The sequence below is a fragment of the Manis javanica genome, chromosome 2 (genome assembly GCF_040802235.1).
Source record: "Manis javanica isolate MJ-LG chromosome 2, MJ_LKY, whole genome shotgun sequence".
Classification (NCBI taxonomy): Eukaryota; Metazoa; Chordata; class Mammalia; order Pholidota; family Manidae; genus Manis; species Manis javanica.
Genome location: NC_133157.1, coordinates 207,183,990 through 207,328,168, shown reverse-complemented (window position 1 = coordinate 207,328,168; position 144,179 = coordinate 207,183,990). Strand labels below are relative to the sequence as shown.

Below are 144,179 nucleotides of genomic sequence, written 5' to 3'. Positions count from 1 at the left end.
AAGGCAAAAGCAAAAAACAGCAACCACAACCACTTCCTCCAGGGCAGCAGCTTATATAGCATATCCCAACCAATCAGCTGACTGATCACACGCCAGGTTCAGTCTTATTGGAAGCATGTGAAAAGCATGCTATGAGCACGAGCACGGAAATGGGGACAAGCCAATCATGGAGACTTCCTTATGCGCTGAGCTGTAGGGCCAGGAAGGGTGGTGTCTAGGAAGGAGGCGCCATCTTTAGGGCGTTGTTCAGCTAGAGTGGGGCTCAGCCTCGGCCGTAGGCCGGGCCCCCACACCTATCAGAGCTGGTTTCCTCCCCAAAGGGTCTCTCAACCTCCTCGGGAAGCTGTCTTCTTGTTACTGACTCTATGCTTCAACGTCCTCATGTGATAGTGGAGAAAAAATTTCCATACCTCATAGGTCTTGCCAGATAGTTTTAGCTAAGTATTATACAAGCATTTTCTGGAATCAAAATACCTGCCTATTTAGTATGTGTTATCCATACATTTTAGGATTTAAATGAGATTGGAAAAGTATAGTGTATAACTAACGAAATAAATACTATTTGTCTTTCCTCTTTTCTTTTCCTGGAATTAAGTCATTCATCTCTCACGTTGTGAAGGTTGTGGGGGGGAATGTGCTAAGGTAGAATCAGTTTTAATGAGCCACGAGAAATAGAAATGTAGGATTAAGCTCGGCAGTCCAACAAGCAAGAAGGGTTCCGTATTGCCAGTCTCTGGATCAGAGCTTCTGAAAGTATGGTTTTCCAAGGTGATTGATGCTTTACCCCAGGGATAAGTACCCATAGAAAAGGAGGGGTGTGTGGCCCTCAAAATGATAGCTGCTACTCATAGGATATCTTGAAAGTTGGAAAGAAAATCTGATTAGCAGACTAAGCAGTTTTGGAGAAGTTGTGCACATGGAAGTGACTGCAGGAAGGTTACCAATGATTAGAGTGAATCCCAGAAATGGATTAGAAAACGCTCTCACTCTTTCCAGCAGGAAGGATGCAACACAGCCAGCTCTTGATCAGCCAGGGGCCAGAGGTTTTCCCACAGCTGGGAAAACATTTCGGTTTCCTCTGACCTAAGTCTGCTATCACTGCCATGAACTAGTTTCTGCATCAGTTAGCTAATGCTGTATAGTAACAAACTACTTCAAAACTTGGTGGCTTAAAATGACAGCCATTTATTTAGTTTATGATCTGAGTCAGCTCACTGGGCTGAGCAGGGCTCATGTGTGTGCTTGATGTCAATGTCTAGGTGATCTGGGAGCTGTTGGTCTGCTGGGGTGGGCTCAGCTGAGATGGATTACCTGGTTCCTCAGGTTCTCTCACCCTCCAGCATGTGGGCCTGGACACATTCACACTGTGGGGAAGAGAAAAACATTTGGAAGTGTCAAGGACTCTATTTCTTTAAAGAATGTGAAACTATTTCATAATCAAATATAGCTCCTTATTTCTTTTGCTCCTGTTAAGATGAATTTTTTTTCCCTCTACTCCTTAATTAACAGTTACTCAGCTATCATAGATTTGAAAGGCATATGTTACTAAATTCAATCCCATGTTTACTCCAAAAAATGAAAAAAATACTGTAGGTGAGCACAGAGAGCTGCCTCAGGCTCCTCAGCTTACCTGGGCTAATCACTGCTTGTTCAGAAAATTTCTCCTTTGTCATACAGATAAAAGAGCAAATATATACTAATTCAGAAGTATGAACTATGCAAAAAGTTAAACTCTTTTAAAAGGTTGAAGGGAAAATCTCAACCTCTTGGGGCAAAGATATCCGCAATGGTATCTTGGGTTCCCCCCAGCGGGGGAATGCTAACAACTGCCTGGGCCTCTTTGTGGGAAGGTCTCCTTATAGCACAGCCAGGGCGATCACCGGGGTTGGTAACTGTCAGGCATGAATCCGAGAGGCTGCAGAAGCCAAGATGGAGCCGGGGAGATGAAAGGAGAGGGCAGAAAGACAGGGAGATACTGGGGGACAGAAAAGAAGGAGAAGGGAAAGAGGAGGGGAAGCGGGAGGTAGGGACAGGGGAGCGCGGGAAGGGGAGAGTGGCCCAGCACAGCTAGTGTCATGTAGAAGGGAAAAAACTGCAAGCAGCTCTTGGGCTTTGTCCTCAAGACTTCCCTGTACCTACAATGTTTGGAAACAGACAAGAATAGACGGGCGGAACCAGAACGAAGGGAAGGTCAGTGTGGCGTTCACTGCAGGTACAAAATTTAAGGGGACACAGAAGCATCTCAGTAATCAGGATATTTTAATGACAGTCTTTAAAATATCAAAGCTCATCAAAAAAAATCTATGATGAACAAAATATCATAATTGTAAATAAAGAGAGGATCAATATTCTTCATTTTTCCTTTTGCCCTTGGTTTCCAATATGGCTGAGTACAGAATGATTTTCTTTAAAAACTGAATGTTTGTTCATTGTGATTCTTCATTACTTTTTACTTTAAAAAACATTGTATTAAACTGTTATTTATCTTGATTACTGAGTATTTTCTGTGCACCCTTAACTTTTACTGCCAAGGTAAGGGCCTCCCTCATTCTGCTCCCCCTGGGCCCAGCCTGGCTGTGGGAGATGAGGTGACCCCATGTGGTGGTGCCTGCTGGGGGCGCTGGAGCCACACTGCCTGGATTGCATCCCCCTGCCCTTTGACAGGGCTCTCTCTTTTCCTGCTGTTAGGCTTTGAGGAAATTACTTAGGCCTGGATTCTCAGCTTTCCCTTCTGTAAAATGGGGTAAAAACGGTACTTCCTCAGGAGATTGCGGAGATTGGACAGATTAATACATGAGTATAAATTCAATGAACAGACAGTCCCTGGGACACAGCAAGTACTAAAGTGTTAGTGCTGAGGACTTAGGAGTGTCTGTTCCGACCCTCTCTTTTTGAAATAAACATTGATAAATAGGCAAAAGGACTGTTTCCATCTGGGGACAAATCAAGAGAACGGAACAAAAGGATGATAATGCTCTCCCACCGTTTGAGTAACAGAAGAAAACACCCAGTCAAAACAGAATAAAGTAAAGTAAAAGCACACTTCTGTTACTTACTTCTACTCACTGGTTGTGATGTGGTCAGAATTACAAACTGTGTGTTACAAAATTACACACTCATGAGAATTTCCAATTAGATTTTGAGCACAAGGAGTTAAATTTTAATGTGGAGTTGAATAAGGAAAATTGACCATGAAGAAGTGACTACAAAAATAGCCACTCTGGGGAAGGCTAAGCCATCAAAAGCTAGCGTAAAAGTACCTGCTAAACATAACTAGTCAGTTGACCATATTTACCCAAAGGTAATTTTAAAAATTCTTTCATATATTCCATTTGTATTTGGAAAAAAATTGTCATGATTTTTATATTTTAGAATAGAATCTGTACCTTTCTTTCGAATATGGAAGAAAGGATCCTATGGAGAAGACACAATCGAGAGTAATAGTAACAGCTAACATTTTTTACATGTTTATTCTGTGTTGAGATACAATGCTATCCACATATTTTCATAACTATGTTATGGAATTGGTCCAAGAAGCCTGAGAAGTACTCATATGTTCTTCATTCTCGGATGTGGAATAGGAAGGAAATCCTTTGACCAAGATCATACGGAGAGCCACTAAGGTGAAATTCTAAGCCACCCAGTCTAAATTCAGGGTCCGATCCTTAATTCTTAAGCCTAAAATCTTTATGACATTATTCAAAGTGTGGCCCATGTGCCAGTATCATTACCATCAATTGAGAGTGTGGCAAAATGCAGCCCCAGCCCCAGCTTAGACCTGGTGTACAGGAATCTGCCTTCTCACAAATCTTGTGGTGATTCATGAACCCGGAGGTTTGAGGAGCAGTGCTTTAGAGCAGGTGAGGACGCTGATATGTTTGCACCGCGTTGTGAAGTGTCTCCACGGAGAGATCATAATCTTTGTTGGAAAAGCTCTGAAGATGCTTTAAAATCTAATTCTCAGCTTCAAAACTTACCAGGTTGACTTCAGCATTTTATTAAAAATAAAAATAATAATAATAATAGGAGAAATGTGGGATCAACATATAAATCAAGTACAAAAATCAAACGAATATTCATATTTGACCTGATTGTTTATAGGTCATATTGCATGATCAAAACCGAAAGTTTCTGTGATGACTGCCCTTGTACTGTTCACCATGTAAGAATTTATTCACTATGTAAGAATTCGTTCACCATGTAAGAACTTGTTCGTTATGCTTCAGAAGATTGGAGACTGACGAGAATTAGGCTTGAGATGGATTAATGATTGTACATTGAGCGTTGACCCCCCTATACTGAATTTTATTGTTGTTAACAACCATTTGATCAATAAATATGAGAGATGCCCTCTCAAAAAAAAAAAAAAAAAAAAACTTACCAGGTTGATCATGCCGTGGTGTTCTTAAGTCCTTTTGGGGACTATGGTTATTAAAGTGTTGCCCGAAGGTGGTCCTGTCTGTACTCCTAAGTGGGTTTCAGGAAGAACCACCCGGGGACATTCTGTAAGGCTCAGAGTCCCCAGGAATGAATACGGCCAAAGCAGCAAACGCTCAAGTCGTGTAGTCGACTTCCCTGGCAGGGCGATGCTTTCCTCTTTTAACAACTATCACCACTGCTTGTGCATGGCTGGCTTTCCAGTTTGCAATAACAATTTACACACACACATACACAGAAAAATGTATATTTGATTAACTTGAGATTGAAATGCTTCAAATTGGGATATTTACTGAGGATTAGAAGGTCACTTAGGTATCTGTAAATTCCTAGGTTCACTTATGAATCACTTCACTGCCCTTCCATAAACTGAGCTGAGCTTGTGGAGGGGAATTTATGTAGCTGTGGCCTTCAGGGGACTATTTCATGAAGCAAAGGAAAGCAGGCTAAAATCAAAGATAAGAAAGTTGCATCTGCCTGTTATGGATCTCAGATATTCTTAGTCATTATATAACTCTAGTTTTCAGAGCTTAGAATCTTAGATCAAAATTTAGACAAATTATAAGACATACACTGAATGAGTAAATTATTAAATAACATACTGGTATACTCAAAGAAGTAAGTAATATCTGGAGCTATCTTCAGAGGGGAATTCAGGAAATTCAGGGAATATGCGTTAGACAAAGAGGGCCAAGAATAATTTTTTTAAAATTTTTGCCAATTAGTAAGGTGACATAGATATTAGGTACTTCCTTCTAGGTGCAAATTGAAAAGCTTCTTACTGACAGTGAAGTCCGTATGCATCAAGGCTATACTTAGTGAACCTTCAAAGACCAGAGGTTAATAGAATGAGACAAACCTACCCTTGGACCCTAGTTCCACCTCCTAAGAACTTCATGGCCTCAGTACGATGCTTCATGTGTCTAAGCTTCCTTGCCATCAACTGTAAAAATGGGGATCCTAAGAACACACACCTCCTAGGTTTATTGTGAGCAGCAAATGGAATTTAATACACCCTGGCTGGCATATAGGAAGGCCTCGTTAAATTCATTCAGTAACTATCTTTGAGTGTCTGCCTGGTAAAATGCTAGGTCAGACCTTGGACGTGATCGAAGTAATCAACACAAGCAGATGTAAAATTGCTCTGAGAGATTGTAATACGATTTGACCTATTAAGAAAGTCTTTGTTGGCATTAGACTAGACTCTCAGCAGCTGCCCATATGCCGACAAGGGAAGGGCAGAACATTGAACAGTTTTCACAGGTGAGCTCTAGCGGTTTTTTTTGTAGAAACTTGCCTTGTTTGTGGGTTAAGCTATTATCACATAATTAAGGAATCACAGGCTTTTGTCACACCATTTGTATAATATAAAGATGGGGTGTGTTTCCTTAGGACTACATTTCAGATGTGTGAGAAAGGGGAAGTGACTGCTCTGTAGCTGTTCCGACTCGAAGAAAAGAATGCTTTTATTATGTGCATTTTTTCTAAAGATGTAATGTGGTGGCTATCCTCGCTTTTTTTATTTTCTTTTTATGATTTTTTTTTTCCCAATAGAAATGAGGACAGGAAGGCTGCCCTTCTGAACCTCCCCTCTGTCAGAGGACTTCTAGGGATTGTCAGCATGTGGAGGAGATCAGAAAGTCTCCGCAGAACTTCTGCCAAATCGCTGAAGTCAGGGACTCTTCCCACATTCCCCTGGGTCTCGTCAGTTCTTATCAAGGATTCAGGGGGCAGCAGCAGCCTTTCTGTTTGAGAAAAGGAAGCAAGTAGAGCACAGAAAAAGAAAACTAACACAGGGAAGCACACAGGTCCAACCACATGTCAGCTGTTGTGTCTCTGACCATCAGAGGCTTAGGTTTGGGTAGAAGTGGACGTTGAAGCGAGCAGCTCCCGCTTCCGGCTCAGTGGGTGTCAGAGAGGGGAATGCTTATTTCCATGTACATTTTGCAAACGTTGGGTAGTTGGGAACCGGAAGTTAAGTTGGGTCAAATTTGCAAACCACTTCACCTTCCTTGGTTCTGTCTTTAAAATCTAGTCCCATTCATTATGTTAGGAGCCTGCATGGTTAATAAAACCCAACCTCCTGGTTTGATACACTGAAGGCTTCTTGGAGGGCTTACAAAGCATTTTGAAGAGTTAAATGTAAATGAATCAGGAACACATGGATTCAATTTCCCTGGAAATTCACATGTGCTTAGAAATGAAGGGGGGCAGTGTCTGGCCAAATGTGCTTTGATTTATCTGCCCCCAGTAATATACCACTCCCTTCTCCTTTCCTCCCCTCAAAATCATTCAAAACTTTGCTTAATGTCAAACCGAGGCTGGGTTCTTGAGACCCTCGAAATTTGGAGTGGTTTGAGTTCCTGCAGTGCTCCACTGAGTTAAAAAGGGCATGTAGGGAGTCTTATTCCACGTCCCCCATCCCACCCCCACTAAAGGATCTCACCTGGTTTTCTTCTATTTAATGGGTTTAAATTAAGACAAGGATGTGATGATGTTAGTTCAATCACAAAGCTAGCCACCTACTGCAACCCATGAAAGCCTTTGCTTCCTGCAATGAACATTCTTATTCATAGGATGTGACTCCGCAAATCATTTCTGCCAATAAAAACTAGGTTTGCTTTTTCAAGGAAGCCACCTCTTGGCTAAAGGCATAGAATAATGTAACCATCATCATCATCATCATATACCTAACATTTGTTAAATGTTTTTGTGCTTCAGAACACCTTTTAAAATACAAGTCACATTGAGCAGCCGTAACTGCCTTGTTAAAGATGGAGTTGTTTAGGGAACTGCCAGGCAGAGACATCCCTTAGCAGAGGAGGTAGGGCTAGATAATGGAAGGACGCCTTCTGAGTTTCTTAAGTTTCACTAAGGGTGTTTAAGGCTCAACTGTTCCAATTCCCTTCTTTCTTGGGAATTCACGATAGGGTAGCAAAGGAAAAACTGAACTTTAAAAGTCTCATCATCGCAAATAGGGATTAGGCTGTTTGTCAGAGGCTGATACTGACCGTAGTAGTTACTTGGATTATCAGGACGAAGGGACCAGGCTTTCGTCCCTTGTCAGTGTGAATTGTTGTACCCTGTCCCTCTCAGGCTAATTAGAGACCACTACCCATTTTAGCCTGTACTCCTTTCCTGGCTCTGTCTCCCTTCCCACCAGGCTAACATTGCTCTCTTGGTATCTTTCAAAAGGATTTTTTCAATAGGTTGTTTTATCCTTTGAGAATGTTTGCGTGTGACGGCCACCAGAGGGAGCTGTTTAATGATTTAAATGACAGGTTGGGCCGAGCTGGCAGATGGACTACTTCTGGCTACTTCTCCAAGGGTTCACGGGCTGTTTCTCAGCTTTTCTTGCTATGCCTCAATCATGCTCACACCTTTCTTTTCCTGCTTTTCCCCTTCTTTTACAGAGACTCCCGGCTCAGCACCCTGGGTGACTGACTGGCTTCTCCTAGAATCCTTAAGTTCTGGTTTATATGTCACCTCTTCAGAGAGGCCTTCCTACATCACTCTATGAAATGAGGCTGCATAGTCCCCCAAGTTTTGCCAGTAGTACATGATCCGTTTATTTCCTTAATAACATCATGATCTCCAATGATTCTGGGTTTTTTATTTGTTTGTTAACTTGTTTACTGTCTTCCTCTCCTGCTTGGACAAAGCTAGAGGAAGCTTCTGACTTCTGCTCACTGTTTTCCCAGTGCCTAGAGAAACCTGGCATAGAGTGGCTGAACAATAAAAATTTACCGATTGATGGATTATGCTAGTGAGCAGACCAAATTTTGAGGGTAGTATCCTTTTGGAAGATGATGGGTGAATTTTGGAGAAAATTGATTTTGGGGGATATCAATCACCATAGATATCATACACTTTTTTTTAAAGACAGAATATGTTAGCAGCAATTTTTACCCTTAGAAAATAAGTAGACATCAAATTCTAAGAAGGCAGTATTTATAAGATGACATCTCTTAAATACATACTCCATGAGATGCTGAGATAAAACATGGAACATGACAGATTCTACTCATGGCATTATCACTGAACATTCTAGCCAGTGAAGAAGTTAAGAATCTCACCAGTCTGATGAGTGTGATATGCCAGGAAATGTTAAAACAGTACCAACCTCAGTGATGGTAGATTCCTGCGTGAAGTAAATAATTGCAAGTCATATCAACCAAGCTTTTACTGAGATCTATAAGAATGTGTTAGGTACATAATTAGCATGTTATTTAATTAATGGCTCTTTCTACCCTAGATGAGTACATAAAAAGGTTAAAGGTTTTCAAGGATAAATAAAAAAGATCTTTCTGCTTTGGGTGCATAAAGAGATGAAGGGAAATAAAGTCAAGAACAATAAGAAAAAAGATAGGTGGAAGGTTATTTCACAACTCGAAATATATGCCATAAAATCTTTGATTTTATGCTGAAGTTGGTTCTAAGCTATATTCTGATTTTTCTAGCAGCCAGCGTAATGAGTTAAGTATGGTTTAGTATGTGATTTATAGGCAGGTCAGATGCATAATTTGCTGGCTCCAGTGTAAAATGAAAATGTGGAGCACTTATTCAAAAAGCAGGAAAAATGCCACTGAATGTAATAAAGCAGGAGACTTTTTTCTTTCTTCCATGCTTTCATTCTGAGCTGTCATCCTGTTTTTGTTTGTTATTTCATGACTCATTCTCCAGGGCATGGGATACAGGCTGGTAAAGCAGAACTGTCACCAGGCACCGGAGCTTCCCCCTTGACTTGGCTCACGTAGCCCATCTGCGACTGGGTTCTCCTTCCTGCAGCCCCAGACATTCATACTGTGGGCGAGGAAGCAGGTCAACTCTTCTCCCCTAGGAATACTGCTGCCCCAATCCACCAAGAATAAGCAAGGCCCAAAGGATTGAAAGTCCTCTGCCAGGGTGTGATCAGTACCAGGACCGGGGACGAGCGAGAGGCTTGCTCCGTGAAACTCATGGTACTGCCTGTATGGGGCAGAGACCAGCACTGCTGCTCACACTGAGACGCTACAGGGCCTGCACCGCCCACCGCCACCCTCCCCACGGCCCACACCCATGTGCAAACTCTCCTGGCGTGCAGGGAGGTCACTGGTCTGGGAGAGGGAAGTCAGGCAGTGCCTGGGTGTAAAGGGATGAGGGACATCAGCAGTGCCTGGACAGGCAGGGCTGGGGAGAGGGAATGTCATCTGGGCCAGGGGACGAAAGGCAATGAAACAGGAAGCTAAGGACCCATCCTAGGGAGGCAGGAGATGGCAGGAGGTGGGGCTGCACAGGAGCTGGAGCCCCAGGCTCGGTGCATGCTCCATTGTCCCAAGCTACCGTGACACCCACAGGTTCAAAATACCAATTTAAAAATAAAATTATTGAGAATTTAAAAACAGCAAACAAAAGAGCATTAGACCCCACAAGAGACCTTTTTGAAGATGAGGTCCTGAGGAATTGCTCTAGACACATGAAGTTGACCCTGTTTACATGGTCTATAAGCTCAAAACAAAACAAAACAAGATGCCTTGATTGCTGAAGAGAAACAAATCTAGGCTTGACATTGAGAAGGCAGAACTCAGGGAAGTTTATCCTAGAGGTCTGAGTAAAGAAAATTCAGTGTGATATAATTGCCAGTATCCTTAGAATCTTTCATTAAAAGCAATTAAACTACCATTGTAAGTACCTACTCTGTGTCACCATGGTGCTTACTTTCTCGTAGGAAGAGCAGAAAATAAACACCTAAGTAAAAAACCTCAAAACTACCAGTGATTCCAATGGTGGACTGCTTTTTCAAACTCTAGTCGTGCCTTTCTTTTTATCTCACACATACCTGATTGTCATTTACTCATCATCATCCTATCTTTTATGTTTCAGCTTAAAATTTCCTCTTTTAAGGATGGATTCCCTCCTCCCAACTAGAACAGGTATCCCTTGCATTCTTATTCTCCCCAACTTTAACTTCATAACACTGTTCACACAGTTTGTAGTTGTGACTTTGTTTATATTGCCCTTTGATTATTGTCTACTCATCCTTGGCTAGACCATAAGCCCAAAAGAGCAGGATGTGTTTTGCCCTGCATCCACTGTATGTCTCTATTAGTGATAGCACAGAGGTCCTAGTATTTGTGGAAGCTGTACCTCCTTTGCACTGGGCAAAATCAGTAAAAAATGTATTGAATATGTACTTACAATATGCCAGATGTATTGCTAGATCCCAGGGGTAACATAATGAATAAGACTTATGATCCATACCCTCAGACAGGATTCTGTTCCTCTCCAGATTTACTTGTCAATTTCCACCCATGATCTCTCTGCTCCAACCATGTATTCCCCTTGTTTCTTGAACGTATTCTGTCTATTCCCACTGCAGTGCATTTGATGTCATCCTTCCAAATATTTCCTTTTCTTTTTCCCTTCCTGTTTTCCTAAAATTAGATTGACTTTCATGTTGTGAAGGATTTCTAGGAGTTTCCAAAACAAAATCTTCTGTTTTATAGCATTTTATAGCAACAGATTTTAATAGGGTATACAAGGCCTTTGCTTGAGACTACATTTCCCAGCCTCCCTTGTTGTTGGGTGTGGTCACATCCTCCATCCTTGTCAGTGAGTGGGAGAGATGGCTTCAGCTTCCATATCCTGTACTTAAAAGGAAATTGTTTGCTGCCCATTTCAAATCTGTTTGCCTCTTACCTTGACCTGGAATGTGAGCAATTATGGTGAAAGCTGGGCTTTAACCATGCATGCAAAAACAGAAAAAAAGAGATAAGATTAGCACTTGGCTGTCCTCCAGCCTTGTCTGTGAGCCCTCTACAGACTCTCTGGTGAGACAGGAATAAACTTCCACCTTATCTAAGACAGTGTATCATGGGGGTCCTTTGTTCTAGTAGCTAAATCTGTACTCTAAGTAATACTATGTTTTCATAGAACTTAGACGGGAAATAATCAATTCTCTACTGATGATAGGTAAAATTCTCCTCCTGCCCCTGTCCCCAAAGATGTCCATTCCCTAATCCTTGGAGCCTGTGAATATTTTATGCTACGTGAAAGAAGGGACTTTGTGAATGTAATTAAGATTACCAACCTTAAAATAGGGAGATTAACTTGTTTACTTGGGTATATGCAGTCTAGTCTCATTAGCCTTTAAAAAACAAGAATTTACTTTGGAAGCAAAGAAATGCAGCAAAGGGGAAGCCAGAGAGATTTGAGTGGGAAGGACTCAGTGCACTATTGCTGGTTCAGAGATGGAGGGGGCAATGTGATGAGCAATGTGAGCCTGAAGGAACTGCTAAAGGTTCCCAGGTAGAAGGGGGAACTGAGCCCTACAACCACAAGAACTGAATTCTGCCTAGAACTTGAATGTGAATGGCAGTGAATTCTCTTCCAGAGACTCCAGGTAAAGTCCTGGCCTGCTGACACTTGGATTTTAGCTTTGTGAGATTTAGGGAAGAGGAACTAGCTGAGCCCACCTGGACTAATTTCAGATTTCTGACCTACAGATAATGTAGAATAATACATGTGTGTTATTTTAAGGTGCCAAATGTGCAGTCATTTTGTTATGACATGGTGTGAATTTCCTAAGGCTACTGTAAGAAACACCTACATTGTGGTGGTTTAACCATAGAAATTATAATTCCATTTAGGATTGCATTTAGGGCCTAGATAATTTAGGATAAACTCTTCTTCTAAAGATCCTTTACTTAATCACATCTTTGGCTATATAAGGTAGTAGTCGTAGATTCTGGGATTAGGAACTAAATATATCTGTGTGTGGCAAGTTTTTCAATTTACTATGGGCACTATTTGGAAACAAATACCCTGTTCATTTTACAGACTAAAGAAACAATGTCAGAAAATGTTATATAGTTTATACATTGTCATATGGCTTGTTTGTGAGAGGAAAGATCATAAGAATACTGTTGGAATACTGGTTATATCACCTATTCTGGGCAAATATTTATCCATCTCCTTATCTGTAAAACAGAGAGTACTAATATCTACATTGCAAGATTAAGTAAGTGTGAATAAATGTGATACTATACAGTGCCTCAGAGTATACTTAGCATATAATAGATGCTCAGTAAATGGCCGCTAGAATCATTAGCAAAATTTGATAGGAATTAAGATGGCAATCTTATAACTTTTTACTCTGATCATGTGTAGGACTTGTTGGCTCTACTCTTTAGAGCTTACTATTTATTCCATACAGCATATGTATTAATTTGTTTATGTAACTTCAGATATACACAGATGTAGGACCCTTGAGTGTGGAACTGGGCCTCACTTTGGTTATAGCTTTCTCTACTTGGTAAACATTTAAGCAATGTTTGTAGATCATATTTATTTAATACAAATAAATCCAGGTTGCCTTAGGGAACAGTGTCAACAAATGCCATTCAATAGGAACAATTCAATTTCAAAAGCATTAATAGACAAGGTAGATTTATTTTCACTGGGGGTATATGGTAAGATGTCTCCAAAACATCTTTTGCTTATTTCTCTCTCCCAAATCCTTACCTCATGACAAAGGCTCTTGTCTTTCCCTTTCTCTTCTCCTAACTCTAGCTTGTCCCTTTTCCATCACCCCTTCTCCTCTCGTGGGTCTCTTCTTCCCTAGAAACTCCATAGCCTTTGTATCATGTGGGTCGGTGTCGTATCTCTTGAATTTCCAAATACATATCTCCACCCTGACCATGAGTGGCACATCAAGGGGCTGAGCAAAGCAGATTAACAATCCTTTAGAATATTGATGAATCAAAATTACTACTTTTGCTTTCCCATGTTTTTCCCATCATACTCTCATGTCTTAAAAAAAAATAGAATGTGGGAACAGAAGCTCAGGATATCTGTACTGGCATAGGGTTTATTGAACTGCAAACACAATCTGTATAGACTTCCTGGGAGGATGTTTTATTCTGGGGAAAGGTACATGTGGCCTTCAGTATGCACACTATTTTGTTGGTACTTCCTGAAATCCTAGAATGTATGGGATGCCTGATAAATCCACCAGAATTGTATGAACTCAGATATTTAAGTAAGCATATGTAAAATATCATTCATGTTAAAAAAAATCACATAATCAGGCATTGGTTTTTAAACCAACACTTTCATTTATTGTTAAAAATCAACACTTTTCAGGTAATTGTAGAATCTCATGTGTGGTTTTTTGAACTACGGAATAAATGAGGGTATGGTAGATGATCTCCCTAAAATGTCAGTGTCTTATCCCGGGACCCTGTGAGTACATGTCAAAGGCAAATTAAGGTTGTTTATGGAAGTGAGGTGTTAGGCAGTAGATAACGTAATCATCCCAAATAATGCAATGGGACCAACCTAGTCAGAAGGGTCCTTAAAGGAAGAAGGAAGCAGGAGAGTTGGAAGGAGAAGTCGGTACAGAAGAATGTTTAGAGAGATGCCATGTTTCTGGCTTTGAAGATGGAGGAAAGAGCTCCAAGCCAGAGAATATGGGCGGCGCTTCTAGAAGCTGGAAAAGGCAAGGGAATAGATTTACTCCTAGCACTTCCAGAAAGAGTACAGTCCTGCTGACGCCACAGTTTTTGCCTAGCAAGACCTGGGTCTGACTTCTAATCTACAGAACTCTAAGATAACAAAATTATGTCATTCTGCCAGCAAGTATGTGGTAATTTTTTGTGGCAGCCATAGAAACCTAATACAGAGGACTTAATCTAAATTGTATTGTTTAACTTGAGTGTCCCAATGTGCTGTTTTGTTTATGGATATACTATCTTCCTATGGTTCTCTCTCACGCTAACCTCTGTCCCTAATTATCCATTTTTTAAAATGTGTGACATGTTGGACCAATGTCAGAGTATCAGATTCCCTTTTTTTGAGGAAGGATGATAATCAACTTATAGTTGCAATAAAAAATAGAATTAGTTGAAATTATCCTAGAGATACAGTCGTTCCTCTTTTTTAATAGGAAATGAGATGAGGAATTGGACACATATCTGAGGTATTTCTACAGCAGGAGAGCTTGACCAGTAATGCCTGTGCTTACTGTACCACCCCTGGACAGCCTCTCTAATCATGACTGCATCTCTGAGGATTAGACAGAAAGCTTTATTGGTAAAATGGTGAGCCTTTAGACACTCTCTTTTCTCCTTCCAAACCTCTAGAGACATCTGGCTGAGAAGGTATTGTCTATCAATGTACATTAGTATAAATTTTAAGAAACAAAGTCACTTGAAAGGAATAAAAATATAGGGGTAGTTTCAGCTGAGAATCATTCCTAGTAGAAGAGCTCTTCACACATAAATTAGAGGTTCTAAAGCAAGACGTTCTTCAACTCCTGCTCATTCTGAAAATACCTTCCAGTCTTAAAAATAGATGCTTTCTCTAACTACGCTGATGGACAGTGACTGTGAAGGGGTATGTTGGGGGGACTTGGTCAAGGGGGGAGCCTAGTAAATATAATGTTCTTCATGTAATTGTAGATTAATGATACCAAAAAAAAAAAAGATGCTTTCTTTCTGTCTCATGTTCTCCTCTTCTCATCCTGCTTTGGGAAACTTTAGAGGTAACATCCGATCTACATTGACTTCTTTCTCTCAACTGTCCTAGATCTAAGTTCATCCACCACAGGTAACTTTTACCTTAGGGGCCTTTAGTCCAGTCCAGCTTCCTGTTTAGTCGCGATCTGCTCCTCACCCAAGTACATCCAGGATTTCCACCCTGCCTTTTCTCCATGGCAGTTTCTTCAATTGCAGTCTTCCCTGCAACATCCAAAGGTGTCCCCACAGCTCATCCGCTGCTTTGACCCCAATACCTCATTCTGGCAAATTCTTACATGCTCTCCAGACCTCAGTTCTTCCTGATATTGTGTCTGTTCTCCCTCTTTGCCCCAGATCTTTTCTGTATGTTCTGTATCTTGACAGTTTTGCCCTTATTCTCTTCTATCATATAAAATTGTCATTTGTTTACTGCCTGAAACCATTTGCGATTCCTGAGTATACCTTGACAGCATGGTTGTTGTAAATCCATCTTTTTTTAATCTCCAAAGCTTAAAACAGTGCCTTCATATGTATTTCACAAATATTGTTAGAAATTCGATGTGTTGAGTTAGTAGGTGAACAGGTGAAACAAAACCTGACATAGTATTTTCACATTTCTTTGAATCTAGTCTTAATCCAGGTTGTTAGCAAATGTCAATCTGAGGGAAAAAAAATTAGGATCAAGCCTATTACAGCCAACTATGTATCTTCCTCTGTAGTTTCAAAGTTCTTTTAGAAGAGGAATTAGCAGCTCTTTTATACCTCAGGACTATAATCCCCTTGCCAAAAATGCCAGAGGTCAACTGGAAATTGAATGGCTGAGCAGGGATTAAAATGTCAGAATAGGGGGACTTGGTTAAGTTAACTGGATCACTGCTTCCATGTTCTTGTTAAATATGCTTTGTGGACCATGACAAGAAAGCGTGGTGGGGGGGGTCATGGGTTGAAAGGGTTAAGGGGGAAAGAAAGTTTATTGATTGATAATAATGAATTCATCTTATACTATGCTTCTTTTTTTCTGATTACCCTGCTTATATTCTTCAGTCTGATAACCTTCATAGACAAGAGTTACATGTTCCCAGATTTTGTGATGCTTATTTTCATTACATAGACACTCTACTCAGATCTTTAAATAATGGCAATCCCCGTGTAAATAAAAAAGTCCCCAAACCGTTTTTAAAAAGTGGAGAGAACTTTAAATTTTCTTGACGAATAAAAGAAGAAATGAAATAGGTGATTCTTCTTTGGAATTAACCATTTGCCTCTGCCAAAAGAGATGTTTACCTACATCCCACAAATTTCCCCTCCATTTGTAGACAAAAATCTGCCATAAACGCCACCAAAATGATTTCTCTAATTTATTGGCCTTCCGTGGTGGACTGGGGGAAAGCGATGGGATTTTGTATAGATAACAACCTAGGCTTATATCTTAGCGAAATCTCTGTAGACTTCAATCAAAGAACAAACTGAATTATAGGCATGAATACTTTATGCAATGTATTATGCTGGTAACCTGAGCTGAAACAGTGAGATGTAGAGAAAGAAAGAGTAACTGCTTGATAACTTTTTATTTACATTTAGCCTGGCTATAGTTCTTCTTGGGTTCCATGAAGTCCCATGCATCATCAAACAGACCTTCCATTTTCTTTAATTTCCTTGATTTTATATTGTTATAAACAAATAGCAGAAGAATTTAGTATACCAAACAATCTTCTTATGCCTAATGAGAGAATTAACACTTTCTAGGCACTTACTATGTGCCAGGTACTGTGTTTAAAATTTGTATTTAACACATATGAGATGAATATGAAGATATATATAATGTCTTTTAAAAGTTCACATACAAGGCAGGCATTATTAATTCCTTATAACGGATAAAGAAGCTGACAGTAAAAGATACTAAGCTACTTGATCAAGATCTTCTATCCAGTAATTATGAGAGATAGAATTCAAATCTTTTTTTTTTTGTCCAAGTTACCATCACCATCAGAATGGGAAAAGCTTGCAGGAAATAAAGACAGTGAAAGAACTATTGAGAATGGAAAGAAGTAGTGAAATTTTAAAAAATGAGCATTGAGAAAAATGAAGCCCATTCTTCTACACATGAAACAGAACCAAATTATGTGACTGGGGAACAGATGACAGAGAGGAAGAGGAAGGAGAAAGATGGAGAAACAAAAATGGTCCCGTGATGGAAACTTTTCTAAATCCAAGTACTGCGGGGATTACCAAAGCTGAATTTTTTGAAATGCACTCTTTGACTTTGAGAACAAGGAAAACAAAAAGGCTCCTCTCACTTAGGATTCAAGAACAAAGCAATCAATGAAACCAACTGATGCTTTTACTTCTACCTTTCCTCATTATGTTTGTAAAGCAAGCAGGATCCTTATAGGAATGATTTAAATCTATCCAATTCTATATGGTTATTATATATAATTTCCTTCACATAATTTCCTTATTATGGGGTCTGTAGCTTCCAAGTCCAGATTGTCAAGATGTCTCTTGCTTGCCTTGAACTTCCAGGTACTTGCCTCAGGATCAGGGTTACCAAACTTAGTTTCACAGATATTCTTTGAAAGGGCATTAACAAATAAATGGGAGCTATGATTATTCGTGCTTAGAACACATGAAGTTTAGTGAAGTGAAACAGTTTCTAATCCCTTCCCTTGGTTATTAAATTACAGAACTCTTCAGAGCCCGTTCTGAATCTTCACATGCAGGACTTTGCAAATATTTTTTATCCTATTCTTTTTCTTTTGGAGGAAAAGCTCATGATACTGGTGTTTTTGGAAACATATGTTAAGAATTCTGTTCTTTACTTTTTAATATCAAAAAACTTCATTTAATGGATAGCCAACTCTTCACTCTATTTTTTTGTGTGATTTTGAACATTTTTAAAAATTGAAGTATCATTGATATACAATCTTATGTTGGTTTCAAATATACAACACAGTGGTTCAACAGGTACCCATATTATTAAGTCCCAACCCCCTCTAGTGCAGTCACTATTTATCAATGTAGTAAAATGTTACAGAACCATTGACTGTATTCTCCATGCTGTACTCCATTCCGTGTGACCACCTTATACTGTGATTATGAATTATTGTGCCCCTTTCTCCCCTTCACCCTCTCTACCCCACCTGTCACAAACCCTCCCCACTGGTCCCTTCTCAGTATCTATGAGTCTACTGCTATTTGGGAACTCTGATCTGGAACAAGATTCCGCAGCACATGGCGTGGATAGTGAAATATCAGTTATCTTCAAACTTTGTGCAGATATCTGTCTTTCTCCTATGCTTCTTTTTAAGGTTGATTTCCACTAGAAAGGGAAGTATGGCACCTACTGTCCCTTCTCAAACATAAGTAACTTGCTCTGTGAGAATGTCCCATTTCTTCCCCAAGGATCCAAAACACCAGAAACATCAAAAGTAGCTTCTATTCAGGGAAAGCATGAGAACTTCTCTTTTCAAGTCAATGATATACAACAGACTTTTATTTGAAATCTGTTACTATCATTTGGTAACTATGTGACACACCTAGCTTGTTTCTTAACCTTTCTGCGGCTTAGTTTTTTGTTTTTTTGTTTTTTTTTTTTAATCTGTAAAGAGAAAGTATCTATGATGTAGGGGTATAATAAGAATCAATGATGAGTGAACTCTTTCATACTATCCCTAGACGCCACAAGCTCAGTGAAGATGCAGTTCCCTCCTCTTTCTTGCTGAGTCTCCTGAACTTCTCAGTGTTACGCCGGCTGCACTGATCCTCCAGGAATCTGCATCACACCCAGAGCATGGAGTGCCCATTGGCTAATGTCTCTCTTTGTAAATATTATTTTACCAAGTTGGTGTGAGAAAAATTGAATGAACTGAACAATGAAAACTAAATGAAGAATTCAGACCTTCCAAACAAAGTCTTTGTTCCCAAGGAACTTACATTAGAGTTGAAAACACTTGACAAATACACATATGAAGAATATTAATAACACAGGGCAGTTCATGATACTCAAAGAAAGAGTAGAAATAAAAAGAAAGGGCTATAAAATTTCAAAGGAGGGAGCAAAATGAAGGAGTAGGACTTGAAGTGTGAATTCTTGAAAGGGCAGGGTCTTCCCATGGAAACTGCCAGGCTATGGCGGAGTTGGGGGTGACAGTTGAGATTGTTTTAACCCTACTGTGCCCCTTCAGTGTACACATTCTGGGTAGTGATTCCTGCTCCTGAAGCTGAGTGAGCTTCTGGGTGGTCTATATCTGAGTCCTTAGCATGAGCATTGTCATAGGCGCCAGCTAGAGAGAGGGAGGCTGTGGGGAACAGGGCAAAGGAACAATAGCAGGCCTGAGACACCCCTATAATTATACCTATATGACAGCACCTCAATTAGGAAAGAGTAGTGGCCTCAGAGATCCTGACCATACTTTCTATGTCAGTTGTTTTTCTTCCTTATCTGATTTCCCAAACATAGGATACATAGACAAGGTCATGGAGAAGAGTTTGGCTCAAGCCAACAACTTGGTTATTTTCCAGATCTAGTTTAAAATATGGAAACAAAAGAAGCAGGAATTAAAAGTCTCAAAACAGTGAAGTTTTAGAAGTCTCCTCAAAAATAAGTCATGCTAATTTAATATAACAATATTATGCTTTTAGAGTGAAGAGCTGTAACATATGGCGTTGAGAGCTTGATGCCAAAGGAAATTAGTGAAGGACCCGCCATTCACCAAATTGTCACTAGAGGGGGAGGTTGCACGTGGAGAGGTTCAGTTCCTAGGCAAGTAGCTCACCCTTCTACAGTGCAGACTTCCCACCTCCACCAGCGGGTCACAGCTTTTCCGTTGCCATGGGAACCCCTAAACAAGGGGTAAATATGTCGACAATAGCCATAGACAATTTTATTTTTCATCCTTTTTTAATGCATGTGAGTCTCAGAGCACTCCATCTGCAGCCTGATGTTGCTCATTGGCCTGGTAAGTCTGGGTAGCACAAGCCATCCATTCTTGCTAAATGGTATCACAGCACGTAGCTCTGTTCACACACTGGGGTGCATTGTAAAGGTCCCTGCTCTATGGAGAGAGAAAAAAAGCAACTCTTTTTTCCCTTCCCCCTTTCCCTAGCTTGCTCCCCCATCCAAGTGCAGCTGAATCTTCAAATGTGGATAGCTCCTGTCAGTCTATCTCTGGCTAGTTGACACTCGCAGTGATTAAGCACAGAGAAAACCAATTTAATACGGGGCAAAGAAGAACTGAAAAAGAGGCATCAAGTTTATTTTTTGATGCTCAGAGGTAGATAGTTGAGGTGGCTGGAATATAATTAAAATAATGTCACTTACTAAAACACATTCCTTTGAATGGAGTCTGTCATAGAATTAAGGCTAACAATTAAGGCCATAATTGAGCTTGTATCTGTACAGTCCAGTTTGTAGGAGACAGCTTTAAGGCATTAGGCAGAGCCCTAGCCAAGAATGCAAATTAATCAGAAAATGGGACTCTAGCACCAGTTGCAAGTTCCCTTATGATCTCTGCCTTGATTTCCATAATTGTGCTCATCATTTACTATGTACCTACTAAGTGTTAGACACTCTTTTGGCTACAGCTATTGGCAGAGATCACCCTGTACCTGAGATGCTTACAGTCAAGGAAACATTTACTCCCTGAGAACTGGACCTGATCCAAAGGCAAACTAAGATTGTTATGGCAATAACATAGATTTTTAACACAATTAGATCCTTCCTGTCCACCAAGCCTCTTTCTCATGTTAAATGAAGGAAGGGCTCCCTCAAGGAATGACTTAAGAAGAGAAGCAGGCTTTAGACTTGGTTCCTTGAGTCAGGAACCAAGTCAGCTCCTTCACAGAGGAAACCTTTGTGGATACACCAATATGTAGCATACAACAGACCTTCAGTAAATTTGTGCTCACTAAACAAAAAACAGATGAATAGATGGACAGGTGAGTAATGAAATGGGTGGAACACTTTGAGGATTTGGTGGATATATTTAAAGTGGAAAAATATCAAATACTCACTATTCAGTATTACTCTGTTATAATATTACACTCTTCAATAGAACACCAAACCTGGATTTAAAAAAGGTCAACATTCAGCCTTTAATTTCAGCTTATTCTTCCAAGTTTTATATTTCAGTGAGCTGAAATTTCTTTTTTATCATTCTAAATATCAGAATGTTTAAATTATAACACAAATATGCAATGTTAGGGTGGTAATAATTCATGCAGACATTTTTAGGAGGGGGAAAGGAAATGAAATAATTGGCTGTCCAGTTGCTGGGAAGGGTGTTCCAAAAGCCATTCCTGTAGAGAATTGCTGGCCTTTCCTTGAAAGTTCCATTGATAATTTGGGTTCCTGGCACTTGGGAAATTCCCATCTCTGTCTGAGATGTGCCAGGGGACTTCTCCCTTGGAGTGTCAAGGGCACAAAACTAGGAAGGGTGAATGGATCCCTGGATTGTGGGCTGTTATCATCTATCCACTAGCAATGCTACTAAAATGACATTGGCCAGTGTTGGGTTCTTCCCAAAAGGGCCTTGGGATTTCTACTTAACTGGAAACATACTCCACAGTTACAGCCAAGAGGGGCGACCTTTCCCCAAATGGTTCCTGTTTCATGATTCAGCATGTGAATCATTTGGTTAATAACAACTTCCTTTCTGTCCCAGACACCCCCTGGGAAAATTTGGACCTCTTTTGATTTGGAAAGGAATTCTTGGCTCATTTGCTGAGGCTGCTGGTTTAAGATTACTCGTCCACGTGGTGGAGACAATGGAGACCTGCCGCAGCTTACTGAGTGGGCAGTTCGTTGGTGAGAAATCAGACCTTAGCATCAGAAGATTGCCTGTCTTACAATTTTAAATGTTCACAGAAGACTGTCATTCTACTACACTGCCAAAAGCTAGCATATGTGATTTTTCAGAGTGGAAGAATCCATTCATACATTCATACATGTCGTGGGCCTTGCCCCCAAGCATCCACTCCACACCTTCCTTATTATATTGTAATCACTGGGTTGAGGTAGGATGGCCTCACCACCAGTTCCAGGGGTGGGTCTTAAGTGCATAAGCTAATCCTATACCCCTCAGTACAGCACTCAGGTTAGGACTGGGCACTTAACCAGGTTTAAGTTAATCAGGACAATGCACTTTCCTTGTCCTAAGAAAGATAGTTCCCATCAGGGTGAAGCTAGCAAGTGTTCCATGGGCTGAGGGAAGATACTGTAACTTTTCTCTGGATACAGAAAAGCATGTGTGTAGCTCTAGAAACTGCAGGGAGCCATAGAGTGACTACCTGGTAAGCTGAGCCTTAGGGTGAGTTTGCAGGAGGAAGAGGGAGCTGGGAAGAAACTGGTAACATTAATAGCTCCTGAGTGAAACCAAGATTATTCTTCTGCTAAACATTCTTATGAAGCTGAAATATTTCCTTTATTATTTAAGTCAGTTTGAGTTGGGTTTTTTATTACTATTCACAGAAAGAATGCTTACTGATAAAATTAATTAGCTGATCATTCAGTCATTTATTGTATAAATACTTGCTGGCTGTCTACTATGTGCAAGGCATGAAGACAGAGGTTGTCCTTTCTCTCCAGGAGGACAAAGTGTGTACAAGGTCTAGTTGGGAGCAAGGAGGAAGGAACCCTGAAATGTGCCTTGATGTGCACAGCCGGGAGAGCTTCATGGAGGAGATGGCATTGGAGATAACAATTGGAGTAAGATCTGGAAATAAGGCAGAGGAGGGCAATCCAGAGAAATCTATCTTTCTTAGGACAAGGAAAGTGCATTGTCCTGATTAACTTAAATCTGGTTAAGGGCCCAGTCCTAACCTGAGAGCTGTACTGAGGGGTATAGGATTAGTTTATGCACTTCAGACACACCCCTGGAACTGGTGGTGAGGCCATCCTACCTAAATTTCTTTCCAACACACAAAGAAGTTTAGGCGCAAGAAGCCTTGGCTTATTTGAAATAGTTGCAGCGTAAAAAGCAAGCTGGGGAAATGGCCACAGATGAGGCCATGCAAATGGAAGGGCCAGGTGCCAATAAACCTCTCATTTAAGATAGGATGAATTTTTTTTCTTGTTGTAATGGGGAGCTCTTAAAAGTTTTGACCAGTTTCCATTTTGAAACCATATGTTTTATAAATTCTTAACATCTCTGTGATGGAAAATAGGAAAGTACTGTGGTAGAGAATATGGGTTTTAGGATAAAACTCACTGGTCTTAAATCCTGGTTCTGCTGTTCAAACCCATGTTGTTCAAGGGTAGACTGTATAATTGTTTTTTTTTCAATCCAAATTCCTCTTTACTGATTTCAGTTCCTAACAATATTATGAATAAGTTCCCCAAACTAATGTATGGGGAAAAAAAGAACACAAGTGGCTGCTTTGTTATAAAATGTATATTTGTTTTATATTTTGGGTCTATTGTTTATGCTGTTTAGTCAACTCTTTGTCCAGGCTGTTTATTTGCAGTTCAGCTATTTTTGTGTTTCTGGGGCAATGTGTGTATACCAATAGGTAAGGTAGCCCATTTAAAGACAAATGTATTACACTTTCTCTCTGCAAATAATACATCTCCATGCATTAAAGAAAATGTAAAAGCTACAGGTATGGTAAGAGGCATGCAGTAGGAGGTCCTCAATAGTTCTATCAAGTAAACAAAGTGAGTTGCCTGCATACGATTTTGCCTAAATGGTTGAGTTACCTTGATATAGGCGTGTGCCAGGCCCAGTTGATGTTCAGCTGATGTTCATAACAGTATGGCTACACTGGTTGTTTATCATTAGTGTCTTTAGGTCAGTTATCCCTTTGATTAATCAACAGTGGAGCCATAATACATATTAAGCATTTTGAATATCCTCCTTGGAACTAAGGTTCCCACTTCTTTTACCTAAAACTCACAGATAAGAAAGAGCTGTGTTGGTAGGCAAAAACAGTGGGCCCAGTTAGTGCCAGTTGTATGCAAATTGAGTCCTGGGGAATCAAAATCTACAAGTCTCAGATGCAGAGTATGGAAGGATGGGGGTGGTAACAGTGCAATGCTGTGGGGAGTGAGGCATCAGCCTTCCAAGGAACCAGACAGCCCTGTGTTTGCAGCCCACCTTCCCGCCTTCTCTCTTTTGAACCGTATGAATTTTTCCACGTTATTTAACTTCCCTGAATCTCAGCTTAGATGGAAAACTCAGACAATGATTTTTACCACAAAGAGTTGCTAGGAAAATTAGAAGAGATCATTATCTAGTATGGAATCTGGCATGCAAATGGTATCTGTTACTGTTGTTGGTTTCTGAGTAGCAGGAGTGGGAAATTCAGTTACTTTACATGTCATGAACTTTTTAGGCAAGGACTACAGATTATGGGTACTTACTAAAATTTACCTGCTGCCCAACAACTAGAGAAGTTCTAAATAATTTTTAAGAAATATTTCCAGGCGAGCTCTTTTCATCTTAGGTGTACTGTGTCTATTCAGGGGCCATAAATCACAATTTCAACACACTGTTGTGATTAACCTTTGTCCAGATGAGAGCCAACACTAATTCCAGTGTGTTTCATTTTACTGCGTCATTACATCCCTCAACCTCACACAGTGCCCTGTACATACTAAATGCTCAGTGAATGTGTGCAAATACACGAATACATGAGAAGTACATAACTAAGAATTAGTACTAGAAATCAAGCATTGCCTATCAGATGTAATTCTGCTTTTCTTGGGATGTTTTGCTCTCATTTTAGCTTCTTCACTCTTACAATTTTCTCATCCAGTTCTGCCTTATCATATGAGTATTTTGTTCACATCTTGTATCCCTTACTAACTTATAAGCTACTGGACACCAGACTTTGCGTCTTACTTTCTCTTTTCTAAAGATCCTAGTGGATAATTGGCTCTCTACAAATATCTGCTGGATGTTGAAGTCATCTGTGATATATTGTATTCAATTTTAAGATGACTTGTCCTTTGATGAGTACATACACCAAGCACCTGTCATCTCTTTATTTGAAACATGACACCTGTTCTCAGTTTCAATCACTCTCTACTGGGTCACAAGTACTTTGCTTCTTGGACTGACATGGGCAGTGAGAGAGACTCAAGATTCAGAGTCACACATCTTGCACTTCTGATCACGGTATTCATCTGCTGTGAATCACTCTAGCCTTGACTGCCTCCCAGAGCCTGCCCGAGCCAGCTTGGGACGGTCATTGGGGCTTAGTAGGCAGGACCCAGTCCAGTGGTTGCCTCCCGTGAATTGGACCTTCTGAATCATACCGAGCATCCTGCCCTGCTTCCATTTGCCTTGATGGGGCCTTCCATGGAGTGCTGGCTTTTGTGAAATATATAATCAGGGCAAAGGGCATGCAGAGATGTAGGGCTGCCAGAAAGTGTGAAAGAAAGCACTTTGCTTGTCTGAAGTGGCATCTAGAATCCCATCTGAAATTCTGCCATGTTCCTGACCTCCTTCCTGCTCTGTCCACTTGAAGAAGCACATTCACTCAGAGGTGGAATGAGTAGAGATTCTCATTCTGACACAGTGGGATCTTGTGAGTTGACAGAGTTCATAGCAGACATCAGGTGCCCAGTAATTAGCTAATATAAAATCTCACAAATTAAAATGGGAGAAAGCCAAAGCAACGTGACTGGAGGCCCCTGCTTGCTGACTTGTTTTCTGCATCTCTGCTTTCTACTTTTTTCCCCCAGATACTGCTTCTGTCAATTTCTTTGCTCTCAGAATAAATCCCCTGCCTTCTTGCTATGTCTTCGAATAGGAAAGTGTCCATTTTGGAAGTTGCAAAAGCATATGAAGGCACTTCATAGCGCTTCTCTTGCATTCTCTTGGCCGACCAGGGAGTTTCCACTCTGCGACTATTTCAAAAGTGAACTTGGATCCTAAACTCTAAACGAGTGGTGGAGAAGGGAAGTTTCATACTGCCATCTACTCATTGAGAAAATCAGTGGGAAAATTAATGCCCATTCTCACCATATTCAAAGAAACTGGTGTATTTTTTCACTTTCCATTCCATCTAGGAACCAGGTATTTTCAGTTAATCTGAGTTATACATGAGGAAAACTTAAAATATCTTCAAAATGTGCAAATCAGGAAAGATTGTGATGCCTAACAGATTATCTGTATTTTTATATGATCTTTTATTGAAATAAAATTGTATCATCTATTTCCTATAAACCTATCTTACTTTCCTCATCACCATATCTATTCCCAGAAGTAAACTACTTTGTTCTGGTAAAATACATTTTATGATGTAAGGAGAAACAGGAAGAACAGCAAAAGACTAATAGGGTTTTGTGACTTTGAATATTATATTCAACATTTTTGTCAACAGTATATCAGTAGTTGTGAACCCTGAGTTAGTGGGAAGGAAATTTCAGGCTATCATATTCTTAACCACCAGTTTATCATTCATAAACAGGAAGACTAGTTTGAATATAGAAAGCTGTGCCTTTAAATGGTGTACATTGTTTAGCATGTTTTAGTTTTATATGGAGTAATTTTTTCCTAGTGTGTAAGAGGAGTTCTAAAGTATAAGACATGATCTGATAAGATAACACAGAGTTGAATAATATGTTTCTTAGACCAGATGGTGAAAGACATCCTTTTCCATGATGGTAGAAAGCGCAGGGGTCAATGTGCCTGCTAGGAAACTTGGACTATGTTTAGGTGACAACTGAAATAATTCTGGCACAAAACGTTATTTGACACTGTCTTATAATGGATTCTAGTGAAATGGGCTGTGAGATGGTATTTTGTGTAAAACTTTATTAAGGAGTGGTCAGGAGAGATATTCATTTAGGGAAATAAATAAGGTAGGAATAACTAGGGAGAAAAACTGGCTCACAATGCAGTTGAAACTGAGACCTCAGCTGATCCTATAGAGAGTTCTGTAACTGGGATGATCTTTTAGATTATCCCAAACTGAGACAAGTTGGCAAAGCCTGTGTTTCCCTCTTCAATCCATGCCAAACCCTGGGAGGGGTCCTAAACTTGGATGATGTTGAGAACAATTTACAAGAAACATCACAACTGTAAGTGGTCAGTAACCAATATCATCACTTGAGGTTGGGGTGGAGGGGGTGACGGGTGAGAGCATTGGCCTTGAAGAAGGAATTTGGAGCCTTAGATTGTGCTACTATAGCAGTGGTTCATAGAGTTTGGTACCCAGACAAGCAACATCATATCACCTGGAAACTTGTTAGAAATGCAGATTCTCAAGACCTACCCAAGTTTACTGAATCAGAAATTCTGGGGATTGGGCAGAGCAATTTATGGCTTAATTAGCCCTTCAGGTAAATCTGATGTACGCTAAAGTTTGAGAACCACTGCACTAATGTGTCTCTTACTAGCACACAAGATAGCATCAACGAAACTATCTTGTGGTTGGATCTTTCTTTCTGATAATAATTCACTGCTTTCTGCATCTGGTTATTTGTGTTATTTCACAGACTGGAAAATCAGACATGATTTAAAGCTTTAGTCAGATTGGTTACGATGACTGGCCGTCACAATATTCTAATGTCAGGGAAATATAGAATGCTAGACTTTATTAGGCTGTGGAAGCCTAACCAAAGGAAATAGCTAAGAGGAGTAAGTGAAGAAGACAAACCGAAATGCAGACATCATCTGCGTCCTTTTTTGTGTGGGATTGTGAAAGTTCCACATTGTGAAAACCTCTGACTTGCATTGGAGTGAATTCAGATAGGTACCAAATGTCTATCATTTTGCTCTTGAGAAAACAAATACAGTCTTCCTGTTCTTACAGAAAATTACACAAACATTGATTGGCCATGAAGATAACACCAATAACCAAGGAAAAAAATTACTGCCAAAGAGTAAATGATATGGTATTTACAAAGTGTGGATTGTCTATAGACCATGAAAATTAGAACATATTTCTAAAATGAACAAAACAGGAAACTAAAGATGAAAGTGCTTATTCATTAAGTCTTGGTTCTGTGTTTAGTTACAAAGTTCATTACAACTCTGGTATCTTTGCCTCGGAATATGATTCAGAATGCCCACGTTTTAGAAAAGTCTGAGACTTTGCAAGTCCTTAGATAAAGCTCCAGTTTATTCTGTCTGGAATTCTGTTATCTGCCTCTAAATACTATTGGAAAAAAATAGACTCGAGGGATAAAGGCCGTGTTCAGCCTCTCCCATCACATCTTAATCACCAGTCTGCCATTTGTAATGTGGCAAATGTCTTAGCATACTCAACAGCTGAGGGCTTGATCCTCTCCTTTTTCAGAGAGCTTTTGGGCTTCATTTACTTGTCCAACTACAGCTCAGTTATTGGGTGGACGGTTGCAACTTCCAAAAACCACTTTTACTGTGTACGTGGGAGGCTTAGATAACTGGGAATACTTAATTAAATGCAATGTATTTTCCCAGGGAATCTTCCAGGGTGCACTCATTTTTAACAGTATCACATGCTTCTTTAACTCTAGAACCACTGGTCTTGAATTTACCAAAGATGGACTGGTCATGGAGACACACTAAGTCTGATAAGTCCACAGATGCTCTTGGGTGGCTCATTACATCTGTGGCTGAATTTTGTGACCTGGGTTCCTGATCGGTTGGGGAAGAAGACAATGATCTCACTGCACAGAGACAGTTAGGAACTTCCATCTAAAGAGCTGCTCGGCTCATTTCATGTAAGTACCTTTGAAATACTAAATTTGAAATACTAAATCCTCTACTGTGGAGAAAACTACTAACATTTTCTCCCTGAGGCTCTTAAATAAAAAGATGAATCTTTTAGTACATTTGAAGAAGGTATTAGATACTTGAGTATTTCCTAGGAGATGAGATGTTCACACTCACCTCAAAGAGAAGCTGTTTGAGCACCTACTCATGTGGTGTCTCATGTTCCCCTGGCTGGAAGGAAACTATCCTTTCATTATTGTGCATGTAAATAAAATAATGATAAATGATTTCAGTTATTATTAGTTAACACTTGGCCAATGTCAGTATCCAATCTGCTGGATATTGTAAGAAACACTAAATGATAGCTCATTCATTTTCTTATGAAGTAAAAATGGTCCAAGTTAAACAGTAAGGAAATGAAGGCTAATTTAATTGTGGTGCCTTTAAAACTTACTTAGAAGAAAATTCGACACAGCTAGTGTAAAATTTTGAATAGAGAGATACATTAAATACCCTTATTAATATGATTTGTGAATAGTTTTTTGTTTGTTGCTGTTTTGTTGTTAAGAAAAATGCTGTGCATATGAAATGTCCACTGTTAACATGTGGCAGCGTAGCTTAGCCGGTAGAAGCACCAACTCATCTGTGTTGTTTCATATATGGGGTTGGGAGGCTGTGCCAGTTACTGGCTGTGTGACCTTGGGGAAATTATTTGCTGTCTCTGTATTACTTATTCCCCTGAAAAATGAGGGATAGTAAAATGCATACCTCATTGTGTTGTAATAACTAAATGAATTATAAAACTTAAATGAGCTAGACCAGGGCCTGGCACATATGTCATGAAAATGTTAGCCTTTGTTATTACATTTTTAGCACATGGTTGCCGAAGCAATGCTGTGTGCTCTGTCTACTAACTTGCTCTCCCAGAACACCACACCAGTAAGGTAATATTTTTGATCGTCCTTTGTAGTTATTACTATGTAACTGAATTCTGGCAGATACCACATAAGTGAAAACTATCTATCATTTCGCATTTGAAGCTCTTAAAGAGCCAGTTTGCCTTCTTTATAACTACTTTTTCCTATCATGGAAGTGATGTATTGTGATGGTTCTGTTGAAACGCTGACCCCCCCCCCCCCACCTATCACGAACACACCTGCTGATAAGACAAAGCTAAGTTTATCGTTTACCCTCAAATGACAGACAACCTTACAATCACAACTCCATAGCCCAGGAGTGGTGGAAACAGCAAGGCAAGGATTTTGAGGCAAAGAATTCAAAGAATCTTAAGGCACAGTCTGTAGGTGCTTTCCAGCGAATAGTTCATGTTTTTTTGGTGGAAGTTCCTATAATGAACAATCAAACCACTTGCTTTCTCGGGATAATAGTGGAAGAGTAAAAAAGTGCTAATCTCAAAGTCATGATACTGTAGGCAGTGAGGTGTGGTTCGGTTCTCAGTGTCGGGGCTGAGTGTGTGGGTAGGTGGTTTTGGATCTCATTGGTATCACAGATTGAGCAAACCTGAGTCCCAGAGTCACTGGATGGAAGAGAGCACCTGCTAATAAGCATCAGACTTAAGGTGAGTATGAAATGAGCATTTTTTAAAAATTAAAATGAGCACCTTTTGAAGTTATCACAGCTTAGTCTGGGTTACATTATCCTGATGAATACATATCTGTCATGTGAAATAGTATATGTGAATACTATGAAAACAAATGCAAGATATTGTTATTTGCTGAAGAGTAAATATGCCTCCCCAGGACTAGAATAGTAAAAGTTCAGCATACCCGTGACACTGACAGCATTCACCCAGCCCAAAGATCTATATATGCATGCACTTTTGAAGACTCATTGGAAGAACAAATCAGATTTGTGTGATTAATTTTTTGGCTTCTTAACTGATAGTTTTAGTTTTCCAGAAAGACAGCTTCTAAATTATAGCAAAAAGAAATGAAGACTAAAATAAAAAGAGCAACAACAAAACCTGCAGGTAAATGTCAGTGAACCTAAACTCTCCACCTCTTAAATTAGCACTGGAGTGTCCACCTCTTATGTTAGTTCAGAGTCACAGTGGGAGCTCTGAAAATAGATGCTGTGCTCATCAGCTGCCCCACATATCTTTCCCAAAAGGATTCAGTCAAGTCAAATGGTAACAGATCTGTTTGACTACAGATACATCCAGAAAAACTAGAATTATAATCCAAGGATTTAGCTACAAGGTCAGCAATGGCCTAAGATACAGTGGTTGCTTTCTAGAGAATGGATGCATTAAATATGTGTGACACGTAACAGACTCCCTATGGATATTTCTAGAGCAATCAAGATACGTGACAAGACCAGCCACTTTGTACAGACAAATGCCATATGGTAATGCCAATTTCATGACCAGCCCACTTACTGTGACTTCCCAAATGCAGGTCATAGACTTACTAGCAGCTGTTTCAAGGAGTTCCTGAGTCAAGGAATTATGGGAAGCAAGCACAATTTTAAAATGTAGTTGCTGTCTATGATTAATTGCATACAAATTCATTCTTGGATATTGTTGAAACCAAAGGAGCTCTTACAGGCTTTCCCATCTGATTGATTAAATAAAGTATCTCTTCCTGTAATGTCTGAAGAGAATGCCTGAAAAAATTACATTAAGAAAATAGTCAGACACTTTAAAGAACTCAGTCTGTAAACTCCAGGCTGGGAGCATTATTTGTTTGCTTTGTGCCCCAGCACCTGGGAAGTACACTGTGTACCATAAACTGGAAGTAGCGCATCTCAGCATTTAAGAAGGTACAATAAATGGGGTCTAAACATAATTCTTAGGGTTTTTGTGATATATAAAATGGAGTAAGTAGGTAGGTAACAGGTAATACCCTAACTAGTGATAGCTATCCTTATTTTTGTAAGTGTTTAATACATACTTATTGAGTAAAAGAAAAAAGACTTGCTAGTCTGTGGTTGTATGATCCTGGCTGTATCTGCAGGTGCATGAACTAACAGTACATGATTTAGTGATGACAGAGAAACACGGTTTTATATAAGAGCTGTGGACCTATGCTTTTGCTTCAACCTAAATTCTCTTGTTTCATTTGTTTTCTGTTTTTTCTGGTTCAGTATTTTTGATGAACTCACTTTCCTATACTCCTGAATAAATAGGAGGACGGCAGTAAAGGACTGTCAAAATACAGGGTTTTCTGTGAGATCTTGAATTATCCACCCATGACTGAGATCAGGCATCCTAAATCATGCTGGGGGCATTCTTTTGACATATGTAGCTTTTGGAGCATTTGAAGCTGGGTGTAACAGGAGTGAACTTCAAATCTGTCTGGCACAGCTGCTTGTGTGTGTCCTGACTCCAGTAATGGGCTAGGAAAGCCTTGAGGAGAAGCGGCATCTCTTCTTCATCTTCTGTTTCCCCACTTAGTCAAGTCCTAGGAGGACCCAGGAAGAGTTGCTGAATTGAACTGAAGAGCTGAATATGGCAGGCTGTTGGTAGCCTGGCATTGTCGTGCCTGGGTCTAGTCGGCTTCACATCCCAAGGGAAAACCCCTGGCCTGCACTTCCCAGATCTCTTTCGTCTGTTTGAATTTTCCAATTGAGAGATGTTCTTATGAGATCTAGAAAGTGAATGAGAGGGAGAAGTCACTATTCCTGGCTAATAGATAACAGATCAGAGTGGCGCGGTGGTGCTGTGGTGCAACAGGAAGCTGATATTGAGGGAGACACTCTCCTGAGGTTCCTGAAAATCACTGCAGGTTTTCAGCAGACTTCGGGGAGTCACACACACGGGTTCTGCAGACGCCTAAGAGGTCACGTACATGTTCTTGCTGTCAGGAACCCAGGCAGCAGCTTCCCAGCCCTTCCAATATTTATATAAGCTTTAATTTTCTGTATTAGATATTGTCATGTGGGATACAGTGAATGAGTTGTGTTTAATAAAATTCTGTCTGATATACTTAAGGATGGAGAACCAACCAACAGAAGAATTACATTGGAGCTCTTCAATGCTATACGCCTCTACATTGTATTAGATTAAGAACAAAATTTTTGGTAGTTTCTTGCCTTTTAGCTACAATGGATAGCTGATAGCTAAAACCTAATGTTTATAAGATTAGACAATAAGCAAACTGACCGAAAGAAGAACAGAGCTAAATGGAGTGACAGTTGCCTTTCCACCAGCAACTCTCACAGAATGATGGCTAAGCTGACATTTAAATCCTTTTTCCCTGCATGAATGAATCAGTGAATGAATAAAAAAACAGATAAGCAAATAAATGCTTTTTCCTGCATTGCTGGTTAACCGAGGACAGTCTTACAGAGAAAAAAAGGGATATCATGCCACCTTGCTAGTCAAAGCTATTGTCACCTGGGTGATTGTTGGAAATGCAGAACCTGGGGTGTTTTAACAGAACCCTGAGGTGGTTAGTGTGCTCATTAATCTTGCAAAGCACTGCAAGGGAGGATTTGTTAAAAGCAAAGATGACTGGGTCCCACCCCAGAGTTTCAGGTTTAATGTCTGGTCATGAGGATATTTAAGAGCTCCTCAGGGATTCCACTGTGCCATCAAGTTTGAGAGCCTCTACAGACTTCTTCTGGTATGATCTCAGTACCTGCCGGAGATATGGCATGGCTGATGAGTTAACTGTAATGGAGTTTGTTTCCACGAGCATTTTATCCTAAATAGCTGCACTGAGTCCAAGTCCCGTGCTTTTCTGCAAAGACTGGGATGCATGGAGGTTTGCCAACATATGTTTGGCTAAGCTAGTACTCCATCACCTATTTCCTTCTGAGCATTATGCCTGCAACTCAGTTACTGGCTACAAAATAGATGGGTACTTTTTAGAGGTGTGGAGATAGCTTTGTGGTCTAAAGAGCTAGTCATTCTAAAGCCATGGGGTATTAGTTTCCTATATTGCTGTAAGAAATCCCCATAAACTCAGTGGCTTAAAACAACACAAACTTATCACCCTACAGTTTTGGAGGTCCGAAGGTGTCAGCAAGGCGGCCTTCCCTCTGAAGGCTCCAGGAGAGATTCCATTTCCTTGTCCTCTGCAGCGTCTAGGGGCCTCCAGCGTTTCCTGGCTCATGGCCCTTGGCCCTCCCTCCATCTTCACAGTGTCATTCCAACCTCTGCTTCCATCATCATGTCTTTTTCTGGCTTTGACCCTCTTGTATCCTTACGGAGATGCTTGTGATTATATTTGATCCACCTAGATAATCCTAGATAATCTTCCCATTTTAAGATCACTAACTGAATCCCATCTACAAAGTTCCTTTTGCCATGTAAGGTGCCAAATTCACAGGTACCCCGGATTGGGACTTGGACATCTTGATGGGAGAAGGCATGTTATTCTATCCACCACATACAATTAAATGTGTCAAAAGAATATTGTCCTCAACATTGCTTTACATTTTAGAAAAAAAGGAGTAATTTATTGAACCAGTAATACATGCAAACCAGTGATTTTAAAAAAATACAGCAAGATTTACATTAATATACTCACTACATTTCCTGCTGTTCAGGATTTTTTATTATGAATCTTAGTTTTTCTTGCACCATTTTGCATAGCTCATGTCCTCCTCCCCAACCTCTTGCTGTCCCGGACATTACTTGCTGCCTACATCTTTGACCCTTTAACAAAGTTCAAGTTATCTTCTACAACAGGCATTCGTTTGCTTTCATCTTTATTCTCTAGCAGTGATTTTTCAATCTTGGATACACAGAGAATCACCTAGGGAGCTCTGAAAAGTCCCAGTACCAAGTCCACATCCAAGGCCAATTAGATCAGGATCTTGGGAGGAAACCCAGGCATCCCTGTATTTTTAAAGCTTTCCAGGCTCTTTCAATGTGCATTTGAGCTTAAGAACTACTGTTTTCTCTTTCATGCATAGGCCCTCCTATTTTTACATCCCAGTGCCTGCAGGAAAGAACACTGCGGCATACTCTGCTTTCCAGAGCAAACCTGTGGTCATCCTTTCCAGCCAGGTAGTTTCCAAAGCAGCAGCTCACAAGTTAGGAGTCAGGAGGTAATGTAGCAGTACCGTCACCTTCTCAAAACCGTAACAGGTTAAGAAATGCCAACAAGATCTCCCTACTCGGTATCCCAACATCGACATAGGCAACGGGGATTCTTTGAAGGAGGTTTCATCTTTGTCCCCTGGACTGTTCAGTCTTTCTTCTCTGCTGCTGTAGAAGTTCCCAAGGGCAACTTTGGGGATGAGGAGCTTACAACCTACTAACACAGTGGGGCAAGCCTTACAAGGAATGGCCCTGTGCCCACTCTTGGGAAAGACTTTTCTCTGAATCTAGTCAAAGGCAAAGGCCAATCAAATCCATCCTTAGAGTTGTTTCTCTGCACAGGAGTTTTGCTTTTATTTATTTAATTTTTGACCTGTCCATATTTATTTATTTATTTTTATTTTAGTATTATAAATGTACAGTTACATGAGCAACATTATGGTTACTAGACTCCCCCTATTATCAAGTCCCTACCACATCCCCATTACAGTCACTGTCCATCAGTGTAGTAAGATGCTATAGAATCATTACTTGTCTTCTCTGTGTTGTACTGCCTTTCCTGTGTCCCCCCTCACTACATTATGTGTGCTAATCATAATGCCCCTTTTTCCCCTTATCCCTCCCTTCCACCTGTCCTCCCCAGTCCCTTTCCCTTTGGTAACTATTAGTCCATTCTTGGGTTCTGTGATTCTGCTGCTGTTTTGTTCCTTCAGTTTTTTCTTTGTTCTTATACTCCACAGATGAGTGAAATTATTTGATACTTGTCTTTCTCTGCCTGGCCTATTTCACTGAGCATAATACCCTCTAGCTCCATCCATGTTGTTGCAAATGGTAGGATGTTTTTATTTTTATTGTTGTTCTTGTTGCTTGCTTTTTCCTGGAATCAGGACCATCATGAATTTTCACATAAATCATTTTATGGCAAATATGAAATAAACATTTTCATTCTTACATAATAACATTTGCTAATGTTAGTATGTTTTTACTCTGAGTGTCAGGATGATGGGTGAGTCCCAAACGTGGTCATGATATTTATTATCCACTCCCATCTTTACAGTTGCTGTGAGATAGACATTCATATTTCTGTTTTACAAATAAGGAAACTTAATCTTAGTGAGATAGGTGATTTGCCCATTGCCACGTAGCTATGAATGGGATTGCAACAGTTTAATCCCGTCTGCAGGACTCACATATTTCCCTTATGTTGCATAAACTGCTTTTTGCTTTTGGTTTTGTTTTTATGCTGCTTCATTTTAATTTGCCTCCATTACACAAATTTGGAGTTTTTAGAATGTGGAACTTTTAAGGAATGTTTCTTTTACTAAAAAGGGATGTGAAGTCACGGTCTAGGCACTCTGTCACTTCCATGCTTTATGTAATTGGCATCCATGTCAGAGAGCAAACACTTTTTTTAAAAAAAGAAAACTTTAAAGAACTGATAAATAATAGACATCAATAGCTAATTAATGACATATGCCAATACTTAATAAATATATTTCAATATACAGCAAATAATATATGCCAATTGGTTGTAAAACATAAAGCTTATTACCAAATATGCCAGAATGCAATTTGCACCTTAGAAAGCAGTTTTCTCTACAACTCAGTGTTATATTTTGATATTCACAAATTTTCTAAAATAAATGTTGACATTTACCAGAGGCTTTTTTTCCCCCCACAAATGAAAATAGATGGCACACTGGAACAGTAAAAGCTATTTTTAATGGTTTAGAAATAGCCTTAAGGTCTGCTTATAATAGTAAAGATTACTGATTTCCACAGGGCATAAAAATTAATTTCTCTGATAGAAATCTCAGTATTTCTATCAGCTCATCCCTCAAAGTGCTACTTTAATGACATTTTTAACAAACAGAGGTGATAATGTAACTCTGATGCTTGGTGACTAGGAGAAAGCTTGACTTGAGTTGGCCAAAGTAACAATTAGCAATATATATTAATTTCATCACTTCCTACCATTCATTGGAATATTCTACAAATACCAAAAATGTACACGTGTATCAATGCATAAATACACATATTAGCAAAAACTTAAAACAATGTTTAAAGAATAAGGATGGTATTTATAGAGTTATTTGAAAAATGGAATGGTACTTTTAGTAATTGTTTGCTTTAAATATTCCAGAAAAAAATTTCCAAGGCCACATGATTGGTGAGGCATACTAAAATCATACTGAGAAAATGTATGGCTTTTCTCTTAGAAATGCCAATGAGAAGTAAATGGACCCAGAGGTGGGAGCAATGACAGAGAGATGAAGTACCAAATACATCATTGCTGATTTTTAACTTACATAACCCATGCAACAATAACTTGAACACGATAAATACTATTGTTAGAACTAGAACATGTTAAAACATTCCTTTACAGAACCAGTTTCTTTAAATCTACTTTGTTAAAAGAAACCATTCCGTGATCCATGTCATTCATTTGTTTGCTTTTATAACAAATTTTTATTGAGTGTCTGCTTTATACCAGGAACTGTGCTAATGTTGAGCAATACTGTGCTCTGAGGCCTTGTTGTCTGTTAGGGAAATTTGCATAGAGTACAAAATTAACAGAAGGCAGAAGACTTTCTCCTCCTCAGCAACTCTTGAAAGAGCAGTCTCTTACATCTAGGATTTCAAAAGTTCTTTGCAAAAGTTTAATTGTTCCTCTTTTGCTTTTTCAAACTTTATTTTTTCTTTTAAGTGGTAATTAATGAAAGGATGAATCACCTAGTATTCTATGAATAGAGGGCCATTAAAATATGAATGAATTAGATTTCAAAGAAAAAAAGGCCTTTGGAAGGCTTGTTTAGTAGGTTTCTTCATTTGTAATCATGTGGAAAGAACCCCAAGAATAACAACCAAGTCAGGAGGAGCCAAAGCAGTACATTAAAGGACGTCAGGAGCAGGTGATGAGGAGAAGGCAGGGCCCAGGAAGTCGAAGGGACAGGCTCCTCTATAATCTAGAGTTCTTATCACAGACATTTCTGCCCAATATCACTTTCTAAGTCCCCATTACATGAATGGATCCACCATCTCCATGATTCTTCACTTAGAATTAAAGGGCTTTTAGGGCATGCAAGAACCACAGAGATCTCCCCAACATCTATCAAGGACAGTTTACTGACCAAAATGGAAAATTAAAACCCTAAAGAACATAGTTTTTCTTAAAATCTAATTATGTCTTATTCATCCTTTTGCATTTAAACTCTATGCATACCTTGATTAAATGTCTCTTTTATTATTTATTTGGAGAAAACATTGGCATTTATAAATTATTATCTGAAAGAACCCCAGGGGGATGTCTGGTTTCTTTCCTTCAGTAATTTTGCCTGCTTCCGTTTGACAGAAACATATTTATCTCAGGTTTCTGCTTCTTGCCCTCTTCAGTGAATGATGTTTTTTTCAGACATGTCCATTTCCAGATGTGATATTAGGTAGCTTCCATAACAGAGAAAATTATCAGAGAAAGGAAAACCTCAAATAGGAGCATTCTTTTAAACAAATATCTTTCTTAGTGATAATTTTGGAAAGATATCTCTTATAGTCTTTTTCATATGTATATACACATATGCACACACATTTAATTTATAGGATGGTTTGAATTACATGTGCAAATAGCCTGAAGTGAATCTTTTTGACATGATACATCATGCGCTAAGAAGTGGCTGGTGTGTCTCAGCTTCCAGTGTTCTATCAAATGAAGAGATAGGGACATTTTCATCACTCAGTGGGTATATTTCTTAAGAATATAAATTTTCCTGAGCTTTGGAAATATTATTTTTCACCAGCCTTGGTCATGCTCACCAAGTCAGGGGCAAATATAGGAAACATTCCCCAACTGGTGTTGGCATTTCTCATAAGTTACTAATTTCTATTTTTTGCATAGTATCTTTTGTATGTTAAGTGTCTCTGGCCTTTTCTTCCAGCTCTTTCTTCAATGAAAATTATTATATCGGCCATAAGGAAACTACACGCAGAATGAACTGTGCATGGAATGGAGGGCTGAATTTTCATTAAATTATTGAAATATGAGCCACTATGCCTTTCTTGAAGCTTCTCTTTGAAACACCATGTAGGATAATTTGTGGGAAAAAAATCCCATCGGCAAATAAGTTTGGAAAAGCCTGTGTGTTTTCTTAGACACTTGGGCATTAATTTTGGCAAATAAAAATAAAAAACACCCAGTTAAGTTTAAATTTCAGATAAACAACAAATACTTTTTTTAGTATAAGTATGTCTCATGCAATTTTGGGGACATGCTTATACTGAAAAGGTATTTGTTTATCTGAAATTCAAATTTAGCTGGGCGTCTTGTAGTTTGTCTGAAACTATTAAAAAGTCACATGTCAGCAATTTGCTTTTTTGTTTTTAACCCTGAGTTACCATTGAGGAATTGGTGCAGTTCTGGGAAAATGTTATCAAGAAAAGAAACACTGGCAGAAAACTGTTGGGGACAATGGATCCTTTTTGTTTGGTTTGACCCCACAATAAGTATGAGGTGAAGTTGGAGGAAAGAAGGATAGAAAAATACAGTGAATATCTGTTGTTTTTATCTGACCAAGATCTGTGTCTCTTTCATTTCATAATAGCAATGGTATTTCTTTGGGGACCCATCCCTCTCCTACTCTCAGCCGTTCTGAGGGGTAGGGCTGGTCCAATCCTAGTCTTTTAAACTGGGCCAGTGATTAGTCTGGCCATCCAGTGCATTCTTCCTCCTGGCAACAGTGATTGATGCAGGAAGAGGCTACCAGCCTGAGACTTAAGTTGGCATAATTTAAAAGGAGGTAGCACATCCCCTGAGGCTGCTGTAGGATGGGATCTGAGGCCAGAGGTGCTGGCAGCCATTTTTTACCCTCTTTTGGAATTAAGCGAGTGAAGCCTGTGAATTCAGCCAGCACAGCTGAGAGTGCGCCGAAGGAAGGAGCAGGGGAGAGTCCAGTGACATCACTGAAGCTCTTGGGCCAGGCTGCGGCTGAGGCCAACGCCAGAGTTAGTGAATCAACTCCCTCCCTCCCTCCCTCCCTTCCTTCCATCTCTGCTTTTCCGTCTCCCCCTCCTCCTCCTCCTCCTCCTCCTTCCTCTTACCTTAAGCCACTTTGAATTAGGTCATTACTTGGACCTGAAGATTCCTAACTTCTCAATAGTTCAGCATTGAATTATTGAAGGCATTTAATTTCAGGCTAAAGCTTTAGGATCTTAGTCTGTCTTTAGTCATTGAATATTTCCAATCAAGGGAGAAATGGGATTAGAGAACAAGAAGGTTACATGGGGATGGATTAATGAAGATAAGAATTTAAGAAAGAAGTGAATCAATTAGGAGACTATCAAAAATTCATGGGTGGGCAGGGATGGGATGTTAATCTGAGACACTGGTCACAACATAGGTACAAGAGAGACTACAGAAAAAGAATTAAAACAAGATAACATTAAATGATGGCAAGGGGAAAGGACACTTTAGTATTTAATATATAATGTTTACTGAACTTCTAGGATGATACAACTGGTCATCAGGGGAGATCTTGAACTGGCTTACCTAGAGATATAAAGAACACTTTTCTAAATCTTCAGGAATTAAAGGGGCTGGAGTTTTTTTGGTTCTATTTTTGGTTCTAGTCCCTGGAGTTTTTTTTGTTTCTATTATTTGATTAAAACGCTAGGATAGCTATTGCCAGAAGCTGAGAGACTTCCTCTTTGGATTTAGGACCTATTTATGTTGCTGAATAAACACCCCCCCCTTTTTTTTTAAAGCACAGCCATTAATAATTTGTCCATTTGTAAATTTTCCCAAACCACCATGTTTCCCCCGTCTATGGGTTAACATTATGGCAGTCACTCTTAAGCTTTTAATGGCCATTTATTTATTTCTGCAATATGTTCATTTGAATGTTTTCATTGAACCTCCAGACATTTATTAGTCATTTGTTTGCCATTGCACAAATTTATGGAACCCTTAAATGCACCATGTTGGTCAGCTGTCAGAGAAGAGTTATAATGCAGGGGAGCATATTGTTTGGAATTTGTTAGAAGCTCATCCCAATACTATTAATTCTGTTTCTTAGAGAACTGAGACAATTCAAGTAATCTCACACAGGCATAAAAATCTGACTTATAAAACATACTTCACATCAAATTGAGATAGAGAAGAAAAGGGCTAGGGGGAAGGTGGCTGCTTGTTGTCAAAACCCACTTAGAAAATGAACAAATAACTAAATAATTGAGTTTAATAACATACAAAACTCTAGGTGTAGTATTCTCTTTCAGGTCCCTGTTTCAAAATGGGCAGTAAAAAATTTTTCTGATAATTCAGTAATAGTTGTTTCTTAGATGTGGTGATCTAGGACCCCTTTATACTGAAAATTCTTTCTTAACTGCAGTACATTTTTGAGCTCTTTCCCTGATATCCCCAATTAATAAAACATCATCTTTTGGAAGCAAGTAAAAGAAAGTTGTAAACTTTTTAAGGGAATCATATTTGTCTTTAAATCCTGTCTCAGACTCTTCCCTGCCATGCAGTCTTAGATAAATGCTTCAAACTCTCTGAGCCACAGAAGTCTCATCTGTATTATGGGGATAATAGTAATATTTACTCCATATGGGAATTAGAAAAACTGATGTAATGCATGTACAATGTTTAGAAACAAGGTCTACCACAGTAAAGACTGGGGGAAATATTAGGTGTTAATACCATTATTATTCTCCTTACCTCCCTTTAACATTGTTTATCAGAGAAATGCCTTTGGGTTGGTGATCTGTGTACTGCTTTGATTCATTTATTCCCTGATACCTACACAGCATCAAAAGATGGTTCTCTAGCCCATAGTTAGAGCATAACAAGTTAACTGAATTTCTGCTTTTACTCAAGAGTTAAGCTAAAGCTCCTGTTCTAAAATTAAATCCTAAAGTGGGCTTTCTCTGCTGAGATTCTGAATACTGTGTTTTAAGGCAGCAAACAAGGAAAGTCATAGTATATTAACAGGGGTATCCCTCCCTGCCCACTCTGGGCCTCTAGGTTGAATCTGGAATGTTCATAGACTTGCCTTCCTGGTTGAGCTCCAGCCCTCACAGCCGCACTGTTCCTCTATTCACTAAAGGCAATCTCTCTGCTGTCTTTGCTAAAGAGGAAGCTATTGGGTGCTGATTCAAGAATGAGCTAACCTCTTTTGATTGTAAGAGAACATCCAGGTATTAAGGTGATGAAGAGGAACGGAAATGAAAAAATGGTAGGAACTAAATAGGTCATCAGTTGATGTTAACATCTGGCAAATTGGGCCAAATGTCCTCCAGTCAGCATCCCAACTCAGTCGGCTAAATACATAGCATGGACTTCCAGAAATCATGGGTTTCCTGAAGCATTCTCAGCCTCAATTTCAGTTGTGCATCAGAATTACCTATGATCCTTTTGAAAATATAACTGCCACCTCTGAAATCAATAGGTCTGGTAGTTCTTGGATGGGACCTAAGAACTTGTTTGTGTTTTGTTTTCAAATTTCCACAGATCATTCTGATGCAGAGCTAGGATGGCAACTCTTGAATTATGAGGAAGCATGGGTGTGGTGCTAACAGAGGGTGGATACTTTCCCTACAAATTAGGCTACATTATTACAAAACAAGATTTAGGGGGTGAGTGAGTATTCATAATCAGTAGGGAGGGGCTTCCAACAGCTCATAAGAAAATTGGAATCCCTTTTGCAGGCTTTCACTAAAACATGTGCTCCTGCCCTTTGAACAGTATGACCATTTCTAAGCTATTTAAAGTTACACAGTCAAGAATCATCTCTTTGCTCCTTCTCCTCCCCCTCCTCATCCAGTCTGATAGGTAAAGGTGTGCCTGGCAGAGAAGAGGAAGTTCTATAAAAAAGGGATTTTTTGGTGTCTCAACGTATCTATGTTTACTGTAAGCAACCTCAGAATTGGATGTACACTGTTTTTATTAAGAATATAACTGGACCAGAATTCAAATACCATCTCTGAGTTTTCTCACCTACAAAATAGGATTAATAATATTTACTTTTTTAGGTATGCTACAATGTTAAGAGATAAAGTCTGTTGAGTATCTATTAATAGAAAGATCTAACATTATCTAGAAGTCCTGAATTTAGTTTGATTTTTGTTTTTTTAATAGGGGACAACTACTTTTATTATCATCAATGCTAGGTAAAGATAGTAGGCATAGAGAACCAAGTACTAGACAAATGTCCTCGATATTATTATTCGTACTCAATAACAGCCTGGGAGGTAGGGTTTTAGGAGACCAGCTAAACCTGCCCAGTGAAGTGCTTTTCCGTGGTAGAATCTTTCTTAACAAGGGAAAGCAGCATGCAATTTTTGTTTTTGTTCATGTGAATTTTTTTTCAAGTATTGTTGATATATAATCTTAACATTGGTTTCAAATATACACACAGTGGTTCAACAGTTATCCATATTATTCAATCCTCACACCCTCTAGTACAGTTACTATCTAACAAGATAGAAAGATGTTACAGAATCATTGACTATATTCTCCATGTTGTAGTACGATCTCCATGACCAGCTTATATTGTGATTGCCAATTATTGTGCCCCTTTATCTCCCTCCTCCCCGCAGTAGCCCCAACCCCCAACCCCTCCCCCTTGGTAACCACTAGTCACTGCTCAGTGCAAGGCAGCATTCATTTTCACAGCTATTTTTTCCCAGTGATTTTTTAAACTTTGCCAGGAGCTCTGGACATTTTGGAGATGTCACTTTTTAATGTCCTGACATTTATGTCTCAGTTTTTCATTTTACATATTAAAAGTTCAAGAGGAAAATAAAACAGGCATGTCTTTGAAGACTCAGCAGCATTTCCCACTAGAATAGTGGGAGACCTTACCTTCTATTTATGAACTCAAACTGAAACAGATTCGGTAGTTACATGAAGATTTATTCTACATTTAACTTTCTGATGATCTTTTTGGGGACAAATGCTCATAAGCTCATTAAATTGACCTTTCTATTTTGTGTTTTTTACAATAAAATGTTAGCCACCATGGATTTAGGTGACCAGCTCTCCCAGTGTGCTTGGGACTAAGTAGATTCCTGGGATGCTGGATTTTTTAGATGTACAACCAGAATAATCCTGGGCAAACCATGATACCCTATTTTGTTGGTCATCCTATTTGTCACCCAATTTCGTTTCAAGTGCATGCACACAAAAGCCTTTCCCACAGAGTGTAACATAAGAGCTGGATTCATAATTAGGAACTAGAATAGCATGTGGAACTACTGTCCACACACCATCCCTCACCCAGCCCCCACCCGCTGCAGAGGCAAGGTTGTCACAGGGAATGCCGCCAACCGAAACAGCCCGCGAAGCCTGTGCACTGAGTTACCACTGACAGTCATTTGCGCTTGAATATTCATGAGAATTGTTACATAATGCCCCCATGTCCAAAGATAGTATTGTGTATAGAAGTGCCTTGAAACCCTTAAACCCATGTAAGTGTTCTGTATTATTGTGAATATCACTAAAGAATAAAGGAATCGTCGTCTCTTGTGAGCATTATGGTCTCATGGCACTTAGCAAGTATCTATAGTGAACTAGGTGTCGCTTAACATCCCGAGTATATAATGATGCAGAAATCATCTGTTTCCAATGTGACAGGAAAGTTGTTTCAGAAACTTTCAGCTGTTTAAGAAATTTAATCAGTTGTTTAAGAAAAGTTCTACAACTGACTTTGCTATCAGTATCTACAAAGAAAAGAGAAATGTTTGCAGAGAAAGGATAAGGGCTATTGAAACGAGTTTCCTTTGAATTGTTGAAGTGAAAGTGGAAAAGACATAACAAACCCCAGATGTTCCTGGGGCAGTGATGGGAGGGTTAATTTTATTATGGATTTCATAGCACTGGGAAGTGTCAGTTGATTAAGAGGTTTTGCAGTTCTGAGTGTTTCAGCCTGCCACCCATCTGTTTCACAGAAGTTTGTTAACACAGCTGGAAAAGACAGAACTGCCAAAGCTTTCTGAAGCCTTTCAGGTTTCTTCTCCCCCTCCCCCCCAGTAAAAGAACTACAATTAGAATGCCTTCTCCAAGGAAGACTTATTCTTCTCTCTTCCTTTGCCATAGCTGCATAGTATCCACCATAGTAGTGGCACTATTAAAATATAGATACAATTGTAGTTTCTGGTGGACCCAAATATGCTGCTTAGTCACTCTTTTTCTTTTTAATGAATTATCTTATGGGGTTCAAGTATACATCATCACCATTTAGCTAGAAGTCATAAGCCACACTCAGAAACTGTGTGACTGAATCTTCCCAGCCAGTCTTAGTTTCCTAATCAGACCTCTTGCACATGATTCGTCCTAAGCCATCCATCATCCTAAAATGGTGATGATCAAGAAAACACATTTTGCCAATTGAAGTTTAGGGCTGTATTAATTATCCTTTTAAATCCCAATTAAGAACTGCCATGCTCCCTAACCGTTACTAAGAATGATGACAAAAGGGCAAGGCTGACTGCTTGCCAGATTGCTCCCTGGTTGTCTTTAAAACAATTTGCTTGAATAAGGGAATCAGACAGACTAGAGCTATCACTCATTGACTGTCCTTTAAGGACAAGCATAGAGCAATTTCTGTGTTTATATCTTATTTAATTGTGTACTCACGAGCACATTTTAACAAAGCTAGTGCTTTATAGATGAAGAAACTGCAACTCAGAAAGTTCCAGTAAATTGGCAAAAGCCACATACCTAATGAGTGCCAGTCAAGTCTAGAGGGTTGCAAAATCCATTTCTCTCCTGCTACTATCAACTTCTTGGCTGAAATGCAGGAATTCTCACTTGGAAGGTTTTAAGGCCTTTTACATGTGATAAAGAGTTCATATCTCCATTTTCAAGTTTAAATAACTGTGGAATTGAAGTATGTGAAATTCTTTGTCTTTCAGTTTCTCTATTAGAAGAATAGAAGTTACTAATGACTGTCTTTTGGATACTCAAATTTTTATTTTCATTCATTTAAAAAGAATTTATTATGGCCCTATCATGTGCCAGGCACTAAGTCAGATGCTGGAATACCAGAGCTCAGTTACAACTGACATGACCTCTGCCATCAAAAAGCATAAACTTTAGTAAAAGGGTTCTAGAACTCTAGTGTCAACAAAAAAATACCTGGGGCCCACCTTCTGAAATCATGATTCTGAAAGTCTGGGATGGTGTCCAGAAGTCTGCTTTTTACTCAGTCTTCCCAGTTATCTTTATGTTGAGAGGGGCCCTCGGAGCAATACTGGAAGTGATAGACTTTAAACAAGCACCCAGCTTACAAACCATAGTTACAAATTGTATTAAGTACACTTTTGAATAGCACAGAATGATAAGGAAAAGAATAAAAGAGACATTGAACTTACACTGGGGATAAGAAGAGAGAAGAATTTTCATTGGGGAAGGTTGGAATTAGCCAGGTAGGGCCAGGATGAGAGAAAGAATGCAGGCAAAACAACAAAGGGTGATAAAATTACTGCAGATGCTCTACAAAAATCCCAGTTTCTTCTTTGAAGATGTAATTGTTTTCTCTGATTTGTGCAAATAAATTAAACTTTGCACAATGACGAAGTGGTCATTTCCACGAGTATCAGAACAACAAAGGATTACGTTTTTAATGTTAAGTCTTACACTGCATATGGGATCTCATCCCTGAATGAGGCCCCAGCTTCAGAATCTGATTTCACATCTTCCCAAATAATTTGAGTAGCGTCGAGAAAAGATCACCTACTGTTCTCTGTCAAGCTCAATCCAGTCTCATTGTTTTGATGTGTTGTGGAACTTTTCTGAAACTGCTTCCTGTGGGAGGAGTCTGGCTGATCCTCAAGTTTCTATTATGAAGCCTCTCCAAGGCCATAAACCAAAAGCTTAAGCACCCAGGTGTGGGGTGAGCTCTCAGAGGCTCAAACAAGTAAGATTGTGTGGTCCTCATGAATATGATCATTTTGTGCAGCCTAGTGTGGCAGGGGGAGTTCCACGCTCTGAGAAGACCAGTCTCCAGAGCACAATGAGCTCCTCTGAGGCTCTGGCCAGGCTGTGTGCGCGCACAGCAGAGATGCTGTCGGAGGCCTCAGTTGCTGCCCTATGTCTGTGCGCTCTGCACGCCCCTGAGACAGAGTTCACTGTGTCATGATGGTACTGTCCAGCTGAAAGAATCATTTGTACAGTATAGAAATGATGGGTCCCCATAAGTAAGCCTCTTTAGTAAGGGGCTTTGGGAGGCTCAGGACAGATTTTGAATTCTAGGCACTGAGTAGAAACAGGTAACTAGAATAACTTCATAGGTCAGGAAATTCTCCCCTTCGCTCCCCAACAAAGAAAAAAAACCACAAAAATAAAAAAAAATACCTTATTTCCTTTCCTTCCTTCCTTTATGCTTCACTTAAGGAAACATTCAGAGGGCACCTACTATGTGCCAGGCACTTGGCTAGCCAAAAGGGGAGTGGAAAATGTGGAATGCCTGCTCAAATTACCCTCACAATCTACAGTGTAAACAATTCATTGCATCAAAATGATATGTGTAGTAATAGAATTGTTTCATCTCCAATTTAATAAGTGTACTCTAATGTATTATTTAAAATGTTTACAATAAATGACCCATTTACTCCTTATATGAGTCCTAAAACAAAATCACTATAGATATTCCCATTTATCAGATTAGGGAGTAAAATACAACAGGGAGAGAAAATAGGCTGAGTCCATATTTAAACCCAGGCTGTTTGTTCCAGAACCAGCACTTAAGTCCACTTCAGAGTCCAGAATATAGAGTAAACACAGAAGAGGAAGATAGCAGTCATGCTCCTGGGGGTCAGTGAAGGCTTCGAAGAGTAGATTCTTATCCCTGAGCATCGACTACTGCATTTAGGGTGGTGGTGGGGGGAATGCAGGGGATGTTATGTTACCAAGATGAATAAGTGGCCCATTCTGATTTTAAGGAATTTATAGCAGAGTGGGGAGACATTTCAAAAAAAGAAAACTTCTACATTATGTAAGTTCTAGGCCTCATAACAGAAAACAGTGTAGAAGAGATACATTTTCTCCCAGGATGCCTCTTTTTGTGGAAGAAAATCTTAAACCCCTCCTCTCACCACAACCTCTTTCTCCTCTTCCCCAATCCCTCCCATGTAAAAATGGGTATTGATGCTGGAAATTATTTTGGACCCCATGTAAAAATGGGTATTGATGCTGGAAATCACTGGGGAACTCCTGGACCGTGTGGAGAGTTTCATTCATTTTATAGTTCACAGGATAAAAGGATGAATGAGAGGGCATTGCTAAGTGATGGAGGCAGTAATTATAAAAATGACAATAAAATATGTACTAATATTTATATAACCCTGATCTTGTGCCACACACTTTTAAAGTTTTATATACAGTTATATGTACATACACATATATATTCTACATATATATAATATATAGTCTCTATATATACACATATGTGTATATGTGTGTATATATATAAGTATTTATAATACATGTGTTACTTAAGTTAATCCACACCATTCCTATGAGCTAGGTAATATTATTATCCCATTTTACAGATTAGCAAACCTACATGCTTTTGGGTGAAACAACTTGCCCAAAGTCACCTAGTGCACAAAAGAAAAAATATATATTAGAACAAACATGACCATTATGCCCCATGATACCATTGAGAAATAGACCAAATGCCTATTTTTAAATAATATTTAAACAGCCAAAATTCCAGTCACCTCGTAGTTAAAGCTAAATTCATCCTATTTTAAATTTGAGTCAAATTTCACTTACATACTCTTTCAGTTTCATTTACATATTATTCTAAGAGTTACTGAACTACCTTTCGGAGCTTATTCCTTCCTTGAGAGTTCCTTATAAAGTCACCTAAAATCAAGACTCAACTGGGTGAAAGTGTTCTTCACTCCTGTTTTGATTCCTTGAAGGGAAGGAGGTCAAGTGGCAGGGATAGTTTTAGAATATGGGGAGATATTCTCAGACTTAGCCACACAGCTATGACCTGATGTTCTTATAGGGAAGCTAAACAAATAAACAACAGATCTGTCCAATTCTCTGCCCAGTGCACCTCATTCTGTGGTCCTTGAGGGTGTATTTTGGACCCATACATATGTTATTAACTAACCCAGTTACCTGTTCCCTCATGGTCAATATTTGTGAGTCAAAACAGGTATTCACAGAATGGGAACATTACACATCTACATTTTTTAGGTTATGCAAAATTGAATGCATATTTTTTAACAAAAGAAAGAATTAAAAGGAATGTGAACAAATGGTAACCATTTTTAAGTTTCAGAAGGTGTGATTAGGAATGATATTTCTCTTTTGAATGTTTTATATTTTATCTAGTATTCTGCTATATTGATACTAACAAAAATAAATTCACATTTGTATAAATAGCTATCATTTGGAGAGAATTTACAGGGCTCTTACGATGTGCTTACTATTTCCCATGTGCTGTGCTTTAAATGTCTTATTTCATCTGAAGAAAAAAAAATGGTGTTGCATGACAGAGCTACTCAGCATTTTATCTTCTCTTCTCTTATCTTTATTTAAAGCCTCCTTTCTCCTGTTTGCCCATTCCTATCCAGCCTTACCAGTGGTGCAGGTACTTATTCTATGTGTATTATAATTATATAATTATAATTATATAAGAAAGCCTAATTGTATTGTTGTATATTCCTATAATAATGCCTTCTGAGGAACCGGAGTCTGAATGCCACAGAAGAGAAAACATTGTTAGTTGAATTTGAGGCAGCAGGCGTGAGCTGGTCCCAGGCCTCATTTGCTGTGTCCCCAACTATCTTTGATTATTTGGCCATTGGATATGAAATCTGAAGTGTCAGTCCTAACAAAAGGTTGGAAGGGGAAAGACCACAGATGCCCCTCCTTTTTTTTTCTCTTGAACTGTTTCATAAACAGACAGACATGGACTTGCAGGTGAGGGCTAAATAGTAGCAAGCTGCTGGGGAAGGCATAGAAATCTTTCAAATATTGCATTTCATGACAATCAGATGTTCCATCCATGTGGTGTGGGTGTGTGGAGGGAGCGGAGGTAATAACCATCACCAAATTCTAAATAACGTGGAGACAGCCTTGGTCGACCAGCCCATGGTTTATAATGCTGGTGTTCAGTCCACACCAGTTGGAGGACAGGGAATAGGGAGGATGAAACTGAAAGCAGCTGCAGCGTATGAGCAGGAATGCAGAATTTATGGTCACAAGTATACTTCCAGTTCTTAGAGCTGACGCTCCTGGACTGTGTGATCGGGCTTCAGTCAGTGCCTGGCACAGAATTAATTACATATAGACTATGTACAGATTAAAAGAAAAGAGAATGATTTGGGGTATCACAGTAAATAAAGGCAAAAAGGGACTATAAACTCTTTAGTACAGTATGGTTTTGTGTGAATATATGTGTGTATGCAAATACCTTAACAATATCTATGCATGTGGATATATTTTATGGGGGTTATATATTTCTCTAGACACAAAAACAGAAAAATTTACCAAACTATTCAGAGTGACATTATAGTTAATTTTAATTTTTCTTCTTTGTGCTTCTCTGGGATTTCAAAATCTTCTGCTTTGAGTACAGCTTTTATAATCAGGGATAAAAAATAGATATATTGTATATGAAGGAACACAGAACACACACCCCTTAACTTTCATTATCCCTTAGTTTCTTCATTTTAAAAGTGATGGAAAAAAATGTGATTCCTAGGGTCATTTTGAAGGTTTAAAAATATATGCAAATATACAACATACTTAATGAAATTGGAAGTATGAGAATTTACTAGGTGTTTGGAGACCAGGAATTGAGATTATAGCTCAGATTATTAATCAGCTTTGTAATAACTGAATATTCTCTGGGTTTGCCAGACTGTCCTTACTTTTAGTTTCCTTATGTGGACCAACTCACATAATTAAAAGTCAATGAAAACTACCATCTTCTCTCTCTTCCAGCAAAAATGGAAACTCTGATGAGTAGTTAAGAACTCTTTAGGTTTGATTTAACTGGTAACTACCTAGGTAAAAATCATATATTTAGTAAAAGAGCTAATATACTTATAGGTCATCTTGAATTCATTGCTGGTTCATTCTCATTGCTTACCATGTTTGGTCATCATAAGCAAGATGATCTCTCGTGCAAAAAGATCATTTGTCGCTTATTCTGCATTTTTGTGATCACTGCCTATTTTGGGTTCTTGGACCTAAATCCAACATGTGTGTCTGTGTAGCCTTTCCCACACCAACAAGCAATTCTCAGACACCAGCAAGGTGTCTGAGAATTCAACTCAATTCTGACACTATCTACTGGAAAGTAGCATCAGATTCTGCAGGAAAAGGGGTCAGTCCTATAAGACTGCCCTCCACTTCCAATGCCAAACCCAACCCAGGTAGTTACCTGTGCTTCCAACAGACCAGCTACCAAGTGGAGGTTCCCACAACATCCTCCTTGGATTTGATTAACTTGCTAGAATGGCTCACACTACTTGGGAAACCTGTTTACTCTCTAGATTACTGAATCATTACAAAGGATATTAAAGATACAAATCAACAGCCAGAGAGAGGTACATAGGGTGAGGAGCTTCTGTCCTTAGGAGGTCTGGAGTCTTTCATGGTGGCACGTTGAAGCATTCTGGTTCCCCAACCTGGAATTTCTCCGAACCCCCTCCTTTTTGGGGTTTTATGGAGGCTTCATTACATGGGCATGATTGGTTAACTCATTACCCATGAGTGACTGATTCAACCTCTACCCCCCTCTCTTAACGCTAAAAATCAGGTGGGGGACTGAAAGTTACAACCTTCTATTCAAGGTTGTTTCCCCTGGCAACCAGCTCCCATCCTTTGGTGCTTTTCAAAAATCACCTTCATTAACATAAACCCAGTTGTGGTGGAAAGGGTTTGTTATGAATAACAACACTACTGAATTTACCCTTATAGTTGAGAAATGTTTGCCGGAACTAAGGACAGGAGACCAAACCTTGTAAAAGATGCTCTCGTTGCTCTTAGCACTCTTGAAATTCCAAGGAACTGTGAATGAAGATCAAATATATATGAGAAGCATATTTTGGTCATCTGAATAACCATATATATATGATGTTTCTTATAAATCACAATATTGTACCACTCTTTCTCCTTGAAAACAATTAGCTAAAATTTCAGTTTCTATATTAAAGTTATGTTTGGTCTCCCTCCTCTTTCCTCCTTAGAGTCTATCCTGTACCCCAGACCAGCCTGAAACACCCTAGAGCATGGTTCCTTTCATGATGTGTCCTTGTTCTGGAGGCTTCCACTGCTATTAGAACGATAAGAATGGAATTAAGACAATTCCAGTACATGTTCAGGGTTCCAGCAAGAAACAGAATGAGGAACTTTAATTAAATGACCTCCTTTTAAGTATGGACGAGATTAGGAAACAATGAGGAATGTTGAGGCAACTGGAGACAGGATCAAGGGAAGTTGCCAGAACAGGTGAAGCAATTACGTTATCAGAGCCAAGTGGTATCTGGAGCCACGGAGAAACTCCTGACCTACAGGAGCTGTTGTCATGGAAGGACAGTCACTGCCTGAGCAGGGAGAGAGACAAAAATAATGGCGTGGACCTCTTCCCACTTTCAGATCTCTTTCCGGTGCTTTCCATGGGCCAAGCCCAACCAGAAGCCAGAGGGCATGGTGTGCAGGGGATGCGGGCCACAGAAGGCAGCCTCCATGAGCACAGGGCGAGTCAGAGAAGGGCAGATAAGGGATCTGGAGGCTGGGCTAGTAGAGGGTCCATATCAAACAACCAGTACCTCAGCATGTATGTGCTAAATAATTATGTTTTCTCATTCCTTCAGCACTCTTGAAAGCTATTATTATATCTTTACACTGCCGTTTGGAAACAGTCTTCACCTGGCCAAACAAACTGTACAGATTCAGGTCCCTGGGAACTGGCAAAGCCAGGATCCAAACAGAGGCATATCTGAATTCAAAATCTACATTCCTCATGAAGAAAACCTAGTATTATTGGCCTAGTACTGAACGGTTCAAGTGTCTTTTTAATCGTTCACTTCAATTCATTTCTTTAGCCAGTCTGAATCAGTGTCACCTGAGCAATTGTATTTCTCTTGATAGGAAAGCCCTGCCTTCTGCTTTTCAGTGATCACATATATTTATAACCATCCCTCCAAGCCCAACTCAAATTACTGACTTTTGAAAGCTTCCCAGAGTGCACTAGCTGCAGAAATCCCTGTCACCTAAAATCTTGCACCTCTTAGAATCTCATTTGGCATTGTTGAAAGATGAATTGAGGTGTATTAAAATTTTTTTAAGTTTATTTGAGCAAAAATTGATATAAATTCGACAGTATCCATTCTAACAGAAGCTCTCAGGACCTGTACACCATGAAAGACTTTTATAGGCAAAAGAGACCTTTATAGTTAAAAAAGCAGGTCAGTTGTTGCAAAATACCTTTCCTTTAGAGGATGGCAAGGGTCTATCTGGCAGATTACCTAATGAGTGCTAATCAGGTAGTTTCTGATTTACTGGTTTCAATTTCCTTTCTGGAAGAAGTTAAGTCTCCATTTGGTGATGTGGGACTTAGCATAAGTGACTCCTCTAGGGATCTGTTGTCTAGTTTTTAGCAGGCTTTACCCTAATGCTGCCTTTTAATGTTATTGATCTGATGACTCACCAATGAAAAAAGAAAATGGAACCCAGTTAGAACAGGTAAACTGATCAGGATTGTGAACCGGGTAGGAGCTAGAGATGGATTTCGATCCAAGGTCTCCTTAATTGACCATAATCAGAAATGTTTTCATGATATGTTAGGAATGTTAGGTTAAAAGATAAATATGAGCAGCCAGAAAAGAAGATAAGGCTCAAAGAAGAATCTGCCAGATAAGGTTCAAAGGAAAAGCTGCCCAAACTCGGCCCAGGTCGGGGGTCCCACATGAAGACAACAAAGGCTTTGCAGGGAGTAACTTCCTCCCCAACCAGATGCCAATGGGGGTGCAATCGAATGGAACTAAGAATTGCCCAGATCACACCTCAGCGTGGGGAAAGGCCATGCTCACAGAGAGGGATGGCTGTACAGAAAGGCCTGTAAATCAAATAACCCCACCTTGTCAGGGGAAGAGGCGCCTCCTAGCCAGAATGCAAAATACAATCCTCCTGCCTAACAGGCTGTTTTCAATAAGACAATTGAGGCCTTTGTCTACCTTGACTCTGACCTGCTCCTCCCTTGGCGTGCATTCAAGTAAAACTGTCCCTGTGCTTTGCGATTGTGTCTCTGCCTTTCAATTCCTTCTTGTGGTGGGGACAGGACAGGGGAGAATGAACTCAACCCCTAATGATACAACTGTAATTCTAGAGGTATTCTGGTAACGTTTTACCTAGTTATATGATATGTAAAAGGATCAAAGTCATTTTTTGAATGAGAATTACTAGAAGTTAGTAAATTAGCACTTAGTTGGAGACTTTGAAATTGTGTGTACCGTGGAAAATATAAAAGGAAATATGACATAATTTAGAATATATCTCAAACCTCTCAAACCAGGATACTTCTACCCTTGCCAATCAAGAGGTACTTGAAGCCCTTGTCCCCGTTTTGGTGACACTTTCTAGGTCTTACTGTCTAAAAGTTGAGAATCACAGGGTCCTTATTAGGTGATATTTGAACTGGTCTCTCTCTAGTTTTCCAGGCCTGCACAGCATTTCTTGTACCTTCTGTGATGAAGCAGCCATGGATGTAAGTGTGAGTTTCAGAATATTTGAATAGAGTGAATTCATCACCACATTTCCAATGAGCCAGCCCTTGCAAAGTGCAGACATCAGTTCCTTTCTTCCATATCCTGTTGGTCTGCTTCAGACATATACACAGCAAGTAGACATGGTCTTAGCATTCATTCAATACATTAGTGGAAAACCACCAATGTGGCATTTTAGAGGCTAAGATGTTACTGTTGTTCCACAAAACATTTGGGCATTAAAAACTCTCTAAGTCCTGTCTCAAAGGTTCCTAGTCAACATAGCCAAAAAGATTCTAAACCAATAATGAATTTTAGGGAGCTTTTGGGAATACTCATTTAGACTTACGGATTCATTTTTCAGGACAGATTTACTGCACCCTGTTGATGGGAAAAAATGGCTTTGTCCTTCTGAGCACTTCCAGTTCAACCAAATGATTTTTAAATTAAGGCCAGACATGAGGAAAGAAAATATCCCTTTTCTCCCCTCAGTTTTTGCTTCTATTCTCATTACATATCAAACTGAAAACTTCATGGACTTACTGAATAAAAATAAGAGAAGGAAATATGTAAATATGTGTCTAAGAATATTTTATGTATAACATACAATACTTTCAGTTGTTTTCAGTAAAAAATAGGATTTATGACTTTGTGGATTAATCTCTAGTTGACACTAGTTTATCTAGGAATTAATTAACTGGTAATAGTAGTAACAGTGATGATCACAACTTATATTTATGAAGTGTCTACTGGGTTTTATACATTGTGTTAAATACTTACATGTATCATCTACTTTAATCATGCCATCTACCCAGTAATGTAAGCATTATCATTCCATTGTTCATATGAAGAAATGTGAGGCTCAAAATGATTAAGCAGCTTGTCCAAGATCACTACTTTTTTTTTAAATGACAGGATTTAAACTCAGCTCTTTGTAATTAAGAACCCATGCTCCTAAGTCACCTGCAGATTTGCTCCTGTGACTATAAAGAATTGTGCTGGATATCATCAAGAGTTAAGATATATAGCATTTATATGTATCTCTTAAAAAATATATTTGAATAAAATAATTTACATAAAATATGTATACATTCTATTTATATTATACATATTTCTATATAAACAAATGTATTTCATATATGTAAATATATGTTTCCTTACTCTCAAATATCATGTAATGAACTTGAGGAGATAAAAATAAATATCTCAAAAAAAGTTACCCATAACAGTGTATACAGGAAGAATGGAATGTGTGACATATCCTCCTAAGTATTATGATAGTTCCTAGAAGAACAAACTCAATGTAAGCTAAAGAAACCAAAGTGGTTTCCTGAACAAGGTGAGGTTTGGGCTGGCTTCTGGTGAATGCATATGCCTTGAAAAGGGACAAAAAGCAGGTTGTTTGTTTTGGTGGGAACAGAATACAGGGGTAGGATAGAGCCTCACACAGTTATGGAATCAGGAGTAAGAATGATGAAAGAGTGGGATGATGAGTAAGGAGATCACCTGGACTCGATTTGTGCAATAATACTAATCATCATATACTCATTATCACATTTAAGTATTAAGTACCTCTGGGAGTTTGGGTCAGTTACCCATCTTAACAGGGAAAGTGAGGCACACCGAGGGAAAAATAACTTGCTCAACGCACACAATAGGTGATGAAGTCAAAGAAAATCCAAAGTCTTTGATCCAGATATGTGTAACATTCTTAAGGGATAGAGAAAAGCAGAGTCATTTATACAGAGATGAACTAGTGTGAGCTCAGAGATATAGAACCAGATTGATCATATATGATCTGATTTGACTGGCCCATGAATATATAGCAGGTTGTAATGGGGATAAAGATGGGAAGGTTTGATGAACTCAGATGTGGAGACTCCTCCTGGCAACACAACAGTCCAGACTTTACTTTGTAGACAATGCAGAGTTACTGAAGAGTAATGAGCTGGGAATATAAACTCCACAGATGAAGAGACTTTTCTATCTTTTCAGTCCTTGCCTGGCATATATTTGCTCTTGACAAATATTTAATGAAGGAATCAATGAGCTGCCATCAGAAAGTCAAGGCTTGTTTTAGGAAGGCAGCAATGTATGAAATGAATTATAAAAGGGAATGACTAGAAAAAAAGAAACCAGTTAGAAGGCTGTTGTGTTCACTCTAGAAAAGAAAAAATGGGAATTGTATCTTGGTTTCTGGTAGTGGGAATAGAATTTGAAGGAAGGATATGAAAGTCCTCATTAATGAAGTGTGTTTAACACCAGTTGTCTTAAAGGATTTAAGGAGGAAAGTGAAAAAAGAGTGAGCTATGGAACCCAAAAACTTTGAAACTGATGAGAAAATAAGACACAGAATCATTGATTAAGGAGTTGTGGGTGGTTTGTTCATATAGTCGAAGATTTTTGAAGGATTACTGTGTGCCAGGAGCTTTTCTAAGGCATTTAATACACATCAGATACAAAACAGAAAATCCCTGCTATAATTGAGCTAATTATTTAGTGTATTTGTTACCAGAGATGGGTCTTTGGTCTTCTTGTGGGAACGAATTCAAGAACAGATGCAAAAAGCTGTTTAACACTAAGAGTTTATTGGAAAATGAGATTTTAGAGAAAGACAGGAATACGCACCTGAGAGTTGGGGTGCAGGTAGACCCAGAGGAAGTCACCCAGAGGAAACAATAGGGAACCTTTTTATGTATAGGGAGGTGAATATTCATTGTTTTCGAAGGGAGTAGGTGGATTCCTTTGGAGTTGAGAATTGTTCCACCCTCACATCAGGTGGAGGGGTTTTGAGTATATTTGGTCCCTGTTGGAACTGTCATGGTGCAGGGAGGTGTGATTTTTACTATGCTAATGAATTTTGGGGTGAAATTTGGGTCAGTTTCTCTTCCATGTTGGAACCAGCTGGTTTTGGCCAGTCAGTTATCTATGTTCTCACTCCACATCCCACAGGAACAGCTTGCAGGGAATGGTAGAATGTAGGGAAGCATCCGACCGAAATCCCTTTCTCCTTCCCTGCTCTTGACTGGCTATCTACCTACTTTAACATATTTAAGTGTTACGAAAAATAGAGCATGGTGATGGGACTTGGGTCAGCGGCAGGGAACAGTTGGCATTTTAAACAGGGTGGCAAGGGTAAGCATCGGTTGAGGGGGTATTCAAAGAAACCATTGGGAAGATAAGAGACAGAGACCTGGGAAAGAGACACTAGAAGTCATTTGCTTTAAGGTGACATGGGGCATGGGTGGGTAAGGAATTTTTGAAGACTGAGGGTAGATCTTTGGGGAATGTCAACATTTAATGGCTAAAAGAAGCCAGAATAATTATAGAAGGACAAAGGGAGCCTTACTCATTTAGCGATGAACAAACTGTGTTATTTTATCTGATTTAAAACATCTCCCTGCCTTAGAAATTAGGCCCAGGTATTTAAAGCTTCATTTAAACACTTGCTATTCTCCCCTGAAGTGTAGGAGGAAGAACTCGTCTTACACGATGAGCCTTCTATGAACCTTTTAATTCTCTTTTAATAGTAGAAAGAGCCAGAGGGTGAAGCTGCAGTTGTAAATATAATTTGGGAATGAATTTTTCAATGGCTCTCTATTCTTCAACCTACCAGAACCAGACACCAGTCATAGAATTTGGCCCATAGAAAGTTCTCAGTGCATATAAGTTGAATTAAAATGAAGCTAATCAGTGCACAATCTTCAGGGAAGTGTACTGATGATATGGCTATTCAACTGCTATTTAGCAGAACAGACTGGAGGATGTGATATGCCAGCTGATGCCCTTAGGGGATCAATCCAGTGTGGACACCATCTGCTGATTCCAGGACCAGAATGGCTTCCCAACACAGAATCAAGGCCCCAGAAGGTCATGAGGTTCAGTTCCCTTCCTCCAGGCATTTGAAATCTAAAACATCAAAGCTAGTGATCTTTCATCAAAGTAAATTCTAAAGCATCAGATACATTTTCAAGATAACATTTTATATTGAACCAAACCTCTCTTAATGAAATTGAAGTTTATTTCCAACTCTTCTTATTGTATGTTTGAGTATGTAAGAGATTCCAACATTTAGATACTTTTTGACCACAACACTCTTAGTTTGTTCTCAAAAGAAAGCATTGTCTACTTTTTACATTTCAGTGAATGAAATGTTGCACCGTCAGGAGAGATTCATTTACGATAGACATAAATTCTAATTTTTAAAATTTGGTTTTCCAGAATTACACGGCTGGAGGGAAATAAACTTCCAATTTGATTCCTCAGAAATTTTCCTCCTTGGTTCTTCTGCAGAGGAGCCAAAGATGGTATTAGCAGCGGAATCTGGGTTCTACATTCATGAAGAGGAAGAGAAAAACTGCTTTTGATTTTTTTTTTTACCAAGATTTAAAAGATTTCAGCAAATGTTTTCTCTCTTCAGATAAGGGAACCAAAGGCTATGATAGCAGCTTATCTGGTTCAGAAGGTTGATTGTTCAGACCCTTGTCTAGTTTTGTTCCTTAATGTAGACCAGGATGTCAGGGGTCTTGCACGAGAGACGCTGACAGCAGAGCCTCGGGGTGGGGCCTGGGGAAGACCTGCGGTGAGGCTGGGTTGGGGGCGGTGTGGAAGGAGGGGGCAGGGAAGCAAAGATCAAAGAATCATGAGAGCTCCGCAGCCTTCTTCAGCAGAAAAGCCTTTGGCAGCTCTCTGATGAAGTCTGGGGACTTGGGTAAGGATGGATTTGGGCAGGGCCGTTTATAGGTCTGTGAGGCAGACAGCATCTTTGGAGCACCTTCTAAAAGAGACCCGTAACAAAAAATTACTGTTACTCCTGACCTACAGGAGCTTACACTCTAGTTCAGTAGACAAAACTGGAGTGACTTGAGCAATCGGCTTTGCCACTGCCCTCCAACAGACAACAAACTGTTTGTGTCATGCTGAACACAGTTTACTACATCAGTTATTCTGTGGAATAAAGAAGCACCTGAACACAATGTTGTTATTCTTCCCGGTAGGGTGTCTATCCTGTCCTGTTCCTATGTTGGCCTTCTTTTTCTCTTCTGTGAGTCCTTCCTGGTGTTTGGTTTTTTGCATTCTAATGCACATGTGAGTTCCATACAATGTTATGGCTATATATATATATGTGTGTGTGTATATATATATATATATATATATATATATATATATATATATATATATATATATATAATTTTTTTTTCTTTCAGCAAAATCATTAAGTCTTATCTGCCTTCTGGACAACACAGGTTTTGTTAGGGCAACTTACTATACCAAATTAAACTTAAATTCAGAACTCTTGAAAGGACAATTCAGTAAAAATCACTGACAATGTGGAACTATTAACTTCGAAATGACAATTTAGGTAGCTGCTGATTAAAAGGAAAACACTTAATGCTCTATTTTCTTTAGTAAAACAGGTATCTTGAAGACAGATGGATACACAATTTAAATAGCTAATACGTGATTTCCTTTAAATCAGTATCTTTCTTCCATGCTGTTGGCTTCACATTGAGCTTACATCTAACATACAGATGACCCTACAGAAAAGCTAAAAATAAACTCTTTTCCTCATTAGATCTATGTCTACCTGAATTTCTTTGTTCTGGCTTCCTAGAGTTGCACCTAGTTGATTCTTTAACATATAATCTGTTGTTTCATCTTAACTAGGCAACAGGGAAAGCAGAAAAAATCTTCAGGGAAAAATAATCCAAAACTACTACTAGTTTTAGAAGGTTACATTTACATAAATTAAATTGTGTGGCCTGCCTAGCATGGCATGTATTCAACCAGGACCATGTTAGCAAGTTAAATACTGGTATTCAAGAGAATCCTATCATTTGTGTCTGGATAAAGAACAAAATGGAGCTGTATGCATCACAATTAATTTATATTCAGGACAACAAACAATAATTTGCAACCCACCCTCTTCCAAAAATGCTCCCACTATGTCCTCAGTTCTTCCCACGATCTTTAAGGGCAAGAATCTTTATATGAAACGTCATATAAAAATAGTGGTTAACTTTACCTTAGTGTATTGCATCTGTACACTGGAAAATATCATATCTATAATAAAAACAACTTCGATTTTGAAAGACAATTTGAATTAATTCGAAAAATACTTTGAAGACAATAACAGAAGTTTGATGATTTTACTATTCTACCAGTTTTCAAGCTCCAAAGAAAAATGCTGAGATGGTGGTTGTATGTGTAACAGGAGTGAGATATACACACAAAACTGAACCTATCACATCTCCTTGGTGCATCAGGAAGCATGTCGGTCTCATAATCCGAATGTCCTGAGTTCGAACCAGAGGGGGGCAGCTGTTTTGCGTGCATTCTTTGTTAAAACAAGAAAAAGACTTCTCATGCTAATCTTGTTTTAGTGATCTGACATTCCTCTTAGTAACTCTACTTCATTTGGATAATATTAATTAGCAATAGTAAAAATGAAAATGTGGAGGTGGGCCATGTCAAGGAAAAAGCCAATTGAAAGTTAAGATTATACTGTTACTAGATTCCAAAATTCATGTCAAAAATTTCATCAAAGACATTGTTTCAGAGAGGAAGTGCTACATGAAATGAGATTATAATGAACTGGACATAAAATGAAAAATACTGTATAGGAGAAACTGGCTGTAAACCAAGGGATATATCTATCTGTCTATATGTAAAAAATGTATTTCTGTGTCTTCGTAAGAAAAACTTGTGGGGCAAGTACATTCCTTTTGACCCCAGGAAGGGTGGTAATAGTTAAGAAATGTGTATGTGGGTGTTTTAATAGGATGCTTCGAACCTTACAGAACATATACTGACACAAAAAACCTGTGTGTATGTTTATGGGTGTGTGAAGGGGTGGGAGAGCAAGAAAGGACTTAGTATGGCCCAATGTGCTTTCAATTTCAAACACATAAACCAGGCCAAGAGGCCAATATGCTTAGATATACATTAGGATTAGTATAAGCAATCACTCTGGGCTTTTAAGAAATCTAACAGTCTTTAAAAAGGAACAGTGGGCAATCTGTAAAAATAATCAAAGGAATGTGGAAAGGTTTGCTTTTTATCCCAATACCTTCAACCAATCACCAAGCATCCTTCTTGCCCCAGTTACTGTACATTGAAGAGAAACGAGGTGGGTTGAAGAGAAATGGAGTGTTCTGGAAAAATGTGAATGGAGTTTGAGGATTAGGAGATGAAATTAATAAATCTTTTTTAAAAAAGTGATTAAGACAGAGGTCCGTCTCAATGTCAGTCAGAGTTTGGTGTGTGATTAAAGTGCCTTCATATTGTGGTACTGAATTTCTACAATAAAAGAAAATTGAGTGTTTAAAACATTTTATGTTGAGAAAGATCCAAGCAACAAGACAATAATATTAAAAACAATCGAATAGAAAAAAGAAGCATAGTATAGAATCCTAAAATTTCCTCTTAGATGTACCGTGAAAAATGGCATGTGGGGCCTGACTTCAAAGGCCAACAGAGCATGGATGCGTCAAAGTCTGGGTTATATTACACTAATCTCTTAAGGGTCTTTTATCTAATCTCTTTCTGGCCATTGTTAAGTGCCAGGGATATGATTGCCACTATATAAATATCAGAGATTATCTGAACTTCTCAGGAGAAATCCATCTAATAGACATCAAAACCAGTCTAGGCACTGTGTATCCTTGCTCCTTGGCAGAAACAGAGACAAAAGCAAATCACATCTTTCTTTTAACAACGGACCTGTAATTTACCAACTACTAACTATTTTCATTTTCAGTTTACTTACCCACACCTCTAATAGCATTTTTGAATCCTACTCTAAAAGCAAAGAGCAGTAGAGAATATTTAGTTTATTAACTTGTGAGTTAAATAGTCATGCAAACTAACCGTCGTCTGTAGGCCTAGTCACAAAGAAAGACAAAACAGCCAGAAGGTCATGAAACAGAAGTGAGCACTGCATTAAAAATCACAGTAATCTGTACTCCAAAACGTTCTGCCTCGAGGCAGGAGGCTGACAGCATGCTTCAGCACATCATGGGCTTTGGAGTTCAACGCACGTGATAGTGGTAAGAGCCTTCCCAAGGCTTCTCCATGTTTTTTAATAACACTGAACCTCTAGGTTTCCTTAATCAATAAAATACAAAAAATGCAAACCTTGCAGTTGTGAATGCTAGAGAAGGCCACTTACATAAAATGCTTGGCACGGTCCTGGACACCCACTAAACACTCAATAAAGAGCAGATGTTTTGTTCCCATTACTCGTGACAAGCAAAGCAAGACTGAAGGGAAGCGTAGACACTGGACCTTTTGACAAAGAAAGGAACCCTGTCCTATGTCTCTAAGGGAAGGCTCGGGGCAAACCTGTCTGATCTGAAAACTTACGGGAATAAGGGGGCAGATTTATTTTTAGACCCTTTCTTTTGTACTAGAGTCCCAGATTTCCATTCTTCTTTTGTAAGACATCAACAGATGAAGATGTATGAATCTGTTTTGATAGGATTCTCTCATCATCAAAGATACTGATTCTCTTGTGGTAAAATGTCCTATCTCTCTTCATCTTTCTGTTGTAGTATGTAACAAAATGCATGAAAAATAATAGTTACTTATATTCAATCAACTTCATTCAGACAAACACTACAATATATTTAGTGGTATTTTTTTTTGTTCACTAATCATTAGGCATTTTAGTCGCTTGAAGAGTGTGTGTGTGTGGTGGGGGGGGGGCATGGAATTTATACATGAGATCCTGAAAAGGCTGTATGGTATGGTTGACTATGAGAACTTAATTTTTCTAGCTATACATAGTAGGGTCAAAAATTGGGTTGGATTTTGTTCTATATCTCAGAGATTTAACTGAGAAATTAAACAACTTATCCTTTGACCCTGAGATTTGCTTAGACAGTATTGTGCTGTGATTGCTCCTCCACTAACCCTGTAAATATTTTTGTTGGTACCTTGCCTAATGTATACACTTCCCTTTCCTTCCCCCAGGCAGTTGCCAAGCAGTGGAGGGCAGGATTATTTTACTCACTTGTTGAGTACCTGACTGTTGCAATGATCCTTGTTGAATTACAAAACCTTAGCTTCCTGCCTGAGTCTCTCACACTTTGATTTTTCTTTGCTTAGCTCCTCCCCTCTTTTCCTTCTTAGCATTTCCAATGTGTAAGGGGAGCAGACTCGACTTTGCTGACATAGTTTCTCCTATGGTCTTCCGGTACAGAGAAACAAGAATATCCAAAGGAAAGAATATTTACGTGCAGGAACCCTACTGTGTCCAGATTGACCCTGGTTTTCTGTATGCTTGTTTATTCTACTCAGGAGACAATAAACAAAATTCCTTTTTGAAAATAACATCATTGTACACTTGTATTTTCTGGAAAATAATTTCCCAGAAGTGGGGTGCTAGGTCAAATGATATGTACACTTTTAGTTTAAAATAAACTAGAAAGATCTATTATCCAAAATTTGTAGAAATTTCCAGACTCATCACTGCTTTTAAGAAACAGTGTATGAGAATGCTGTTTTCTTTATAATGTCATGCGCACTGGGCTTAACAGGATCTTACATTTTGCCAATCTGCAGGGCCAAAAGTTTTATTTTATTATTGCTTTTATTTTCATTTCCCTGAATATCAGTTTTCCTTGTGCTATATATTATTCTTACTAATTTGAAGAACCACTTATATCAAGATTATTAATCACTTTTTTGCTGTGTAGCAAATATTTTCTCTCAGTCTGTCATTGTTCTTTTAATTTGGTTAAGTTGCCTTTTCCCATTCAAAGGTATTTTATTTCATTGTTTTATAATTCCGTCTGGTATTTTTTTTCCTTTATATCTTTTTGTATCCATCTTTCTTACTAAGCTTCCCTTTACCCCAGGGTTACATACATACATACATAATTCAGTTTCTTTCTTCTAACACATTTATTTTTATGATTGGAACTTTTATCTTAAATTCATATTTTTCAATGGGCACACCATTGGGGTCACATTAATTTTCTTCTAGTATTCAATGGTTATTATGATACCAATTGCTGATAAATCCACAATTTCCCCACTGACTTTTAAACTAGTTTCATTTATTAAGCTTGCCTATGCTGAGGACTTTTTTCTGACTTTTGAATTCAGCTCCTTGATTTAACTGTATATGCCTCAGCAAGTGCTTTATTATTTCAAATGTGGTAGCTTTATATAATAAATTTCAGTAAACAATAAATTCTCTCACCATATTACTATTACTTTTTTTTTAAGACTTTTAGACATTTCTTTTTTTCTCCCATATGGACTTCAGAATCAATTTATCAAATTCTAAAAATAATTGCAGCATGTTTTTTGATTTTAAGAAGTTAGAAACAATATAAATGTCCATAAGCCAGAAAATATTGAATAATTTAGTGTGTTCAAATTATGAAATGAATTTAGACCATCCAAATTATGGAATACTCTGCAGTTATCAAAGAGGTACAAAAAATTTAGAAGTCAGTACATATGTAGGAACGTGTCAAGTAAGATAAATATAGGAACTTACAAGATAAAATATTTAGTGCAATTCCATGTTTGTAAGAAAAGCAAATCAACAATCCCTACATATGTGTCTATGTATTTGAATATGCAAAGAAAAAATATGTAATGATAAAAGATTCTTATTAATGATGTTCAGGAATATGGGCTTATTTCTGTGGGGACAAATAATTTTATTCAAGTGTTTTACACATTCTTATCATGCATTATCTATGTAACAAAAAAAATTCAGATGTCTGAAATTAAAAGAAAAATGTGTTCTTGTTATATGCAAAAAAGTAAACAACAAGAAAAAAGAGTTAAGTTCCCACTGACCATTTCATATTTTCATACTTGGCAGAATCTGTATTACAGAATCTCTCAAATTTACCCAATTGTCTCCCACAGCATGCAATCCACACCATTTTTCTTTCAATTTGCATACAAATCTCAAATCACATATAATGCTAGATCTCCAGGCCACTCAGAGACCAAGTTTACCAATGTGTAGGTGAAGTATGTAAAATCTTAAATACCTTGGCCAACTGTAGCATAATATGCCTAGACAGAAATAAATAAGTTTTACAAACAAAACTTAAGGTTGTGTTCCTGGATTAGTTCTGCTCACGCCTTTATCCTACAAGTCCCTAGGATTCACATTTTTACCAGATTAAATATCTTTTTAATATATTTTTACTTAAGACCTTACAACGACAGCAAAAGATTCTTTGTGCACAACTGCACTGCACACACCAATCAAGAAAACCATACGTGGTTAAAGTTGCTACCTAGTAATTGATGAGCCAGTTGAAACCCAGAGATGGCTTTGTTCCCCTGAAGAAAATGACTTGCAAATGTAAAATAATAACAATTCATTTGGAAATCAGTATTTTATTACTCTTGAAAAATCAGAGTATCTGGAGAGATTGGATTTACTTGCTTGCACAATAACAGTCATATCTGAGGATTATTTGAAAATTGCAAACTTTCTGCTAATGAAATTCTGCATGTAAATTTACCATTTTTTTCTTCATTGTTAACAAGTGGAAAATCAATGTCATCTGACTATATATCATGAATAAATGGCTTTCGGGCATCATAACAGGATTCAATTTTATAAATACTATAAGCCTTCAGCTAAGAAATTAGAAATCATCAGTGACTTCAGAGCTGAGTGTCCTGGGTTGCTTAACATGACCCCTCACAGAAGTTTCTTTTCTTGAATGCTAACCAGAGTCATATGCTGAGTTTATCAATGCTTATGGCAAGGTGAAGGCCATTATTGGCAAGACCTGACCTGTTGAGACCACACAAAGTGGGGGATGCACAGGCTTTGCTGCTATGGGTGGTTTTCCTGGTATACCAAGTGTCCCATTAGCTAAAAATAATATAGCTTCTTTGGTTAAGAGCTAGAATTATCTATACTTTCACATCGGGCAAACATACATAGAATACATAGGTAGGGAGACAGGGAGGAGTTTAGAAAGTAGAGGCATCTCCATCTCCCCGTTACAAGAACTCTCAAAACAGAGAGCTCCCTCCATCCCAGGAGAGCCTTCCCCCTCCCTAACTAGTTCTGACTGTGACACAAGGACGCTTTTTCCTGGCTTCCCCCAACTCTGTCTCAATTTTTCAGTTCCACCCTCTGGGATCTCACTTAGGAGACACCTGCTCAAGGTTCTTCTCGGGACACAGCGTCAAGCTCAGCCTTCCCTCCAGCCCAAGTCAGGAACCATGTGCTCATTCATTCATTTATTCATAGACATTCAGAATGACCTACAAGCTCCAAGCCTGGATCCTAGAACTTGATAAACCTGCAATTCAATCCTGGTTGTATGATATTATTCAAGTTACTAAATGTCTATGAGCCTCCCTTTGCTCATCTGCAAAGATGTCATGAAGGCACTGACCTCTAGAGTTCTGAGGATTAAATGAAATAATTACTGCACAGGGTCTGGCACCAATGCGTGCATATCTAAAGTGATGAGATTAGTCAAATGATGAGTCTAAGACTCAATTTCTATATAGTTGAAAAAAGAAGCCTGTATACTTTGATTGGGGAGCCATGTATATATTATGCACTAGTGAGATTTTATCACAAAATAAGTTTGGGAATACTAAATTACTCTAAATTGATTACATTTCTTTCCTCAAGACTGCTCTTAGTCTTCAATAAGCTAATACACACCTTTGCTTACTAAGAAGGGATATTAGGCAGCATCTCCCAATTTTCTTTTTATCTGCAGAATAATTTTACAAAGGAGCATCTTGGAAGATTATCCTTCCATTGAACAGTTAGGAAAGTGACCACCTATGAGGGATGACATTGTAGTCTTCCACATTTTGATGGAAAAAAAAGGGCATGGGCAGGGCTGCAGTTTTAGTTTTCTGAAACTTCTTTATAATTTGTTAATTATATAACTGCTAATTATAATTCAGCATCTTATATAACATAACAATGGTAATAAAAATAATATGAGAACAAAAAATTATATAATGCTTATTCTGGACCTTATGCCAAATGCAATACATATATTAACACTTAGATATTTCATTGGTAAAATTTGTGCAGAAATAGGTTATCTGTTTAAAAAAAGACATGGACCATAGGATGTTAGAGATGGAAGTCCACCTAGTTCAACATGCTTATTTTTCTGAAGCTCAGAGTATAATCTTGAATAGTATAATTAGGAGTAAGGTGCAAGCTTCAGACTATTTGTTCTGTTTCAGTCCCCAGTCTCTGATTCTGTGACACCACCTGGTTTGTTGTTTTTTTATTTTGCAGAGATATAAATATTTAAAATAGATGGGAGAGGTCACTTTGGTCATCTATTCTCTTCTACCATTATGAAGTGTTCTAAAATTCCACACTGTAAGTTATTGTCTTTCCAACTTAATGATTTCAAAATAAGTCCTTCAAAGTCAAACAGAATTCATCTGTTCAAAATTTTCCCCTACTGAAAATGTCCCCCACAGAATTTGATTTAAGACTGTGACCTTAGAAGTGTTGCAAAAGGGAAATGACAGAGCAGAGAGGCTTTGCAAATATTTTTTGTTTCCTTCTAGTGTTCCTTTGAACTCCTGACTCCAGGCTCCTTGAGAAAGAGGCATATTGCTGGAAGTTAAAGTTCTTTAATGGGGAGTAAAAGGTCAAAGGACAGAACAAAATTTCTTACCTTTCCAGCTCCGTGTGCTGGAGGGACCACCAAGGTGAGATGTGGTTTTAATCTCTGGTTTTACTATGATTTTGGCCTTTTTTGCAGAAGCCTTCAACAGGGTGCTAACAGCTGCCAAGTGTTATGGGAAGAAACAGGAGTCCATGTGGAATTATGCTGAGATAACTGCTTTATTTCATTCAGAGCATTAAATCACCTTCTGCTGCCAGCAGCTTTCATCTTCTCTCAGTGTAAGCCAGGTCGAACCACTGACCCACAAAGCAAAATCACCGAGCTTCAGGTTACCAAGCCAGGCATCTGGAGTCCCACTGGCCAGTTTGCATCTCTTAAGCTATGCATTTCTCACATTTGACTAGAGTTTTCCTCTAGCCTGTGGACTCAACATCACCTTTCTTTTTTTTGTCCCCCTTAAGGATGAGATCTACCTCTGGAGCTGTAATGATTGATAAGATAGTCCACACTGTAGTATATTATATGAATTTAGAATCTATTCTCTTCTTTTTAACCTTTGTTATATATACTAAGTTGTTTGCGTGAGATAAAGGTAGGAGAGACCGATTTCATGGAGATGTTATAAAGCCTCTTACCTTGATTATCAGCTGACATTCTCTAAGAACCATCACTTTGAAGTGTTTGTACTTGCAAAGTGTAACTGTATCAACAAGACAGTTAATCTTTTTAATCCAGTGAACCCATATTATAACTTTTGAATGAGTTTAACATAAATTTGATGTTTACCCATATAACCTAAACTATTGAAGGAAAAAATTTTTGGTGACCTCTATTTTAATACTCATGACCCCTGGACTGGTATTAATAAATGTTTAATAAACAACTAGGAGGGGGAATAAATGCAGTGATTTGTGGCATTTGCCCATTTCTCTAGTGTAAACAGTCCTACCATGGCCAGTTTCAAGCTACAAACATGACATCACTAAAGGCAGATTTGGGAAAAGATGTATGGTAGCATACCATTACATAGTATCCCCACCATACAGATATAATAGACAGGTTATCTCAAGAGCCTAGATAATAATAAATATAGTAAAGTAATTGAGTTTGGGAAACATAGTAATATAGTATAATGTATAGCAAAGTACATAGTATTCACAGGAGCAATATTATCAATTTATTATTAATGTTCTCATTATTATCATTACAAGTAAAATGAATCTCAAAGGTACAAAAGGATTTCTTTTTAAAATATAATTTAATTGGAGTTTATAAAGTTTACTTTTTAATATTGACTATGTTTGACCACTAACTCAAAAAATCCTGAGAATTTAGCCATGGGTTCTTACAGATTGGTCTGATGTGCCTCTAGCACACTATTGCCTTTGGGGAAGAAACGGAAACCATCATGGCAACCTGGAAAGGGTGTTGGGTTGAGAGAGGCTGACCCAAGAAGTGAATAGTGGTTAAGGGCAAAGGTTCACGGGCTAGGCTGCTTGCATCCAAAGCCCAGCTTTCCTGTAGCCTTGAACAAGCTGCTCAACCTCTCTGAATTTCAGTTTCCTGTAAGATAAAAAGGGGATTGATTATACAGGAACCTACCTTACATGGATTTGGGCTTTAAATAGGTAATGTTTGCACAGTGACTGTGTATAGTGGCATACAATGAGTTTCAGCTGGCCAATATATATTGTGGTACCGTGGGCAATTTGTTTCCCTCACCATTTCTTTGTATGTAAAATAAGGAGTTAAATACAAAATGATTTATAAGATTCCTCCTAGTTCTCAGGTGCACAATAATTAAGACCTAGAGCGGTTCATGCAGGTGGCCTAAATTCAGATCCTGGCCCTCTTCATACAGCTTTGGACAAGTGAATTATTTCACTTCTTGATTTCTTAATCTGCAAGTGAGGAAGTAATACATGAATTTGTTGCACAAAACTTTTAAGGTGAAAATGAGGTATATATTAACCAGGTCTTAACCCAGTGTTTGGTGCACAGTGAGTACTCAGTAAAGCTAAGCTATTTTATTAATAGAATTACTATTGTTATAGTATATAATGGTATTAATAGTAGCAGTATTTTTAGCATACCATATAGTATATAGTGTAGCATAACAGTATTCAGTAGGCCATAAAGTATATAGAATATAGAACTAATGTTATTGACATTATTACTATCATTTATTAGTATTTAAAAACATTAACTTTAATAATATAAACATTGCTAACAAAATGAAGCACAAAGGTACAAACGCCTTCCCAAGCCAAATCTCCAGCCAAGAAACATGTCCTATGACACTGAAATTAATATTAATAATAAAGTATGTAATGTTAATAGTAAGATAGGTAATATTATTAGGCATTTTCTCAGTGTCGACCATTGTACCAAGTACTTCATTCATAATTTAATTAAAACCTCTTTGGATCTCAGTTTCATTATTTATAAAATGACTTTTTAATACCTATCATGTAGAGGTGTTGAGAAGATCATAAATATTATTGAAACACATTCAACTCAGTGTCTGTAAGAAAATAGACACACAATAAATGGTAGCTAGTAATAATAATTGTAATAATAGAATCTACCTTATGAGTTGTAAGAATATATTTATACTTTTTGAAAATGCTAAACATATTGCTTAGTGCATTGTATGTACACTAATTAATGGTCACCGTTATAGTTGTATAATAGAAGTATTTTTTTTGCCATTTACTATCAATGTAAGATTGAGAAAAGTTTGACAGGACAGGGTTGAGGTCACAGAACAATTCAGTATACAGAATCCAAAAATATTTTTGGAAAGAGTGGCCATTGTGTTTTAATCTCTTGCTCCTGTGGTAGAGGAGGTGGAATACAAGACTCTTTTGAAGGAGAAAGTCCAGCAGGGTTTATGCAGCTGGAGAAGGGCTAGACATTGGCTAGACGCTGGGTTATGAGGCATTACTGCTTTAGGAAAGAGGTGTTGGACCAGCACCGGCACGGGATGGTGATGCTAATAATTGTTATTTCGAGTCTAATGGTATTGAATTAGGACAACTGGGTCTGTTGAAAGCAGTGAGTTTTTTGCTGTTGTTATTTGTTTATTTGCTGATATCATGTCTTTTGCTGTTTTATAATACTCTTCACTTCTTCTGTGGTACCTCAATGTGTATTTGTTAACTGGAGCTATGTCCAAAACACTATCAAATCATTAATGATCCCAGTTTTCATGTCTTTGTGTTTGTTTATCCATTGCACTTACTATGAATCATCTTAATAATTCCTCAAAATATCATCCCCAAGTCAGTCCATATGGCCTTCTGATCTCATGCTTAGTAATAAACTTGGGGACATATGGTTATAAAATGAAGTCTTTCAGATTGCTCCAGTCCGTTATTCTATTGCCCCTCAAAGGAACAGAGTGAGCTAATCCAAATGGCCAGATAGGAAATGAGAGTGATCTCATCCTCTCTCTTGGCATTGGCTGCCACCTCCTTGGGGAATAATTACTTAGTAAACTCAAGCCTTCCTCTTCAATGGGTACATAAAGCACAGGGTAACCTTTTCAGAACACATTCAGAATTAAGCTACTATACTTAAGAATACAGAAGCCTAAGCAAATCTGGTTTTATTGAGCAGTGCCAGAAAATCTGATTCTTAGCATTTTTCTGAAATATCTGAGCATGAATTCAAACCCAGGGTGGAGTTCTCAACCAAATCAGACATGTGATTACATTCATAGGGATATAAACCCTAGGGGCAGTCCCAGGAAGATAAATAAAATCACCAATAAGGGACACACCCATGTGCATACGCAAGTTGGTGAACATTGAGAAACACGAATGTGTGTGTGTGTGTGACACACACAAACTTCAACAATCCTGGTAATCAAAAATGTAAAATATTAAGGACATTGCATTTTGCTCATCAGATTTGAAAGGTAAAACAAATAATGCCCAATGCCCTTGTGGTGAGAGGAATTGTTCTTCTATATTGCATATGAGAAAGTAAACTTCTATCATCTTTTTAAAGATCCAGAATCAAATGCCTCAAAATATACATAATATATATTCTCTGATATGGTAATTTCTCATCTGTGACTCTGTACTTGAGAAATGTACAGGAACTAATGACTACAAAATGCATAATAGAAAAAAAAATTGAAACTACCTAAAAATCCAATATTAGTTAGCAATAAAAATAATGTTTATAAAGATGCTCTCATGATATCTAAATTACTCAGAAAAACATATATAACTTCCTGACTTTAGCTATATTAAATATGTAAGGAAAATATCCAAAAATGAAGTTACTTCTAGAAATGGGATGCTGAGTAATTTTTATTTGAACATTTTCTTAATGTTTTTAATAAAGTATATTATCAGAGAATTGAAAATTATTTCTACAAAAGGGTACTTAGTTCTCATCTGGAAAAACATCCTGAATATGTGTGCAGAGACACAACAGAGAACACAAAGGATCTAAAGAGACATTTAAAAAATTGGAGTAAATTGGGTTGACTTTTCTAGAGTTGAAAAAATTATCTTCTCTCATCAATGGCAAAGTGGCTTTAAAAAAATATTTTAAGTTTCAAATACCCAGAGTACTCAGTCTGAAGAACATGGGAATCCAAGGAAAAACCAGTCTAAGAAAAAAAGATGTCATTTTTAAGGAGGGTGGTTTCAAATGGGTTTGACACAGTTGAAAATGTGTCTTGGAATTGGGTTTAGTATTTCCAGACAAGGAAGAACTGTCGCCTCGCATTGCTTGTGAATCATTGCACATCTGGACTTTCTGCCACGGGACGAGAACTGCAGCGGGGAAAGGAAGACATTAAAAAGAATGGACATTGCTTTGCAATCAAATCTCAGATTTCTTTCCTTTTTCTTTTTTTCATACTTACCATGTTTGAAAAAAAAAAGTAAATCATATTCCTACTCATGGGAACTTAGCATTACAGCCTGATGTGATATTACTCTGTACTTTGTGTTCGGCCAGCCCTCTCTGCAGGTGCTCTTAGGCTTCTAGTGATCAACTTGGTAAACTGAACTCGTTTAATTAACCAGTTTCATTTCAGTTTCTTCGAAGGTTCCCTTGACTTATTTGGGTGCTAACCTCTAGATTCAGGCATCTTCCTTGCAGTTGAAATGCCATAATTTAGACTAGCTAATCTTTAAAATGTAATAAATTAAAAGCCTAACAGCAACAGTTTTATCAATAGGAATTAACTGGATTAGTTAAAGTTTAGGGTTTTGTCCTTCATTATCATCATCATCATTTTTTTTGGAGTAATAGTCACTCTTTTTCCTTCAGCATAGGCAACGCTTACAAATTGTTTTCTACCTGGGCTGGAAATGTTCAGTATCATGCAGGGTAATTATATCTGTTGACACAGGGGAAGGGCAAGTGGGGTGGGATGCAGGCCATGAAGGATGGGTTTATTTTATTTTTCTTAACAATCTCACCTTCCTTTTTTCCTGCCTACTGTCGGGTGTCTCATACATAGAGTTTATCTTTGCCCAACTTTGTATCTACTCATTTCAGAAACAATTGTTTTCTTTCTTGGGACTTTCAAGATGAAACCATAGCTTGTCTTCCTAAAAAATAAACAGTATGACTTTACTAATTTTCACTTTTCCTTTTCTTCCTTCCTCTCTCCCTTTGTTTTCTTTTTCACATATTAATGAACTCCTTTTATAAGCCTTGGCAAAGAGAGGCCTGGCATGTCAGAGAGAGGGAAGAAAATGACATAACCGTATTATAAATTTAGTTCAAATAATGAATGAGCTGGAGAAAGAGAAGGTTGAGTACACCAAGTCCAGTTGGGATGCCTTTGTATAATCCAAGCAAGAGAAGATTGTGGTCTAAACAACAGAGGTAGTATGACTCATTAATAGATTTAAAAGTATTTAAAAGAGAATCATGAGGGCTTGGTAAGTGATTGTAGGTGTTAGGGAAAGGAGGAAAAGGCAGTCATGAAGACTGTGAGGGCTATGACTTACGCAACTGAAAAGATTGCTGGATGGCATTCACTGAAATTCAGAGCACAGATGAAAACACAATTTGTGGAGGGCAAAATATAAGTTCAGTTTGGGGATAATGAGTAAGATTTTTACCAGATACCCAAATGGAGTTATCTAATAAGAACTTGAATATAAAGGTCTGATGTTCAGGAGACACATCTGGACTATAAACATATGTTTAGAGACATAAACATTATTGAAGTCAGAAGAACATATGAAATCACCCAAAGAACATATAAATTAAGAAGATAGCCTAGGAGGGAGTCCTAAGAAACACCAAGGAAAAAGCTCAATTCAAGAAGACATTAGTGCCTAATAGGCTATTGATGACTTTGTAAAAATCAATTTTAGTGGTACAGTGGAAGTAAAACCCAGATGGCAGGATGTTGAGAACCAAGGAGTCCAGTAAACTGTAGAGTCTTAATCAATTGATTCTTGTGCATTTTTTGGACAGATTTAATTATGGCAAGTTGGATTTTCTAAGCTTTTTGGGGAGAGGTTGGTAAATGCCACTTGCCCTTGAGAGCAAAAATATCATTCTCTCTTCTTTCCAAAGACTAGTTTTTAAAATTAGGTCATTTGAATCCTTTGGATATTTCTGGTGATACAAATTGGTGAGTGGAACAACTCGTTAAGGATATTAATTACTGTGCTTGTCAGTTTGGGCATTTGCTAAGCTTCTCATTGTATAAAATCATTTGTTTCTGGATCTCTGAAAAGGAGAGAAAGGAAACAATGATTATTTCTTTCTATCAGGGATGAGATAAGTGCCGTTCGCTAACTGAACTAAAATATTTAATTCTAAAGTACCATGAACAACGTGGAGTTTACTCTAGCAGAATAAATATGTCCAGTGACTGGAGACTGACAAAGATTAGTAAACAGAACAAAACACACAAATAGATTCCCACACATAAATCTTAAGGAACACGGTGCTTCTCAAAGAAGAAAAAGTATTCAGTGGCTATTTGTCCTTCTTTGAATAATAAATATTAATATAATATGGCTGAAGTAAATTGCAGTATTTAGTTTTCCAAAGATGGCGTGGGAATATGTAGTTAAGTGGAGAGCATGCCAGCTGTTCCCTCAGGATAGAAATATTCCAAACGCAATTTTAAAAAGCTTCTACTTTTAAACAGGAAGATTTTGGAGGCAAACTCACTTTATGATTACTTTAGAAATTTCATGGATATTGAAATCTTTCCAAACTTGACTGTCAGATTTCAAAGAGGAACATTTATATTTCTTATTGAATTTAGAATCTGTCATTCTTCAAAATACTGGTTGATGATCCGGAAAAGGAAGATAGTCCCATTTGCTTTGCTTATACAATGGATTTTATCCAAAAATCTCAAAGTACTTTATACAAATTAACTCACAGTCCAGTCTCTTTAATATTTTGAATGAAGATTAATGAGATTTGTATCCCACATATGGTAACACGGAGTTTCTGGAAACCTTGGATGAAGTGAATGAGATATAACATAGCTGCCAGCAGGTTTGCAGATGAGCCAAGAATAGCAAACAAAATTTTCACTTTACAGTTTTAACCACCAGACACAAAAATTCATAGATATTAAATAATTAAAACAACAGATTAAGACATGGTCTCCAAGGAGAAGTTCTTGACTCCATGCCTGGTTGTGTATGAACCTGAATAAACCTTTCAACGTTGGTGATCTTGGTCTTCTCATTTCCCCATATGGGGTGAATTGATTTCTAAAGTTTCTTCGAGATCTGATATTCTAATTCTTTGTGGACCTTAATCTGGAAAAGGGGTCTTGCCTGAAAACAAGGATGGTTCAAAGTATTTGCAAAGGGACCATGGCAGGACACCCCTGTGGCTCTTCATTCTTCTCCTTCGCAACGGAATTCTTCTTCCTTGAGAGCTCTCAAAATTAGTTCTTGTTCCTTTTAAATTGCTGTTTCCCCAACTCCTTTGCAACAAAGTCAGTAACAAGTAAAATCAGTTATGGTTTTTCTAGATCATTATATAAGTCATTTCATTCCCTCTTTATCCTTTTCTCCAGGGATAAACTACATAGGTAAATAAAAGCAGAGGGGTTAAGAACACAGGTTCTGTAATTAAACTTAGTAGTAATAAAACACAGTTCTACAATTTATTTAGTGTGTCACTTTGGACAAATTAACTTATCCAATGGTGGAAGATCACATACTACCAATAATAAACAATTTTATGGGAAGTAAATGAATATAAAGGATTTAGCACAATACTTGATACATAGCAAATAGCCTTTCTTCCCACCCCACCCCCTTTTTTTTGTCTTCTCATTTTTCAATAGATACCTTCCCAGACTTCATTCTGTGACATCTTTGTATCACAGGCTGGAAAATACATTTCCAAGAATCCACTACCATTAGCTTTCTACTTTAAACCCCTTTAATGAGATATATCTGCATGAGATTTTGAAGGTAAAAAAGAAATAGAAATATAGTTCCTCTCCCAGGAGCAGGCAGGTGCATGGGTTTGAGAGCAGACAAATATGTAGTTTTGCCAATGGCTTTAATGAGTTACCATCTTGGTGCCATATGTAGCTGAGGTCATTGGCAGTGGTCTCCAGCAATTTCTGTAATATTGTAATTTCTTGAAAGAAAACAGTAGTTTCATTTTGATTTCACTTCTTCATATCTTGCAATGTCTTTGTATATATCTACTTACCCGAATAAATGCCTTCTGGCTTGAACGGTTTCTCTTTTCTTGTCTATCCCTGGTTGATATATTTTTCTTCTCTTCCTCCTGCTCATTGAGTTCTATCATAATTTTGAGTAAGAAAAGGAGGAAGTAAAATAATAATTGTTAAAATTTAGATCTTTACTCAAATAGCATCTTTTTAGTGAGTGCTTCCTGACTACTCTAAAATTTCTACCCTGCTCCCATTTTCCTTCTCTTTGAAAATATCCTTGGCACTTTTTCATTGTTTTAAAATAATAGTGATAATACTTGTCTATTTTGTTTACTATACCTCTTTCTGGAAATTATTAAGCTCAGGAGACTGAATATTTTTGACCATTTATTTCACTGGTAAATCTTCAAAAAGCATCTGGCATGTAGCAGGTGCCAAATAAATACTTGTTGAGTTAATGAGTGGATTGAGTATTTATTATGTACCTGATTTTATTTTAAGTGCTATAAGCATATTACCTTATTTAATTTTTCTTTTAAAAAACATGTCCTATAGCCATTACTGTTATGCCCAAATCACATGAGCAAAGATTTAGACACAAAAGTGATGGAGCAAAGCTTTGAGATCAGATCACTCCCAAGCCTATATAGTTAACCATGATACCACATTGAATACTTAACTCTTTTTTTGGTATTGAACTAGATATTTAATATTATCTTGAAATGTCATAAGGACACCATGTGGTATGTATATTTATTCCATTAATAAAATTAGAAAATTGAACCTTGTAGAAGTTAAGCAGTTTGTACAAGATGAAACAGCAATTTCATGAAATAGTTCAAATCTTCACCCAGGTGTGTCTGCTATTCAAACCCCAGGACTATGCATCTTATTGAATTAAAGGACATTTTCAGACATCATCAGATACTTTTCTCTCAAATTCAGATAAAATGTATTAAGAAAAGTTATGTTATATTTGTTGACCATGAGTAAAACCAGAGAAATTGGTTTAAATCTGCATATACTTTTATTAGAAGGGACACATTTTAGTACAAGGGAGGTCTTCTTGTCAGATGTTAATATAATCCTGGTTATAGCATATTATTTTCATTAAGCAGTAACTATTTCCAGGGTGTGAGTCTTTTTAGCTTATAATAGAATACAGTGTAAATACTATACCCCAATCCCACTGCTTAGCAAAAGCAAAACAGCTGTCTAATATGAGGCATTTTTATAGGATGAATGAACAACTCATATTGTCATAGAAAGGCCAGTTTTATGAAACCACACTTGAAACAGCAGCTTGAGCCTTGCCTATTCTCCTTTTCTTTGTTAAGAAAAAAAAATTACATAAGATGTAAGCTACAGCCAGCAATATCTTTTAAGATGTATCTGGTTATGGATGTTTATTTGGAAGAGACCCTGCCCTCTATTCAGTAATTATATAAACATTGGAGGGAGAGTTTAACAAAAGAGAGGGATAAAATGCCTGAAATAGGCACTCATTTCCATTGGGGGTGGGGGCTTATGATCCAAAGCGGTCACTGCAGATGGATGTCCTCTCCGAAGGCAGTCACTCGGTTGCATGCAAGGGGAGGATGTGATGTGGAAAGGAGCTGTCCTTTCTCTTCACTGTTCCATCCTGTCCCAAATACCCCCGATGTTCACACTCCAGTCATTAAAATATGCTGACTTGAAATTTGTGGAACTTGGAACATTTTTTCTTCATTAAATGTATGTAAACCTCAGTCCTCACTTTCGCAGTGCTCATTTAAGGCAGGAAGTTTTTAGACCATCTCATGTGATGTTTGCTTCTGCCATTCTGCCATGATCATATTTTTAGCTTTACAATTATTTCACCTGCAGGGGAAAAAGAATTTCAGTGTATAAGAAAGCCTATTTTTCTCTGTGTAATAATACTGTTGTTGAATATGGTCATGTCTTTGAGGGTTTTTATGTAATGAAAAGTTGAAGTCATTAGGACTATGAAGTATAGTTTAGTATGTGGGTGTGTAGAAAGAATCCTAGACTGGGAATCAGGAGACCTGAATCCCAACCTCGGTGACTCCACTGATTAAGAGTGTAACCTTAGATCATTCATTTACCCTTTCTGGTCTTCAGAATCTTTTTTCTATGAGAGATACAGACTCTTAAGTGCTAAAGTGTAGAAAAAAATATCACATAACCAAAGAAAAATATTCAAGATTAGACAAATTACAAAGCTTATGTGACAAGTCAAGTTTTTGTATATGTCACCAGAACAATTTCTTTTTTCATTCAAGCCAGGACAATGATGGCCTAAGGAAGCCAAGAATAGGATAGTTTCATAAATATTCATAATAATAATTTCTTAGCATAACAGTGAGGACAGTTCAGAAAAATCAGATGAATTTGGGGTTTTATAGACTGTTGCATTCTCATAATGTGTCAGGCTTCATGATGCATGACCCATATATTTGCCCTTGCAATTGAGAACTAGGATCTTCATTTGCTTTTATAAAGCATTAGCCATCATAATTATGGGACAAGATTTAACATAACAGGGAAGAGTGGCACATAGGATGTTCCCCCACTGGAACAGAGTGTTAGCAAAGGCAAATTTTGGAGTTCCTGAAATTATGTTCAATTTTTTAAAGTTGGCAAAACCATTCAAATCAATGGCATTTATTGGAGACAATGGTTTGATAAACCTGACTATATAATGGCTCTGAACAGCAAAGATACATCTGTCCCCAATAAGGTGAGCAGTGACTTCTCTGTTCTTTAACTGTGTCTGCTTTATCCAACAGGCATGGTAGGCTTGAGCTCAGAGAAACATCTAAAGGAATAGATGGCAATGAAAACAAGCACTGTATTTACTATGCTTTTCATAAATTGGCCTTTTTGAATTTGTGGAATAGCTTGGAACAAGTAGGTGGCATGTAATGCTGAAATGCCTTCTCATGCTTTGGCATTAAAGCTCTTCCATGGTTCCCAGTTGGTGATAATCACAGGGTAGGTTTGCACAATTTAGACTTTGGTACAATACTTTTCTTTGGAGGGAAACTTTGGGTGGCTTCCTAGGTTGGATTGTTTTTTTAATCACTAAAATATGTTTTTGATGATGAAAATTAACTTGTGTTATTGTGCTACAATTAAATGTGTACAGCTTGGCAGTTATTTTCCTTCTCTTTGAAAAACATGTCTGTTTGTTTATTCTTTCTCTGTAGCTCAGAGGAAACCCAGTCCATGTTGGAACAAGGATTTTTAAGACATGGATGTAATTTGGTAGTTGAGATGGATTCACATTATTCCCATGACCTTTCCCAATTTCACCTCCTTCCTTTTGCATTCATTTCATCATAGAGGTGGGAATGTAAAACAATACAGTCAGTTATGTGCTGGAGACACAAATGAAACCTACACCAAGTACTCTTAAAATCTAAAGTGGTGACATGAAAATGTGCTCTCTTGAAAGCTGTTACAATTTACCAACATCACTCAGTTATACAAAAATAGTATAATATTTGTAAAAGGAATAAGTTACAATCATTTTTAGGAATGTACTTTTAAATAACTTGAGAAAGCTTGTGATAAACTCAAAATGAGATCTAGAAACAAATGTTATTTGAGTGACTCCAATAGCCTTATGACTTTATTTGCATTTATTTTATATTATCAGAATAGCTTTTGACTTTAGTTGCTTTTATTTTATATTATCAAAATAGCTTTGCTTACACCAAAATATGCCTGAAGGGTAGCTCACAGAAAGAATGATTGAGCTTAGTGGGGTGTATGCTTAGTCTCTGCAGTTTTATGTAGGAACGCAGTGGGAAATGGGAAAGAGAATCTCCTAATAGAGTAGATTAACCATCAGATTTGTTTTTGTGTTTGTTCAAATGCTACCTTTAATTTTAATACATACAATAACTCCCTTTATACCTACAATGTCTGAATACCTCATAGACATGTAACCTCAGGCCACTTTCTTTCTAGATTGGAAGGAGGGGGAACGAACTATCTGTAGGTGGAAGAGGCCATGAACTCTCTGAATAGTTTGTAAAACTTGAAACATGTGAGCATTGTTCTGGGGAGACAGCCCAGGGCTTTGCTAGTCCTCAAAAGCATAACTTAGAAAAAGTTAAGGACTCCTTAGGTTCTTAGCTCAGGGTTCCCAGATTTTCTGTTACATTTTTGCTCCTCATCTGACAAGTTGTGTAGAGCGTATCTGGTAGAAGTACCTGCTGACTGAGAAATGTGAGTGGGAAGATAAAGATCAGCTACAGAGAGTGAGGACATGTGCCCTGCTGTCTGCCCCTGTCTGTGGCTTTTCCCATCCCTCCTTGTAGGAAACTCCCCAGGGCACAGAGAAAAGGGAGGAAGAGTGGTGTCCATGACAGAGCTCTCTCCTTTGACCAGCAAACTTTTACGAGCCCCCGACCAAAGGGAGGAAGGTAGTGCAGAGCATGTCATGCTCCTCCAGCCTATCAGACATGCTGCCCCAGCCTATGAAAGTGTCCAGGGCTCCCGACCCAGTCAGTCCAGCAGGAGCGACAATGGCGTCCTTGAGATGAGAGTATGCCCTCAAAGCTCATTTCCTTCCACGTAGCTTTCACTTTCCTTTATTGGAGGATAGTTTCCAGCTTTATGCACTGAGGATTCCAACAGAGGATTGTTTCCTGTAAACATGTAGGTTGACTTATATGACCAACCAGGTTGGTTCCAGCCACTGAACGGGTACCACGTATGTACATAACCTAAGATACGTCAAAACACTAAGAACACACAATAACCCAGCTGGTTCTTAGTCCCACTTTACCAACAGATTTTGACCCAGCAAACTACTTACTTAGACATCTGACTTTTGTCATGGTGTCTTTAGGTACCATTTTTTCGTACTATAAATGTTCTTCTGAGCTTATCTCTACTACTACTAGTAGACCTCAAATTTTATCTCTACACCCTCTGAGTGGCAGTTTTATAATTGAGAAAAAGCAAGACAGGAGTAGCAGAGTAATTCTTTCCAATGTTTTTTTTTTTTTCCAGCAACCCTTTCTATCCTTCAGATGAAATCTTACATGGAGACTCAATAAAAAGAGTTAAATTTTTTAAAAGTAGCTTTGTTTTAAGGACTTAGTGGCTCCCTAGTGGGTGGGAGTTGGGACCTGAAACTAGGACTCTAGAGAACCCAGTTAGAAAAACACTAGCAGAGATGTTCTCTTTGGTTTTGATTATATCTGTAAGTTATTTTTAAATACTGCCGCAGATGCTATGTGGGAGAACATGTGTGTTATTTGGTTTAGCCTGTAACCTAGATGCTTCTAGTACTTAATCAAGAATGCACAATCCAGAGATCATGATGAAGGTACTAATCAGGGATACATGGTCTAGAACTGGATCCTGGGCCTCAGGGAGCCTTTCTATCTTCCAGAAGCAGTGACTTTGTCTTGTCACTTGTATTTGGATCAATCGCTACAACTCTGATAATTAATACACTGGATGTCAGACATGCAGCACTTACTACTGAAAATAGTGGATTGTTGACAAGGATGATTAATGTTAAAAATGATTCCTTATTATGGAAGTTTAAAATATTCAATATATGTATACTGGCTAATATATTTAGAAGACATTTCCCACACTTGCATGCACAAAAAGAATTCAGGGAGGGTTTGTAGTCTACACCCTTAGAAAAGATGTGCTAATCTAAATCCCTAAAGACTCCTATGTCCAGCCTTGGATTCTGGAGGATGCTGGTTGTTTGATTCAGCTGTAATGGTGACAGAATCCTGGCTCTGGAATGTTGTTGTGTCTGCTTCTAGAACATTTCTGTGCCTGCTTCAAGTGAACGTGTCTTGCAATTTGTGACAATGGTATCTAAATGGGCAGTGAAGTGAGACCCCCTTTAAGCCAACCAGGCAGGTTGTATGAACAGTTCGTTCTGCTTTCTAAGCATTGCTTTGTGTGCAGCTATGGCAGAATTTAGACTGAGACCTCATTTCTTTATAACTGGTGGCAAGACTATAGGTGGAGTAGCTAGCTCTGACTTGCCTCAAAGTTCATTGCTGGTCACTAGTAGAGACCAAATAGTTGTTCATAATCAAGTTGGCTGAAGTCCATTTTCCATAGTCTCTTACTGTTCAAAACTTTTTTTGACTCAAAGAATAAGAACACTGTGGGCACAATATTGATATACTCCCCAAATGGTATTATTTAACTTTGACCCTGATTTAATTGTTCGTGTTTATGATTTTCCTGAAATAACTTGCTTTGGTGTCAAGAGAACTTCCAGAATTAGCTGGTAGCTACTTATGAAGCATTTACTATATGCTGCTTACTCTAGAAGAAAAATATGTGATCTCTTTCTTTAATAACTTAAGAATTTTATTGGTGAGATAAGCTGTTTATGCAGAAAAAAAATACTTATAAAATGTAAGGGTATGTATATTGAATAAAAAAATAAATGAGAAGAAAATAAATAATGATTCAGAGAGATAAACTGGCTATTGTGACCAAGGAAGGTATGACTATTGAAGCAGGTTCATCATATACTTTAGATTTAGACAGGGCTTACCTCAGACAGGAAATCACTGTAACCAGCCTTTGGGAACAATGATAGGTTAGTTGGATTTATTAATTACCCTGAAGTGCAGGCCAAAGAGCTTAGATTCTAAAGTATTTTTAGTATTTTCTTCTCCAACAAATCTCTTTCATTCTGGAAACAAAATTTAAGTGGGAAGCAACCTAAATTTTTTTTAAAGGTAGGCAACCCTGACCCAGTAAAGTGTTCCTGGAGGGATAAAATGCTTCCATGGGATTAAGTAGATGAAGATGAGCTTTCACACTAAAAGAAATGGCAGGAAGTTAGACCCCTTCTCCCACTACTTGGGTACCTGATAAGAAATAGCTTTTGGTCATTTTCCCAAAACAAACTACAGGGTGAGTCTTAACCTGACCAATGTTTTCCCAAGATAGGGAACTCGCATTGAAGTTAATGAAGGGTCAGAAGGTGAATCTCAAAGACATCCTCCCCTGAAAGACACTGAAACTTCAAATGTTCCTGAAGTTCACCTCTGGCTCCTCCCTGTAAACCTCCCCTGATCTCTGTTTCCTACCTCATTCATCAGAATTCTGAGTCTGATTCCACCTGAAGTAGATGGGGGCAGGGTTGTAAATTCTCCAGTATTGCAAAGAAACGTGCAGAGAAAAATTGCCCTTTTTATTTCTCTGTAACTAGTTTGATCTCCTTCATGAGCTCACATCTCATTATGTAGATGACTTGGAGAGATCATTTTCTTCCAGGTAGCTGTATTCCAGTTAGGTACTCTCCCTCTGATTTAAGAACATAAACTACTTTTCTGCTATGGCGACTTAGGTAATACACAATATGTCAGAGTTCCGTTGTCTCCTCTCTTAAGAAAACAGTTGAGATTACGGGAGAAGGGTAATCAGCTGGCAGTACAGCAGCTAACAGTGGTGTCACTGGGAACCTTTGCAAAGCAGATGCTGAACGAGTAGGAGTTCAAAGGATTTGTTTCAAGACAAGGCCTGTGAAAACTAAAAGAGGGAGAAAGCAGGATTGAACAAGGAAAGCCTGCAGATGCAGGTGGTGTGTATGAAAGGAAAGATGGAAAGAAGCAGGGCTGGGTAGGAAGAGCACAGCACGAGTATAGCACGGGCTCTGCCAGTCCAACTGCAAGCTCTCGAGGGCACAATGATCATTCCAGAGTTCTCATGCTGGGCAGAAGTAACCAGACTCTTGTCCCTGCTGTATTCAGTCATTGCAAGGGGCTACTCAGGGAGAGGTGCTCTTGTGTCAAAAGGCGAGTGACATACTGAAGACATTAAGGAAGATGTCTGCAAACTTCCCTCGTTGCAGCTAAACAGCATTCTGTCTTGCACCCACATCTGCATGGTGCCCTTCACAGGCTCTTTGGCTTCTTGAGATTTTATTGGTCTCTGCCTCAGCGGTCTTCTGTCAGGACTCATGGCATTGCTGAGGGGCAACTGGTGCCATTCCTAGGGAGTCTTGACTTTCTTTTAATGAGCCTGGTATAACTTGGGATCTTTTCTTGTCTGTCGTGGTCAGAGCTGATTATCTTCCCTGAAAACTTGGCCATTCCTTGGCTTTCAGTATGCTGTGACACCCTCTGGCCAGATCCCCAGGGAAGCTCTCAACTGACTTTTACCTGCCCTCCTGGGGGCCCCGTGGAAATCCCTGAAGACATACATAAAAATTGGCAGCAGGGGAATTGCCATTTAAAATACAGAATGCCATGTCAAATTTGAATTTGAACACTTTTTAGTGTATCCCCATCCCTAATATTATGTGAGACATTTATGCCAAAAAAAAAAAAAAAACCAGAAAACAACCTCCACCGCAAACTAATAAACCAAAACCAAATGCACTTGTGGAACCAAAATGCAAATGCAGCTAGGTGCCCTATATTTTTATTTGCTAAATCTGGCAACTCTGGAACTCTGTATAACCATACTCAGATTCTCTCTTACTTAATCACAGCAAATCATCCTATTTGATGAAACTGTCATCAGGCTGGTGAGAGGATAGGCTGCTGGCAGATCACCTTCCAAGGTCCAAAGAGAAGTAGAGGAAGAGCCCGTCCACGACTAGCATGGCCCCCGACCTATCCAGCCTGGTTCTTCTCTTTCAGAGTTTGGTCTGTACAGGGGAACGTGTGGCACACTTCTGTTTACCTGCTGCTTTCGCTCTGTCCCCCTCTACTTCATCTCGTCTACTTAGATCAGAAAGGATGGGCTGTGGGCTCTCTATTTCTTGTTTGTCAGAATCTGTTTCTCCTTATACCTGCAATATATGGTTGTGAGTGAAACTGCCTTTTGCTGAAGTCCAAAGAAATTTTAAGCAACGTTAAAAAATTCCTTCTTACTCAAGTCCAGTGATTATTACTTTTTTTGTATGAAAGAGATCAAGAGCTCATTCATTCATTCATTCAATTCAGCTCTCATTCATTCATTCATTCATTCATTCAATAAGTATTTATTAGGTACATCCTGTATGCTAGGCACTCTTCTATTTTCCAAAACAGAGCAGTAAGCACAAAACCAAGTCACTCTTCTCATGTAGTTTAGAGTCTAGAGAATTCAAAACTTAAAGCTGATGAAGGGACCTTTGTTCCAAGCAGTATCTCCCCTTCCCTAATGTTATTAACCTCATGGTCCCATTTTGGTGGTAGAAAATTGAAAGAAGACATAACAGTGAGGTGGGGCAGGGTCTGGGAGCATAAAAAAATAGAGATTTGATATTTGGAAAAATACATGGTCGTTTCAAAGAAATAACCTCTCTATCAAATATTTGTGTGTAATAGCAAACCCAAGGCACAGTTAAAAAGGGGAGTTATTAAATTAGAGAGTGGGAATAGACAGAGATTGAGAATGTCAGAGAAAACAGGGAGGATCTATAAATCCTTGGTGAAATAAAGCCTTCAATAATTATATTACATGTTACTTAGTGTCACTAGAACCATAAATGACCTGGTAGAATTTTTAGTGTGCTGTACTTGGCTTTGACTCAATTTTCAATTGATTTGTGCAACAGCTATTTGTTGATCACCTACTATGTGCTTAGGGCAGTGAACAGCTCTGGTGACATGCTCTCTGCCCTTGAAGTAGTTCAAGTAGTGAGGAAACCTATAAAAATTACCAAAATAATAAGAAATGCGATAGAGGTATGAAATAAGGTCACTTAGTAGCCCTGTTTGCTTAGTGAATTCAGAGCAATCTTCCTAGAGGTGGCAATGCTTGTGTGTGAGCACACACAGGTTTTAGCTGACAAATACAGGAGTGAAAGGCATTCGCAACCAAAAGATAAGACTTTCCAAAGACCTGTAACTGGTCCTGTAATTGCAAAGGGGTTATGGTGAAGGTTTGGGGTCTGAAAAAGAACATAAACCACTTGAGTTCAAAATTTTTCTGTAAGTAAATGATAGCCAAACACAAGTTTTGAGCAGGGAGGTAAGACAGATAAATAATTTAGAAAGATTCTCTCAGACAATTGAGTACTTAGGTGGTTCTCAAACTTTAGTGTGCAGCTGGAAGGCGGGCTTTAAACGCAGATCGCTCGGCCCCACCTCCAGGGTTCCTGACTCAGTAGGTCGGCGGTGGGACCCGCGATCTGCCTTTACAAAAAGTTCCCAGGTGGCGCTGGTGTGACAGGTCTCGGGGCTCTACCCCAGAACGACTGGTGTCAGCAATAAAATGTAGTCAGGCAGGACCCAAGATGCAATGGCTCTTTTCTAGAGAAATTCTTGACTTAATCCTTTCAATAACATTTTTAAAAAGTGAAATTTTCTCTTTCCCACCAGTGAACATTCTTTAGGTTTCAGTCTATTTTCCAAGGAAGTGCATTATCTGCATTCTTAGAAGTCAGGAAAAAAGGGAAAAATAAGGAGAAAACTTTGCTGGGTCAAAACAGTTTGTTCTTTTTTAAGTGAAGTATTTTCTGCTCTCTGTTTTGTAGCCATGGAGAAACATCAGGTCTGAGCTACTTCATGAGAAACAGCAGTGTGGTGCAATGGCTTTGGGCCTTATCTTAGGTTTCTTTGGAGCCAGACAAACACCCATTGCCTATGGGACCCTGTGCAGGCCCCTGACCTTTGTGTGCAGCCATTTCCTCATCTGTAAAATGTGACTAGTAACCCTTTCCTCTCAAACTAGGTGGAACAATAAATGAGACAGTATATATAAAATGCAGATACAAATTAGGCAGGCAGATCACGATTTCCCTATTTTTTGACCTAGGTAAAACTAAAGTGTGTGTGTGTGTGTGTGTGTGTGTGTGTGTGTGTACACAGGTGCTGGAGTAGTAGATTAGAGTCAGCAAAACTAGAGGCAGTGCCATAATTAGATATAGTTTCCTTTTTTTTTAAATGGATAATTTTTACATAACATCCCTAGTCACCTTAAAAAAGTGTTAATCTCTGCTATCAGTGAAAGTTCTTTAGATTATAGTTCTTTTTCCAAAGAAATGCATTATTTACATTCTTAGAGGTCAGGAAAACATAAGGAAAAACATACATATAAACATGTATATATATATAAAAAATATGTAGGTATGTATATACGTGTATTTGAGTGTGTGTGTATTTATATATATATACACACACAGATATGTGTGTGTGTGAGTGTATTTGATTACATGAGTGTATTTGCTTTGTTTTTGTTTTTGTTTTTGGTACTATCAGGACTGAGCATGAGAAGAGGGAAAGACCAGGGCTAAAAATTTGATTTTTTAGGTTCACTGCCCATGAATTCCTTACATGTTTTGATTTACCTCTTAGGTTTCTTGGCATTCACTGTGCTTAAATTATGAAGTCAGAGACGATGTCAACCCCACCCCCCACACAGGAACCCCCTGCACACACTTACACCATTCCTCTGCTCTCATCTGTTCCGGGATCTGTCGGGAAAGTAGAAGAGTCTTTGTTCTTCCGGGTGGGTGGGCTCCTTGGCGGTTGTTACAGCCTTAATGGTCTCTGCTTGCAGCAGGCAGTGCACCCGCCTGGCAGTCAGGCCAGGACACTTGCTCCTACTTCCCATCTGCAGTGACAGTCCCGGTTCTGTGAGCCCACAGTGCAAGGCAGCTCCTTGCATTACTCGAAAGGAAAGGATGACAAAATCCACTTGCTCACGAAGCGGTTCGACCCTGTGAGTCTGGCTTTTGCCAGGGACATAACCCACACAAATGCTTCCTGCACTTTTTAATATCCCCATTCAGAACCTCCCCATGAGCCATACTCAGTGTTTTCTTGATTGCTTCTGGATGTCATTAGTTAAGTCATTTTTAATCAGATAATTTAATCAGATGTTCCTGTAAGTAACTGCCATTTAGGGTCTGGTTAAAAACTGCAAAGCGTAAGTCAGCCAATTACCTAAGGCAGCTGTGCTGTGGTAGAAAGAATACGAGGATAGCATATCTCAAGAGCTCCAAATCTTCCTGATGATTTAGCTGAGTGCTCTTGGGTGCATTATTGAATCACTTCATTTCCTCCCCTAGTAGAAGGGCACAGCAATACTTGTATCCCAGGGCAGACTCAGCAGAGAATATATGTGAATGTATATTATGTGACATATTGTAAGTGATGTATTCTGTATTATATGCTATATATATGCTATACATTATAGAGATATTTCATCTCCTATCCTGTACTCTCAAACTTGCTGTGACACCTAATCCTGGCCACAGTGGCCCCTCTGGTCTGCAGCAGTGGTCAGCTAGACCTTCTCTCATCCCCAGCTTCCACCCCTTCCCTTTACTCTCCCCAATCCCTTTAAAGGCTTCTCTCTGTTCTTAGGATAAAAACCAAAACCTTTAACTCAGTTTCCGGCCTTGCAGTCGTCCGCCCATTTACCTGTGTGTGTTACCTGCACTTTGCTCCTTCTCGCTCTCTCCTCACCCAAACTTTACTTTCCCCAGTTGCCTCAATGTACCAGGGTCTCTTCCCTGTGCCACCTGGTCTTTGTGAATGCTTCTCCCTCTGCTTGGAGTATCCTCCATCCCAGGCCCTTTATATCTGGCTAATATCTATCACCCCTCACATTTCTGCTGACGTCACTTCCACAAGGAGCTGTCCCTAATGCCCAAGACAATTCAAGTCCACTTGCTAATGCATTCGCATAATTCACCTAAGAACTCTAATCACCATTGGACTTAATTGCATTAATTTCTGTTGCCTCTAGCAATTATGGATAGCAGACTGTTCCTACTCACCACATATTTCCAGAAAAAATGAACTAATCGGGATAGTCCTTGGCAGCTTAGGATGAATTGGTCACTGTAGCATGCCCTCAAAATTAGGTTTAAAAGTGAAGTTTAAGGATTGAAGTCCTTTTGTTCAATATGCTGTGTTTGCTACTGATCCTTAATTATTAAGATCTTAAACCTATTTTTTTCCTTAAAATGTAACAGATGAAATACTTTATTCCAAAAGTTAATGGCTTTTGTGTCACTTTAGTGAATTTCCCTAACTAGGGCTTCCATTTCCTAGCTGGTATGGTTCATTACAAAGTAACTTTTGAAATAAAATCTAGTATTTTTTGAAGGAAAGCATTCATACCCTAGTTCCATGCTATACTATATAACCTTGAGGAAAAACTCAATATGCTTTCCCAACTGTAGATCTAATAATTCCAAATTCACAGGATTATGACAGGAATTAGAAACAATCATATAAATAAAACACCTGAAAGGGCATTTGCCAAAGAGTTAAATGCTGAATGCATTTATGCTTCAAACCTCTTCAACCAGGAAGTCCCCAGCTAGAAGAGCAAAAAGCACCCCTTCTTTTACTGTGTTCATTTAAGAGAGCTGTGGCCTCACGTCAGCAGAGTGACATGATTCTCTCAATTGCCCGCTATCAACCTGAAACATATGTGATTGCAAGTAAGTCATTACAGGTCACTTCCCAGAGAATATTTTAAATAAAATCAATTTCTTGTTCTTTTAGACATATATAAAGCAGTTTTGTGCTTTGGGGTGATTTTATTAGTAGATGTTTGGTGTTCATCTAGGCATTATAAGCAGTATGGGGCCGAAGGCTGTGTGCCAGCTGCAGAGAGAGCAAGCCCCTCTCTGTTTCAGGTGAAAGCCCCACGCTTTTGTTTCCGTGAGACTTCAAGGGAAGGCTCTGTGGCAGTGTTTAGTTAGTTTATGGTAGCCTCTCAGATGTATCGCATCTGCTTTGCAGTAAAGGATGTGGGGCTCCCTTCTGGTGACTTGCTGCCTCTCACAGACAACAGGCATGCTTGTCTCCTCAGCTTTGATCTTTTTTTGCCTGGTGTCTAAATGAAGCCTTTCTTGTGCCTTCAAAGCTATGTGGCTTGTTTGGCTTCCAAAACTGCTCTGCTCCTGCCACCACTGGGGTCCCCTGTCCTTGCTTCATTCTAGTCCCTGCAGTCGGAGGGTTGCAGGGAGTCCAAATGAAGTGTAACTAACAAGTAAAACTCAAGTGCACTAAACGGGAGAGGGAAGCCTGGGACTTTCCTGGGGAAGGGGGTGTGCATGCCTGGGGATTCTGTTTACCTGATGGTGAGATGGGGGAGTTGAGGTTTGGAAGTAGATAGGGAGAAGCAACCACAGAAAACTTGGCATTCTTAAAAGAATGTGTACCACCAGGGCTAAGGACACGCACATCACATTCAGACAGGCTGCGCTGTGAACAATTCATAGCTATGATAAATTCCTCAAGTCGCCAATTCTCGGTTTTCCCATTAATGAAGATTGATGATAATCCTTATCTATCTATTTGTGAGTATTAGACAAGAAAATACAAATGAAGTGCTCCGTACGCCACTGGACACAGAGCGAGGAAACAGTGAGTGTTATTTTGGTTATTCATAGGAGTGATGTGTCTCTGTATCAGCATTACTTGGAGTGCAGATGAAATGGTCTCCCCCATTCCCTCTCTGGGGAACTGGTACTGATTCATAAAGACCAAAATCAAATGTCCACTTCTGTGAAAATTCTCCAGTGGCCTTGTCACCTATTCAGCCCTGATGCCGAGTACCAGAGCTACACAGATAAAAATAAGCAAATGTGTGCTTTAAAGAGTAATTAGCTTTTTTCTGTCTTCCTATAGCTTATTATTTGTAATTTGATTATAAGACTAATTACAGTCTGAATTGAATTCTTGTTTGGGAAAATGGTGAGCACAGGGGACCGTAAGGTCCTTGAGCTCAGAACCCTGGTGTCACCCACGACTGCATTCCAGCTCCTTCTACAGACACATGACCATAAGAGCTCAAGGCCACCACTTACTAGGTGTGCAACCTTGACTGTGCTGCAAGAGCTCTCTGTTTTCCAGTTTCCTCATCTGTGAAATGGGAATAATTAAACCTGATGCTTAAGTCAGCTATAAGAATGAAACAAGACAACATATTTAAGTACCTGAAATATACTGACTGACCAATGTCAATTGATGCCAATATTATACTAATGTAGACAAATGACCTGAGTCATTGGATCCTGGTAATTTCTGTGCCCTTTGATACAAAAGGGTCCCTGTTTTATTTTATCTTCCTATGTTTGCACTATATTTATTGTAATAATTTCTTTATAGCTACATAGAGGGAAAGAGTGCAAATAAATCCTCAAAAAAAAAACTCCAATAAATAAATAGTGAAGATGGAGTCATTTTTGGACATGAAACCAGAATGTATTCATGTGTATGTGAAAACAGGGTATATTTATGATTTCTGAAATGTCAGTAGGTTCTCATTACATTTCACTGAGCTTACAGGACAAACGACTTCTCAGCAAGTGTAATCGGCTGGTTTCACAGTTCTTTGTTTCCTCGGTTGTAATTCTAGTACTTTTCATTCTCCCTTCTCTGAGGTCCTCTTTTCTGAACTCTAGTTCTGCAAATGTATGAGAACTTACTTAGCACTTAAAGCAGAAAAGCAGGTAGACTATGTCCTAATCTTATCCCATCTGTTTTATTTCTTCCAACAAATGGGCCATCTGAGGGTTTCCCTTTAAAAAGGGGGAAGTTGTTTTTCCTAGTCCTCCAGATGTTTTGCAATTTCATATCATTGCTGTCTCAGTGATATTATATACCACATATCAGATTGCTTTATCTGATATCCCGATTTGTCCTAATTTCTTCTTAAATACAACCAAGTGACCTATTGTCATTAAATACAGATTCTTTGCACTGTATTTTTATATGCTATAATATATATTTTCTTATATATCATGTACTTCATATATTATAAAGAATTAAGGAAGGAAAATTCTATTATATTTGTTTATATGTATACACCAAACTAAAAGCTGACAGTGGAGAAGATATTAGAAACAATATAAAGATACTAGATAATATTAGATAATAAAGACATTAGAAAGAAAGAAAGAAATTTAAAGACTTTTCTTTTGCTTCTTAAGGCAAAAAAAAAAAAGCTCAGGTTTTCCACATTTGTTTAATAAGCATGTGAATATGACATAAACTATGTAATTATTCCATATATCAGTGGTTTTCAAAGTTTTTGTTCAGGACACTTCTATATTCTTAAAAAATTGCAAGACACCAAAAATCTTTTGTTTATGTGTATTATATTTATCAATATTTATGATATTCAAATATTTTAGAAACATTTAAAAATATTATTTATTATATGTGAACATAAATAATCTATTTTTATCAATAAAAAATACGTTTTCCAAACTAGAAGTTTAGTGGAAAGAGTGGCATTGCTAACACTTTTGCAAACTCTGTAATTCCTAGTTTAAGAGAAGAGAGCTGAAATCTCATAAATGCTTTCTGTTCTGTCGCAATGTGTTGTTTTGACTAAAGTATATGAAAAAAGGCTTCTCCCACACAGATGCATAGTTGGGAAAGGGGAAAGTATTTTAATAGCCTATGTAGATAATTGCGGATGTTCCTCTTTAATACCACAACAAAATCCTATAGGCATTATTTTCTTAATGATTAATTGCCATGTGTAATCTAAAACAACATTAATGAACTTTTATATTTGGTGGAATCACAGGATAAGGAGAGCGGAAAAGGCAAATCATGTCTTAGTAACGCTATAAAAATTGTTTTGTCCTTATATATCCCACGAAAGATACATATGGATGCCCATACCACACTTTGAATATCATTGCCATATACTGCCATAAATTCTTATAATCTTATCTTTGGACACACACAAAAATATTACTGAAAAAATTATGACTAAGAAAGTGCTATGTAGTAAAAAACTATTAGGTCATCTGCCTAACCTTTGTCCAGTTGACTCAGGGTAGAATCAAATTTGAATTCAGTCTTCTTTTGTCTTTCTTTTAGGACATATTCCTTACCAAAAAAAAATATGGAAGTAGGGCAATACAGAGGCATACAGTATGATTTTTCCCTAGGGACCATAATTCTTGACTGATAAACTGGGTTTTATAGTTACTGAGTGTCAAGTTCTGGAAAGAACATGGTTGTTCTTTCAGCATTGCTATAAAAACACATCACGTGAGAAGATATTCCAGTTCAGTGGGAAGCAAATTCCAGGGTAAAACAGAGGAAGAAACAGTAGAATCAAAGTAGAAAAGTGAAAGAAGAGTTTGGGAGAGGTCAAAGAATAGGTAATACCGTCCCTAACTACAGCTCCAAAGCAGATCTAATGCGGGGAAGTTAATTCTTTCACCCACGTTAGATTAAGGCTGCTTTTCTCCAGACCCAAAGGAGGTGAATGGAAAGATAACTGAATACCGATCCATTTAATGAAACCTCTTTGTCTTCTCCCCAGACTATTGCTATGATTTTCCATTCCAGGCCAATGGAAGAACAGGGCTCCTTGAGACATTCACCAATGCCTTTGCCATTTGGGCATTATCAAAATAAAAATAGCAGAAAAGGTAAAAGAGTAAAGGAAATCAAGAAATTTTTTCAAAGTATCAGTATTAGTGCAATGTGTTTAATATGATATTGTGATACATGCAGCTGTAACAGCACCAACTGTGCTTTAATCAGGAGGCAGAAAAAGGGGGCTAGCATCTGCCATACAGCTGCTGCCTCCATGGCACCCCTGCTCCCCACTGGGGATGAAGCAGTGAAAAAGGAAATTTAACACCCAAGGAGTCCCATATCTCTCCGTAGCAGAAAAACTGGATTCATGAGAATACCTAAGAAATCTTAGACTATTTCCCTGAAACCTATATGATAACTACAGATTCTTCCAAAATTGGAAAATAGCTTTAGTGCGAAGAATTAAACATTTCCATCTCATAACCTACAGTTTGTCTACTTGTTTCAAGGAATTGTGCAAGGTAAAACAAATAGTTTACAAGGCAAATCTCAGTTGTTGTCTACTTTTTATGTTAGTTTAGCAAATAGCATACCTGTGTTGTTAATGTTAGAAATGAAATTTTAAGCCTAAAATAAGTACTTAGTTCTCAACCTGGTTTACAAAATTAGATTTGGTTAAAATTAAACTTGACTTAACCAGCTATAAACAGAAACTTTTTCATTAGGCATTTAAAAAATATTTTAATGTAAGGCATTGATATGTTGGGGGAAGGAGAAAGTCATTTGTTGGTTTGAGATTCCAAAGACTTAAAATACATTTATAATCGTTTTCTACAACAATTAGAAAAATAAAAGCTGCCACAAGGTTTGTATTATTAAGTTTGTTTTCATGTATATAGCAACAGTCATTGCTAAAAACCTTTTTAAAACTTGTTTAAAAGTGTTCCTAGGAGCCAGGTAATGCCAATGATCAGATACCTTAGTGTTTAAGCTCCTGTCAACCAGAACTACATCTGCCTATTCCATATTTTATTCCTAGAGTCTTGCATGGTACCGAGGACATAGTAGTTGCACAATATTTGTTTAGTATTTTCAATAAATAATTTTTACAAGGATACTATCTTTATTACTCATCCTAAAGATATTTGGAAATTTATAAATACTAAGCATACTTGGATCTACCTTTACCCAGAGTTTTATTGTCTGAGAGCCACCTATAAATGAAGGGGATGGATGGAGTTATTACAGGGTCAGGGAAGAGGGGTCATGAATCAGACTGAGCCGGGAGAGATGCTGCTCAGGGAGTCACTGGTAAGACCACAGCGCTAAGAAAGAAAGAAGGAAGGCCTAAGAAAGCTGCTGAATTTGAGAGGAAAAGGGCCAAGAGAAAATGGTGAAGTGAGACAATAGCTGAAAAGAAATAGCCTGTGATGTCAGCAGGAAGGAGGTAGGGAAAATTAATTAATTGAGCAGTGAACAAGATAGAAATCGATGCATATTGACCATGCAGAGTGCTATTCCTTTTACATGGAAATGCCTACGTCTTCTAGGAGCAGAACTCCCAGTCACACAAACCAGACCCAGTATTCAGTCATTTTGTTTAGTGCCTGGTGGAGAAGAATATTTCTGAGAGCAAGATACCACCCTCTCCCTGCCTGGGGGAGTGAGGAAAATAAGAACAGTGTCATTTCTCCAACTACACTCATCTTTTTCCCCCATCAGTGGATCTATGGAAGCTACTGCTTAGAAGGCTCATCAGTATTAGAGAGAACAGGCCTATTCAGTGACTCCCAGAACGTCTCGTAACCAGCTTACACCAGCTTACACCGACCAACCTAGGTCTACCTTCTGTTCAGAGGACAGAATCCAATTAATACTGTTTTCATTTAAATGTACCACTATTCTTTCCCCTACTTCCCAAGTCTGTAACCCTGGAACATGACAAACATGTAATTCACACCTCCTTCACAAAAAGACATTTGGCATATAAATGAATGAATCAATCTATCAACGAGTCAATCAATGCATACATGCATGCATGCATGAATGAATTCTGTTCCAAGTTAGGGCAAGAGGTGAAAAAGGTGACTTAAGTTGTTTTAACATCCATATTCTTTGCCTACACACGTGAAGACATGTCCTAGTTACAAGAGTGATTATGATTATAATGACATAAGTAAGGGAAAATAAAGAAAACAAAATGGCAGGCTTTATTAAGGTTTACTAATTAGAGCAGCTTACAGGCAGAGCTCCTAGATGGGAATACTTGCTCCGCCATTGACGAGTCATGTGACCTTGGGAAACAGACATAACCAGAGTACTTCACCTTGTAATGGTTGGGGGAGGATTAAGTCTTTTAGAGCAATAGCTGGGACATAGTGTTTGCTAATTCGTTAAGCACTGTGAGGGATAAAAGAATGTAAAACTCAGCCTCTGTTTTCTAGTAGAAAATAAGATATTTTGAAAGGTAAGTTCTATAAGCTCAGTGACAGAGAAGTTCAATATCTGTCTAAAAGAACTCAGATAAAAACGGGGCTGTTCAGTGCTTGTGCCTCAGGTGTACTTGTTTGTACTTGATCTCTTCTTATTTTCAGTGGGTTTTAGACACAACATGCACAGGAAGACTGTTGGGATCTGACTTCAGCAAAATGGCCTGGCTGGACTCACATCAGATATCCAGAAAGAGAAGCAACTGTTCTTTAGCGCCACAATTTTAACAAACATGAAACACTAAGTTGGGCTTAAAACATGATAGGTTTTTCAAAAAGCTGTGCTTACAGCATCCTTACCTCTAAGAAATAGACCACTGCATTCCGAACTGCGCCACAAAGTCATCTTTCCTCTCTCAGATAAGACTTGAGGCTAGAGATGCAGGGAGATTTCTGGCAGGGAGCACAACACTCGTGTCAATCTTTTCTTTCTCCATAAACCAAGTTTCTCAATCTAGCAAAACATCAGGAATGTGCTGCTCATTTCAAGGTCTGGATTATTCCAGCTCTGAATTAGAGGATTGGCATTCCTCTTGTGGATTTGAAAACACACACACACACACACACACACACACACACACATCACTAATGCAAGACTTAAGTTAAGACTTTTAAATGACATGTCTCTCTCCATGTCCTTTTATCTCCCTACTACCACCCCCACCACTTTTTGACCTTTTATTTGTTTACAAGCCTCACATTTCAAGATGCTGAAGAACTCAGATCTTTTTCAAGTGAAAAGTGATTTTCCATTCAGGAAAGAAATTCATAGAAGCAAAAAGGCTTAGCTGAAACCTTACTAAATAGCTTCATGTCCCAGTGATTCAAGGGGCTGGCACTCGGGCGATCCCTCGCATTATTCTCTGAATGCCATGACCTATATGTCAAAGTGAGAGGACGCTTGGGGATGTTTCTTGTCTTTGAAAAGCAGTGCTCCAGGGACAAAGAGGTTCTTTTACTGAGCAGCAATGACAGCCACGAGGTGGGAGCCATAAACCAGGCAAGCCTGGGCAGTGTGCATGCTGACATTTTTCATTCCTAATATCCCACAAGTATTTCAGCTTCAACAGAGCCTCTGTGCAGATGAAAAGGAACATTTTTGTTTCTCGATTTTGTTATATTATGTTTGAAAATTCCTACCAGCCTCCCAATTGCCCATTTGAAGATAGAAAGGCAAAACTATTTTTCACCACCTTTATATCCTCCGTTTTACAAGCAAAAAGAAACACTAATATTGGTGTTGTTTCCTCTAGGCAAATGAAATCCATACGTCTTCCTTCCCCCACAGCCTCACCTTTTTGCCTGTGGGGCTCAGAAATCCCAGCAGCTATTGTTTGGCCTGGTCAGCCCACAGCCCAGCCCTCAGTGATGGCAAATAAGCTGATGAGATCTCAGACATTAAATTTTTTTTTACATACTGAAAAGCATGGCCAACTCCTGTAAACATGAATAACCTATTCTAAAAGAAAAGAACAAACATTTTGCACAAAGACAGACAGGGATGTGTGGGGGACAAAATCGCCAAAGTCAGCAGGGGACGTATGTGTCTACTGTAACTGATTTCAGGGAGTTACTGCGATGCTTATTTTTTTTGAATGGGAGAGGTGTGCAGGATTGTTTTATATCTTTGATAAGCTCACTGCTGAAGTTGATTATTTGTTGGCTTGTTTTTTCCATCTAGAGATAGTTTATGAGACTTTCGTCTCCTTTGCTTCCCCCACCCCCTCCCCAGAGCATTCAAACTACCTTCTTTGGTGGCCAACTCCATTCAGGGTCTCCCTCCCTTTCTCCCTGACTTTTCCCCTCCCTCCCTCCCTCCCTCCCTCCCTCCCTCCTTCCCTCCTTCCTTCCTTCCTTCCTTCCTCCCTCCCTCCCTCCCTCCCTCCCTCCCTCCCTCCCTCCCTCCTTCCTTCCTTCCTTCCTTCCTTCCTTCCTTCCTTCCTTCCTTCCTTCCTTCCTTCCTTCCTACCTTCCTTCCTTCCTTCCTTCCTTCCTTCCTTCCTTCCTTCCTTCCCTCCCTCCCTCCCTCCCTCCTTCTCCTCTTCAAACATTTTATTGAATGTGTGCTGTGACAGGCCCTGGGCTCGGTTCAAGGGAGCAAACCCATCCAAAATAATGATGGTCCTTCCCTTAGAGTTTATAAGCTGGTTGGGAAGGGGTGTAAAATAGATAATCATGCACATCCACACCACCAGCGTAACTGCTATGAAAGCAGTCTAGTGAGTTAGATTCAGTTCACAGGCGCTGGAGGCTTTCCCTGAGGAGTGGACCTTAAGCTGATACATGAAGGGTAGGAAATCCAATGAAGTATCACAGAACCTGAGATAGAAATTGATTTAGGATATCAAATGAGTGAAAAGGAAGGTGAGTAAATTCTACCTGGGAGCAGACTCACAGACTCCAAGAAGGGACCAGCTGTTACCAACAGGAAGGGATGAGGGAGGGCGGGTGGGAAGGGAGGGAGAAGGGGACTGAGGGGTATTATGATTGGTACACATGGTGTGTGCGTGGGGGGTCACAGTAAGACAGTGTAGCTCAGAGAAGACAGGTAGTGACTCTGGCATCTTACTTCACTGATAGACAGTGGCTTCAATGGGGTATGGGTGATAATATGGGTGAATGTAGTAACCACAATGTTTTTCATATGAAACCCTCATAAGCATGTATATCAATGATACCTTAATAAAAAAAATTTCTACCTGGGAGAAGAGAAATATGGAGCTTTCTAAAGGAGGATAATATTGGAACATCACAAGTACCTGAAATAAAATCAAGTTCAATCTCACTAGAAAATAATCTTACTTTGGTTCAACCTATGCATTCTCCTTTACTAAAGATAGTCCTAACTTCACTGTCTGATCCTATAGATTTTTCTTGGTTTTCATCAGTTAGTACCTCTTTCTTCAAAGTCATCTTCTTTCTTTATTCACTGCACTAACTCACAGTAATTCTATGTTTAAAAAATATCAGAAACAAATAGTGATAAAAATAGTTATTAGTGAGAATATAATTACAAGTGAATTTTCCCTTTTTTAGTTTGTTCCTGTATTTTTCAAATGTGCTTTTTTTAACCAAAAGTTTATATATTTCCATCTTAAAAATGTTTAATGTTTATAAACAGTGTCACTGTCGAGGCTTTTACTATGTTATTTTTGGTTACTTACGGCTCTTCTGAAATACACTTCTTTAAAGCAAAGGTATTAGATACAGATTTCCAACAGTTGAGGCTTCCTTTACCTACCTCTTCTCTGAACTTTGGCCTGCCCTGTTTAATCAAATCCCCAGCCCAGTCTGAAATTCCCACTCCCAAGGCATCTTGAGCTCTGGATCCTATGATTCATGGGGTGAGAGTATCTTCTAAGGGACAATGTTATACAGATGGCTTTTCTCCCAGACTATCTATTTTATTACATAGATCTTCATTTGCCTCCACTCATGTGATTGATATCAATCTTTTTTAAAGACCCATTTTAGAGTTTTTATTTAGAACTGTAAAATTGAGAGTATTTTGACTTAAATCTAAATTTATGCTATAATGTATTATGTTTTTAATTGTAAAAGTGATCAGGGAAAGCAGTTTCTCATCTTACAACCTTAATATACTTTCTTCCAGCAGCCAGATTAAATCAGTTATTTCTCATACTTTTACCTCATTTGTGATAGGAAATAGCAGGACTCAGCATTTTCTCAGTGTTTGTTAAGAACTGACTGTATATAAGGGCTTATGCCAGGTACCACTGCACTGGCTGAACTCTCCAGTACAGCATTAGTGATAACAATTCTTGTCTTGCTTATAAGCTCAGTGAGGAATCATTCAAATTTTGCTCTAAAATGTGATATTGCTAGGTTTTTTTTAACCTACAATTGACAGACTAAGAATGTTACCCTCTCTCCTGAATTTTCTAAGAGTTTTTTCTTAAGTGGATTATAACTTACAAAATTTTTTGCATTCATTGACATGTTCGTAAGTTTTTTTTCTCCTTTATTCTGTAATACAATAAATTATGTGGATTTACTTTCAAATGTTAAATCACTGTTGCTTTCATGCAATGAACCTAATTGTGTGGTGATGGACTATCCATTTGAATATATCACTGGATTTGATTTTCTAACATTTTGTTTGGAGTTTTGCACCTATGTTCATGAGAGAGACTACTCTGTAATAATTTTCATTTTTTGTCATGCTGATGATATTTCTGAGAGAATGATGATATTTCTGAGCAACAACAATTGGTACCTGACATAATTTCAGAGTCCAAAATAAATATCACACCTACTTTTTTCTTAAAGTACTTTGCAAGTGTACTTGAAGATGGACAGTAAGAGTCAATAGTCTTAACTACATTGTTAACTATTTAATAAAAACTAATTTTCCTCTTATACAGTTCCCTTCTACTTTCCTCTTTGAGTTGTAGTTCCAGTGTTTGTTCAGCAAAGATCAACTAGATGGTGATGTTATCAGATCACTCTTTTGTGCGCAAGTGTGTGTGTATGTGGGTGTGCATGCAGGCTATTTAATCATCTTGACATTTAAGTATTTGCAAAATGCTGCCTGAGTTTTTCTGCATAGCCAATTTTTGTTGAAAGGTGGTGCCTAGAAGTTTATATGGCTGTATAAAGAAACCTGAGAATTTTGCCACTCTTGAAAATCACCATGAAATGATTTCATTTACCTACTCAAAAATATCTTACCACATAAGATATTTATGGACCGATATATAAGCAAAATATTACTAAATTTCAAGGGTGAAGAATAGAGAATTGTGAACCTTCTCCTGGGTGAAAATGTCAAGAGCTTTGTGTAGATAAAAATTTATTTAGGATTTAGGAGGACTTCCTAAATGGGCTTCCTAAACCTTATCCAATTATAAACTTCTTTAACCTGCGTTAATAAATCCTGATAAAAGGTGAAAAACAGTGACCAAAATAAACTGCAAATAAAATACTTTGACCTGTCTTTTCTGAGTATTTCAGATAAAAAAATTTGCTTGACTTTTTGGGCTAAATATCTCAATTCTCCTTATTTTGTTTAGTATGAACATATCTCCCCGGGCAAGGAAAACAACAGCAAAAATGAGCAAGTGGGACTACATTAAGCTGAAAAGCTTCTGTACAGCGAAAGACACCATCAATAGAACAAAAAGGAACCCTACAGTATGGGAGAATATATTTGAAAATGACAGATCTGATAAAGGCTTGACGTCCAGAATATATAAAGAGCTCACACGCCTCAACAAACAAAAAACAAATAACCCAATTAAAAAATGGGCAGAGGAACTGAACAGACAGTTCTCCAAAAAAGAAATACAGATGGCCAAGAGACACATGAAAAGATGCTCCACATCGCTAATTATCAGAGAAATGCAAATTAAAACTACAATGAGGTATCACCTCACACCAGTAAGGATAGCTGCCATCCAAAAGACAAACAACAACAAATGTTGGCGAGGCTGTGGAGAAAGGGGAACCCTCCTACACTGCTGGTGGGAATGTAAATTAGTTCAACCATTGTGGAAAGCAGTATGGAGGTGCATCAAAATGCTCAAAACAGACCTACCATTTGACCCAGGAATTCCACTCCTAGGAATTTACCCTAAGAACGCAGCAATCAAGTTTGAGATAGACAGATGCACCCCTATGTTTATCGCAGCACTATTTACAATAGCCAAGAATTGGAAGCAACCTAAATGTCCATCTGTAGATGAATGGATAAAGAAGATGTGGTACATATACACAATGGAATACTACTCAGCCATAAGAAGTGGAAAAATCCAACCATTTGCAGCAACATGGATGGAGCTGAAGAGTATTATGCTCAGTGAAATAAGCCAAGCGGAGAAAGAGAAATACCAAATGATTTCACTCATCTGAGGAGTATAGGAACAAAGGACAAACTGAAGGAACAAAACAGCAGCAGAATTACAGAACCCAAAAATGGACTAACAGGTACCAAAGGGAAAGGAACTGGGGAGGATGGGTGGGCAGGGAGGGATAAGGGGGGGGAAGAAGAAGGGGGGTATTAAGATTAGCATGCATGGGGGGGAGGGAGAAAGGGGAGGGTGGGCTGCACAACACAGAGAGGACAAGTAGTGACTCTACCACATTTTGCTAAGCTGATGGACAGTAACCGTAATGTGGTTGTTAGGGGGGACCTGATATAGGGGAGAGCATAGTAAACATAGTATTCTTCAGGTAAGTGTAGATTAAAAATTTAAAAAAAAAAGAAAGAAAGAAAGAAAAGGGGGATTACTCCTTAACAGGATAAAACTATTGGTAAATCAAAGATCAACGCATGCTTTAAATATCCTTAATGTTGATCACTTAAAGGGTGTCAGATGATCAGCTATGGAGGTACTCTTTTCTGATAATATTCCTTTCTCTTAATTAAAAAAAAAAAAAAAAAAAAAAAAGCAGTTACTGTGTGCTGACCTCCAATGAGTTCTGCACAGTGGTATAGAGGGCATGTCAAAGTGTGGGCAAAGGGTCTGTTTGTTTCTACGCAGAAGATCAAGGCCTAGCTTGGATACCCAGAAAATGAACTAAGATACGATATGAGGAGGAGCTTCCGGCATCAGCACTCTCTGGAGGACTCGTGCCGGGGGATGATCATCAAAAAGCCTCCACAGGGATCCGGACGATGCTGCGGTTGTGGCTGCATCCAGCCCACCGTCTCCTGGACTTGCCATAAGAAGGAGGAGGGAGATGTCTAGGCTGGCATGTGCATACAGTGAGACAACGAATTTGACTGGATCTGTACTGTTGGAACTCAACCAGGAGTTGGGAGGGGTGCAAGTTGTAGCACCCCAAAATCTCATGACTATAGACTATCTATGGTTAAAAGAACATATGGGATGTGAACAGATCCCAGAAATGGGCTGCTTTAATTTGTCTGATGGTTCAAGTACAGTTGGACAATATCCATCATATCATAGATAAATTTTCACAAATGCCTAGGGTGCCTAAATGGTTTTCTTGGCTTCACTGGAGATGGCTGGTAATTATAGATTTGCTTTGTTTATGTCACCGTATTCCTATTATGTTAATACGTGTGTGCAAATTAGTTAGTAGTTTAAAACCTATACATACTTAAGGTACTATACAAGAAGATATGTCAAAGAAATAATCAATCCTCCCAAGTTTCCTTCATATGCTACATCTATAGCTTTTCTTCTTCCTTCCTAATTACAACCCTTAAATAGAATTCGTGCCTCATATCGAATTTACCGAGTATCATAATTCCTCCAGGTGGTAAAGATACCTCGAGACAAGTGCTGGGCATAGAAGCCACAAGGCATAAATCTGCAAAGAAGTAAAAAGCTAACCTTTGCAAACAATATGGCTTCTCTCTCACTTGCCAACTTTACATTTCCCTGTATGGCCCCGGAAGATGACTGGTTAGCCAGAGACGGGTAAGATTCCTCAAGGGAGGAACAACCTAAGACAGGCACAGTCGCAGGGGGGCCATCAGGTGAGAATTTGGGGATCAACAGAGGTAAGGCTCAGAACCTCACCCCCCCTGCTTTGAGAGAAATCTTCAAAAATGTCTTTGAGACAATTTCTGTAACCACAGCTCTTAAGCGTTAGAGTAATAATGACTATTTGGGGGCACTTACTCTGTCTTTTAATATTCATTATCTTGTTTCATTCTCATGATGAGCCTTTCACTTTGAACAGGTGAAGAGAGTGAACTTGAGATAAATTATGTAAGTCACAAGTTTTTACATCTCACTGGTGTTGGAATGGAACTCTACACCTGGATTGAGCCATCTCAATCCACAGCCCGTGTCCTTTTGTGATGGGAAATAGCAGGACTCAGCATTTTCTCAGTATTTGTTAGGAACTGACTGTATATAAAGGCTTATGGCAGGTGTCATTGTATTGGCTAAACACTCCAGTACAACATTAGTGATAACAATTCTTGTCTTGTTCATAAACTCAGTAAGAAATTATTATGTCATGGAATCGCCTCCCAGTGACAGACAGTGACATGGTAGAACTAAGCTTTAGTGGTAATAACACAGTATTTGGAGTCAGATCAACTTTGTTTTGGATTCCAAATTATGTATGCTTTGAACTCACAAATCTTATTTTATTTTATTGTGGTAGAAACACTTAACATGAGATCTACCCTCTTAAAATTGTTAAGTACATAATACAGTACTGTCAGCTATAGGTGTAACGCTATAGTTAAGGTTTCATCTTGCTTAACTGAAACTTAATGTCCATTGGTTACTAATCATGAGCTCAGAGTCTTTTAACCTTGCTGAGCTTCAGACAGGGAAAATAATTTAGAAGTTATTTAGAAAATTATACAACTCAGCATACCCAGAGTCAGTTTAAAAACTTGGGGTTTAAATAATCCCCTCTCCTCTGACACCTTTCTCAAATATACCAAAGGGAGGTGAAAGAAAATACTGATATTTTAATGACCATATTTGTTTACATGGTCTAAAACCACATACATTATAATATCACAGTTTCCCAAACTGTGTTCCACACACCAGGAGAGTTTCTTGAAATATTTCTTGAGCTATATTAATATTTCAAGAGGTCAAATAAATAGAGGAAATTCAATGTGCTATTGAACTCTTTTTTTGGAGGATCACAATGCATATTAAAACATTAAACTCATCTCCAAGAAGCCCCACAATAAAGAATCTCATTTAGCATTTTACCCAGGCTTTTTAAAAATAAACTTACTTTATTAAGGATCAAACTTAATTTTGTTTTTTTGAATAAAAAAACACCAGTTAATCCCTTGTTATTCATGTTCTACAGAAGGTATTTTGGTAAATGGTTCTTTACATACCTCATTTGGGCTGTGTGTCTACTTCTGAATAAAATGGCAATTACCTCATTTTTAAAATAGAAAAAATAGAGGAATCTGCTTCATAGATATTTTAAGGGCTAATGAGGAAAATTTATTATAACAGTGGATCCTCAGAAAAGACATACCTGTTACTGCTGCTTCTCAGTGATTTATAAGCAGTGTTTGGCTGGCTCAAGGAAAAGAATAAGGCTGAGCTTGTGTTTGTATCCACAGATGTATTTTGGTCACAGATTCCGATAACCCATCCAATATTGAATCACAAAAAGATGATTTTGTTTGGCTTCCATCTAAGCCCCCTTAGTCACCATATTTTCTAGGAAATAATAAGAATTTACTGTTGGAGATAGCTTAAGCACCTTATAAATTATTTTTTAAAATTAAGCTAAATTTTAATGCTAAATGTTAGCACAAATATATTATACTTTCGTGTTCTATTATTCAGACTTAGCTGTGATTTCCAGTGGAAAGAAAAAACTTAAGTATAAGGGTATTTAATTTCTAGGTAATTTTAAAATTTCTTTTAGAAATAGGTATTTTTGAAGATCTATACCCTTTGACTATTTTACCTTTCTTGCCAAGAAACTCATGTTAAGCTAATTAATTTCTGTAATCATTCATGAAATATTTATTGAGTGCCCCATATGTTCTAGGCACTAGGATAAATGACATTAAATGTGCTATGTAAACTACAGTTGGGCGATTTGATTTATTCAGGAAGATCCACAAGATTTCCAAGAGGAGGTAATAACTAAGTTCGGACTCTCCCAAAATGTTACTAGATGAAGATGAGGTAAAGAGCATTTCAGCTTCTAGGGACAGCATGTGCAAAGGCCTTGTGCCGGGAAGGAATGTGACATAATTTAGAGCTGCAGAAGTCCAGTGTCTATAGTAGAGAGAGGACTCTTGGTACAGATGAGGCTAGAGAAACAGGTAATAGAGACCAAATTATGCAAGGCTATGTTGGCCACATTGAAAGTTGTGTTCTTTATACCCCATATAATGGGAAACCATTGACATATTTTAAGCACGATCAGATTTGCATTTTGAAAAGATCATTCTGGTTGAAGTGTGGAGAATAGACTGGAAAAGCACTGAGTGCTGCTAGTGAAGTGCTGTTGAGAGAAATGATGGTAGCTTGCATCAGGATAATGGTGTTGCAGATGAAGACAAGTGAAGGGACTCCAGACAGCCTCACAGGACTGTGACAGGTATCAAATGACACAGTTAAGTGAATCCTATAAAAATAGAGGTATATTCAGATATTAGGCATCATTGTCTTTTAGTGTTATTGTTATCACTTTCACGTTGCTGGCCATCCACCCTTAGACATATTTACAGTAATGCAATCTTCAGAGTAATTATTGATTGTGTATCAGTGAATGGATACATTACTTAAGTTTATCTCCCATTTGCTCAAGAAACAGAACCTAGGAATCATCTTGATTCTTTTCTTCATATCCCATTTTGAACTTTTCAGCAATTCTGTCAACAATACTTCTAAAGTATATACTAATTCCATCTTCTTCCACTTATATTGTTACCCATCTAGTGTCAGCCATTACCATATCTTCTCTGGACTACTACAGTAGCTTCACAATTGGTCTCTTTTCTAAATTCTCCCCAGCAATCTGGGCTTTAGTTACACTGATCTTGGTGTTTCTCTAACTCTGCAAATCTTCCTCTGGTTCTCAGACCTAAGCATAGCTGACCTATGGCCTTTCAGGCAGCCTTACCCCCAACATCTGTTGGGCTTAGGGTAAGAGAATAGATGGAAGTATATCCGCAGACTTCATGCCTAAACGGCCAGCTAACAAACCAACAAGAATATGTTGTATCATGTTATATCCTCAAAATGTCTGTATAAGAGAGAAATTAAATTATACATCAGTAGAACTAGCTATAGGGTTTATGTGATTGCAGGTGAGTGAAATATCAGGTAATTGAATCTAATGTAATTATTATCCCATGTCTCAGAGTTCTGGTTGAAAGACCGGTGATATTTAGATAAGTAATATAGTAAAGGCATAGATATTTTATAAACTATTAAATAATAATTCCATGAATTTAATTTTCTTGCCTTTAGCAAGCTCATTCATTGTTTTGTTGTAATTAATATATTTGTACAATTTGGTATGTACTCACAATAATGGTCAAGAAGATAAAAAATAAAATAAAATTTAATTGATTTGAAGTATTAAAATACTTGAAATATATAATATTTGAATATATTTTTGTCAAAATTTTGTAAAAAAGTAAAATTAGGTATGATATTGTCATCTTTTCAAAATATTTTTACCTGTTTTAAATTATTCAAATAAGAAAAACAAAAGGCAAATAATTACTATCAATTTAAAATAAACTTATGTAACATTTTAATTTACTATAACCATTTTATAGCATTTTAGTCTATATTATATAAACACATATTTTTAGAAGATATATTTTAAATAAATGTTAAGTTTTTATTAAATAAGTAGTGATTAACAATAAAATACAACTGTTTCAATTCTGGAGTTTGAAGACTATCTAGATCTCAATGTAAAAAATTGGTATAAGATTTCATGCATGTTACCTTAGACCTCCTGGATATAGATTTAGATATAGATATAGATGGATATTGACATAGACAAAATGTATTTGTGTATATATATGTATGTATATATGTATGTATTTATATATATATATATATATATATATATATATATATATTGCAAATACTGTTTTGATTTGCAAACACCAAAACTGAAAGACAAATAGCAAGAAAATGGACCTATTGCAATACTGGGAAATAGTTCTTTCTGTCTGTGCAAGAATCTATACATTTCCTTTAACTGAGAAGAATTTGCCTTTTTTCCTAAGTAAGTCAGCTGCTCAAATCCTCCATGGACTGCAAAACTGTTCACTTCTAAAATCAACTGTTTACAATGCCAAACCTCTACTGTATTTTTTCAGGGGCATAAGGCAAAGACAGGTAAAGCCTTTTCCTGGAACCTGAATGCCATTAGTCATGAAGGTTAGAACCAACACTGTGCCTACAATAATGGATGCCAAGTGACAAACACATCCATGTATTCATGTGTGTGTTTAAATAAATGTATGTGTATGTGTATTTAGTGATGTGCAGGACCTCTAAAGCATGAGCTTAGATCTAAATTCCTAGTCAGATCATAGTAGTTTCCTTGACTTTCAGTATAACTGTAACTTCCTGTCTCTGCTAGTCACTTCCATTATATCACCTTCTTTTATCTTTATAGTACTTCTTATTATTGAAAATTAACTTATAGTTTTCCTTTTTATACTCAACTCCTTTCAATAAAATGTACATCCTATGAGAGGAGAAATTTGTACTGTATTGCTTGCCAAAATAACTTTGATGATGAAACAGAGCTTGGCACATAGTAGGCTCTCAAAAAACATTTATTGAATGAAGAGATAAACTATATATTTAACTCTGATTTATTGGCCATCAGACAGAACTGTGCATCTAAAAAGAATTGTTCTTTTCTCATGAATGTGCTCTTCCCTTTCTCCTAGTTTTGAAATGTCATTTCCCACAAACATGGCCTTTCATTCTCCGAAATGGATATTGGAGTGAAATATGAAACAAACCATTGTTCCTAGAAGCAAAGGGATGTGCAATTGTTCAGAATATGCTATGGGGGACACTGGGCAACATTTTTCTTCCTGATATATATTTCATCCCAAAATTTCACTCATTGAAAATGAATTGAAATTGTTCTTTGTGAGTTCAAATGAGTAAAATTTGTAAGTTGTTAACTTATTGTGTTACTTATCAAAAGTAAAGTTTTGATTTTATTTCCCTAAGGTACCACAAAATTCTTAGAACAATACAATAAAATTTCAGTAAGTGAGGCCAGATTCCAAATCTGTAATCATTGGCACAAGAACAGGTCAAAATTTACCTTTGTATTTATTTATCTAGCGAAAAAGGAGTTTGCTAAGCATCTAATATTGTCAAAGTTATTTTAAACAGTTTCTGGAAAACAACTGATTTCACACACTTGATAGTGATTTATACAGCAAGATAATATGCTAATTTCCATGATTTTTATCTATTTAAAGAGCAAATCTGTTCAGACCACGTCTGGAAAATGTAGTCATCAGTCTGTATTATTGTTTATATCTGAGAGTATAACAATCTTGCTTAAGAAAATGTTGCCGTACAATCTAAGCCATAAATTCAACTTTGCTTTTTGTACAAACAGGTGTGAGCACACACACACACACACACACATGCACCAGGACACACATACATACACACAAAATGGGTTTTTTTCTTTGTGAAAAATGACTGTTCATCTCCTCAAAATGATCTTATATTACAAGAGAAACTGTGTTACTTCCAAAAATAATGAGAGCTCAGCTCCTGAGGGATTTTTCTCTCTGCTTTTAGAGTTAATTAGGTAAGTAGAAAGGACATGATTAAAAGAAGAGCTTCAGTGTTTTAAAAGCACGTGATATTTTCATACAATGTATACAGAAACACACATATAAATGCAGAATTTATTTTTTATCAACCTAGCTAGTAATTTTTATTAAAGTATGACCATGTTCCTTAAGCATGGACCCCCATATCTAAAACCAAAAAAAAATTAAGATCCTGGTATGTTGTGCTTGATTAAAATTATAATATAAACGGACATGTGCCAATACTAAAAATTTAATCTTTCTGATAGCTAAACATAGTTTACTGAGAGCGGCATTTGAAATAATCAGGAAGAACTGTGTTATATTTTTGTTCTTGTTGATGGAGTGAGATCACACCACTCACTTCCATCTCCCTTAGGTTTATACTCCTACCTCAGTGCATGCATAAACTCATGTTTACAGGAAACTCAAGCATATAAGGTATTTACAACTTTTATTTTCTTGGCCCACTATAAGCAGAGTGTAACAAAAGGGCTCAGTTCACTTTAATTTTTCTATCCTTCCCTTCAAAGCTGTTCAATCAGTCATTTACCAAACATTTATTAAGAACATTATGTGACAGGTATAATGCTAAGTGCTAAAGAAACACAACTGACATCTTTCCTGATTTTGAGGAGCTCACACTATAATGAGCTTAGGCATAATAAATATTAGTACAGAAATATTTTATTGCTGTATGTATATGATAAGGGGTTTCGCCACTTTGTCTATCCCAACTGTTGCTCTTTTTGTGTATATGAATACTATTACATATTTATTATTTTTCCAAGATTGATCCATCATCATTCCTCCGTAATTATTAAAAAGAGGAGCATTTTATAACACTGGTTATATGAAAACTTATACCTTTGCCACAAAGGAAAGTAACCTTAAAAATAAAGGCAATGAAATTTAGTGTTATATCTTTTCGGGCTTGGTATTGTCTCCAGCCAAGTGAGTCTGAGACCTGCTTTCTTAGGTTAGAACAGAAGTCAGCAGTGCTGGAAAAGTGCTAAGTCTCCTGTCCCCAGACTGGGAACTCTTGCCTGACTTGATCAGAAGTTTGAAAGCAATTGTAATTGAATACTATTTTTGTTTTCAGGTTGTTCTTGGTGTTTCTCTTTTCTTCTCCCTGTCTTCCTGTAGGTTACTTGAACATTTTCTACAATTTCATTTGATTTATCTGTAATGTTTTGTGTGCATATTGTACACTCAAAATAGTGTAACATTTTAGTGGTTGGTCTGGATGTAACATTATATTATAGACTATATTATATATTAGATGATACTATACCATATGCTATATATGTATAAAACTAATTATAGTCTTGTTTGTACCCTTATTTTACCAGTTTCTCTGAAGCACAGAAAGCTAACCAACCTTTACCTCCCTTTGCTCTCCTCCACTTATAAAATAATTCCCTTAAATATTTCCTCTACATACATTTAAAACCACATCAGAGTGTGTTATAGTGTTTGCTTCAACTGGCATAATTTAGAAAACATAATTAAGAAAATTCAAGAGAAGAAGAAAAACGCTATTGTATTTACATATATTTTTGCCTACTGTGTTCTTTCTTCCTTCCATGGTTTCTTCTTTACCGTTTTCTTCTGTTTAGATACCTTCTTTAATCATTCTTTTTGGGTAGGTGTGCAGTGATGACAAATTCTCTTAGTTTTCATTCATCTGAGAACCTTTTGATTTCCCTTTCATTCCTGAAGGATATTTTCAGTGGACCTAGAATTTTTCAGAATCTGGAAAACTATTATGACACTTCTTTCTGACCTCCATGTTTTAGGATGAGAAATTAGCTGTCATTCTAATTATTTTTCCCATACAGGAAAAAATAACACTTTTCTCTGGCTGCTTTCAAGATTTTTTGTGTTTAGTTTTCAGACATTTAATTATGAGTGTAGGAATGGATTTCTTTGGATTTATCCTGTTTAGAGCTTGCTTCTTGAATTTGTAGGTTTATGTCTCTTGCCAAAAATTTGAGAAATTTTCAGTCATTATGTCTTTGAATACTTTGTCATCTATGCTCTCTTCTCCTTTCTTTTTGAAACCCAGAGACACAAATGTTAGGTCTTTTGTTACAGTCCCACAGGTCTTGGAGGCTCTGTTCATTTTCATTTCCATTTTCTCTGTGTTGTTCAGGTTAGGTAATTTCTAGAGCAGTCATTTTAGGCTGATATCCTGTAAAAAAACACAATCTCAGTGGCTTAAAACATTAAAGGTTGATTTCTCCCTCACACATTTTCTTCTGTCTATCTGCAAGACTCCCCAAGGAAGCTGTGTTGCATGGGATGGTTTGGGTTTATGCCTCCATTTCAACAGCAGCTACCACACATGGCCAAGGAAGGCTAAGAGGGAACTAGAGCAATTAGTATAGGAATTAAATACTCTCTGCTGGGAAGTAACACATGCATATTTAAATTTCATTGATAAAAAGAAGTCACCTGACCTGATCTCAGTGGGCATGCAAGTCCATGCCTTTCGTGGCTAAAAGGAGGAGAAGCATACATGTTGGTGAGCATCCAATGTCTGTCTCACTAACCTTCCTTACTGTATTGTCGTGAAGGGTCAAAATGGATAATGTATGTATGGCAGGTATAGCAGCTCACTCTTCTTGCTAACAGAAGCAGGATTTATTCGAATGTACAGCAGGTACTTACTTCAGGAGAGACAGGAATCCTTTCCTACTCCTGGAGATGAATCCTGATTAATCTCTCAATCATGGTAATTATTTCTTCTGGCTAATGAGTAGTGTCTGGCTAATGACCACTGTCACAGATTTCTAGAAAATATTCATTGCCTCTAAAAAACATCACTTTTAATAAAATAATTATATTTATCCAAGTGGCATAGCACTTATTTCAACTTTAATATATTATAAAATTAAAGCGAATTAAATGTGCACCCATTTTTATAATCTAGCAAAATATTACTACATCGACTACTAGTAGCTTAAAAAGTAGCTGTCAAAATAGCCTACCTATGAGTTAAGGCTTCTGCCAAGAATTAAAATATCTAGATGATCTAGTAGCTATTTTAGGCTATGTAGCACTTCTAATACATTGGAACAAAGCTGAATGATATTCTCTGTAACAGTGTGTTGAATGTGCCAATAGACACTTAAACATTTTAAATCCATCTTCTTCCTCTTCTAAACATGACTAAGTTTTTATTACTTGTGGTATATTCTGAACTAGTAAACACATTTCAATAGTACTTTATAACTTATTTAGTCAGTCCCCAATTGATGAAGGGGGATTGACGGGTTACTCATGCCTGCCACAGGGTAGGGTAGACACACACTGAGGCTTCAGGGTAGCGTGTGAGCAGCCCAGACGTGTAGGTCATCACAGACCTGTTATTGCTCAGTGGTGGGAGGTTGAATATCTCTTGTCCCTCTAAATAATTGGAGGACTCTGACTACTCTGGGGTTATGTAAATAGTTAGCATGCCAGAGTCTCATTCATTATCAGAATTAACTAGAAAAATCACTCCACTCAGAACAACCACACAACACCACCCTCTTCTTTACTTCTCCCTTTCTGACTTGTTTTGTGTGATGACATGAAACTGGGAGTGTAGCATTCGCTTTGTGATCCTGGGTGGACAAGCCTGAGGACGGAGTCTACCATGCTGAGAAAGGCAAAACAAAGACGTGTTAGGAACCCGGGTCCTTAATGGTTTGGAATTAACTGACCCTGTATATTGACCAGGTTTGCTATGCGAGGTCACAATATCTTCAATGTTTGGGTCACTTTTACCTGGGTCTTCTCTTATTCAGAAAGAGTTTTGGAACATCTCATAAATTATTATGCATATATTAAAATAATGATACAAACCGTCAAAGCCATGGTATCAAAAGGTTTTTGAAACAGCATGTTGGGGTATATCATTTTCTCAATCTTGCCTCAAATAATAAAAAGGAAGTTGCAGCATAATCCTATCTCCTCATCTCTGGGACTGCAGTAATTTCCTGTCCCCAAAGATAAACACTTTCATGGAAATAAATGGTGTTTATTAAAGGAAAAGTCCATTGACGGATGTGCCTTTGTGGACTGTGTAAATCCACTGAAGACATTCCATCACAGGGGCCAGTTGTTGACTGATTAGCAAGTGGTAACATCACTGTGTGAAGAAAGGGGCGGGTTGTTTATGCAGCTCCCCAAGGCCTATCTTCTGGCACCACTGAATTGGTGGTACTCCTCCCTCAAACATTAGCTTTAACCTTTGGAAGGTTGATACTCCCAGGGGGTGAGCATTGACATACAGCCAGAATGGTGTCTGAGGTCAGTAATGAACTTCTAATCATTTTGGAATTTAACTTCAAAGCTAAAGTCTCAATTAGGGAGATTAAAGGTAACTAACATATGCCTTAAGTCATCTTTCCTTACATTCCCCTAATATAAGCGGATTATTCCTATGTCAGCCTCTTTATTCACTCAGAGAAGTATTGGCCAATTTTTTGGTTATTTATAAGACATTTATTGGGCAGAATGCTGGGTCCTTTAAATAAGACAGAGTCAATGAGACCTGGCCCCAGCCTTCAGGGACATCACAGCCCATCAGAAACAGAGAGAATAAGAGAAAATAATACAAGAGAAATGGCAAGGGTTTCAGGAGTGGAGCAAATATGAGGATAAGACATTTCAAATCTAGGGGTGATCTACTTGGAGAATTAAGAAAAATTGGTGCAGAAAGTGATTTTGAGATGGATCATGAAGGAATGACTGAATTTAAACCTGAGGAGTCACAGACATAGAGCATTTGAGCATCACAACACAAATAAGAACAAGGGATTCATATCTGAACCAACATGGTTTTGCAGCCAACTTTGCTCTTCATAACTGGACTTAGTTTAAGAAATCACATTATGGCTGTTTCTTCATCTTTAAAATGGGTATAATTTTCACCTATAGACTTGTTAGAGGGATTAACTTCTATGGCCCATGTAAATGTACTAGTGTCTGACCTAGCTTTTATCTAAAATAGATTACTATTATTATAACTTGTATCAAATTTTCCTGAAGAGGTGACATTAGATGTGGGTTCTTGAAGAATTACAACAAATGGAATCACTCATGAAGGACATTATAGATGACGGGAGCAATTCATTTGAAGACCCAAAGAATTCAAAGCCCAGGAACTAGGAAACGGTCTTTTGGAGAAAAGCATAAAATTCAGGAGAAATGGGAGAAGAAGATATGAGCATAAAATGCAGCTGTGACTCAGAGAACGGGAATACCAAAATTCCATGCAGATGTCAAAATACAGCCTCCATCAGCTCACTGAATTAGCCTTCTAGAACCATAGCATGAACAGTAACAAGGAAGAATCAGACTAAATGGTCTAATAGTGCTGCACAAGAGAACAGCTGTAGTTGACTGGCACCACTGAAGATCTCTTGCTGTTGTGACTTAATTTTCTAAGGATATTCAATATAGAAAAGAGTTCAGAGAACAATTGTTTGAGTCTATTTTCCAAGAAACTTGTAGAAATTATAGGTTATATATTAGGTGCTATCCTTAAATGCATGACACACATGGGAAGACCTCCGCCTCCACCTACCACTTCTAGATACACCCCAGGTCACAGAGACACCAACATTAAATATTTGTTACAGGTTAAATCTTGCTGATCTTCATTATAAACAACCATGCAAAATAGTCACTAGCATTTAGTCGGAGTTAAAACCTAGTTAAACCCCAGTTTTAGTCCTGTTTGTTTGTTGGACCTTGAATATACTAATGGGCAAAATTAAAATTTTTGAGCTGTGAAACCGAAGATCAGGCAGAGAGTTGGGGCAGAAGAGGAGGTCAGAGCAATTTGAAGTTTGGCTTGATTCTCCATTATTGGCTTTGAAGATGGTGGTAAGGGGCCATGAGCCAGGGAACATTAAGTAGCTTCTGGAAGATGAGAATGACCCAGCCAACAATGAGCAAGTAAATGGGACCTCAATTCTGCCCAATAAAAGCCTCCTGAACAGGTGCTCTCATCTCCCCGAGCAGAGGGCCAGCTTCCCAGGCTACCTCTCCAGATCTACCTTCTACCCCCGATTCTGAACTGCAGGCTCTGTCCTGACCTCTCTCATTCCCTCTGCCCAGCTTCCTTCTCCTGTCTCTTCACAGTGTGTCCCTGCTTCCTCTGAGCCCTGCCCTTGATGCCACCTGCATCGGGACTCAGTCTCTGCTCTTATCCCAAGGCCTTTCCCTCCGCCGCTGCTTTACCCAGCCCAGCACCCTGGAACCAGAACTTGTGTCCATGTCTTATGATCCAGGCTCACAGCTTGTGAAGACAACACCGAGAAGACAATGCCAACAGCCCTCAAACCTGCCAGACAGTCTCACCACCGTACCACAACCTCTCACTCCGCCAGTCCTGCTTCCCAGCCTGAAAGCTTGGATGAGTTGAATTGATTCTTGGTTGCACCCAACAGCAAACACTTCTCTTTTAAAACTAGCTCAGCAGCTTCTCCCCACTTCAGATGTATTTCTGGGAATGTACTCATTGGAGTTTCATCTGCATCAGCTGCCTAGGTTTCTCTTCCCTGCTCACACTCCCTTCACCCAGACGTAGTGCAACACCCTGGGTGTGCCAGCCCAGGGGTCCTGCTTGCCCAAGTCTGATTTCAGTACTGCTAGTATTGGATAAAAATTTTAAAAAAAGAAAATTTTATTTCCTGCAGCCACAGCGCATGCTCCTGTTGGAATGCCACTGCTCTCCATCCACACACTGCAGCACTTCCTTTGTCACCCAGTTGGGGACTTTAAAACAATCATTGGTTTGAAAAGTAGAATACACATGGTAAAAAGTTAAGACAAAAGGATTTTTAATGAATAACATACTTTCCACTCCATTTGGCCAAAGAAGCCAGCTGTTAACTCTTGTTGCTCTCTCTGGCTGTCCAGAAATATTCCATGCAGATACATAAGCATAGGTACACACACATGTGTGTGTGTATGTGTGTGTCACATATGTGTACACATATATCCATATGTATTTTGTTTGATGGAAATAAATGAATCATAAAATATGCAACATGTAATATACAATATATTCTGTTTTTTTCTGTTAGATATTACCTTACCAGCATATGCAGAAAGCTCTACCTCATTTTTTAAGAGTGTGTGATAAATATATATCTAAGCTGCACCTATAGTTAGTTTTTTTAACCAATCCTGAATTAACAGACATTTTCATTGTTTCCTATTATTGCAATGAATGTTTATATACATATAATGCCTGCATTTAGTCTTCCAATTCCCACTTTTATTCTCTTTATTATAAATGTATCTAATTATACTTCTTTCAAACTTATTTTTATACTTTGCTTTCTCCAGTAACCTGTAATCTCTTTAAAGACAGGAGCTTTATTTTTCTTGTTCACTGCTGTGTTCCGAGCTCCTAAAATAGTGTCTGAAGCATGGGAGATATTCAATCACTTTTTTTAAACAAATGCATCAATAAAGAAGGACGTTTTCTGCACATTATTTAGAATATTCCTGTGTGATAAAGTCCTCAAAATGGAGTCCACAAATATAAGACATTTACTAGTATTGTTAAATGCCCCTTGAGAAAGATTGTACCAAGGTTTAGTTCACCAAGACTTTTGAAAATTTTGATAACCAAGAATTCATTCATCTTCTCTAACCTATAGTCCAGTCTGTACCTCATCTTCTAAGGTCAGCGCCCTTTCTGCCGCCCCCTTCACCCAGCTGAGTCCCTTCCCTCCAGAGCTTTGCAGGCACGTGGACACCCTAGACTACACTTCAATCTCTGCTCACAGCTTCCCCCATGGATGCCACATGGCCTCCCCTTAGGCCTACGCTTCCTCACTGGAGTGACGCAGTCACCAGGAGGACTACAGACTCATCCTCTGGGACAGAGAACCCCAGGGTCCCTGGCTTCCAGAGCATGATCCAAACGGATGTGTGTACTGGGTGGGCACAACACACTGGGGGTGCCAGTGCAGGGGTCCTGCTTGCCCAAATCTGATTTCAGTACTGCTAGTATTGGGAAATACTGGTATTTTAAGCTCTTTTATAAAAAAGATTTATATTTTAATAAATCACTTAACACCGGCCCCCCTCCCTCACAGTTCCTAATAAGAAGCAAAATGGAAATGTCCACAGGACTGAGAGCATTACATTACAAGACTTTTGAAGCAAGTCAATTCAGTAAAAACAAAAAGGGTTTTTGCTAACTGTCTATGGAAAAGGGTCATTTTTTTCCTTCCGCAATCCATTCTTGACTGATACTTTGTAAAATAAAATAATGAATCATTAGCAAAACAAATAAATAAATAAAACAGAACAAAACAAAAAACAACAAAGAGACCACAACCATACATTATGGTCATTTTTAATAATCAAATGAAACACATAAAATTACTTCCAAACTGCTATACAAGTTTCTTAACGGCTTATTCTCAATGTCTATTCTTCTGCAGCAGACAGATAATAAACCTTCAGGGATCAGCCTTGGTACACTGACCACAACAGAGGCCTTTCCCAAGGGACATTATTTTCTAGGGCTTGATTCGTTGGCTTCATTTCAGACATTTTATGACATTTTGACTCTCACTTTTGGCACCCTGTATAAATCCTTCCTTTACTCCTAGAAATTCAAACTTTTGTTGGAAAAAGCTTTAGAGAACCTTGACTTAATCCAGTGGCCAGAACTGAGTTGGTAAATTTGCTTACCAGTTTCACCTCGTGGCAGGGCAGCCCCTTTCTAAAGGCCATCGAGCACAGTGGTCCAGCCCTGCTGTGTTCTTTCCACCCACAGCCCTGCTCATCACACCAAACAGACCCTCAAAGGCATTGCTAGTTAGGATCAGGGTTAGTTTTATTGAATTTCCTTTATTTTTCCCAAAGCTAGATGGTACAATCCTTACTTCTACTCCCCCATTCTCTTTATCTTCATTTCTATTTCTCCAACATTTTATTTCGGGTTTTACTAATGCTCCACAAGAGAAGTATGATAAAAATCAGTATACGAGGAATGCAAAACTCTCCTACTTGGGGAAGATAGAAACAGATGAAAACTCACATTAGCATCTCAAGTAAAGGAAGACCTCATAGTTAAAAAGAATTCATTTTAGGCACAAAAGTATTTTAGCTAAATATATGGAAGATAGATCTTTAATGGACTATAACAAAAATCACATGTTTGAAGAATGTTCCGGTAGCTTTCGGTGTTGGCATACAGTACAACTAGGCACATGTGCACTGGCTGAATGGGCCTTGGGTATGACGCAATTTACGAAAACATATATTCTTATAGTAGTTAAAGGTTTTGACCTTTAAATACTTTACCACCATCCACAGCAGCAGTGATCTCTCCCTTGGAGAATTCAGTAGAAGCACTATAGGGGATCAGAGCACCCCAGCTCTTGACCCCATTCTGGTGCTGACAGTCAGTAGGAACTTTTGCACATCACTTAATTTGGGCCTCTTGATTTGACAATTGTTAAATAATGACAGTGAAACCTTTCAAAGAAAAAGTGAAGATCTAAAGGAGAGAGATTTCTGAGATTTAAAAGCCAAGTCCCCTCCTGGCAATGAAACAGCCACTAGTGACTACTGATTTAATGAGAATTTAATCTAAGCTTTTCATTGAACATATGCCATCTGCCAGGCTTTGTTCTAAGTGCTTTATGCGAACTAACTCCTCTAAGTTCCAGAACCGCATGATGAGGCCTGTACTATATTCATTCTCATTTTCCATTTGAACCAAAGCACAGATGGATTAAATCACTTGCCCAGGGGCACATGGCTGGGAAGTTGGGGTGCTGGGTTTGGAGCTAAGATCAGTCCAGAGTTTACATTCTTAACACTATGCTGTGCCTTGTCCTGAAGCTGCCTGTGATCTAATTAGTGCAGGCACTGAGATGTCATATTTTCACTTTGATTGGCAAGTCCTAGTATTTTCACCTATTGAATATTTAAAAAACCTATCCTGTGATCTGAACTTATATGCCAGTAAATAATTGATCGTTAAGAAGACATTATCAGGGATTTGCTGAATGCTGGGGCTATCATAATGAGTAAGGTACGTCCCTTGCCACAGTGGTGCTTATGGTCTCAAGAAAACTGCGAAAGAGAGATTATTTGTGACTGTGACTAGCTTCCCTCTTCAATTACTTCTTATATTCTTTGCCTCTAGCTTTATGCTGCCATAATTAAAATCGCCTATAGCGTCTAGTCTAGTCTCCTATGCATATATTATTTTTCATAAGCCTTTGTTCAGGCTGAATCCCTGAACCCCTTCCCATCTTTTATTTCCTGGTTCATACTTAAATTTCAAGAATCACTTCCTCTAGGAATCCTATCCAGGCACAATTTAAGATGGTCTAGAAGCGAACCACATTGGGGTGTTCAGTCCGTGATCAAGTACAGTGCATCAATGAATAAAGATGCTTAGTCCATTCAGGATGTTATGCAAAAATACCAAAGACTAGGCAGATTACAAACAACAGAAATTTATTTCTCACAGTTCTGGTGACTGGGAAGTCCAAGATCAAGGCACTGGCAGATCCAGTGTCTGATGAGAACCCACCTCTTCATTCACAGCTGTTGTTTTTTCACTGTATTCTTACATGGTGGAAGAGGAGAGGAGTCTCCATTGGGCCTTTTTTCTAAGGGCCCCAATCCCATTCATAATCCCTCCACCTTTGTGATTTAATCAGCTTCTAAAAGCCCCATCTCTAAATACCACCACTTTAGGGGTTAGGATTTCAATGTATTAATTCTGGGGAGACATATTCAGTCCATGATGGGTACCATGGGCAATATCTTGTACACCATTGATTCTAAACATATGTTTGGAGAAATTAACCAGAGAAGTTAACATGTTCTATCCTTTCTCCCAAGTCTGGAGTCTTTGCCCCATTTCTGTCCCACTTGCCTGCCCAGAGGAGGATATTTATAGCTGCATCCTAGTGCGCATGATCAGTATTCTTTCTAACACCATTCATAGGCCCTCGATGAGTTCTTGCTTCACTTGACATCACACACCTCAATTCTGCAGTCCTGGTAATACCCCTCATCCACACATTTGAAGATTAGGAAAACCAATTATTCACTTTCAGCATACATAGAAGAAAAACCAAAGTGCTGAAATGATTCTGCAACAATATTGCATTCTTTTTTTTTCTTACTCTCAAAGAGTTTTTTTTCTTACTCTCAAAAATAGGTTGGGAGGAGTTGGACACAAAATATGGCTTACAGCAATTATATTTTGAATATTTTAGAACCAGATTTCACATACACTATGGTTGTTTGACATGCTGATTCTATTAATTCCTCTAAGCAACTAAGACATATTCTCTTTGTTCAATATATTGAGGTAAGCCCAGAAACAATATCCAGCAAAAATGATGGCTAAGCTACAGTTTCTGTCAAAAAAGTAATAGAAATTGTGGGTCAGATAATAAGTTGAAATTACATTTATAAGCTAAGTAGTCAGCTCCTTAATCCATTTGTCAAATATTTCCTTAATTGATCACTCCCATCAATGAGAAGATCAGTATTTTTAAAGTCTAATTTGATTTCTAAGGGTATTGTATTTCCTAAAATGGCTCATTGTTGTAAACACAATAAAAATTAAAGTACTGAGTTTTTACTTCCATGAAAACAAGTTTAATATTTAAAGTTTAAGGAGAAGAAACACCATTGTGCTTTTCTGCCTTAGTCTGTATAAACAAAAAGTGAGAGCATTTTCTGAGAAAAGTCTTATGGAAAAATCCAATAAAATCAAAGAACCACCAGAATTCCATAGTAATCTTGAAGTTTAAATTGTGAGCTGTGTATTCCTGCTTTAAGACAGAAGCAGTACCTAACCTTCAAAGGGCACTGAGGAGAATCATTCCATAAGAAATTGGTTGCCTCAACCCTTCTGTACTCAGCAATAAAATGTGGCACAAGCAAATAAGAGTTTATTTACTGCTACATAAAACTTTGGCTCAACAGGCAAAGAGGGGAAGTCTGCTTTCGATTTCAACCATCTGGAAATATTATAAGCTCAAAGCTATGATCTTTCCAATTTTCTTGTAGGATAAGCAGCATGTCTTCTCCTTAACTCTATGCTCTGTAGGCCAGAGCATATGTCACAGAAATGACGATCATCAGAGGTAAATTTCCCCATTTAAGTGATTCACTCCTCAGGTACTTTGAAAAACTTGGGGGAAAAAATATATAAATAATGGCTTTTAAAAATGTGAAAACCCACACGTTTTAAATTAGAGAAGTTATTTGCAAAGTCATCATTGCTCTGTTTTGTAATCCCTCGTAAATGTAGAATTCTTCTACCTCCATTTGTCCTCAAAACTATTTTTCTTCTTCAGACTACATGAGACTCATTTCTTCTCATGAATATCTGGAATAAGGAGATGTGCCTCAAGTTTTGAGATAAGCCCTCTGAAATGTTGTTTGACATTTTGCAAGTCACTTAACTCCTTTGGAAGTTCTGTTTCTCTTTCTGTAAAATAGTACTGACCACCCACCAACCCCAAGGACATGGAGTGTGCCAGTGCTTAGGATGAAAGTGCCATGTAAATTCCAGGTAGGCAGTGTGGTCTGGTGTGGAAAGCGTTCAGCTAACCCCCGGAGGCTAAGGGGTTTTGTTCTCAGTTCAGAGACTAAGTGACCTTTGAGTGTCCATCTACACCTAGAGCTTCAGCTGTCCCCATGGGACAGTGTTCAACCTCAGTCACTACTCAACTGTGTTCCAAATTCACTTATTTGCCTTGCTTATTTTGGTTTATTATTATTGTACTCTTAATATCTCCTTCTATCCATTTTCTTTTTCTAAGACTTTTGAATTATCAATTTTTTTTTTTTTTGCTTAGAAAATACGGAAATTGTTATAAGATCCCAGAGCTCTTTTTGGGGAAATGTCACTTGGAAATAATAAACATAAATAACAATAACTACTTGGAAAGTTCCCCAGACAGATGAAGCCCTTTTGCTATTTCCATGAAATTGACCAAATGAAGTCAAGATTCTTAATTTCTAACTTTTACTGGTCCTCGATCTAGTCTGATCTTGAATAAGAAGTCACTATCTTTAATTTTCAATGCCATTTGAATCATAAATTAAATATGATTTTGTGTTTAGAATAAATGAATTTTATTCAAGAGATAATGGACAGAAAACTCATCCAATAAAAATTTTAAAATAACAGCAACAGTGCTTGAGGTAAGATGATCATATAAATTGCATCTAACTAGAGTTATCTAACTAGAGTTAACTCAAGGCAATTCTAATTCCTATGGTCTTTACTTGTAATTAGAGACAATATTACTTAAAAGAAGAACACATTCAGACAGTGCTTAACAATTCCACTTATTATTTGGTGATTTGAGGTTTTCATGATATTTGCTGTTCAAAGACATGATTTTTTAAAAAAAGCTTTGCAGTTCTCATTCGTCATAAGCACATACAGGCATACCTTACAGATACTGAGGGTTCGGTTCCAGACCACTGCAATCAAGCAAATATCACAATTAAGTGAGTCAAGTGAATTTTTTGGTTTCCCAGTGCATATTAAAGTTGTGTTTATACTATACTGCAGTCTATTAAGTGTGCAATAGCATTATGCCTAAAAAGAAATGCATTGCCTCTATTAAAAAATACTTTATTGCTAAAAATGCTAACCATCATCTGAACTTTCAGTGAGTCATAATCATTGATCAAAGTTCATATAACAAATATAATAGTAATGTAAGAGTGTGAAATAATATGAGAATTACCCAAATGTGACACAGAGACACAAAGTGAGAAGGTGCTGTTGAGAAAATGGAATGGACAGACACAGGGTTGCCACAAACCTTCAATCTGTAAAAAAACTCAGTGTCTATGAAGCATAATAAAGTGAAGCACAATAAAATGGCATATGCCTGTAATTAGAAGTGCGGTTTTCATAATAATAGATATAATAATACCTCTCAGATTGTTTCACCTGGACGCTGCTACATTTTTTTTTTTAGCATGTTGATAGCATTCAATTTTGGACACAATTTCTAGAGCTTAGAAGTTGGATGGACTGCAGAGTAGGCCCCTGTTAGGTGTTGAAGTGCTTAAATGACCAGCATCAGAGAGTGTGACTCTGGGCCAGAGCTCTGAAGAGGCTATGTCCACTTGGGTCCAGCTGTGTTCTTGTTGGAGTGGACCGCTGGATCTAATTTCCCTGGTGAGAGAGGAAATGTATAGAAAGAAGACACTTAAACTGTAGGATGTTTTTAGTTGACATCAAGAAGTACATAGTTAAAAATGAAAGAGATGTACTGAATATTTAAAAAGAAAGAAAAACAGAAAATAAAAGAGCACTTTAAAAGGCATAGAATAAGAGTCCTTTGCAAAGAATCACAGGACGTAAATCAGGACTGTGCAAATTAAGGACTTAGTTATGGAAAATTTGCCATGTTTTTCTGTTTTGCCGATTCACTCCAAAGTATGAATAGACACAGACCAGAAATACAAATTAGTCCCAAAGGCAATAGAGGCTGTAAAAATAAGTGGCAAAAAAAGGAGCTATGGAAACAGCACAGTGTGAAAGGAAAAAATAAAACGGTATGAGATGCCCACATCTTCACATGAGCTGTGGACTAGAGAGGTCAAAAAATATTCCAACCCTGAGGATTAAGGGGTTGCAAAACTACCAGATATATGAATGAAACCATCTTGGATCTCCCGACCCAATCAATCCAGCTGCTTTCTGAGTGCAACTGCCTGATGGATTCTAGGCAAGACCCGTAGAACTACCCTTCAACCCATAGAATTCTGGGGACGAAAATTTGTGTTGTTCAAAAAAATAGGTACATCTTTTTAATGTGTGTACACGCCAAGCAAAGGAGAGGCAAAAAATCTATGTGACCTATGTTATCCCATGCAGAGGAAGAGCAATGATTTTTGTTTTGTTTTGTTTTGTTTTGTTTTGTTTATTTTATATCTGCAGCCAGTACTTTTGGCAAAAATATCTGTAAACTCCAAATAAGATCATTTTTCACCAAAAAATTAGTTTTGCATTCATCCAGGAAGCAAAGCGGGTTGAATATCAAGGAAGATACTAAGTTTCTTTTACAATACTTGCTTAAGCTACAGAAATTCCAACAACTCAGATTCAGTAAGGAATTTCAAAACCAGGGCTTAAAGGAATGTGTTGTTTCATGAATCCTGGTGAATGTTGTAAGTTTCTTAATGAAACTGCCTCCATCTTGTTAAAAGAACGAGTGGTAGGAACTAAACGCTTCCAGGTCGAGTGCTGGGGAGATGGGAGTGTGTTACAACACAGGACATTGATCAATGACCACTTATCCATACGTCTGTGGATGTATACAAATCAAGTGTGTTAGAGGAATACACAAGTAGGGGTTGTTTTCTATTCATTTAAATTGTTGAACTCTTTAAGTCAGCTTGAAGAATCATTATTTTCTTTGTGAAATGGAAATTATGGCTCTCATATTACACAAGACTTTTGCCATGACAACATAATAGTCATGGAAAGAAACAACTCCAATCTTAAACTACCATAAAAAATTTAACCTAATATTGCAGAACCCTCATGGTTACAATGGGCAACAACGGCTGAAAGGATAGTGGGGGAGGGGAGGATTTTCAAGATCAAGACAGAAGAGCAGGACTGGCCCCCGCAAAACACACAAACCGTGGTTGTTCGCAGAATGAGCATTAAGAATTAGTTAGTTCTACCAGTTCGAATATAAAATTTACCATTTCCCCTTTCCTCCACCCTTTTACTTTTCATGTCTTTGCATCTTTTCCAACAGCCCTGTTCAGTACATTTAATAGAATCCCTTTCTGTGTGTTGGTAGTTGTAATGCCAGGTCTGTAAAAAGCAGATCTTAAACAGACAAACAAACAAAAACCCCTATTCATTATTTTTTTCAAAATTATTCTGGAAAAACCCTTACACTAAGCATTGCAACAAAAAGCTTCAATTCAAAAATAAAATAAAATAACTCGCCATGATCAATAGCAAGCCTCGGGTACTGAACTTTTTTCCTCCCAATAGTGCACCACCTATGCAATTTGGCATTTATCACCAGCTCTCCTTTACCAGAGTTGGCTCTCAACTGTTCTCTAGCTACTGCTGCCATCAAGGATTTGTCTGCGTATTTGAGGAAGAGAGCCAGAAAAAACAGTTATCTTTGCCCAAGAACATAAGTCTGTCCAGTAGCAGAATAAGCCAGGGATATATAATTGAGCTTTGGGTTTTGCACTCAGCTTAACAGTGATCCTCTCCTTGATCTTCTCAATGCATTTTCTTAAAGGTATTGAAAGCTGAATGTCTCTGAAAAAAGGTTTCTGCAAACAAGGCGAAGAACACTAAAACCTCAAACCCACTTAAATGGGCTAAGCTGTTTGTTTTAAACCTCTTGCACACTAGCAGGCAGTCAGTTAACTCCCCTCTCCACACACACTAGTATCTTCTTAGAACAACAATTGTATCTCAGGAGGGTTAAATAAATGGCCAGAAATCACATAGCTGGGGACTGGACTAGCAGAGTGAGGGTGAGAATCTGTCCCCATACTCAATCCTGCTCCTCCACGCCCGGCTGTTTCTCTGTGGCCAGGACAGCTTTTCTAGCCTTTTCAGCACATTTAAAGAAGTATGAGATAAAGTACTGTACTGAAGGAGTTTCATTCTCCTTTAACAAGAAGAACACATACATGGACTAAATAGCAATAACATATTGAAGTAGTCCAAACAGTAGTCCAAAAGATCACAAGGCAACAGAAATGTGTTTAACAACAAAATTTCAGACAGAAGTTTCAACTATAGAAAACCCTTAACATATTCTGGAGATGATAAATTGAACAGGCTAACTCCTACCTGATATTTCACCTACGTAGAGCAAAGAAGAGAAGAGAAAATCTGGGACTGGACTGATGAGAGCCTTAATATATCCCCTGGAGTCTGTATTTTCTGATTAGGGCATTCTGCTATCTTGGGAAACACATTCTTCTCTTCTCTGTATCTTTTCCATTGTCTGTTTATCATTGAGGTTTTCCCTATATTCTAAGGTGATAATTACTAGTTGAATAAATTGAGGGTAAGTTCTTTAAAGGGTAGGAAGGCCCATACTCACTGACAAAAGCATATATTTTAATCTTACTTCTTGAGCCAGTGCCTCCAACTCTTATTTTTTTCCTCTCTTGGTTCATATTGGTTCATAGGCAGGGAAAGTGGGCACTGTTGCCAGTGAGGTGGTGTAATGTTCAGGTCACAGAGCACTTCTGAAGGTCCCTGGGTTATATCTAAAAGCTGACTTTGTGCAAAATATCACCATCTCGAGTAGTATCTGTTGGATACTGAAGTTCCAGCTACACATGACTATTAACATAACATTTTGATTTGAGGTTTATTAAACTAACACAGAAATGGTCATTTCCTTTTTATAAGCCAGTCCTTAAGTTCAGGAATTTCTCATTTATAAACAGGGCTGCTGTGCCATATATTTATTCCTTCTCGTGCCGAAGTCCTTTTGTGATGAATTATTTTATCCAAGCACTTTTATTTCTTCACCCTTTTCTACAAGCCCAAGAAATTCAGATGCTGCTTAAGTCAGTCACAAGTTGCTCTGAAGTCCTCACACTGCCCTCCCAAAGTTGTAAAATAAAAGTAACCTTGAGCATTTGGATGGAGAACATAGGAAGAAAAAGCCTGTTTAAATCCATATTATTTATGGATTTAAATTTTTGTTTTTCCTTTTAGTTAAAAGCATGCACGATAGTGTAACTTCTAATAAACAATGGTCAGAAAGTAGAAATTAATTTTACACTGCTCATTACTTTTTTAAGATATATGAACAATTGTTGAACTTAGCTTATCAAAAGTGTCACCAAATAGCTATGCTTTTGGCCCACACTGTGTGGACCTTTCATAGAAACACTTTCACTAAATGTTTGACTTGCCTTTATTCTTACATCTAGCAGTAAGGATACAAAAATCACAACGTTATTTAACTAGACTTTGCTTGTACTCTAAAAGTGTAATTGAAATGGGGGAAATATTTGTTAGACCTTGACTCTAAAAAAGCTTTGTTTCTCCTGAGTGGCAAATAAGAATATTGATACCCTGGGTTCTATAACTGAGAAGTTCAGAGTACAGTTGAGTAAATGTAATTAGTCAGGACCTTCCAAGATGTATTTATTTGCAGTAACTTAACCCCTGGCTTTGTTTGCTCTTTGACCCTTTTATCCCATAAGGTTTTAGTTTTTTTGAACATGACATCTATTATTATGGGCTGAATTGTGTCCTCTCAAAATTCACTTGTTGAAGCCCTAACCACCAACATGACCTGTATTTGGAGATGAAGTGTCTAAAGAGGTAACTAAATTTAAACCAGGTTATAAGGGTGGGGCCCTAATTCAATAGGACTAGTGCCCTTTTAAGAAGAGGGAGAGACATCAGAGACCTCTCTCTGTGCCCACACACAGAAGGAAGGCATGTGAGGACACAGTGAGAAGAGGGCCTCCGTGAGCCTGGAAGAAAGGGCACACCAGAAACCTACCTTGCCGGTACCACGATCTTGGATTGCCAGTCTTCAGAACCATGAGAAAATAAATTTCTGTTGTTTAATCCACCCATGTGGTATTATGTTATGGCAGCCCAAACAAACTAATACACCTACCATACATACACCATACACATATACCATATGATATAAGGCATATTGCACAATCTTTTAAATTCTTTTTTATCATTCCAACTTTCAAGGTGGGAGAGAACAATGGCTCTATCTAAGCCAAGCAGCCATCCCTTCTTCTCCTCTGTCCTTAGAGATACTGGTCTGGTTCTACACCCTCTTCGAGATGAGTGGGGTGGGGCATACTCCTGGGACATTTACCTGTACCGTTTTATCGAATGTTCAGAAGTACGCTTTCCCTCTAACCACATCTTCTACCTGTTGTGTGTGTGTCAGGGAGAGATGGAGCCAAACCTAAGGATCCCTTCTTTTTATTCCAATAACAAAAGCTCAGTCCATGGTAACCCATATTTGTGTCTTGTAAATGCTGCAGCCTTAGGTGACAATGGCTTTCTTGGCTCTTCCTCCCTGGCTTAGTAATGACTGCTCCATAAGGCCCAGGGGAGGACTCTGGCTTTAACCGTTTCTGACTCCTGCTCACTTATATAGAAGCAAGAATGAGACGAGGAGAACATGCATTTGGGGCTACATCTAGTATTTTACAGAGTACCTAAAATCAAACACATCTTGCCACTTCCTTCTCAAACAAGCATAAATCCTCCCAAATAACCCAGGGACATAAAAGTCATATGCATGATACTGTGAAAACTTTGTTAGTAATTCTTAGGAATGAATAAGCATGACATTATTCTAGGAGTGCATTTGTCCCTTCCCTGCCTTGAGTTACATTATATGTGATAAAGATTTCTACATTGACTAATTAGTAATACATGACATACTCCCAAATGTCATGTCTCTAATGAATAGACGATTCCACTGACCAAGAGAGATGAGTGGAAATTGGTAGTGGTTCCCCTCCACAATTGTTGATATGAACTGAGTCATTCCTAAGAAGTAAAGATGACAGACAATGACCAAATGAAGTTATAACACTATGTTATCAACTTAGAAGATTTATAAAAAGACTTCTGTACCCAAGTAGCTTGCTATGTTAACAGTCCTTGGTTGTTTGATCACTGTTTGTCTTAGTGGGCTGCTACAACAAAATGCCATAGAGTGGGTGGCTTAACCAGCAAGGATTTATTTCGGGAGGCTGGAAAGTACAAGATCAAGGTACCTGCAGATTCAGTGTGTCTGGTGAGAACCCTCTTCCCCGTGTGTAGTTGGCCACCTTCTGTGGTGCCCTTTCTTCACAGAGGAAGAAATCATATTCTCAGGTCTTGTCTTACAAGGCACTATAACCCCATTCTCGAGACCTCCACTCCAGTGACCTGATTACTTCCTGAAGGCCCTACTTCCAAATACCATCCTACTGGGAATGAGGGCTTAAATATGTGAATTTTGGGACAGCACAAATAGTCCATAGCAGCATTGTTTGGAGGAAAAATGAAGCACAGGTGCTTCTGTTAGAAGGGTTTTCTTGAAGTGGAGAGGGAGCCTTCACTTACCCCGAATGCTTTCATCTAGCTATAGTTGTGTTGAAATCTTGGCCTTGCCTTTTGAAGGGAGTATTTCAAACTCTCACAGAGTGACTGAAAAGGTCACACTTTTGATCAGATGATCGGGTGAGAGCATCTAATGAGATGTGGCCAAGAGTATGCTCAGCAGATATGATTCTGATTAGGAGGTCCCAGAGAGCGTACAGCTGTCAACAATTCAAAGATTTTGAAGGCCACTCTTCCTACTACTTTAAATCCTAGACTTTTAAGAGCCACCAATTGCTCAAAATGAACACATTCTGAAGTGAACCCTTGAGCGGAGCACTCTCTGTGAGCTTACCGGCTGTTCTTAAAAGACACATAAGTGTTAAGAGCCAGAAAACTGGCTGTCTTTGGCTTTGGTACCTGAAAAGGACAAAATTTTTCTATCAAACCATTGAAACCACCATGTGATCATGGTTTAACTCAGGAAAAGGAGACCCAAACCCTCATTTCTTCCCTGCATCTAAGGTTCATTTTAATTTTACCTCTAGTTGCTTTCAGCTTGAGTAGTAGGATAAAAAAAAATTTTTTTTACTCTATAAAATAAATCCCAATATATGTGTAAGTATACACAAACATACTTGTGTATGTGTGCATCTGCTTATGTATGCATGAGGAGAGAACTATATTTCCCAGATGAAAATTTGCAGTTACTTGTTTTTAACTTTTTTCTCTGTGAAACATAACCATTGTTTTCATCCTTATTTCTCAAATACAATCTTATACATTACAGAACTTCAAGGATATGAGCGTATTAGAGGGTACTGTCTTCAACCATGCATTCTAACTGGTTTAATTCCTTGGTACTAATACCCTTAAATTGCTGGCTTCGGTGTGGTGACCTATACCAACTAAAACTGGGTAAAGATTAGAAGAGATGTGTGGAAGTAGGGTGCAACTAACATTCATTTCTTATCTTTTAGGACCTAGATATATGAGTCAGATTTGTGAGAATAATAAGTCTAAGGGTGTCCTATTAAATAGCTGGTGGTAAAAATGTTTTAATTAAGCATACATTTTCCATTATTTCCAAATGTTTATGATTGCTTCTTCATCAAGAAAAAGTATCTTTATCATGCAACCCAAACATGTATATTTGTGTTGCCGAGGATAAATGTATAAGATGTTGGCAAAAGATAGAAGAACTGTTACATAAAGATGAAATAAAATTACATAAATAATATTTATTATGTTTAATAGTGGTACAAAAACATTTTTCCCTCATTAAAATACTGTTAGCAACTGCATTTGTCTGAGTAGTGCTGTCTCTCTGGGGTAACAATAAGGAGGTTTTATTGGATTATCATAATCAAGTTTATTTCTTGTTCATATTAGAGTCCAACCTCAGTATGCTTTTGTTGGCCAAGTTCTGTCATGTAACGCCAGGCTGAGTCCATCTTGTAGTGCTGTGACATGTGGCCTCCACAGTCACTTCCAAAAAGGAAAGTAAAATCTAAAAGATTGCCCAAGAAGTTTTAAGGGCCAGCTCTGAAATTAGTGCTTGAGTCTTCAACTTATATTTCATTGGCCAGAATTCAGTCAAATGACCCTGATCTTCCTGTGAATGAAGCTGGAAAATGAAGTCTTTCTCTGTGTCTGGGAATAGAAAACAATGGAGTGAGCCCCTAGCATTGTTTCTGTGGTGATGGTATTTATTAATATCATTTTTATTAATGCATTTGATTAATTTAGTGAGAAGAAGACAAATTAAGTTTAATATTATATAAAATATTGGTTTACCACATTATATAATAGAAATTCAAAGATCTGGCTCTGAATTTTATTTATTTGGAACCTGGTTTTAAGGGCTGTGATGGCTGAAAAAGTTACTTCACAAAGATATAGACTCAAACGGGAGAAGAGAATTTGAAAAATGTATTTTTTGTTTGTTTGTTTCATAGGCCTTAAAACTCATCTGATGAGGGAATGTATTTAGCTTCTGTCCATATGGTTGCCCGTCTTTTCCTGTAGGTATTTCTCTGCAGTAGGCAAAACAAGTGTTTGTTTAATGATTTCAGTCTTTTGTTGTTAAAGAACCTCAAAAGTGGTTCCTAAGCATTTGTTTTTACCTTAAAGGAGACTTTGAAAAGTACTCATTTCAGTAACAAATATCTTAAAGCATTGTTAGAAAAATCAAAGAACTATGTCTTAGTCATGATGGCCTCGTACTATTACTTACCAGGAGACTGTCAAGGTACAAAATGCTCTCAGAAGGAGCTCCGTAATTAATTAAGATAGATATAAATTCATAGTTGGAATAGTCTCCTAATAATTTAAATATTTTCAAATTAACATCTTATTTTTACTCTGTAGCATGGCTGATAAAGAGTTTATTCTAGTAGAATGGTTAGCTTCTCCATGTGCTTGGATTTTGTTCTGGTTGTGTTGTTAATAATATCTTCAATTTTCTATTTCTTAATAGTATTTTAAGCCAGTTACTCATTTTATTAGCATTAGATGTTTAAAACTAGGTAAAGTAATTAACAAATTCACTTAAGTGGGTAAAATTAGACTACAAATTATTGCAATACACTAGAAGAAAGAGAAATAAATGTAAGTTCTACTGCCAATCCTTCCACATTTTGGAACTTGTACATCTTCCCTCTGGACATGTCTTGAATAGTATGTGATCATCTTCTAGGTGGCCTGAGTGAGGCCTACTTCATCAATCTATGTTTTAAATATTTATAAAATAATTAGTTTATATTTACAAACAAAGACAATTCAAAGTTCTAGTATTTTCTTCCTTCAACCCAACAGAGCATCTTAGGTATTTCCTGAGTGCGTGTGCTCCATGGTAGAGGATGCTTTTCTAGGATCCAGCACACAGGCACTTCATTCAAATGCTGAGCTGTTACAGTGGATTAATAGTAAAAGTTTTAGGTAGAAAAGCTTCAAATAAAGCTGTTTATTTTCATCCATATATTTCAGTTATCCAATTTAGTATTTTTTTTATTGGTCATCATAAATTTTCATTATTTAAGTTTTCTGAACTTTTAATCTGGCTCTGTATATTAGGTAATTTATTTTTATGTGAAAAGTTTGGGTGGGAGTGAGAGGAACCATGAGGACAGCACTGGCCAGCAAGGCTGTTTCTGCTAGGTACCAAAACCAAGGTTGCTTCAGCTTTTGACTAGCATTCCCTGGCAAGTGTATATAAGACAAAAGTGAGGTCCTGTGTTTTAATATCCACCCAGTTTAACATTAAAAAAGGAAAAGTAATTATTATTCATGCATACAGTGAATTTCCTAAATTTGCATCTGGATTTAATAATACTTTGGATAAAATATTATTATATCTACTAAATACAGTAAATAAAGTGATAAATCTGGAGGCTCTGAAGTTAGACTTTCTGGGTTTGAATACTGGCCCTGCTACTTAATATGTGCACAGCTTTGACTATTTATTTAATGTCCTTAAGACTAAATTTTTTATTTCATAAATTCCTTTGAGGGTTCAATAAGATAATACACATGCCAGAGTACAAAGCAAACAGACACTGTGGGTCCAACATGTGAGTTTCATTATTAGTATTACTAATATATCTATGACCACTACTACTAAATAGTGTAAGGGTATATTTATATAATTTTGCAAAAATGTATTATTTTATATAAAATTATATATAAAAAGTATTTTATATATATAAAAATTTGAAAAATAAAATATGTGGGGTTTTTCTGCAAAACTTTATTTCTTTAAAAGTGCTAAAGTTTCTTGATTCTTCCTCAGGCCATTTATACTCATATCCTCTGTGTGACCTACATCATGTCTATTATCCCTCTTGTTCTATATAAATCTATAAAATACAGGGTAAGAGTATGGATGTCATAATGTGAGTTTCATGGAAGTTCCTAGAAGAGTCTGCTAAGTTCTTGAAGCATTTTATTTTTTAAGCACTCTTGTTTATGTATTTATATGTTTAATTTTTACCATAATACTCTATTATGTGTTTTTTTTAGTGATCCATTGATAAGGCCTTCCTGAATTATAGTGTGGAATACAAAAAGAAAATACAAGGACAACAAAAATTATCCTATTTGTATCACAGTCTGGCCCATGACTCAAAGCCAGTATTGGAGCCAACAAAGAAAAGAAAAATAAGCCAAGAACTGAATTCATATTTGGACTGTTGCATTCTGGGTGTGTCAGGGGCCTCACGACCTTTTAGGTTAAATTACTTACTCTGCTCTCATTTCCCCATGCTCCCTGTGTTTTTTAGGAAGAGCTTCCAATGGAAAAGGCACTGGTCCATACCGGCTGCAAGAAGCTTGTTTATAAAGATCAATTCAAATGAGCAAACAATGATTGAACACCTCTCATAAGACAGAATCTGTGCTAAGTGGCAGGACACAAAACAAAGAACTAAACATTACATCTGCCTTTCAATGGCTCAAACTGCAGTTGAAGTGAGAAGGAGATGAGTAGGGAGGAGAGAGGGAGGGGGAGGGTTGTGGAAAGGAGAGGCAAGGAAGGGGGGTAGGGGGGATAGCCCATTGCACTTCCACAGAGACAAGCATAATCATAGAAAAACAAAACGATGCATAGTGGAGGGGATATGAGCCAAATCATTTAAATAGTTTGAAGAAGATCAAAATCTTTTTTTTGAGCCCACCTGTAAACTTAATTTCCTATTTGATTTTTGAAATAGTAGAGGGACAAGTTTCCATTTCTTATTCCTTTTTGTTTTAAAATTAATTTTTAATACCTAAACATGTGATGTACAAATGGAGATTATACTTTCTGAGTTTATAGTACATCTTGCTGCTTTCAACAAGCCTACATCGATTAATACACAGTATTAATAAAGCCAGAGCACTTCTCATTTCTCCCAGACCTTGCGACTTAAATCGAGAGAGGCAGCCAGTAAGGGAGAATTCCTGGCAGCAAATGGAAGTTATTTTAGGAAAGGACAGTTTAGGGAAATGGATAAATATAGTGGATTATCACTCAGCAATAAAAAAGAATGGATTCCGCTATACACACAATGTATATTTCCATCTATAACCTCTTTCAATACCTGTGTGTGACATGTTATTACTCCCCTTATTCTAGATATGAAGAAACTGAGGCACAGAGATCATAAAGTTGCTGTGGATCTTTTTGTACAAGTCTTTTTGTGAATATATATTTTCCTTTCTTGACTAACTACTTAGGAGTAGAATTTTGGGGTTATAGGGTAGATGTGTAGTTAACACTGCTAAGAACAGCCAGATCTTTATCCAAAAGCTCAAGACTGTTATCTTACCTATTCTTAGATATATCCTGATTCATAGTAATGTGATAAGTGCTCAGAGAGTGTTTTAAATGACTTAATGAAAGCTTAAAAGCTATAATTTGGATTTTGTGCTAAATAATTTATACAAAATCATCTAATTTAATTCTCTCAACAATTTCATGACACAGAAATTATTGAAATTCTGTCTAATGATGAGGTATAAAATGACTGGACCAATGTCACCCAACTAATTAGTTTAAAAGTAGAACTTAAATGCATATCTTCATCATTTATCTTCCTTCCAGAATTTTTGAGAGAATGAAATAAAGAAGGATTGTGAAGGTTCTTTGTAAAGTGCAAAGCAACTTCTGGTAGAAAACTCTAAGGAGAGTGTCATAGACAGTCTGTGTTTGGAAGGAAATATCATCCCAAATCCGAACACCTCCAAATATCACATTTTTTGCCACGAGACCTTGCAACTCCTTTGTTAAGTGTCAAAGTCTATTCAGCCACCCTCTAATCTTAGTTTGCCTTTATGATGTTTGACAGATGGGACAGTAACAATGTGACACAAATAAAGACTTGAAATTCACTTCTTTATCAGGACTTCCTGGCTTCTTGCTCTTGATGTAGCTCTAGGGAGTACTTCTGCAACCATCACCATGTGAATAAGTTTGGGTGAGGCTGTGAGATCATGTGAGGCATGTGGCCTGTCGGTCCACTGACATTAAACCAGCCACCAGCCTTGTGAGTAATGCCATCTGACCACCCACAGCCCTGGCTGAGCTGCCAAGTGGGCCCAGACTAGAACTGCCAGCCAACTCACAGAATTATCAGGAATAATAAATTTTTTTGTTTAAGCCAAAATGTTTTGGGGTGATAGTTATACAATAAGAATTAAGTGACACACCCCCGAGAGGGAGCCTGGGGAGATAGATTTAACCAATCTTCCTGAAAAAGAATTCAAAATAAAGGTCATAACCATACTGATGGACCTGCACAGAAATATGCAAGAGCTAAAGGATCAAGTTAGGAGGGAGAATACAGAAATAAAACAATCTCTGGAAGGACTTAAGAGCAGACTGGATGAGGTGCAAGAATTAAGTGACATGATTCCCAAATTCAGTTTACCTATAATACTCTCTTTTCGTTTGCACCACTAGATAGATACAGGTTCCATGGAATGGTTGTAGTAAAGGAAGAGGTGGCGTAGTAAAAATGAAATGAGCAATTGGAATCAAGGTGTCCCGTGCCCCAGGTATGAAACAACCTGATTTACTTGTATTTAGAGAGGGAAATATGAAATCAATAGTGGCAAAACATATTTTATCCTTAATTGCAAATGATCATGTTGTAAATGAAATATTTTTGGGTGATGATATTTTACTGAAAAGAATGTTATAGAGGATCTTTTCTTCCATTATCCAAACACACTAGCTGGCTTATTTTAAAAGACGTCTTGGAAAGGACATTAATTAATTTTCATGCTAAGCTTGTTCCATAGTTTTGGCTTCATCTGAGGAGTGGAGGTCAAGGAGCACTTCTGCAGTGTTTCCTCCAGATCGTTGTTTCTAATTCTTTTCTAACCAAAAGCCATCTCATCTAAATGCAAATATTTGTTGTTACTTAAAACTGTGGATAGACTCTATTTAATAAATGGCAAACATTGCCAAGTTGATTGTGGTGAGCTCACAAATTCAAACAGAATGGTTTGACTGTCATTGATCAAAAATGAATTGGATTATTTTGATCATAAAGTGAACAGAATTCCATTTAAAACATAGATAATGCCTAATGAATTATACAGTCCATGTTTGTCATTGTATGGGGGGACCCAGTCAGACACCCAGTGCCACAGGTTTCTTCCTTCTTGGTAGCTCAGTCTAGCCTTTCATCTTTGGCAAAATAGCAGTGTCATGCACATGGGAAGAACACAGGGTTGAGATTCTAAAGAATTCTATTTGATTCTCAGAATTATAATCAATGAGCCATGTTTTGTAGTACAATTAAACTACTTAATATCTTTGCAAATAAATTTTCTTATCTCTGAAATAGCTTATATTTGAATACTTACTCTATGCCAGCCAATGGACACTATGTTTTATATGGGGTATCTCATTAATTCTCACAGAAACCGTATGAGGTAGATTTTTCATTATTATTATTTATTATTTATTTTTTATTTTTTTACCTTCCAGGATATTAAGGTTTGGAGAGTTTAAGTAACTTGTCTAAAGAGTTAAAGCCTATGATTCATACAGCCAGGATTCTAGACAGGTCTGACTACGGAGCCCAAAATTGTAATTATTCTCCCATAGTCCTTTTCTCCCCATCCTACCTCCATCTCAGGTCTTTCAGGAATTTTCTTCCTTTTCAATATCAAAGGATTGTAATAAAGAATAAAATGAGAATGCATATGCAAGACTTTATGTTCTTGAAAGTTCTGTGCATATTAATATTCATTCAACAAATGATTATAAGCAGCTACCACACAAGTAACAATTGGATTTTAACCAATCCAGTGTATGGATACTGACAGTTACTCCAAGGAATACACACTAAAAGTCAGAATTGTCCTCCATGACACCAATGTCATAAAGTTAGCCATGTATCCAAAATATTTGTGTTGCCTTTAATAACTGTCGGTCATCAGTGAACCTATATAAATATTTTTGAATTAGTACGTGTATATTCATTCTCTACCTCTGGGTTAACAAGTTCCATATGTTTATTCTCAATTCAGTTGTCCTTTTGTTTGTGGCTTAAAGTCCTTCTCAAATTTCAGACTTTTTCTAGTATTCTGAGTTTATGAATGAGTTTATATTCAGTTTAGTTAAGTCCTTCATGATTGTATAGACTTCAGTTACATTTTTCTAGGTCTTTGTTTTCCCATTTTCCCAACCTGAAGAGTCATAATATTTTTGAAACTCTTTTTAGCAACATTAGGTGTTGTCTATGTGATGCCAAACATCTGGCTGAAAATGAAATAAAGAAGGGAAACATCAAGCTGTATTCACATATCCAGCTGTTTGGCATTAGGTAGCTGCATTTCTAGTCCTCATCCGGATATTTAGAGGCAGGGAATACGTGGCCATATCTTTCTTTCTCTAAGGGTTACTGAGTGGTGCAAGAGGGTAATAGGGTTTAGGAGTGATAAATCAGGATGTCGTGGTGTCCACACATCCAAAGAGGTGATTGTATTCAATTTCTGTTCTCTGGCTTTGAAACAAGAAGATGATCGTCCTCTGGGGACTTCCAATGGCAGAGACTTGGAAACGCGTTTCCAAAAAGGGAACCTCCAAGGGTGATTAGTAACGAGATGGGGGCTTGGGTTACTGTTGTGGTAGGTTTTAAAGTTAGGACATTCTGTGGTTTGGCAGGGATTAGAGAAAGTGGCCAGGAAGAAATATGAAGGAAATGTTCTTGAAAGCCCTTTTCTCAAATGAGGCCATAATTGTCTAACTTGTATATAGTCACAGTTCTTCTGCAGTGTACTGCACAAGACATAAGATAAATTAGCTACAACACTGGGGTAATGGAAGAAAAGGGCCATTATAATTTTCATACAACCAGCAAAGTACTGCAGTTTCTAATTAAGTGCCCCAGTCTGTTGTACAATGAATTATTTGTGAACTTTTAAAATATAATTTGGAATCTTTGAATAAATGACTTACGGCCATGTGGTAAAAGCAGAGACATTTATGCTGGGACACATGGATTGCATTATCTTCTCTGGGGCTTGCTTGCTCTTCCACTGACTGGGTGGGAGTACCTGGTGTAGCCGGGAAGCAAGGGTCCAGGAGGTTTGGCAAGAGGACCCTGTGCTACCTCAGCTGGCAGGAAGCCAAAGGTCACTCTGAAAGAAATCTTTAATCAGATTAGTTGTTGTCTGGGTGGTGGTGCCTTCTGATTTTGAAATGTTAGTGACATCAAGGGCAAAGAATTCCCAGCAGGGCCCAGGGAGCTATGTAATATTTTGAAAAGGATTCCTTGGTTCATGTTGTGCAACTACCCACTCTCTGAAATTTACCTTCAGGGAGAAATCGAAAACATTCCCTGTGTATAGATATATCACAAGGACAAGAGCACACGGGCCAGCATGTTCGGACATCTATTTTGATCCCTTTAATGGTCAAGTCAAAAGTCTCGTTATCTTGGATTTGGCCAAAATAGTCTCTCGGTTCTCAGAAAAAAAATGTCTTAAAGATCCACAAAAAGGCTCTAGAGGCTTCTTGGACATCAAACTTCTTGTACAAAACATTTTTGATGAGTCAAGTATAAACACACCAGACACATAGAGGCCAAATTTTTCTTGACAAACATGAGCTTAATAAGGGGGTGGGGATGGAAGGCAGAAAAAAGAGGTGGAGAGGTCTTGGGAAAACGTGCTGAATTTTGTTGATCACAAAGTGTTACACAAACATTTCTTGATGCATGAACCCATCAGAGCTGGCTTCACTCAGCATCACTATTGTTCCAGCAGGAAACCGGGTGATAATATTTGGGTCAGTTGTTATTTAGTATTTGCCCAAAGCAACTCTGATACACCGCCCCCCCCCATGTCACAGTTGTGCATAGTAACTGACACGACTGGTATCCTTAGATACCCATACCCTTTTGTTTTTTTCAGAATCAGAATACTTTCTTGCTTAGTAAATGTGAATATAATTACATCTAGAACTCAGGAAGTACAAGTAAGTATATCAGAAAAGACTTCCTGGAGAAGAGGATACTTAAAATGAGTTTTAAAGGCCATGAGGGATTTAGCCATTCATAGCAATATGGTCAAATCAATAGGAGAAAAAAAATGCTTCAAAGTACAATGAAACTGGATGGTATATTCTGGAAACTACAAATAATCTGGATTCTTAGAATGTCAAATTTGGGGGAAGAACAAGGGGATGAGACTGGAAAGGAAGGCAGGGCTCAGATGATGGCAATATTTTGAGAGTGATGATTAACCTTAGAGAGATTGTAATGAGGAAGTGGAGTGACTGTGTGAAACATCATGCTGGCTGCAATGTGGATGGACTAAGACTATAAGCAGGGTAAAAGATTTGAGTGTTGTTACAGTATTTCAGGGAAGAGCTGATAAAGATCTGAAAAGTACCCCTGGAGACTGAGATGAGATGGCAAGATAGGGAGATGAAAAAAAAGAAAAGGTCTCCAGTTATGCTACTAAGAGCTAGAAAACATGGAGGAGTAGAAAGCCTTCCAGTACGCAGAGATTCTGGAACACAGATTTTGGGTTAAAGTCTGGATTCAAATTCTACCTCCATCACTATCAGCTATGTTACCTTGGCTAACTCAGTTAATCCTTGTCCTGTAGTTTCTCTGTCTGCCAAATGGGAATAAAATAGTATCTACCTCATACAATTGTTCTTTGAGGGTTGAGTTAACATATAAAACACTAAAAAAAGTGGATGGCAAAAAGTAAGCATTATATTATCAGTGATACACACAGCTACTGTGCTGAGCCCTTAATATGTATTTTCTTAGTTAATTTTTCAAAGAACCCCATGAAAAGGGCACTGTCATCCTTATTTTCCAGATGCGGATACAACAATCTGGAGAACCTGCATAACTTACCCAGAGTCACGGAGCTGCTAAATGATAAAGATGGAATGTAAGTCCGGAGCCCATACTCTTAACATTTTGTTATGACTTTGGTGAAAGTCCAGGCTTTCTTGCCTCTGAATAGGGAGAAGCTCAGGTACAACATAGAGTATAAGATGCATTTTTTTCTACTTGTGTCCAGGAATGAGTGCATGTAGCACTACATTTTATGGGAGATAGCTTGGTACAGCAGAAAGTAGAGAAGTTTGAATTTAGGACACCTAGTTTAAATATCAACTCACTAATTTATGATTATTACTTTGAGAAATGTCTTCATCTGGGTGTAGTTGGAGATGGGAGATAATCAAGTTGGAGAAAGTCCTTTGTAAATGATGATATGCCAGATAAGCATTAGTCACTGACTGTCCCCTTAAAATGAATCCATGATCATGACTCCCTTTTTCTCAACCACCAGAGCAAGCCATAAATGAAAACCATCCCTCTCCAACATCATTAATTCTACGTGTTCAGAAAGAATGTCTCTGCCATTTTCCATTGTACAAGAATTTTAAAAGGTAATTCATTGTTGCTTCTTATCTCCTTCCAGCCAGCTCTAATTCAACATGACTCAAACATTTTTCTAAGTCATTAATGGCATAAACTAATGCTCCTCCAGACAGGAGGAGGCACCAGTTAGACCAACAAAGAGCAGTTCAGAATTTCCTAAACTAAGATCTTTGGTTCTCTGAGGAATCCTTAAGCACATTCCCAAAAGTGCATGAATATTTTTAATTTGGTAATTTCATATCACTGGCAATTTAAAAATATGCACATAAGCATATTTTTGACCACCTGACAGCAGCCTTACAATGAATAATTGTCCCCATATTCAAAGACGTTGATAGTGTCTTTGTTTTAAGTTGGGTGCACCCAAGTACAGCTGGCCCTTGAACAATGAAGCTTTCTACAGGTGCTGACCCCCTGCACAGTAAAAACTCTATGTATAACTTTTGACTCCCCTAAAACTTAACTACTAACAGCCTGCTGTTGAACGGAAGCCTTCCTGATTACATAAATAGCTGGTTAACATATGTTTTATAGTTATACGGATTATGTAGTGTATTCCTACAATAAAGTAAGCTAAAGAAAAGATAACATTACTAAGAAATTCAGAAGGAAGAAAAAACACATTTACAGAACTAAACTATATATATTGGAAAAAAATCTGCATGTAAGTGGACCAGGGCAGTTCAAACCTATGTTGTTCTGTGGTCAACTATAGCGCTGCTTTATCATAAACTGAAGTGGAAAAAAAAATGGGGGGAGAGATACTATGTAAATGGTGCATTCCTGCCAAGTGAAATCCAAATGACATCATGAGATGGTTTTGCAGTAGTTGGAACAGAGGAGAGTGGTGGAAAAAAATGACTGACCTCAGAGTACACAGATGCGTGGGTATGGTGGCCGCAAAAGAACTGGAACCTTTATAGTGAGTATTGTGAACGGTTTTAGTTTCAAGAAAGCAGCAGCATCCATTACATTAAATAAGTGTTACTGAATTGAATTTTACTAGGTTGCATCTGTTGTCTGAATTTAATTAGTAAACATGTTTGAATTTTATAGCTTAAATTAATTATAAGCATAATAATTACATCTAGATATAGATTCGGACATATTTAATGAGCATTATGATAAAAATAATTTAAATCAACATGAATATTAAACAGAACTTTTGTTCCTTTAAAAAGGAGTCTGTTCATTACTTAAATTTGAGAAACACTAATACTAGTGGAAAAGAACACAGGCTTTGGAATCAGATGGATTTGGATCCAATAGACCCAATTCCTCTACTCCCTGCTGTGTCATTTTGGGTGAGTTGCTTGGCTTTTCTAAGCCTTAGCTGCTTCATTTTAGAAGGTGTTCATTATAAAAATCACAAATATTTAGATCTTCGTTTTTGCCAGAGATATTTAAAGAACTAAACATATATTAACTCTATTGAAACAATCTTATGAAGTAGATGTTAAAGTTATTTGCATTTACAGGTGAGGACACTAAGAAAAATTAAGCAATTTGTACAAATTCACACAGTTGTTAGAACATAGTACTAGATAATCTAACTCTAGGGCTCAGTCTTAACCACCTTGTCACACTGCCTTTGAGTCATCCATGATGGTTGCTTATATATATTCACATTATAAATGTTCCTGCACTGCCCGCCAGGATTTGTTTCTGAGCTCTGTCCTAACACAGTGCAAGTTCCATGATTGCCTCTCTCCAAACTGGTAGGAGCACATTTGGGGAAAAGCTGGGGACAGTTCCAAAGACGATTCCTACTTGTGTCAGAATGAAGTCTAACTAATTATTTCCAAATGTTTACTAAATGTCAGGCACTGTGAATAATAATAAAAAAGAAAAATATGTGTTTTAAGTTTAGAAATTTGGAAAGGAAACAGTTTTAAAGGATAAATAATATTCCATTGAATGTATATACCAAATTTTCTTTATGCATTCATCCATAAATGGATATTTAGGTTGATTCCATGTATTGGCTATTGTGAGCAGTGCTGCAGTGAACATGGGAATGCAGATATTGCTCAAGATCCTGGTTTCCAATCCTTTGGATATATCCTCAATTGTGGGATTGATGGGTCATATGTAAATCCTGCCATTTGTAACTATGCAGATGAACCTGGAGGACATAATGCTAAGTGACATAAGGAAGAAAAAGAAACACAAATACTACATGATAGTGCTTACATGAAAAATCTAAAATAGTCAAACTCATAGAAGCTGAGAGTAAAGTGGGGGCTAGCAGGGCCTGGGAGGAAGAGCAAATTAGCAGATGTTTGTCAAAGTGTATAAGCTTCAGTCATGCAAGATGAATAACTTCTGGAAATCTAATGTAAAGTGTGGTGATGGTAGTTATTCTACTATATTGTAGACTTGAAATTTGCTAAGGAAGTGGATGTTATGTTGGGTGTTACCACAAAAACATAGTAATAAAGTTTAGAGGAAATTTTTGGAGTTAATAGATATTTATGGCACAAACAAGGGGACCTCTATGATTGACCTAATATATTGTGTGGGAAAATGTCCAGGTAGTAGAGGAAAAGAGGATACCTAAACAGGCACTGGAAGTGTCCTTGAGTTAAGTATATAGGGTTCAGAGTGCAGGGAGGCTGAGGTAGCTAGAATTAGCAGGGATGAGTATCAGTGAGGGAGAGTTGCAGAGCAAGAATGTTCCAGAAGTTTGCAGGAAGCTTTTTGAGCCCTCACCTTAGCATTGATCAGTGCTTGAGTGTGAGGAAACAACTAGAGTCTGGGGGAAGAACAAAAGTGAAAAATAGAAAAACAGTCACTGGAGCTTACATGATGTCCAAAGATATTTCATGTTTTCAATAGTTATTGTGGAAAACACTTTTAATACATGGGCATTAGAGTACTCAGAAGAGTAGCCTCAGAAGCTGGGGCAAAATCAACCATGGACCTAAAGCTGCTCTGATCCTGCCTAACAGAAGATCAAAACTTTTCCTAGTAATTTAACTATGTCCTGGAATGGAACTCAAGAATGTGGAAGAACATACAAAACTGCTCATTACCTAAAAAAGTAAAATTAATTCAATAAAAATTACCAGACATCTAAAGAAGCAGAAAAATTCAACCCATAATGACA

The 144,179-nt window shown here is 38.0% G+C and overlaps 1 long non-coding RNA gene across 1 annotated transcript; it reads left to right on the top strand.

Annotated features, from left to right (window-relative positions):
• Positions 1-28,396: 28,396 nt before the first annotated feature.
• Positions 28,397-141,171, top strand: LOC140848016 (uncharacterized). The gene is made up of 3 exons (XR_012128465.1): positions 28,397-28,584; positions 140,499-140,573; positions 140,979-141,171. It is a non-coding gene; the product is annotated as an uncharacterized lncRNA (long non-coding RNA).
• Positions 141,172-144,179: the final 3,008 nt, after the last annotated feature.